We start from the raw sequence: 144,179 nt of genomic DNA, 5'->3' as shown, positions 1-144,179 counted from the left end.
TGTTGTAACTGATATGAGGCGTTAAAAACAGAGGTACATGGAGCAGACGACGAAGACTCAAGCAAGCCGGGATAAACCAATTTTTGTCGTCTAACACGTATTGCTCTTGCACATCATCACGTTAAGAACAAAGCTGTGCCAGCACAACAAAAAAGTGTAATATGCAGCGACTGTTGTATGACCCCAACTGAATCAGCTCCTCAGGCCAAGTACGAAAACGTTGTTAAATTGAGAAACTGGACCTGTGAAATAACGAAAATCGGGTATTAAAGGGATGGTGTCTGACATATTATCAATCATAATTCTGATAGTATGAGTACGCTGACGCAGTCGCCTCAAAAATGATAAATATGTTGGAAGGGGCTGTATTGTGATGGCCTTATGACTGCATTGTGAATTCAGCGGTGCAAAATGACAGTGTAAATAAGAAAAGTGCTGTATACTGTGATGTGTCTACAACGAAATAAAGCTGAACAGAACTTTTGCAATTAGTTTACTGCAGTTACTTCGAAATGGCACAAAATACATGTAAATGTCGGGAAACCAGCAACCAAACGCCCCAAATGTAACATCCGAGTCCAATGCGGACCGTCGAAGCCGATGTTTACAGACTTGGAATCCAGGAGAGCACACATTTCAAACGAGCGATGACGATGAAAGCGCGAGCCGAACAAAAACGTTTTTATAGCGATCATCGCCGAACTAACCCCGTTCACACAGGAGCAGGTCCAATGCATTCTATACTTGGAAGAAGTCGTTCCCGCTTCCCATAAAAATTCTGAGGTGACTACTCATCAGCCACACCAACTTCAACGGACAGTGAGCCTTTCGTCTAATATATCTACCACGCCTCTGGCGTCTTTTCCATCTCCCTCACGACTTACTATAAGGGTAGTGAAATTGTCGCACGTATAGAAACAAATAACCGTCCCTCACCCATCTAAGCCAAGTCCACTCCCCGATGTGATTGCATTACAAGAAACTGAAACACCTCACGTATTATTTCGTAATTACATCACATACGCACTATAACACCAGTCTTGCACGGCCATACCCGTCCACAAATCGCTCACTGCACAAGCACACAACCTTACCGTTAATAGGCAATATAATTTCACTGAACTCATCCCACCCAAGAAAACGCACTAGTCTCTTTATTCTTAACAGCGACAGCCCTCTGCATCACTTCTTAGCTTGCATCAATTGCATCCTCCAGAAAGTCAGAACTATAACAGAACATCCCCGCCGAGCCTTCTCGGCGAGTTCAGCGCCCCACATGCACCATGGGGTTGTTCGAAAGCCAATAAAAAGGGCGCGCAAAGGCACGGCGTTGCCCAACAAGCTCACCTCACAGTCTGGCCGACCCCTCATACCCCACCCGCATCGGCCACAGCGTAGCACGAAATTATACCCACGACCTCACATCATAGGTCGGCAAAACAGAAAGAACTCACTCAAACTCAATCACAATTTTTTTCATTCACGCTGTACTCAAACTCTGACTCAAAAAGCTCGTCTGTTCACAAAATCACTCGTACTCACTAATCAAATACTCATTTTTAATCATACTCACTTGTACTCAAACTAATTTGTCCTCACGAGTATTCGTATTCAATCTGTACTCATGAGTACTGAATCTATACTCATGAGTACTCACTCTGTACTCATGAGTACTCAATCTTCTGTACTCATGAGTACTACTTATTCTGCACTCATGAGTACTATCCATTCTGCACTCTCGAGTAGTACTCATTCTGCACTCATGAGTACTACTCATTCTGGACTTATGAGTACTCAATCTGTACTCATGAGTACTCAATTTGTATTACTCACGAATAATCAACTTATCTGCACTGTTAGCTAGGTCGTATCCCGAATGGAAAAATAAATAAAAAACAATAAAATGTTTAATTTATTAGAAACATTCAGAGCCCTTCCACCCCGTGAAGAGGGATGGCCAGCAAAGCTGCGGTGCCGAGCCTCAACGTGAGGTTTGACTGGGTCGTAGTCCAAGGGGTGCACGAAGCAAAACACGTTTATTTGTAATTTGCGATTGAGCATTGTTCTTGGTTATTAACTGGAAGTCCAGTCCTGTCCAGTCACTGCTCCTCGCGCATGCTCAGCACGGCTCATCACGAGCCACGTGAAACGGCTATCAAGCGGCTCCCACGCAGCGTCAGATTTAGCTACTGCGCAATTGAGACGCACACCTGGCACGCGCCGGCGCCAGTGCGTCTGGCGCGGCTGTGACGCAACACAATCCAACACAATCCAATTTAATGCAATCCAAATCCAATGCAATGCAAGCCAAGCCAAGCCAAGCCAAGCCAAGCCAATCGTATCGAATTCAATCCAATGCCCCTCGCGCTTGCGCAGAACGGCCCTTCACGATATATACGCGAAACTGCTCAACCTCGGCCAGTGTAGCTTACGCTACAAAACATACAGGAATCGCGGGTAGAAATTTATTATAGCGCGGGTATGGTAATCACGGCGCATGCTCTATGAAGGCCCTAGGACCTTTTTAATTTTGTATGATGTTTTCCATGCCCCGGGGGTGTGGCGCGCAGTTTTACAATTCCGGGGATTTGAGTGGGCTCAGCAACGTGGCGCTACGCTAGCTAGCGATTCCTGTCTACATTGCTCTGGGACCGGAGACGATCTGCTGGATCCTAGCCATTTACAGCTTTGCTGTAAAACACAGGTTACATATATATCAGGACAGAGGAAGGAAACGTCTGACGCGGTGCACTGTCGTAGGGTGACTTGCTGCGCGAAGGCACGTATATGTAAGAGAACCAAACGGAACGTAAGCACTCGCGTTGCGTCTGGCGTCTACTCTTGTTCTCAGGAATAAAACAACAAAGTCTAGGCCGGGTCGGGCTCAGGGGAGCTCGGGGCTTGTCTGTGCGGCCATGGCCGTAAACTGCGGTTTTGTGCGTGTCTTCGGGTGGCAGCTTTTGTCATCCGTTTTCGTTTCCCGGCGCGCTCATACTCTCGTAATCGTGCTCCGAATCCGAATTGTGCCTGCCCGCAGGCACAATGAAGCGTTTGCGTAGATTGACGTCCGTTCGTGTCTAGATCACCACCCGCTTATTCACAGATGCTGGATGCTGGCGTTTGTTTTTTGTTGTTCCGGTTACTAGAAACTTCGTTAAGAGGGCGTTCGTCTCGTTGAGTGCCGGTGAATATCAAATCTGCTTGATTTTATTGTGTGCGTGCCGTGGGATTCACTTCGTCAGACCTGAACTTGACAGTGTTTATGGCGTTGCGTTAGCCGCACCGGTTCCGCGTTTTTCGGAGGTGTGATAGCTTGCACTGACGTCACTGTATTGCCGTGTTGGTGGGTTGGTTGCACAGTGGAAATCTGCAGCTCGTATCTCTAGCAGCGCGGATGAAGCTGATAGCGATCGATCAAAAAGTGTGGTGGCGTCGTTATGTGCAATCCACATGTTTTACGATACATTCCAAGACGCAAGCTTAAGCGAAAATCCCGGCGTCTGGCGTTGGCGTTCATCGTTTTAAAACGATTCCTTCACGAGGCCTCTCACAGTGCGAGCTTAAACACGGCAGTAGTTGCTAGCGAGGGGTGGTCGCCCCGCCTGTCAACAGTAGTGAAGGTAGGGGAATAACAACCGCCGAAATTCACCGTCATCGTCAGCGCCCTCATTACACGGTGGCATAAACGAGGAGCGACGAATGGGGTTGCCACTCGAAAGTAAAGCCATTCGAAAGCAAAACGCTCCTCCAGCGGCAAGATTCCAGAGCTCTTCGACAAAATGTGCGGGGATAAACAAAGCGTCGCTTGCGTTCAACTGGATATTATGATGTCCCATTCACAACTCACAAACGTGTTTAGGTTTACCCGGATATTTTATTTCTATTGCTGGGGCAAATTCCACCGCCACGCTTGCATGGTGGGGCTATATGCTCACTTGTAAATGGCACTACACGAGAGCATATTACTAGCGAACCTGAGCAAAATGTTTCAAAACGGGAACCTAATAAAACCATATGGGCGCACGTACATCAGCCAAATTGTCACTTGAATACGCACAGCAAATGGTACGGACAATTTCGGTGAGACAAACGTTACAAATCACGCAGTCCGCTTGACGCGAGTTACGTAAATTAACTGCGGCTGTTGAAATGAGCGATTCGGCTCACGAAACGACTACACAGCGTGACATGAGTCTACGGAAACTTCTGAAGACCAAAAAAGAGGGACTTCAGTACGCCAGGTGGGTGCATTGTTAGCAGCCGCCACCGCCTCTCCCCTAAAACAACTGGAAAGGAGCAAGCGCAATGAAGCCGCCACGCGTTCACAGGCCGCGTCAACAAAAATAACTGCGGGAGTCAACAGGTGCCATAGGAGCAGAGCAACTGCGGTCGCGTTTCCCGCCAGGCCCTCACCCTCTCGTTTTTCCCTCTTCACCGTGACCCCTTTGCGAGCGACCGCCGAGAAACGCTTACAGTGCCAAACAGGGACTGGGAAAGGAGGGAGGTGCCGTTTTCGTTGTCTAATTTTTAATGCAGAGCATTTCAGTAACTCACGATGTCACCCGCGTTGACGTCCGTAGTCGTAGTCCGCACCCCTCCCCCTACACTATATAAAAAATACTATCCGGCGCCTGGTTTCGATCCCTCGACCCTGCGGGCGGATCCCTCGACCCTGCGGGCACCATGTACATGGTGCTCTACCCACTGCGCCACAAAGCCGAAACAGAATGGGAGGCTACGAACGCGCCTTATATCCTTGACTCATTCAAACTACGTCAAGAAGCTGCTGATACAACGCATTCACTACCACCAACTCCCCAAACACTAAACGTTAACGCAATACACCCACCCTCTATGCGACGCATTTACTCGAGTCCCCCTCGCGGGGAGATGGGCCCAATTTTTACCATCCTTGACAGTCAAGCTGCACAGCGGCACCGCTAAATGTTTGCGACTCGTACACGCGCGTGCGGACTCGAGCTCATGATGAAACGTGTTTGCACTACTGTACTCACGAGTGCATATACTCAAGAGTGTTGACACTCGCAAAACCAGTGTTCATGAGATTGTACTCATGAGTAGTGTACTCATGAATACTGTGTACTCATGAGTACTGTGTACTCACGAGTACTGTGTACTCATGAGTACTCATACTCATGAATACTGTACTCATGAGTACTCATACTCATGAGTAGTGTACTCATGAGTACTGTACTCACGAGTGGGGGACTTACCCCTGTACTCACTCGTCATCGTACTCACTTTTTTCTGGGTGTGTACTCACTCATCATCGTACTCACTCGTGAGTTTGAGTACAAATGAGTACAAATGAGTGTACTCACGATTGAGTACGCCGACCTATGCCTCACATACATCCACCACATACCACAAGCCACTTGGAGACGGATTGAGGAAATATTAGACAGCGATCAGAGAGAGAGAAACTGTTTATTAAAAGGGAAAATGCAGAGAGGTTTGCGGATGCTACTCTGCGCGGAAATGGGGAGGGAGAAAAAGGTAGTAGGTGAAGTGAGGGAGAGGAGAGTAATAGTAGAGAAAAAAATAAAATATGAGCCCTCTTCAGGGTATTGAGTTCAAAGGCTCTTGAGATGGACGAACGACTACAATTTCGTGGATACACCAATGTCCTGGAGGAATTCGAATACCGCGGACAAGATTTTGCGCTGAGCGGAGGGATAGGGCCATGGTCCAAGTACCAATCTTAATGTCAAGGGTCCGTCTATACCAACTCAAGGTGCCATTTCCAACATAAAATTGATTGCCTCCACCCTGGGCAGCAATCATCATACCATTAACTTTTCTAGTAGTAACGCCTGTATTCCTAAAAAAATCGACGGGTTAAATTCACACTGGCAAGCCTTCTATGACTCCCCCTTTCCTCCACTATACTGGGCATTGAAACCTGGACCCTATTAAGATAAGATCAAAAGAAAGAGAGAGAGATGTTTTTTAGAAAACAGAGTGTATAGCCAGTGCACATAAACGGCTTCATGCTGCTCTCTTAGGGGAAGGGGAAAAAGAAGAAAGGCTTAAGAAGGGCAGAAAAGAGATGCAAGCTCAGAGAGGTATTAACGAAATTAAGAAAAGGCCATCACCATAGTCTTAGAGTTAAAAGATGGAAAGGTTTTGAGTTAACCCGGTGTCGGTAAGGTATGAAAACACATTTTAGGGCTGGACTGTGCTGATAACAAGAAGGTCAGTGTCCTAAATGGTTTTAAAGTCACTGGTCCTCGCACATAACCTATGCGTGCAATGTTGCGTAGCAAGATTCATCAAGAGCCCTTTTAAGCCGGACAGTGGAGAAAAAGATGCTCGATTGTGTGAGCGGTTGCACCTGGTATCTGAAGATAGTCCATTGCGGAAACGGTTACTGTTGGTGTAAGCTGCATGAAGTTGGACCCGATGAAATAATGTTTCTAGGTGACGGGGTAGCTGGTGCGGGAGGATTGATGACTGCTGAAGGTCAAGTACGTAGAGATATTTATGGTAGTGAGTAGAACGTGACCAGATTCTGTTTTCTCTGTAAGGGGGTAGCGTTTGGTAAAAATATCCTTCGTATTTTGCGGCAGGTGTGACCGGCAGAGGCAGCGTCATCAGCTTTTTGGTTTCCTGTTATCCCACAGTGACCGGGCACCCACTGAAATACAATATTATGCCCAGTGCCTGCTGCAAGGTGGTGAAGATAGAAGAATATCTTGCGCGGGGGTTTTAAGTGCGAATGCACTTCTTAAGCGAGCCTGAAGCGTCCGCCGCCGTCCGCTTAGCAACAGCTGCGGGTGCGCGGCTCCTCGTCTTCCTTGGCAACGGGGGAGATGGGCGCGCGCTGCCTGGCCGCTGACATAGCACATACCCACGTGGGGGATTGGCCAGGAATCTCCTCGTCTTCCTTGGCAACGGGGGAAGATGGGCGCGCGCTGCCTGGCCGCTGACAGGGCACATACCCACGTGGGGGATTGGCCAGGAATCTCCTCGTCTTCCTTGGCAACGGGGGGAGATGGGCGCGCGCTGCCTGGCCGCTGACATGGCACATACCCACGTGGGTGATTGGCCAGGAATCGGGCGTGAGAAGGGCTAATGCACCCGCTTAAAGGAGTACTGACACGAAATTTCAAAGCTGAGATCTGCTCTAGCAATCAAGTACAACGACAACACAAATAGGTGTCTGTGAATAAATGCATCTTTCTTTCTTTGTAGTTGTGTGTGTGTGATCTCTCTTTCGCGAACATTACCGAACCGCGCAAATTCAACTCGTGCATTCGCACTTTCACATTCTTCCCCTCGGGGAAATGCGGGGAATTTTTTTATATGTAGGGCGCTTGCCGCCGTTAAGCGGGTACTCATGGGAAGGTTTGAAGTCGGTGAGTATGGTCCATTCATTAGGTGCTTGATGGAGAACACAGCGGATGGCCTCTTTCCGTGCATCAAGCTCAGCTGATGTCGATTACATTGGTCTTTCTAAGCGGTAGGAGTAAAGTTTTCCGGTCAATGGGACATTGAACCCAGACGAAGAGCATTGAGGCAAAGAACCTTCGGCGGAAATTTCAGCCCTGGTGGAATTCATCCTGCGCGTGTAATCCAACGCTACTTGGAGAAGTTTAGCTAGGGGTGTTATCTTTTTGTTGTCATGCCAAGGATGCGCAAGCCTACACCAGCAGGTGAAAGTGTCCAGCACGGAAATTGAGATAGCATTGCAGGCGGTGGTTCAGTTGTTTTGGGAAGGGACAAAGCGCTGATAGCATCTCCAACCCAGAACTGTAGTATGCAGGGATCCTGCTCGGACAGTGTGATCTGGGTTGAGGGAGATACCTGTATTGGACACGGAGCGACTCCTGTAGCATGATTAGGTCGAAAGGGAAGCATGGAGGTTCATCGATAGTCCCGGCACCAGAGGAACCTATGGGTAGACCAAGGCAAATGGCAGGAGGTTCCGCCACGCCACTTTTAGCTTCATTTTGTTAGTAGGCTATGTGCGATGCAGCGAAGAAGGCTATAGCGTATGAAGCCGTCGACGTAAGCTTTGTGATCTGCAGCATCCAGCCGCAGCTACTGCCCCATTATGAACCAGGAAAGTAGTCGAGAACCTGAGACGTCGCAGATAAGTGGCACATAGTCTTTTTATCTCAGGTGACCAGGAGAGGTTTCAGTCGATGACCACGCCAAGATACCTGCAAGTCCGGGCGTACGGTAGGGCGCGGCCACTGAGCAGAATTGGGAACCCATCCGGGCGCTTCGTTGGGAACGCCAGTGCTACACTTTTCTAGGACGATAGTTAAAGTCGACAAGCAGCAAGGTTGGCTGAAATAGAGAAGAGGGCCTTCTGGAGACATTGCTGAGTGGTGCGTCGAGAACTTTATGCATATCAGATGCAAATGTCATTTGCGTAAATCGTCATGTTGACTCCTTGCGGTGCACGAGGACGCGGGTTCATTTCCTGGCCGCGGCGGCCGCTTTTCTGATGGAAGGGAAAAGAAAAAAAAAACACCCATATGTACGAGATTTTGGCTCATGTTAGAGATCCCCAGGTGGTCAAAATTGATCCGGAGCCCTCCACTACGACATGCCTCATCGCCTGCGTTGCGTCGGCGTGTTAAACCCTACAATCACTCACAGCCACACCCGAATTAACCCCGTGCCCAGGCGGAGTACGCGACTGCGGAAACCGCCGGGGTGACAGGCGTAGTTTTGTTTGTGTTGGACAAACACAGTTGGGGGTAAGGGGTGTGACAAGTATGTGGCGCTTCTCAAACCTAATCTTCGTTGGCTGCTAAGTTGAGTGGCCCAACAGGCTCTGTGGGCAACATTGGGCTTGGACGGCCAATAAGCATCGACGAGCACAGCAGCTCGCGGTCAGTAACCGGCACCACCAGCAGGCTGCGTGCGGGTCGTCACTCGGCTGGAGGGTACCGCAATCCTTCCCCATTCATGAATGCGGGACAAATCGTGACGCGAAAATTTTATTCCACTCGTTCAGAAAGGACAATAAACGGGAATAGTTAAGTTTGAAGAAGCTGATGTAGATCAACCAGCTTAGACCGCAGACCCCGAGCATTCCAATGAAAAAAGGGGCATTTTTTTGTTTAACGTTCAAGGACACTGTTGGCGGCTCCCAATCATGCACGGCGCACCAGGTAGGGCACAAGATGTCGTTAAAAGAGATTCTAGAGCCATGTTAACAGCAACTTCAGGTAAGCTGCTTTACGATGGTATGGCGGAGATAAGGGTATTGAGTACCGCAAAGAACAACAGAATCATCACTTTGCTGAAGTCTAGTTGCCTTGTAGAAGCGTGGGTCTCAACTTGCGGTTCGATTACATGCTGGCTTGCACTGGGTACACAGCATTAATGGAGGCTTATGTCGTTGGTTGTTGCTGTTCAGGCTGGGGCTTGTTGGGGGTTTCTCTAACAGTATAGATACATCCCAGTCTAAAATCACAACAGGAATACCGCAAAAACCTAACAAGAATTCCTGTTGTACGACAAAAAAACTTTGTTGCAACAACAGAAGTTCTATTGTTAGGATAAAGCCATCTGTTGGTACGACACACATCTCTGTCGTAACGACAAAGTCAATTTTCTCAACGACAAACATTCCTGTAGTCCCAACAGAACTGCCATTTACCATACTCTTCACAATGGGCAACAAACTACGGCAGGCAGTCTTCTCTTTTTCAACGCACCGACATATTCAACCAAGTTGGAGACCACATTGGTTTCAAATGTAGTAGGAACATATTTAAAACACAGGCGAAAGAATACCTCTTAAATAAGAATATCTGCTTCAATGGCTAGAACTGTGGATGTCGCCTAGACCTATTAAATGCGCAGGTTTTGTAATTGTGTCTATCTTTAAAACTCAATCATAGTTGTACTCTTATTGTCCATTTGTATTTTGTTTGAATTGACTTCTTTGTACTCTAATGTACGTTACTGGGCCTTTCCCGTATTGTTCTGTAATGTCTTGTGCTCTACATGTTGCTTGTATTTTTGTAACTCACATAAGAATTTCTAGCTTGTTTGATTTTGCCTCATCATTGTACTGTACCAAAGGGGGCTGGGGCCTCTGTCAGGCTTTGTAGCGTTTTCTCCCAGCCTGCCTCCTCGTACTTCTGAGGGAGTGAAATCTTTGAATCTTGAATCTTAATATTCAAACCCATGTGCAACTTCTGATGGAACATCAGTATCACGACAACACAGGAATTCGGCATGACGGAACTTCAAAATAAGGACAGGAATAGGACGCACGACACAAAATTAGAATCCCGACACGGCAAGAATACGACAAGACGACACGCGAAAATACAACAAGACTACAGAAATTTTTCTTGTCGTCATTTTGGACTGGGATAGGCCTTAATCGTTGTAGCGTTAGCATGCGATGAAAGCGAACCTTGAGGAAAGCAAGGTGTTGCTGAAACTACATCTGGATTCGGGGGTGGCTCGCGCTGTTAGGGAGCCCTTCCTTAAAGTTGCTCAACTGCTCGGGCAAGGTTGCGTCTTCTTTCTTCGGGCCCGTACCGGAGGTTGCAGGATGTGGTCCATCACACTTCGCACATCGAGGGTGTGCGCGCTAAGTTTAGTCTTTGTTGGGGTGCGGGCCAGCGCATATATTGCATCGCACTGGCCCGTTGAACTGCTTTGCAACATGACCATGCCTTTGGAATTTGAAGCACTGGGTTGCTGTTCCCAGGTATTCCTCAACGGGATAACTGCAGCAGCCAAGGAAAATGCACTTTGGTAATGCGGAGCCGCTTTGGAACTTAATAAGCACTGTTTTTCGGTGACGCCGCGCCATTACACCATTTTTGTCCGGATCATAAAAAACTTGCCTTTTAACAAATGTGACACCTTGATCTCGCCAGTTCTTGTGAGTTCGGGCCCCAAGTATGGACCCCAAGAAAGCTCGCGGTACATACGCCGAGTTTGCGAAGGCGGTTGTCGCCGGTGGTAGTGCGTGTTAACGTGGTCCAATTTGAGAAAGATGTGAAAGCTTGCTGACAAAACTACCTCGGCTTGCCAGTTCCTAGCATAACGTCACAAAACCGACAAACAATTTAGCCAATTTACGTAAAAGCTAAATGATCACTCACGCCGCTGTCGACTCCACCGTTGCACCATTAGTTCAAGCTGCGCCAATTTTTTACAGCTCCGTTCATGTCAGGCATGATCATCCTGGCCCTATACACCAGCAATTCTATCCGTTAAGCATTGCCTTATTCCATTAACATCCAACCATTATCCTTCATCTATCTCTTAAGCTTTCAATTTTTAATTCCCGGACTTTAGTCCTTATACTTCACATCAACGTGATGCAATTCTCTCTATGTTAAGCGCTCTTTGCCATTCGCTTGCTGTTAGTGTCCTGTTAGATTGCCAGCTATGACGTTGCAAGTGTCGAAGGAGGTGCTATTAGGTAGCTAGTGTTTGTTGCTGCTGGGGGCTCCAAGAAAAGTTTCGTTTTTGCAAACACGCTCGGTAAGGGGACGGGTTATTGCAGCTTCTCGTGTTCACTCCTTACAAAAAATTATGAGCCATTTCGCCGTGTGGAGGTGGTTCACAGGCGAAGCTTTTTAGTCCACGACATAGAAGCGACAGATAATTTAAGTGAAAGATAGGGTAAATCTTAATTCTTTTGAGTCTCGACGAGGGCTATACCTTAGAAAAACATACACGTACGCACTCTTATTTTAAACAGGAGTCTTGATCCGCGACACACGATCGCGAACATATATTTTCGTTACCGCTGTGTGTTTATAGGGTGCTCTGGGTGCTCTTTTATAGGGTGCTCTGAGTCAGTGGACCTGATTTAGGCGGACATAGGTGGACTGAGATGCGTGGTACCTATGTGTTCGTGAGGCGTTCTCTACCTTGCGACAAGGGCGTCCTCTCGCACTTGCCCTTTGCACTTTGTGTTTTGTTAGCGCTCTTCACCAGTAGTGTTAGCCGCCCGCCGCCCGCGATTATTTCTTCACTTTCTTCTACAGTCGCCTACAAGCTCAAAGTAGTTCGCAGTATAGTCAACATAACCACCCATGAACTGACCGCGGAACTCGCTGGAAAGTACAAAATTCCACTTGCGAAGTTTTACGATCTCAAAAACACCGGTGCTGAAAACATCGCCGGATGTGATCGTCTCGAGAACCGAAGCCGCGGAGCTCACCATCACGCTTAGCAAGATTGACAACCTGCGAGTGCTACGCACGGCGTGCGAGTTTTGCGCCTTCATGAAGCCGCCACGCGACACATGCTGCAGGGTATTACGCGGGCTGGAGGCGCCAGTGACTTCAAGCGATCGAATTTCTACAAGCCAACAAACCACTACTACTCCACGCAGGCATGCTGAGCAAAATTCTGTCGGTGCCGCTTACATTGGAATGGAAGCTCGTACCGTTCTGCGGGAAAGTGGGGCGCGTTCTCTACTGCGGCAGACCATTTCGATGCACAACGAAAGTGTGCCGCTAATGGGGCGAAGTGACGTAGCGCATGGACGCGGGCCCACAACCTGAGAACACACGGCGCCCCAACTGCGGCAAAACCGACCCCACGGCGGGGAAGGCATGCCCACGGCGCTTCAAGCAAAACCACGCGGGTGCACGGGCCGCCGCCGCCACGGTGGGCTGGTCTGCTATTGCTGCTCGTTCTCTCGCTGCACAAAACCTTTCTCAACAGACAGTCACAAATACCCACCCGCCCCCTACGCTCATTTTACTATCACCGCTGATTTCCACTTTCCACACTTTGCCTCAACAGTCAATCATGCACGCTCCCGCACCCCCCTCCCTTTCGCACCATCACCGGAGATACCCGCATTGATTGCTCTGATTCCAAACCTTCAACAACAGAACGACCAAGTGATAACACGGCAGTGTTGTACGGAACGGCGTTACAAGGAACGGCGTTCCTGGAACTAGTTCCTTTTTGGAGGAACGGAGGAACGCCACCGTTCCATTAAGGCTCGGTGGAACTGTAACGGTAACTCGTTACGTTTTTGAAGGAACGGCAGGAACGGCATTCCTGCCGTTACATCGCTAGGATTTGGCTGTTTTTGATGCCAAGGCTCGAGTAAAAAAATCCACAAAACGCTACTGCGTTTCTCTTCCTTTAAGATGGTCAGTTTGCCCGCCCTTCAGCACTACGTGCTTCCTCGAAGGTCAAAGGCAGAAGAATAACCACGCAGCAGGCCGCAGCTTGTGCTTGCTTTCATGCTGGTTGCTTACGCAGCGTTCGACGGGTGTATAGCTTAGCCGCGAGAATGCTTTTCACCCTTCATCGTTTGTCTGGGAAGGCCAGAATGCGCGTCTGGCCGATAGAATTGTTCCCTGGCGGGGACAGAATAGAGAGTTTTAGCAGACCGTCTGTTCTTTCGTATGCGTTGTTACTGGGTTGACCGGGACCCGGCTAGGTGCTTGGGCATTCGTCGCGGTAGGGGGATTAGTTCCGCGGGCCTGCCTTCACCATGTCCGCGCCTCCGCACCCTTCCTACGCGCCCTTCCGCGCGCTCAGGAGCAGACCGGCCCCGGTCAGCCCGGTAACAACGTAGCCAACGAAACGGGCGGACTGCTAAACGGGATCCGGACATTTCGGTGTCGTACATTTCGGTCCAGGACGTTTCGGTGTGGACATTTCTGTGCACGGACATTTTCGTGCACGACGTCTTGGCCCAGACATTTTGAATGAGGGGATGTCCCAGGCATTCTTTGAACATTTTAGCTTTAATATTGTAATTTCGTGACTTGATATGATTTTACGTTCGAGACTTGTGCTTGCACCGCCGTTCGTGAAAACGAACGCTAAACCCGGGCGCAGCATTGCCACGTGAAACCCAATTTCTGTAGTAGATGGTAAAAATTAACGTTGTTAATTTGGAAGCGTTCCACCATTGTTCTGTTATTTTAACATTCATGTGAACAACCCTAATAATTTAAGTGTTACCAAAGCGCTTTCCTTTCACTTCACCCAACGGTGCAAGACGCTGCTGCTTTTAGTCTATTCCTCGCCTCCCCCCCCCTCCCAGGAAAACTTCCGCAAAAAAACAACAATAGAAAAACGAGGTCGATTAGGCGCGTGTGCATTTCGTTTTAATTAATCTCTCAATCAATATCGCCTTCGTTGCATTCGATGTCAGTTCCACTTAAAACTAACAAACCAATATTCGCACTTACGGTGGCGTTACTTAGGGGAGGGGAAAGCTGAGCCCCGCCGGCAATCATCCCCCTAAGTAGAGAGAGAGGGGTGTAACTTGTGCTTCACCATTGCGTCGACTGGACTTCGAAAACTTGAAGACGACTGTTGCCGCTCTCGTCACACTAGCCTATTCATTTTATTGCTCCTTATAATGGGAGGAAGCGATATATACCTCGGGTGTCCATGATATGTGCGACTATATGAGTTAATTCCCTATGGGGCGACTGAAGGCGCAGAAAGAGCGATTCCTGTAGTGGGGGAGCCGTCGAATTGACCGCGACGCGCGGAAGGGCGTAGCCAGCAAACGATAGTGGCCATTGTGTTCTCAGCGGCTTTTTGGGTGGATTTTTGTGCCACATTATAGAGGTTACGTGCGCCCATGGTGAATGTAAAGCTTCTTCTCTGTTTTAAACGCGAAGTGTGCTATGTCATTGTTCTCAATGTATCACCCAATTCCTGCAAAAGCCTCCACTAAGAGGCTAGCGGTATGTTCTAAATAAAAAATAAAAAATCACTGCGGTGACGCTTCGGAGACCGTGAACTTCACCACGCCAGTAGGATTGTCAGGGGAAACCGAAAATAATATGGCTGAAAAAGAAATCTGGTCGAGATTCAAGTGTAAAGTTGGGGGTAGGTGCTGCTAGGACAAAGAATTAAAATGTGGTAAATGTAGGCTTGTAAACATTAACAAAGGTTGGTTGTCCCGAACACAATGGGTGGAATTTGTATGCACAACCGGTACGCGCTTAATCAGCATTTATGGCATTAGAACCTGCGGCTGTTTTCTAAAAGGCCCGTTCCCCCCCCCCCCCCCCCGACAATATCCTAGACCAGTGTTCGCGAATTTATTTTAGCAAGGCAGCCCAGCCTACGTAATACATTTCATAAGGTTTTCTTCATTCTGGGGGGCTAGGTAATGTTTCTTACTTTTTGGATATTGAGAGTGGGCATGTAATTTCTGTAATTTAAGGGTGTGTACTTAAAAAAAAGTACAAAAGAGGCGGTAGACCATCGTAAACACCAGTTAATTGTCTTAGCTAAAAAAGAGCGAATATAAATTAACAACCTGTCATAAATGAAAAAAAAAGTCTGCTAAAGAATTCAATCGGCTGCATAACAGGTGTCCCCAGGAAGAGGTATTAAACAAAAATATATAAATGTAGAATTTCTAAAAATACCTGGCAAAGATCGAACATGGCATCCATCAAAAAATAAATTCACTGCTCCAGATTGTTGTCCATAAGCCACGTTAACCGGAAATAAAAATATAACGGCTGTCACAAAGAGGCAAGCACCGGATAATTTGGTCGCCGAAATGTCCGTACACCGAAATGTCCGTACACCGAAATGTCCGTGCATCGAAACGCCCGTACACCGATATGTCCGTACAACGATGTGTCCGTACACCGATATGTCCGTACAACGATGTGTCCGTACACCGAAATTTCCGCACTGAAATATCCTGCACCGAAATGTCCTCGAGCCGTCTGGAGTTTGTCCGGCGCTCCCTGACCCTGAAAAAATTCGCCTAGGAGCGTTTCTTTTTATTATCTTTATCTCCAGATAATCTGCTGCCGGTGGTGTTAATATTCGTATAATATACGAAGTTCGATGTGAGTTTTAAATGTCTCATTTAATTTCTACCCAGGATTATCCGACACTATGTTTACATTTAAAAACCTAATTGTAACGTTCATGTAACGACACGTTCCAATTTTCGAAGTGGAACTGGAACGCGTTCCTTTCGCAGTAAAGGAACTTGTAACGGGAACTCGTTCCAAAATTGGCAAGGAACGAGGAACGAGCTTTCGTTCCTATTTTGGAGGAACGTGTACAACACTGTAACACGGTAAGAGGGCCCTGAGGCTTCCCGCGCCGCCAGGGTGAACTCGTCTTTGTCTACCCGCTCGCATATGCAGGACTTGGTAGAGGTCGCAGTGGAGACTGAATTCACGGCCAATTTTATCCCCTTTGTAACTCAGCAAGCTCAGCAATCTTCGCTGCAAGCGTTCAAATTAATCACCGACACGGCAGAAAAAAATCTCCTTACGTTTGATAAAAGATTATCGGCCGGAAAGCAAGCGCTCCTCCGCGACCCGCCGCAGGCCGAGAAAATATGAAGGCGGCATGACCCACCAGCGCCGCAACATTGGGTCTCCATCTCTTGCATCTAGTAAGGAAATTGCCATTATATGGGATACAACTACCAAGGAAACGCTGATCCTTTGTGAATGATCGCCAGTTTTTTGTCGGATTTTTTTTTGTCGTACCACAGTTTCGGACAAAAATCCTTCGTGAATAAATACGAATAGGGATGTGCTTTGAGTTTCCATTGCCTATGATTATAAAGATTCCTCATTATTATTACCAGTGTAAGTTCAATTTCATTGTCAAACTTATGCTTAGTGAACGAACATTTCAGCAGCTAGATTTTTGCGGTATGACCAGCTGCAACAATGCATGTCAAGTCATGAAACGCAGCACTGAAATCTAATAAGCCACGTTTCAGCTTTCCCAACACCTGAGCATGCAAATATGGCACAAAATCAAATTCTTCCATGAGAGATGCGCTCTATTGAAGCTTCTCGTCCTTTAAGGGGCCCTGAAGCACTTACCACCGACTTCTAGGAATGTATTTTGGGGTAAAGCTTATTATCCAAGCAATCTCCTCCCTTAAGAATTATCAAAATCCGTTCACTATCACCGAAACTACGCGCAATGAGAAATCGCGCATAATCGTTCCCTGTCAACTCGACCGCGGACAACGCGACGGATGTTGCGCCTCTCTCGCGGAGAGGGGGGTGGCTCCAGGCGTTCTGTTCCGCGGCCTTCGATATATCACAGGCCGGGAGTTTCTCCTTTTTTTCCGAAATGTGGAGGGCCTATTTCCGGCCTGGTGCCACATAAAAGCAGGCATTGCTGCCTGCTCGCAAGCGCGCGCTCGGGCTGGTAGCGGTTTTTTGAAGCAATAAACGTGTGTTGTCGAGTGGTCTCGTTGAAAGGGAATTACAGTAAAGCGCGCTTATATCGAACAGCGCCAGCATTGTAAAATAGTTCGATATAGCAAAAATTCTATATAGAAAGTGAAGCAAAAAAGCTTATGTAAGAGCAATCTTGCCGAAGGAGTCACAGCTAATGCTGAGCTATTACCACCCTGCAGTTCACTATTGATACGACACTTTCTCGGAAAGAAAACAGTAATTTATTGGGGCGGAAGAACTACGCGAGTGTAGCCTGCTTCTTGGAGCGCAACGCGTTGCTGGGGACTGCTTGCTCCACGGTATCTAAACAGTCGACAAGCACAAGACCGCTGCCCGCAATGGCACTGCAGTATCGCCGTGGCAGGGCCACAGCAGCGAAGCCTTCGCTCGTGCTCGGAAGCGGTACGGAGTACTCGGTGACTTCGACAGAGTGAAGACAAGCATGGATACAAACGAATAACGGCGAACCCAGCGAACCGAACAAGTGCGCGCAGCGAGTGGCGCGGACTTGAAGTTTGGTGACACCGCCTCCCGCAGCGCTTAACGTTGCGCATTCGGCTCCAACGGCATGCATGCGAGGAGCTGGTCCACTCTGCCACGGCCCGTTTGGACGCGCTCGAGCTCGCGCGGGAGTCGCAAGCGGCACCCGCACCGCCGCTGCGCGCCGATGTATTGCGGGAAAGCCGGCCGCATTCCTAAGAAGAGCGAAAAATCCCGCGCGGGAGATTTTGATACGTATATACGATGTAAGCAAAATCGCGTTCGATATAAAAAGTTTTAAATGCATGTAATTTTTACCAGAATTATACAAGGGTTTTATATAGGCAATAATTCGATATATCCGTGTTCGATATAAGGAAGCTTTACTATATTGAGCTCATCACTTAAGCTCCGCGCGCACTCAAAACGCAAAAGAAACGGCAAAATTGTGCGTACAGGCTCAGGCATAGAAGAGGCTCGTAAACAGCGCCGGCGACGGCGGATCTCCACGGGAAATGCGAGAAATAAGCCGCGAAGTTCACCCGTGACAGCCGATCGGACAGCTATGACCCCGATGACGTCCTTTAGGCCATGCCAAGGGTGCATAATGAGGGGAACTGAAGAGAGCGCGGTGGGTTTTTCCGCGTCTTTCACAGCGATTTGTGCGCTCACCGCTTCACGTGACCATGTAAGATTTGGCTCAGGTATTCCTGGCAGTGTAAGCTAAACATCGCGCAGGTTTACTTGCACTGCACGAAGAGTGTTGCATGGTCCCTGTAAGCTGCTGCTGTAATGGTCATCTTGCATGCACAAGCTGTAAATTCGAAACAGCGGTTTCAGGGTGGACAACATGTCAGAATTTCACCTTTTCGTACTGTTATGTCACAAGTAGCTGCTCGAGACAGGAGCTCGCTGCTGCAGCAGTGCTCAGCATCGTAGATGCCAAGCCAAACAGTAAGCTTCTGTTAGAGGCAGCCCTGTTCACAACTCAACCCGTGCAATGTATCCAAATATGTTAGGAGCGTAAATCACAATTACAGAACATCAACTGTTGCCCAATTCACAAAACATACAAGGAAGTATGTTTGAAGGCCTCTTTAGTCATGTGTACCTCAAAAATTATCTGCACTGGTTCATATATGGCATGTCGATTTAGTGGATGCATAGAAACGCACATATATAATAAAATCAGTCAATTGTGCGTCTGGTTCATGTTACACATCGCTGCGCTGATATGTTCGGATCATACGTTTAGGAAAAAATCTATTATCTTGCCGAAGGTGCACCACATGAAATTAGTTCCATACAGTGCAGGATATATTGAAACCAACATCATGTTTCCCTTGCCAAAGATTTGTGCATTGTTTTTATTAACATCATACTTCTACATTTTACCCATTGGATTAGACAACCGATAAAACTTATTCTAATTCCTGCATAAGACAGGAGATAGCCAAATAGCTAAGCAGAATCAAATGAGAAAAACACTGAATCCATTTTTCTTGTCTACACTCTGAATCAGAAGTCACACTTGGCTCTCCTAAAAAGAAGCAAAGCTGAGTTTTGCAAAGCAAACGAAATAAGCAAAATGACACAAAGCAGATTTATTTATTCTTAGAGCTCTACGAGAAGGCAATTTTGCTCAGCCACCCACACGAGCACACTATGTCCAATTACATGCGTTCACATAGGCATTTAATTTGCAACTTTGTTTCCGCAGTCAGTGTTTCATATGCGCGGTGAAATAAACTCGAACTAGCGTCCTTTCCCGTAGTGGAAGCTTTAACACCACGTACATAGCATCGCACAAGGAGCCCTAACGCCGCACACAACAGAAGGGCTTTTGCTTGGAGTGAATTTGTGAAGTCGCTTGACTCGGCTTGCACACACCTTATGCTATGCATGCGAATAGTCATCCTCCGCGTGCAGTGAGAATTCTTCTACAGTGCAAGCGTGACCTTACTCCCAGGAAATAGTTTGGAACAGTACGGGTTTTCTCCAGCTCGAGATGTACGATTTCTTCTTTTTATGGATACATCTGCCGCGTAGAAGTCAGAACTGCACTTATCCGGCTTAAATCGTGCACCACACTGGCAAAAAATGAGATCAGAAACCAAGCACTACAGTAGCGGTTTCTATTTCTCATAGCTGCATATCAAGGCAATCAACCTTGAGCCAGCACCGCGCAACGCACCACTCGGTTCCCTGCAGATCATCAATCGATTGTTAAAATAGCTTCTGTTATACGGGGGGATTACTGTTGAGTCTGCGACACAGCACACAACACTAAGTAATGGCAAATGACAGCACAAGCAAACACTGCAATGACCTCTTCTGATTCTCATAGCTACATATCAATGCACATAACCCTGAGCAAGTTATGCACCACACACAGGCTGCTAGGTTAACTCCAGAAATAAGACTTAATAAAGGACACACACACCATATCTAGTTTTATATGTCGTTTGAAGGAGTTGTTTGCTTCTGCAGCTATAAAAACAGGTACTTAAGCTAAATGCCGACGGGCGGAAGAAACAGTGCACCGCAGGGCATTCCTGTCTTTATTATCTTTCAAAAAAGGCGCTTCCAATTTGGATGTGCGCTGTGAATATTCAGCAGTTTCCTTGTAGTTATCCCGTCGTCTGGATGTATACGCGGGGGAGAGAAGGCAACGATGATGGCCGTACATTAACCTCCTCTCATACAATCTTGTTTTAAGGTTAAACACGGGAGTTTCAGAGTATTACATGAGACAGAGTGTTTTAAACTTGTACCGATAATATCACTATAAGAGTTGGTAACAACGCGTCCAGCCGGCTTTCGAATTGCCTCAAATTTATTCGCAAGAATTGTAGTGGTCGGTTCCAAGACCAAGGCGGCATACTTAGGAACTGAGAGTTCGCGCGCGCCAAGCTCGTTTTCTGGAAGCTTGCAGTGTTGGCACCAAACAATTCTATACTTTACCCCAGCGAGAAGCCCTAATGAACTAGCGCTAAGGAATTTTGAAAATGTTGCATGAAATAATAATGGTAATAACATCGGAGCAAAAGTTTCCTCCAGCGAAACAACCTTTTGGACATGAATGCCTCTGGTAAACGAAAGGGCATGGAATAATTTCATTGACTTGAACCTTAAAGCATCACTGTTCATTTTGTTTACAAATTCTTCCACATCGTAAGTACGAGGCCCACTAAAAAGTGAGTGAACACGTTAGTTGCCCTTTTTTTTGTGGCCAACAAACTCATATAAAACTTACAAGGCCTCCTTAGAACATTTATTTGTAGTGAAGTTATTTAGTATCACTATTTGGACTCTTACGTCGCCTTCAGTATAATTCCCTCTAACCCGGATTTTTTCCTTGGAAAACACTCTTGTCTTAACGCCGCTGAAAAATGGGACGGTTTGTTAGGTTTGTAATTGTGCTTTCTCAATTCATATTATGCGGTTTTCATGCATTCTCCAATGAAGAACACAAAGCCTGTTCCAGATAGTGGGAGATGCCTTTCGGGAAGCGTCCGAGCAATGACATGACCCTTTTGTAACTTAACAACACCTCTTCTGCACTCAGGCTTTGACCACACTAAAGAAAATGGTTCGGGCCACTCTCGTCAATGCTATGGCGGTTAACGGATTGCTCCCTGCACTACTTGTTTCCACAAAAAAGCGAAAATAATGAAGATTGAACCGCGGTGGATAAAGGGTGGGATCAGGGCACCAGACACTACGTTTGTATATGAGATCTATTCTATCGGTTACGGAATTAAGAGGCGCAACTGTAGACACAAAATTGTTATTGACAAGCATGTAGAAGCGAATGTTTGCGTGCAGTTTAATTTCGAAGTGATTTGTAGTTGTTTTCCACAGAAACGCCATGCGGTTATTTGTAATTGGAACTTCACTGCTACTGTGGGTGAGGGGATGTGACTCGGTCTCTATCGAATTCTTCACATGTCATGACCTGTCCCACGACGCGCGAAGAAACACCCAGGAAATGGCCGCTGCCACGCCCTTTTATCGCCGAGAGCCGCAAAACAAGCTGTACGTCAAAGAATGTGACGCCGTTGTCCTGTCAACGTGACTCTTCAGACTAATCAATCACCCTCGCGCGCTCCTATTTTTTGTCTCGTCATGACTTGTCAAGAGCCAAGACATGTTTTCGTGAACGCGGTGCACTTTCAATGAAGCCATTTAGTTGTTGGAAAGCAAAAAGACGAAATTCAGCCCTTACCACTTTGCGGCTTCAAAAGGTGCACAGTTTTCGTGGAAGCCAACGCCATCATTGAGTCTGTCTGTGTGCTGGATGATGAATGCACGTTTCACTTGAGCTTACACCGTTTTCAGCGGGAAAGCACCACTAGTCAACCCACTTAAATTCAGCCTTTGTAAACTCTAGTCTCCAAACTTGAATTTTCTGTGAAGTCGCGTTGTTCTCAGTCATGGCATCTGTAACGCGAAAATGCCGTAATGAAAGAAAAAACGCTTCCAGTGGCCGGAGTTGAACCTGGGTCGCTTTCGGTATGAAGCGGGCGTCTATTCGATTCCACCATTTTGACACGGTCGAAGTGGTTTAGAAAACTTAGACGACAGCCAAAGAATCCGTCACGACAAAGCGTCGCGTTTAACCATCGTCGTCATTTGACGGCTGGGTGCACGATCTTTATGCAACCGATTGGCAATATATGCACGTACAAGTCTTACGAGACAAGGTACAAATTGACGATTGGCCTACAAAAATCACCACCACGAACCTATCCAATATTACGCACGAAAGAAACGCTTGATTTGATATCAACTGAAGAACAGCACACAGTCGTTTTTATGCATATTAATTCCTTTATGTCCCTTTCAGAAACAGCATTCTGTTGCCATGATAACTTTGGAACTGCATTTGTTACCGCCGTTTGCACGACCATCGCCATCGCCAAGCTACCGTGGCTCAGTGATATCATAACCACAGAAAAAGAGGGCCCTGATTACCTGTGATCTGGTGGTGACAAAACATGTAATCATGCGAACTATGCCCCACTTCCTTAGCTCGAAATCGATCGCGTATTCGTAAAATAGCTATTTTGCTTTTAGTGCGGAGCGCTTAAGCGCCCGCGCTCCTGTGGTTTGACGAGACCGTCGTCCTTCGCTGTAACCGATAGAACAAAGGTGAAACGGAAGAGAAACGAGACAGAACGAGCAGGAAACCGGAGGTGGAAAGAATGACGAAATTGTGAGGCCGAGGTCGGTTTGCCGAGACGGCGCCAGGCATTCTCTCCGACGGCGACGCGCTATAATATAACCGCGAGAAAGAAGACGACACCGAAGAAATAGCGAGCACGAAAACGGGGGATGAATTAAACACCTGGTTCCTCACGGGTCCACCTTGACATGGTCTCTGTCGACGACACGCTACGAGACAATGCCATATAATATCGCACGTTCACTGATGCGGCGATTACTTCGTGAGACGCAGCAGGTATGCGCCGTCGCGCTGTAGACTGCGTTCGCCCTGCGTACTAATCAGCAGCCAATTGTTTACACGAAAGTGTTGTATGCCGGGTGCAGCAAGGCCTCACTGACGTCGCATCCGTCACGGAAATCACATCGCTAGAAAAAGGTCCATTGACGCAGCGGCATAGGGTTCGAACCCACGACCACTCTGGCCGCAGCCGATGCTGTGAAGCGCTCTGCAAACTGGGCTATGAACTCAAGCCTACATAGGTCTACGAGTGCGCCTTATATCTATCCCTATAACATGATCCGTTCAAATGGTGCTGCCGTCTAGGAGAGATGAAACGAAGTGATGCGTAATGACGCTAATCAGCGCCGAAAGTTGGAGCCTTGATAGGGCAGCGCAAATCAGCGTAAGCTGCGGGAGTAATGGACCCGTGCTCGCAGGAGAGAGAGAGAGAGAGAGAAAAAAAATTTTATTTGCCCTTTAGGCTAAGGCCTCCTCATTCCAGGGGGCCACTGGAATTCCTCGTTAGTTGGTCTTCCAGGGGTCTAGCTGGGAAGGCGGGGTGCCTATGGTCTTTTGGACAAAGCTTGCCAACGATAGCTGCTGCTCTAGCGTGGCCGGTTGAGTCAGCCACTCCCTGCGGATATTGCTTCTATCTACCTTGGGGCATAGCCATAACATGTGCTCTTGATTGATCGGTACCTGGCATTCATCACACTCTGGCGGGGAAGTGTTCATACAGCCTTTATACATGTATACTTTGTCGGGTGTGAGCTGGAGCAATAATTCCTCCACCGTGGCCCCGTGTAAGATAACTTGAATTAAGGCAGAAAGGCAACGACGCCGACTGGCGAATGTCGGTCTCCTGACTGCTTTGGTGCGGCGAGAGGCACGCCAGCGGGAAGCGGAATGCGTTCTCGCATTCGCGCTTCAAGTTACGTACTCTGCCTCTCGCGTTCCGCAAGATGAGATCGTCGCAACGCAAGTGTCTGCAGTACACGCCACAAAGCAGGACCGAAGTGGTGGCTGCTTTGCTGAAGCGATCCGCCAGCAGAACATCGCTCGCCAAGCACACCCTAAAGACTGCGGTCGACCCGCAAATCATACTCATTTCGCTGTGGCGGACCATCATTCCACGAAACAATTCGCTGGCAACCCATCCGGTTACGTAAAAAGAATTTATTATAACCCACATATCAGGGCGCAGCGACTAGTGATAACAGCGCTGTCCTAAGAACAGAAAATTGTCCAATCAGTTTTAAGTGAAAAGGTTTATGTGTCCATCGAAGCAGATACATAACATGCCTCGATGGAACTACGCACCGGGTAATAAATACACATTACAAAAGGGAAACACACAAAAAAAACAACAATCCAGAAGCGGCTGCCGCTGACCTACATACAAGTTGTAAGATTTTGTACCACGCAGGGTACAACATAGACAGAGTGGAAAGTTGAGTTGTCGACAAACGCGAACGGTAGCTTCAGGGTCGAAACACCACGAATGGGGGTAGCAGTGCGACAGTCTTGGATAGTTACAGATACACACATGCTAAAGTGAACACTGCAGATAACTATCTATCGCATTTAGTCTGTTTACAAGGTTAATATTCTAACTTGTTTTAGTATGGTTGCTTCAACTATTTGAACTTCAACTATTCAAAACTTCGACTATTTCAAATTCAACTATTCGTTTTTCCAAACATGCGTTGTTGACCATGATGAAGCGGCACGACCAATGTTCGCACGGTTTGCGAGCGCCTGTGGTTTCAATCGGATTTACGCAATGCTCCGGCGCGTGTAAGCTCCGGCGCGTGTAATCTAGTTTCTAATGTTGATGCGTCCAGTGGTGCCATACGAACGAAATATAAATAACGATGTGCAAGTTCATATTGATGGACAGTAAACGTTCAACTGCTCCTGTGAAGGCATATTTCACTTTCTTGTTTTGCCGATTCCTATGAGAGAGGGATCAACCACATGTTTTATAGTTTTCTCGTTTTCGTAAATATTACCCAACGCTTCCCGAAGGCGTGCAACTAGCGGATAGAGCTGATTGGGTTATTTGGGAATAGAGAGGGATTTATTGCCCCATCCCATCTTAATGCCCGTACACCGTACCAATCACCACGGTTTTATTGATACTCTTAAAAACAACAAAATAGAGCGCCATTTTATGATTTTTGGATAGATTATGGGGTTTACTGATCCGCAAATACAAAGGTTATTTGGCGCGTCGTAGTGTAGGGCTCCGAAATAATTTTGACCACCTAGGAATCTTTAACCAGCACTCGAACAAAAGGTCGTTCTTGCTTTTTGCCTCCACCATACAAGTGCACACCGCGGCAGTGAGTTGAACCCGCGTTGTTGGGCTTAGCAGCACCTCGGCTTAGCCACTGAGGCTCGATTGCGGGTAAGCGCCATTTTGTGGTCTGTCTGTGACTTCAAAGCATACAGAAATATTGTTTCTCTGGCTAGTAGACATTTTTGAACAGAGCCGTGGGTGAAATAACGGCGTCTGGGAATTGAAGAAGACTTTACAAATCCAAAAGTTAGTGAACTTTTTCCGCGCGTTTCCAGCCGCGCGTTTCCAGCAATCGCGATCAAAAATAGCGGCCTTCCTCTTAAGCTACGGTGAACAATTGTTCCTGACGTGTGACGTGAGACGTCCTGCGAAATTTTTATACGTCATGACGTTGCATCCAATCCCTAAGAATGCATGGCTTTAATGCGTAAGGCCTCCGATATGTTTCGTGGGTGCAACGGGAAAGTACACCCTACTCTTGGGCACTTCTTGCCTAGGTTTGAAACGTCAGCGGAAAAACAACCTGTATAATGGGATGCCAAAAATATTGGCCGACCTGTGAATTCGAACCGTTCAAACTGTTGAAACATCTAAAATGTGAACGCATGCAGTCAGATGACACACATGAGAGCCCGAGCAAGCAGCGCTTCGGTCAAGGTGGTGAATTTAATTAAAACTCATCAAATCAAAAAGGGCTCTGCCTGTATGAAGACGATTATTAGCGAACAGAGAATGTCTTTCGGTCAAAACAAAAAAACAAAAACAAAAACAAGCCTGACTACTATAAAAGAGACCCCTAGGTATTCCATGTCTTGATGTCTTAACATGAAATAGTTAGCGCGAGGAATTTGTATGATTTCCGTCTACTTAATTCGTATCTTTTTTCTAATGACAAGTTCAGAAACTTCATTGCAACAATTTCAAGCATTACTCTTCAAACAAGCGACTCTCGCGCACGCAGCGATGACAGGTGGCTCGTTCCCCTACGGCGCACCGGGTATTTTCTACAGTCCTTGCAATATGCATTGCCCTCGATCCTTCACGAATTTCAAAAAGATGGTATCGACTGCAGAAAGTGTACGAAGACGAATCTGCGAATATATTTTGTTGCCAGATAGTTATTGGTCTTACTTTTGTGCACTTGTATAGGCTTTTATTGTTTGTTCTGGTTTTTTTTGTTTCGCACAGTGAAGTGTCACATGCCTTGGATAAGGTATAGCTGGTTCTGTTATATTTCAGAATTGTGTTTATTGTGTCTATGCATTTTTTCTATAGTTACTTAATGTATGTAATGATTAATGTTATCTAAGAGTGTGTACACTTACGCATTGTTGTTCGTATATAGGTGTGTTTTTACATCTGTATATATCTTAATTTTCACGTATATATTTGCATGAGCATGCTTTTTACCGTTGCCAAAGAGCTGCTGTGTTTACCGGCTGCCAAGCACCATGCAAATGGTCACTGACCACGTTTTCGCCTGTTGGACCCCCAACACTGTAATATTGGAAATAAACTTGAAACTTGGAACTTGAATATCACTAGTTATATCGCCTGTCAAGAAATGCCTTCACGAACATAAATGAGGGTTTCTCGCCAGCTATTCCCCTCCCCCCACAAATCTCTAAGCAGGGAAGAAGCAGTAAACCTACGACGCCTCCAAACTGCGTCGGTGGTCACACCGGTGCTCCTACATCCAATGTACCCCGACCAATATCCTAGCGCATAGTGCGACATCTGCAAACAAGGTACGGCGAATCGCTGGCACATCCTATGGAGCTGTGCAGCCATACAAGACGGCGTTAGCTTCACAGAATACCCCGCAGATCTCCAAATCGCCATCGCCTCAACCTACAAGTCGGATCAAGAGTGGGCCATCCAGCAGGTGCTCAAGGCACTCGAAAGGCACGGACTCCGCAAAGGGGTCCCTGTCTAGTAGGGCTGCCCAAGAGGATGCAACGCACGGCCACGTTGAGGTCGGCCCGCCAACCGGGCTTTACCTACTGCAGGATTTATTCAATGAAGTCCTTTCCATCGATCCCATACATTTCCCCATTGAAGTTAGGCCGATTTTATTGACCTCGATGAAAGTCTTTTTGTTTTTGTAAACTGGGTCTTCCGCGTTTTAGGATACAGTGAGCTTGCCCATAAAATTGAGTGTAGTTTTGCAATAACACAAAAGTTCAACAAGGACGCACGCCAACGCAATGCGTTAAATTGGCGACGCGTCAGACAAAGCCCCAGAAATGCGTAACTTGGAGCAATAACTGGGTAATTCAAGAACAGTAAAACTACTTGCGCTCAATATTATGTGGTTGGCGCAGCCGTAGCGTATCTCTCCCTTTTTACTGGTGAATAAATGAAATAAATTTCGTTCATGGAATGGGACCATCCAATCTGCGCCATTAAAATAGCTTCAACGGTAGTATCGCTTCATAGCACAGGATTTAGGCGCCTGTCCCTGCCCTTGGTGACATTGGCGTAACCGAGCAAACAATCTGTTGGGCTAGGAGAGGACGGAGGAGATCCAAAGCCGAAGACAATAAAGGATGAATGACAGTGATAGCAATGAGGGCGACTAAAAATGCAGAGGAAGGTACAGCGTAACTGCGACGAGGAGAGTGGAAGAAGAGACTGCGGCGAAAGACTGTAGTCAGCAGCTCTCCAGAGCCGTGTTTAGTGGCGTGATCACCGGTTTCAGGGGTAAGGTTTCCGGAAAACGGCGCCACTGATGCTATAATTTAAAAGAAAGTGCTCCTTGAGCGTGGTTCGCCTGCGGCGGGTTAAATATGGCTTCCGAATGTTCACTAGCCTCATAGACATGTATGTTCCCTTACATTCTTTTCCGTCAACTATCGCGGAATAATTTACCGAAATAAAAGGTCTGATGTCAGTTTATTGTACATGTTAATAAAATATTTAGGGGTAGAGAAAAACTCACAAAATTTGTGCTCTGTGTAGCGGGGAATATTTCGATCGTCTTTCAATTCCCATACCGTCTCAAGCAGTAGTAGTCAGGTTCGCTTATTGACGCCACGTTCAGTGTATGGGGGCATGTTCAACATCCTTGGTCTAGGAAGCCACGAGGTCATGCTTCTTTCAGGGGTCTAATCACGCGGGCTCGCTGTTTCTCCTACGACGATTGAGTCACGGCTGTGTCCCAATATATCAAGGGTGTTGTGTGCTGGAGGATGTGGGTTTTGGGGGAAAGAGAACACCAAGTGGGAGGTGGAGAAAGTAATGTTTGAATGCTGGCCTAAGGGGTTGTACAGGACGGGGGACATATGGGTGAGAGGGGTGTAGTTGCTCGATTGGAGCCTCCGCCAGACGTATGCCTCTTAGGTGGCTAGAAAAGAGCGAGGAGAGGTTATCACCGACTAGATTGCAGGTATGTTAAGGGGGACTTACCTGGTCACATTCCTATGGAATTTTCTTATTAATGACCTACGGGCTTAAACAGCATCGGGTACCGATAAGAAAGGTTCTACAAATTCCTAGAAATGTTCGTCACGGTCCTGTTTCCCTCTTCTATAAATAAATCAATATTTACTGAGATGAAAAATACAAGAATCGTATTTTCGTTTATCGAGGTTTCTTTAGATGGCGCTATCAGTCTAGCAAACAAGTTTTATTTTTTATTTCAGCACGGAAGGGACATATTCCTAAAGTAAGCAAACTAGCAAACTATGCCGTTATGAACGTTGACCTCCAGACAAGACACCTAACCCTCGGGAACCAAACTGAGACCCCCAACATGACCTGCTCCTCATGCCATGCACCCACAATTCCCGCTAGATAACAAATGCTATGCAAGTGCCAGGAGCTCGGGTCGGAAAGCAGAAACAATTTGCCGCGGACCCTGAAGACCCTCCCTAAATTAGCCTCCACAAAGACTTCCCTTGTAAACGTTTTCACCCGCAGCTTGACGTAGAATGCCTATAACACTTCTTAAGGACTTAACATCCCAAAGCGCAATACGGGCCTAACATCTTATGTTTAGATCCCACGCTGGGTGACCATAAAAGTGACCTTAAATAAGCAATGTCATATTCAGTGCACCGTAAGCTTCGGTTCACATGTCGACGTTAGAACTCACGGGGTTACGTTAGGCGTAATGCCCGACCAACGCATGCCCGCGTCGCTCTCTCCAACTACAGATCATCAATCAATGTGCAAGACTGTTATCAACTGGCAAGTGCCCGTACTCTTCACCAAACTGGTTTCTGAAGTGAGGGTTCACAAAGCCCGCTTCACAAATCAGGCATCATAAGTTTCCCGCGAAACCAGCAGTGGCAGGCTAGCGATGTTTTCACGCTAAAATACCGCATGGAAACCGCGGAAACACAATGGAAGTGTTCGTGTTTCTTTCGTATACTCAGTAATGTGTGTTAGCACATGGTGTTTTGAAGCTGAAGTCTCACACGGCCATTACGCAAAAAATCTGCGCCCGATTTCGCCATGACTGAAAAATGTTCCTAAAAATGTCCACCATTGAAAGGAGATTACCATAATTGGAAAGGATATTTGTAGGTCTGGGATTCAAACCAGGGGCCTTAGAAATCAAACGAGCATTCTATAACCATTGTACTTTTCAATGCGCTGCGACATTCGGTTTAGATATATGTGCTTGAGACACGTCCTGAGATCTATAGGAATAATGTGCAAAGGCTACATACATGTGCGCCTACAACAATAGCGTACATGTTGTAGTAACTTGGGCTATGACTATTGGGTATAGCTCGCATTACTTTACAATGTACGACTGACAAGTAAAAACCCATGCAAAGAGAAGAACGTGATGGCGATGATACTGAGATAACACAGTACTTTTATCGGAGCTGTGTATACTGCAGGCTGGAAGCCGAGACTGGCAGCCGAGAATAATTTTGACTGGTCGAAGTCTCTTTTGTGTTTAAGTAGCTGTTCTTCAGTGCGACGTGTCAACGGCTATCCAGGAGATTCGCCCTTTTGAGTATGGTTAGTAATGCCACCATTCCCTGGCGCGCACACACAAAGTACCATCTCCAGTATGCCACTACTGCGGGCAGGGCCGCAGACATACTTACAGCGGAAGTGTGCATAAACCAGACTTTTTTTGTTGGCAGGCGTCACAAGAAATGGGAAGGAGAGGATACGGATGGCGCAAAATTCTCGGAGGGAGACGGTAACCCCAGCGTATGCTTGTAAGACGCGCTATGTCAAAGTAACAACCAAGGTGACTCCTAAAAGGACAATGTGCATTTCTCTGTGACCGCTCGTGAAAAATGCCTCACTACCTTTCAGTTATCGACCAAGAGCGCTGACAAGTTGCCTAGGAAATGTTTTCGAAAAAAAATATGCGTAAAAGGTTAGTGCATATTCTTGAATATGATGGCATCCTGGACAGCTGTCAGGATGGTTTTCGATCAGATCGAAGCACGACTCACGAGCTAGTTGCCTTTCAGTCTTATGTGAAAGATGCTTTTATCCACAACCAGCACTGTATTTCTGTTTTCTTTGATCTGGAAAAAGCATACGACAAAACTTGGCGCCACGGGATACTGCTTGATCTCAAGTCATTCGGTGCGTCAGGACACATGATAAACACCATTGGAAGTTATTTGTCACAGCAAACAATTACGGCAAGAGTAGGGACTGCGGTGGAAAGAACATACATACAAGAAAATCGTATTCCACAGGCTGGGGTATTAAGCTGTACTTTGATTATAATTAAAATGAATTTGCTTGAGTAATCGTTGCCGCTATCAATCTCCTACACAATGTAGGACTCCATGATTACGAAGAACTGAAGTGGGGCTAAGACAATGAAATGATGAAATTGAACAGTTTACCTGCACCGACTACCTAAATGAGGAATTCGCTACCAACATTGAATATGAAGACATGATAATTGACATCATGAGCCTATTCTACCAATCATTAAAAGACAACAAGGCTGACCCCAGGAACCATTGCAAGGTCATGAAGACACTGAATGAACCGACAAAATTCAAAGAGCTTTTTGCTCAAACTAAGGGTGCTACGAACAAACCAATGTTGAGGACCCTGCTGAGAAAGTTTATTCGCGAGGAATTAACGTCCCATTTTTTACCACAAGCAAGGGAGACTATGTCACGTTCGCTTGCTACACTTGACATCCGAGGTAATGAAGCCTGACATTCAAGTTCACCTAAACAGTCCTCGGAGATGACAGGGAGCAATATAGTCTGCTCATCAAGCCCCGTAACCAGGGTGTCGAACCGGAATTTTTTCGGGTTCGGTTCGGGTTCGGGTTCATGCCTTTCGGGTTCAGTTCCGGTTCAGTTCCGGAGCACCATTTTGTTCCGGTTCGAACCGGTTCGAACCGGTTCAAACGGGTTCAAACGGGTTCGGAGGAAAAAAAGCAGGAGTGTTTTTTGTGTTTAATTTTTTAGTGCTGCGTTTTCGTTTCATTGCAACGTCGGTATAAAAACAAATTGATATTGTATGTTTCTTTGCGCAAACGTTCTCATTTTGGCGATTCAAAAAGACCCTGCAACCCTTTTTTCAATTTGTTTCGAAATCTCAAATCCTTCCAGAACGTCGTCAAATAACACGTGCAATACTAAGATTATAGAGGGTGGCAAAACACCTCAGCCAAAAATTACCGTTCTATATCTATTAGGCAACTTAGAAATTTGCTCAAAAGGTTTTTCTCTCTTTCCCTTCTTCGACCACCGGAAACACGCCATTACAGCAGTGGAGGGGCTATTGGTGGGCTTTCCTTCAGCTGCAGCAAAGAACGCATTCGATAGCCACGTAATAAAATTGGAGATGCTTTCACTATATAAGTCGCGCAAGGCCTGGATGATTTCTTTCTATGTAAGCACTGAAGGACATACTGCCACTTGTCAGTAGGTTTGAAATTGTTTATTTACATGTTCCGTTGTCGCGTTTCCCGGTGGTAGTAGTAGTCATCGTCAAATATATCTATATAGTCGTCTTCCTCACGCATGACTGGCGGCCCAGGATCGCTTTGTCCGCACGCTTTTCACATGTGTTCGAAAGTGGAGTGCGTCAACACGTGCTAGAACCAGTGGCAACCGGGTCCGCAAACTATGCGTCTGTCGCGCGAGCTGTCTTGTGCATCCCCCTTGAGGCGCGGTCGCACATGAACTGTTTTCTTAGTATTTTTTTCTCCGAGCGCCACGCGCGAGCCTGGACGATGGCAGGCGCTCCACGTAAGGCGCCTGCTCACGTGCGCGGTAAGCGGCTGGAGTAACTATGACCCGGGGGTTCTGTGATGACGCCGCACACATTACAGCGTGCAACAGCAGCTTCTCTGTTCAAAATGGTGCAGCTTGCACTACTGGCACAAGGCTGGAGAAACAGCGGAGCTGAGGGTCATCCTCGCTTTTTCGTATCATGCTCTTTTCCTTTCCCAAGTTTTGCTGGGCTCCGCTCAGTTTGTTAGATTTCGGGATGTTCTTGCTAGGCTAGACTAAGTGTTGAGGGGTGAGGACAAGTTTACCAGGTTTGTACAAGGCCGTTCCGGTCGGTCCCCCACACTAACAGCGGATCCCAGGGGGAAGAAGCTAGGTCGACCTTCAGATGCACTGCTTCTCCAGCCTTGCGCCGCTAGTGTAGCTGCGCAAATTTGTTTTTGCGTTTTAGTCGCCTGAAAAAGACCCTCACCTTTAACTTGGTATATAGTAAAAGGTACGCACACGCATATGCCCCTTGTGCTAACACTCGAGCAGGTGCGAAAGCCGGCTTCACTGTTACACAATCCTTTCTGCAGGCGGGGATGCACCAATTACGGGCAGCGAAATAAGGTTTTGTTCTTAGTATTTTTTTTGTGGACGCAACCGAACCAGGTTCAAGCTTAAGTAGCTCCGCTGTTAAAATAAAGTCACAAAAGCAATGCAGAAATGAAAGGCGTGTCTGCTGCGACAAGCAAAGCAGGCAGCACCGCTCCGTGCTGCGATATGTAGATCTTTCGCAGTGCTTCCAGACGCGAAGCAAAGAGTGAACGCTTTTATTGGAAGCTTTGCCGAGTTCTTTTAACTGCACAATCTACTGCAAAATCTTTTTCATTGGAGGTCAACGATTACAACATTAACTTAAACGATATAAAAGCCTCACAGGGACACGTAACGCTGTTTGTGTGTGTGAATGTGAAAGAATGACTCTTTATGACCGCAAGTTTGTTTTTTAATTCAGTTAGGTCATTCATATGATTCAATTTGAATTTTATTCTTGGCTCATAAACCCGCAGTTTTATAAAAAAAAATTAACCGACTCTTATGATACACCCTACTGTGAAAGTTGAGGGAAGCACAAACTGCCGTCTGCTCGGGGACGGCGTATAGCGCCTGCGTCTCACGGAGTGATCGCGTCATCAGCGAACGCACGACGGCACGCGGTAAGCTCTGGCGTTCTCTCGTAGCGCGAGCCGTCGCCGAAGAGCATGTCTCGCGCGGCTTCAGCATACCGCCCTCCCGCTCACACGTTTGCCATACTGTCATCCTCCACTTTCATGCTTGCTTTATCTTCGGTGGCCTCTCCGTTGCATCGGTAACAACGAGGCCGACCCTGAGAGACTACGCAAAACGAGAGCAACGGGTGCTTAAAAGCTGCTATCAAGAACATGACTCTATGCAACGGCCGCGGTACCGCCTAGTGTTCCACTCCGCTCGCCGACCACCTCGTCCTTAAATAAAGCATCCTCGCCGCAGTCTTCTGGCAGGCAGGCATGTAGCCTCCTGGCCAGTGGGCAGCGTCCCGGTGCCGATGACGCCACCTCCGCCTTCCCCTTCTGGGACCCTCGCCTGAACCTCCTGGCAATGGGCACCTTCCCTGCAGGCTACCCATTTGCTACTCCGTCCACAAAGCAGGCGACCACCCGTCTACCATATTTTTTTGGTTACATCGAGTGCCGCCGTGGTGCGGCTTTGCATGCATGCCCCCCCCCCCCCCCTTACCCCCCTGGTTGGCTGGTGAAGGCCGCCCCTCGTCTCCAAATCACGCATCCTCCCCGAAATCTCCTGGCTAGAGGCAGGCAGGCAGGCGGGCAGGCTGGTGTAATTTACTGACAAGCGGGCACCCTTTTGGCAGGACAGGCAATTTCTCTGGTTAACAGAGAGCCTGCCCGACCGCCATCGTATTTGATACCATCAAATATTCACACAAGCACATGCACGCAGACGCGTATTTTCGCACAATAAGGCAAAAAAATTCGCATTAAAAAATTGGTCGACCTGCTACGCCTTTCAAGCACCTATAGTTTCCGCTGACCAAGTACTGGAAGCGCCCTGGAACATCGTCCGGCATACCCTCCCATCCAGGAAAAGATCCACTTCAACGCAAGGAGAAGTGCACGCGTTGGGTGACATGCAGCTCGCGGAGCCCCATCGCTAAGTTCTGCAGTTAGGCCCAAAGATTGCCTTTCAGCGCCTTTTTTAAAAAGTGGAAAAGGTTGGCTTATTGGCCCGTGCCATCGCTCGCCATGTTCCCCAGGGTGGTTAGCAGCGCCGCATCAGGGAGTACACGGATGCCGTCGTGCGGCCCACAGTTAGGCCCCAAATAAGCTTCAACTGATACGTTATGGTGGATTACATGGTAAAGAATGACCTGAAATTGCATTTAACGGGTGAAGAGGACCAATGCGTTGTTTTACCGAAAGGTATGTTCTGTTAGCAGCCTTTAAGAGCAGTGCATAAGAATTTGAGTGACAACACCGCTTGTTTGTGTCCCCACCCTTTCCGTGTCTTCGCCTAGTATAGCCATCAGGGAACAGCACCAACTAGATCCAGCAGTTGATGACGTCCTTGGAGGCTTTCACAAGGGGGCATGGATGCATTCGAATTAATAACGCATTGAAAGCTTTACATAATATTAAACATGTATGTACATAGGAACCACGTTGAATGAGCCATGATATGCTGCCTCGGATTATACGTTCAAGCATAACTTATTCTTAATGCTAAAAGAAAATTGGGGAAATGACCAGTATCTAACCCAAACTGATAGTATATACGGACAACTTTACATTATATTCAGGGTTATAATAGGAAGAAAAACTGATGGGTTGTGCAACTACACACTATGCGTAATATTTGGTGGCGCTTTCAGGCGAGTGGTAAAAATACCTTCACACACAAGGTGGACCACCATAATCAAAAACTAGAAATTAGAGTTTTGAAGCCCCAAAACCTGTTCGGAACGGTTCCTTCGATTCGTTCCGGTTCGGGTTCAGTTCCAAAATGGCGGAAGAAATACGGGTTCGGTTCAGTTCCGGTTCCGGGCCAAAACTGGGGTTCGGTTCCGGTTTTCGGTTCGGTTCCGGTTCCGGTTCGACACCCTGCCCGTAACATTATCGCAAGTCCAAGCGCCATAAAGAAAATTTCCCGAGCATGGAAATAGTTGTGATTGTTCTGCACACTGAGAACGGCCAGATGGGATATTTGTCTGGAACAGACTAAGATTGTTTACAGATACAGAGACTGCTATTGCCCATAACGAAGGCCGGAGGTTGATAAAAAAAAAATGCCACAGGCGTTGCCGGAAGACTAAGAATATATCACACATGGACATTCGAGTTACTAAAAGCCGAAAAAGCAGAAGGCACTAAACACATTTTAAGGCCCCTGTAAATACAATTGAGGAGTTCCTTTCAGAGTTCAATACCGTACAAGACGTGGTGCAAATTTCAACCTGGATGAGCAGACTCCAGCGGTACTCTCGGTGTGTGCCCAAAAGACGTGCCTTAATGGCAGCTTGTACATCTGAGTGCTTCAGCAGAGTTGACAGGAACGGCGTTACTGTAAACGGTGGTCGGAGATTGTGCGGTCTATTATCTGAAGGATGGATGCTCACAGAACCTGTAGGTTAAGCTATTAAAGGGTGACAGGTTAACTGCATTTATGCGTGGGGCTGCGGGGGGCTCCACATTTCCTCCGTCGTATGAACAGAAATTGCCCAGAGGAAGATGGGGACGTACCAAGGGGGCCAACAGAAAAGACAACGAAGGCAATGATCAGACACTATGATCATGTAAACAGAAATTCAGTCTTATGTAAAATGAGGTTTTCTTTTTTTCGCTGAAGCTTTGGACTCATTTCTTCATCAAGGCCGCTGTCCCCAATAGATTAATCATTCTCCGTGGCAGAGTTGCTCGCTGCACTGGCTTTTCTCTAGCAATCTGGCTGCCCAGGCCCGGTGACATCACCTACACAGCTATATCGCATCTAGATGGAAAAAGAAAAGGTTGCCTCCTGCATGCCTTCAATGGTTCGCGGGAAACTGGCCGTCATGAGCCATGGGGGAAACGCTCGCCTTGTCAAAGCCCTAACGCCAGCTAAAGTTCCCACTGCCATTGAATACTACCGACCTGTAGCGCTAAATCCCGAGTGCTCACTTCGCTCAGCCCGTATCGACAGTGCTCCCATCTTGCGGGACCGCCCTCGCTTTTCCGACTGCCAACAACAGGCCTTAGAAAAAGTAGGATTGGCTAGCCCGCCGAGCCATATCGAATGGATGTAGCCAATTCTTCCTAATCCAAGGTTAGATCGGCGTGTCCTCACGTTCTACAAAACTTCCTTGAGATATCCGGCCTTCACAACTTCCTTTAGGTTCCTGCCCAATTGAAGACTATTTTATCTTGCCCCTATTTGAATAAGCGAACCTATGTCTCAAGACATCAAACTTCGTCAAACTGAAATATTGCTTCCTGGTACCCTGATTAAAAATTACCTATTACCACCGCCAACAACGAATTTTGTGTATGTAGAAGCGAAAAGTTCAGACCAGACCCGGGCGTGGCAGGTGGTACGGTGATTTCAGTGCAAGGGTGTAAGTCGGCGTGCCAGGCGCATGCGGTAATGCCCATTTTATGGATGCGCTGGCGGATATCTGCGCCAGGTGCAATGCAGAGTCTTATTCATCACCGATATAGATAACGCTTCTGGGAGCAATGCTTAAACGCAAAGTTTTAGCGTTTGTAATTTTTTTCGCTTGGCTAGAAGGTCGTCTGAACGTATCTTAATAAGAGTACGAAAGCTATAAGGCTTTGATATTTCTCTCTTTCCACGTGTCTGAAAGTGTGGTGGTGCGACGATCTGATACCCTCTGAGAACGACAACCTAGACACTGAACAGGCCCCTTGCAGTCTAAGATACGCGGAGTCAGTGGCGTAGTTTGGCTCAGAATCGCGTATATTTTTATCAGACAACGCCCATGCTCCGCCAATTTGCTGCGGACCACTGCTTTTCAGGAAGGCTGTGCTAGGGCGTTTTTTTTCAGTTATAGAATAGGGGCTCGAACATTTTCAGGCCAGATAAGACAGACGCAAAGTACAGTGAACTATAATGATATTCTAGTTCACTGTACCGAAACACAACACGCTCGCTGTCGGCAATAGTTGAGATCTCCACCAGCGACAAGCAGCACGCTTCCGCTTTTTGTATGCGGCAACAGCGCTGCCACAATATCATCTTTTTCAGGAACTTGTAAACTGAATCCAGCATCAGTGCTGCTCTGGCGGCGGCGGCAAACTTAAGCTGCCATAGCGCGTCCCGATTCGTGCGCGCTACTTGCCCACTTGCAGGAAAATGCGTTGCGCGGTCTCGCGCGACGCGTTTATGCGTACAGAAGGCGGTCCGCACTTTTCAGCGTAATTTATATGTAGTAGACGACACCCTATATCAACAAACTTAGCTAGGCTCGTGTGACGAATGGCGACGATTGACATTTGTCTCTACAAAGATACGCCGTGCATGGGGTCACTCACACAGAACGCCGTCTCAATTCGGGATCTACCGGTTGGTTCCCCCTCGTGCCGGAAACCTTTATGGGCTGCTGCGTTTATTGGAACCAGCCAATAGCGGTGCCGTAGTCTTCCCCGCCTGCTGAGTCCCAAAGGCTGCGTAACACGAGAAAAGCTACGCGATTGCTCGGTTGAATGGCGACGATAATTCCCATGTAAATAAGGAACTTAAAAGAACATGTGATCTAGTTACAGCGTGCTTGAAATTTCAACCTATTACGTCTCCTTTTGCGCTCCTTTCGGCGAACACAATAGCTGCCAATCTATCGCGTGTTGATATTCATACTCTGCAAAAGGGGATGCTTGGCATGTCCTTTGTTTCACATGGGAGAAATGCTTCACCGTCCGCAACGCGGCTGTGGACACCGTAGCAGGGGCGCCATTATACGACAGCACGAGCCCAACAATGAGATACAGCATGTACAAAACAAACTGTTGTGTAGTATTGAATTATAAGTGGCCGAAACTTAAAGGAACAACCCAGGCAGCACAGAAAATGTGGCCAGCCTTTGGCTTATTTTTGGCCGATGCTTGTCCTGTTTGGCCATTGGAAAAGTTTGGACTGCCAGAGAACTTATGTTCTTTGGCATGCATTCGGTCACGGAATACTTGTTGTCTGTTTGGCCAGCCGAGGTCTTTACACCAAAGGCAAGCATCTGGCGACAGAGAACACGTTTTTTTTATTGGTCACAATACGTCCGACGACGAACAGCACGCATGCGGCCACAGATTACTTGTTTCCTTTTTGGCCAGGTGTCGTCGGAAGACGAACTGCAAGCGTCTGGACACGGGGCCGCTTTGTCTGTTTGGCCAGTCTAGGTTCCCAGATGAACGGCAAGCATCTGCCCACGGAGTGCACGTTTTCTCCATGACCACCATACGTCTGATGATGAACAAAGAGCGTCTGGACACGCAGTAATCGTTTCCCATTTGGCCAGCGGAAAGCGCAACTCGAACGGCAACAGTCTGGCCACGAATTACTTCTTTCCTGTTTGGCCAACAAAGGTCCTAATACGAACGACAAGCATCTAGCCGCGGATTGCTCGTTTTCTCTGCGGCCATCCACGTAGAAAAGATCTCCGGACAGAGAATTGGGCGTGTGTAAGTGACGACCTCGGCAAGGAGGGTCGTGGTGGGCGGGAAATACAATGGTGCGGGGGAACGAGCCGCTTGCCCGCGGGGACTCTATGTCATGCAGTAGCATGGTATGTGGCTTCGCGAGTGCCTGGCGGTGGCAGTGACTTCTACCGCGAATCTCCCTTTCTGTGAGTCAGGTAATGATGGCCATTATAGGCAGAAAAATCTCTCCTTTAGTTTACAAGCTCTCATAAAGCAGGTACTGCTGCTGACACAAGAATTGCTTTAACTGAAATATTAGTGTGTGGAATGCTGAATTCAACTTCAAACATTTTTTTCGCGCCGAAGCTGGCTTAAACAAAAAGGCACACCTAAATGCTACAGTTACATCCCACGAGGAGATTAAGTTAGCGCCGCAAAGGCGACGTAAGGGCATTAAAAAAAACGAAAAGAAAAACAGCAGCTGTTGCAATGGATCTAACTAGCAGTCGTGTTGCGTTTGGAAGTACCGCGGCACTCTGGTTACTTTAGGCGCGATACCCATGAATAAAAGCAAAAACAGGCAATGAGCAAGTAGACAAGTCATTTCATTTTCTTTTTCCCAGCCTACCAAGCACATGCATATGCTCCTAGCACGGCCTCCGCGATCGGCTGCCGGCGGCGCGCCGTTGCTCCGGCCGTCCCATTCGGCGCGTCCCCCAGCAAAAACATGTAATTTGGCTAACTCCGCAACGCGCCGCGAGGTGGGGGTGTTAGCCGATGGTTCGGCAGCTTGCACCGACTCCCCTGGCCGGCTTTGTGGGGCCTGAGTTGCTGCGTGTTTTCACGGCCAGAATTCGCGTAACTGTGTTGCAGCTTTATTTTTGTTGAGCTGACAAACCGAACTACGGGGTCATGAAGTCCGCTTGTCTCAGAAGCTTCGAGGAACAGCACTGAAAAGTTAATCGCGCTGGGATTGCTGCGCTTGATCGGTGCAGGATATTTCCGTGCGGACATTCAGGTGCGCGGATATTTGGGTGCGAAAACTTCTCGGCTACAGAATTATCGGGTGCTTGCTTGTTGGAACAGCAGTTATATTTTTATTTCCGCATAGGGTGGGTTACTGACAACAATCGAGCGCAGTGGTTGTATTTTTATGTTGGCGCCGTGTTTGATTTTGCCAGTTATTTTTAGAAATTGAGCATTTGTATATTTTTGCTTGATACCTCGTCCAAGGAACACCTGTTATGCAGCCTATTGATTATATTGTTACACACATGCCTATTTTTTTTTTAATTTACAAGATTTCAATATATATTCGCTTTTTGCGGCGTGCAACTCAGCTAATAATTAGCCGCCGTTTACCATGGTGTTATTCCTTCTTGATGCAGTTTTCTCTAAACGAAAGACACACTGTCACTATCTAAAGAAAGCAGCATTACAAGCATTCGGTTGCCAACCAAAACGCAGAAAATCTTACGAGGAGTTTTATGCAGGTTGTGTGCTGTCACACTAAAATGATTTTGCAAACACTGTTGTCGCCACCTTTTTTTTTCATACGGACAAGTCTCGCATATTTTTGTGTAGAAGAACGTGCCTCTGAAAACAGCTGCAGTGTGTACATGTCCAAAGCAAACATGAAACCTGTCATCATTGCTTTACACATGGATGGGCTTCGAAATCAGTCATTGAAAATTTAAATGTCTTTAGTCTTGGGAACAAAATATGGAAAATTGGGCTTGCCTGTGGTCACCGAAATACGTTTAAGAATACAATGAAATCGGGGTGCATCTGACTTCAAGTTGTTTTATTTGTTGCGACTGAAATTGAAACTGTAACTTGCTTAACGCACACGTGTAGAACAGATTGCCATATCTTTGATGCTATCGCTCAACGTAATACTTTTTAAACGTGTGAATCCTAAAAATATGACGGGTGCTTCCAGCCAACAGGGATTAATTCGAAGGCCAGATAAGAGCGCAGCCATCCGTCGTGCGTATGACGCGATCGCGCCCCGCGCACTACTGAACTGCATTGACCATGCAAATTATATAAAGTACGTAAGCCTGGATAAGAAATACCTGAAAAATAATCACTCTTTAGCGAACCGAACGTTATTTAGGCACCATAAATTTTCCATTGGTAGTAAGAAACATTGTCTGTGTGTCGAAGGCGTCATGCGGCACATGTTAAAGAAGTCGCATAGCTGCAATCGTAGGTAAAATAATTCATTATCAGGTTCTATGAGTCGCTTTGCATCCATACATCAGCTATGCTTTCTTTTTATTGCGGTACGAAGCGCGAAAGTTGACGAAACGCCATTTCGAGAAGCGTTGCAGCATACCCGGCTTTCGTTTCAACCGTCGGCTCCGCGCGCCGCCGTGCGGCGGAAAACGGCGAAACGGCCTCTTCGGAATTACGCTCTCTCCGGGCGATTGGGACGGCCGGAGCAACGGCGCGCCGCCGGCAGCCGATCGCGGAGGCCGTGCTCCTAGCATACAGCTAAGTGCCCGTGATACACGTGGCGCTACTGATTCACATCAGCCTTTCATTTGAGGCATGTGCTGTGGAAATAAATAATATTAAATTTGCGTCGTAATAACAACATACCCCTTAGCCCCGCTCTGCGTGACAGCATACTCCCCTGTGACACAATGTCTTGTGACCCAGCTGCTTTGCCGAAAACACGATGTTTCGTCATTGCTGAGTGGAATATCCTTGACTCTTCATTTCGGTTGTATTTCCTATAGAATTCAGTACCTGGACAAAAAAAGAACCCTTCGAGGATTCGAAATATGGCATTTACGATAGCTACGGTCCATGCTGAGGTTTTACGCTCTCATGTATACTTTTCTGAAACGCGAATGCTCTGAAACGACGTGAGTTAATCATCAAAAATGGTGGGAACCACGGAAGTTGCCAAGCCCTATATTTCTGGCACCCAGGGCATAAGAACTCTCCTGACATGCACAGAGGATAATACAAGGGTTACGAGGTTGCACGCACGTTGTTGAATCCAAGCTATACATACGACGATTGTGAATACCTTAATAGTACGAAATCACGTGCTGGGCGCGTCCTGAGTTTGGAAATAATGTATTCCGTGGGTGTGATGAAACGCGTATGAGTGTTATAACATGGAGATTTAAAGGAACGTTACGCGGTGTTTCCCTGCAACGTCATAGCATGCTTTCAAGTATCGCTTTAATAATCTTGTCCATGTCGTTACCACAAACATATTCTCACCTAGGTAACGTATGTATCACAGCTTTTTTTTCAACGTAGCGAATCTAGCGCATTTGAACGCTTTCTTCACGATTTTGACTGCCGCCATTTTTACGCAGCCGAGGTGATCAATCTGTCTCCAATATGAATTATTATGAGAGCATTACGAATAGTTACTTCCGTACAATTTCCTTGTGAGGCTATCAGTTGGCCATGTACTTCAACAGTATATTTGACATCGTCAGTGACAAGCCATCTATAAAGTGAACGACACACCAATGGAGGTTACTGGTGACACTGCTGAAGGAAGATCCGGCATGAGGTCGCGTCTTGCCTAAACACAAAAATGTTTGCCCCTACGCCTCCGTCACCCCCATCCGGTTTTTCCCACATTGGCGCTACTGTTGCACCGGTCGCTTCCTATTTTTTCACAAATATTTACGGCCTAGCGGACCTTTGTGGTTACTAAAACGCTTTTGAGCTACTTGTATGGATTTTTCCTCGCTCGAAAGATAGAAAAAAGAAGCATCGGTTCTGTGCGGGACTATATGCTTGTTTAAAAACTTAGGGCAGGAAGTGAAAGTCTACTCTCACCCGCCGGGATGGCTCGGTGGCTAGGGCGTTGCGCTCCTGAGCACGAGGTCGCAGGTTCGATTCCCAGCCACGGCGGCCGCTTTTCTGATGGGGGCGAAAAGCAAAAATGCCCGTGTGTGCGAGATTTCGGCGCACGTTAAAGATCCCCAGGTGGTCGAAATTAATCCGGAGCCCTCCACTGTATATGGCGCGCCTCATCGCCTTCGTTGCGTCGGCGCGTTAAACACTACAATCAATCCATCGAAAGTCTACTGTCTGCTCAAACGTCTGGGTGAGTGTAACTGAGGGAAGAGGAGGGGTAGAGGGAGGATAAGGACGCTCAGCGAAAACTAATACGTTTGAAATACCTACGAGTATGCTTGAAGTGCACCTCAAATATGCTCGGTATTTGTATATCTATTTCAAGTACATTAAAAATTGCACTTTCTCAATTTTTAGTAAATATTGAAAATACATTATTAAAAATGCGAAAAAAATACAGTGCTTTCAAGTACCCTACAAATAGATTAGGAGTGTATTGAACTTCACAAATGCGCGCTTTAGGCATTTAGACTATATTGAAAATGTATTTCTTCCCACCAAACGATCACGGTGTAAATGCACTGAAAATATTATAAAAATACGCTTACCTAACTACATTTAGAGCAGCACTCTGAGTGTACGAAGTGTACTGAGTGTAGGCATAGAAATATACTCCCAATATATTAGAAATATATTTCAAAATGTTTTTACGTTTGTGGAACGAACTTGGTAGAGATACACTCTCAATGCAGGAAAAATATTTATTGATAATACATTTTAAATGTATTTAAAAAGCTTTGCCGGAATACATTTCGAGTACACCACAGGCGCTGCTTCAGTTGCTGAATCGTAAGATTCACGTAAAGCATATCTTAGGTGCCGGATAAAATGCATCTCAAAGGAATAAGCGTACTGAGAATTTCTCCGCGATGTTTACTTATAATAAAAGAAACTGAGGGAGATACTTTCACTTACTGCGCTTTCTAAGCCAGGCATACATATAAGCTGTCCGTATTAGAGAGAAACTCGGCGTACAATTAAATATGTAAGTGGCGGTGTCCCAACGCAATCGGCAAAGCAAAAAGATCTAATTCAACAAGTATATCAATGTATGAAAACACTTGCACATTGCCAGCGTTGTTACGACGGTATCGCTGTGGACCCTTTGAAATTTTTCTTTTTCCGAAAAATATGGGCCTTAGATGGACAACGCTGGCTATGCTTGCGAGAGCCAGCATCTAGGCGCCTCTCACTGCCGCTCACTACCTCCTCCTCTGTGCCCGGTACCTGCGATGAGCGGCGCTCCCCTCGTTCACGTTTTGTCTGCCCTCGCTGCGTTTCTTTTGCCGGTCTTGTGGTGTAACAAGTTTTCGCACTCCTCAATGCGCGGTCATCGTGCGGACAGAGTCTCTGTTTGGAGGGCACGTTGCTGCGGCGTTTTTATCAGGATTGCCGTCTAGCCAAGGTAAGCATGATTTACCGGCTATTTGCGCGTACGGTGTCGCCCAACAATTATTCGATGTATGTTTGCCTTGCAATCAAAGAGTGTTAACGCCTTTTATGAAATCCGCACGTGGTTGTTAACGTTACATCCACCTGCGAGTGACATTTCCTACCGTAACCACTCCGTGCAAGGGAATGTACTCACACATCAACGACGGTAAGAAGACGTAAAAAAAACGGATCTTAGTGCTTTCCTTTTCGCGCCTAATTTTTAGCTCGGGTCCTGCTGAGTGGCCGGGCGACTTTTGCTACGAGTTTCCTTGTAGATCGAGTTATTCCGTTCTGAGCTTATTGAGGACTGACACTCGCAGTAAACACATAACAGCCACGAACGTTTTTAGCACAGCCTATTAACAGAAAATCTGCCGTCTATGTTTACGCACTTGAGAAATTTCCGAAGTGCATTCATGCTGAGCAGAGGTCGTGGGTTCGATTCCCGGCCGCGGCGGCCGCTTTTCTGATGGAGGCGAGAAGCAAAAACGCCCGTGTGCACGAGATTTCGACGCACGTTACAGACCCCTAGGTGGTCAAAATTAATCCGGAGCCTTCCACTACGGCGCGCCTCACCTCCTGTGTAGCGTCAGCGCGTTAAACCCTACAGAGTGTGAGAGGGAAAGAGGTTCCCCGCCTGCACTACATAAGTATCGCACCCTACAAACAATCAAATCAGTGTATTCAGGGACGCAACTTTTTTTTTTCTCTTCGAAGCAGCCACTCATAGCTGCGAATGTTCACAGCAGCCGCCGTAGGGGGAAGGAACCCAGTTTGTGGCATACACGCATCCGAATAATGCGCGTGCCTGGGCAATACGGTGAGAAGGCGGGGAGCCTTCGCGATTTGTGTCTGACGCATGTCGCCATTCTGTCAACTAAAGCCATGAAAGAGTTTATGCCGTCTGTTTGGAAGTGACCAAAAGTGTTAAAAGCCACCCACGTAATCTTCAGTGCGAGTGGCTGTAGCGACACTAATGGCGAATTCCATTGGGCGAACAGGAGCAAGTGGAGCGAGCAGCCAGAACGGCACACGGGAGTAACGGGGACGTGTGCTTTCGTTCCGCGAATGAAACATTCGCGCTGCTCCGGGAGCAGTAAAAAGAGGGGGAGGGCGAGATGTCAAGAGTCATGTGACCAAACGTTTCCCGCGCTGGCTTCTCGGAGCATTTCGCGCGCTCGTGATGTTCGGATGCAGTTATTCCTCGCCAGTTTTGCCAGATACGTGCCGGTGGTTTTGTGTCTGCCTTCCGCATGGCGACGAATGAAGAAGCCGAGCGGATGTTCATGTTCATGATAAAGGGGTCACCATCGTGTCTCCCAAAAATTAGCTGCGAACGATAACAGCGTCCACCGTCTTTTCCAGATACGACTCTACCTTCAGTCGCTGCTCCGGCGGGGTTAAAGGTGCTCGAACATAAACTCATGCAATGTCAAATCGTCGTCGTCGTCGCTGCTGCTGCTGTCCGATGATGAGCTTTGGCTTGAATCTATGGTGCTTTCATCATCTAAAAGTAGCAGCAATTCCCTGTCCAGACGGCCGCGCTTAGCTACTGCCGTACGCACTGAGCGACTACCGCGGCTGCTGGATTCCGCCATTTTTCCTCCGCCACCCGGGGATAAAACCAGAAGTGGCGCAAAAGAGGTCATGTGACTTCCTTGGCGTTCCCTGTTACTCCGCCGCTGGCGACGGAGCACCGAGAACTGCTCTCGGCTGCTCTCGGCGCCAAAAAAGTGCTCCTCATCGACCAATGAAACACAACGCCCCTGCTCCTCCCGACCACTGGAAGACGCCAGAACTCGCGAGAGCACTTTCGGTGCAGTTAGAAGTGCTCCTGTTCGCCCAATGGAAAGCGCTATAAGTGTCATGCCCAGGGACTTAAAATGATTTGTCCATCTAAGACAAACTGTATGGGAGTCGCCACTAAGTTAAAATACGTTTCCGTTCCAAGAACCAAGAACCAGCAGAGGAAGGACGGAGAAGGAAGAGGGGCTGCGAGGGGGACAACCATTTCTCTGCACGAGACCCCTCGGTTCCACGAATGGGTCCCCCGGCCGGGTTCGGCTCTTTTTATTCCTTGGATCGCTCCCCCAAACCTTCGTGAAACTTCAGGACGTTCCACCCTTACTCTTTTGTCCTAGCAACTTTTTTTCTCCTTGCTGTATTCATCTTTAGCGCATTCACGAACACATGTGCGCGTTCCGAGGGGCCCTTAGGCCACTCGTGGTCGAGTGAGAATTTCAAGAATGTGCCTAAGGCACCGCAAAACAGCAAGTCGAGAGCGGGTGCGCGTGGGCTGCTTGGCGGTCGTGTGTGTTTAGCAGCCGCAACTGCTCATTTGCGTCTAAAGGGTGTACTTAAACAAGTTTCTTTTAGGTGTCTGGAGTATTTATGAAGTCACTACTTTTTACTTGATGGTCCTTGACGCTAACAGGTGTTTATCTGTTTTTTTGTATGTTAACGATGCGTGCATTTGCAATTATTTTCCGCGTTGCTCCCTAATTAAATGATTACGTTGTCTGTGTACAGCAAAAAGTATAAAATTACCGTTGATGTGCGGCAGAGAGCAAGAAAAGTACATATGTGTGTAAACAAAAATACACTTTTTCTATCTTTGCTTGTTTTAATCGCTTCGGTTAGGCCCAAAAGGGTCATGGTTTGGGCCTGTTGGTGATGCACAATGAAAACTGAAAGCGCAAATTAGACACGGACAAAGACAGGGGACAACAGGACCAGCGCTAACTACCAACAGAATGTATTTATTTAATGTACATTTCAATATAAGTGCTTTTATAAATGATTATAAGTGTCTCTGCGCATGTGTGGTGGTATGCAAGTGGAAAGCGTGGTATGTATATATTGTGGTTATTTTAAATACATTTTGTTGGTAGTTAGCGCTCGTCCTGTTATCCCCTTTCTTTGTCCGTGTATAATTTGCGCTTTCAGTTTTCATTATTCGGTTAGGTGCCTACCATATCAGAGCGTGTAATTTTAAAGGCGGCTTGAACGTTTTCTTTTGTTTTCGAAAGAAACTTACTTTGCCGTTCCCTTTAAGGCATTGTTGAGTGCTTACGCCAATTTAATGACTTTTAGGTAAGCTTTCTACTACAATCCTGCCCATGCATTTTGAAACCGTATCGCTGCGCACTATTTTGTAGCACGTAATCTCTGAAGAAGTTGACGCCGAAATACGGAACACATAATAATAATTGTAGTTAATAGGGTTACTACTTATCTTATTTTATTAGCGTCATGTGAGGTCACAGACCAGTTTTGTCCAAGTTATTTGAAAAACTAGAATGGCCACCATTTCAAGTTAACTCAAACGCCTAAGAAAGAGAAATAGCGTGACGCTAAGAACTCTGTTGCATGTTTGGTAACGTTGTTATCTTAGTTGTGTCTTTTTTTATCTTAAGTTTCACTAATTTTTATCCCTAGACAATGTTCAAACATAAGCCTCGCCCCCCCCCAACCACCATGCTTTCTTTATAATGGTATTGAACATGTAATGTCGCTGCCGCATAACGATATAAACTATGCATAACATTGCGTACATTGTCTTACTTCCTTCAAATGGGGATTATTTTCATGACGGTTTTTTTTTCTTCAAATGGGAAACTAAAAATTTCTTGCTCACGAGGAACGTTGGCACGGCTAGAGAAAAGGCCTGATTGCTTTGACATTTATTTGCCTCTAAAAAGGAGTGTTTCCCTATTATTTTCGCATGTTTTTTTTTCACTACAGGTGCTGGTGAAATTTCCCGCGTGGAGAATTCGAAGTACGAGGATTCTGATGCACAACGCTGCATCTGCGCTGGCTGCAGAGGTGGCTGAAAGACACTCATTCCTGCTGCTTAGTAATGGCAAAATTGGCCACTTTGTTGAGGTGTACAATAAACAACTTTCACACTGCCAATCTGTGCGCATACATGCCGTTCTTTTCAGTAATTTGCTGACCCACAATCAGAGCATGGCCGGTTTACATTTTCACAATGGAGCATATCTTTACGGTGGAGCCTATTAAAGGTTTCGAAACCACAAAATGAAATTTTCTAGTTGAACGTTCCCAATTTTCCCTAAAACACATTGCAAGGCATCTCTCAATATATTTAGGGTTTTATTTAATATACACTAGTGACACATTTCGAGTTTAGTATATTTGAATCAGTATTTTCTGGGCACTTAAAATGCATTACTAATGCATTTTGCACGTATTTAAACGTACATTTTCTAAGCATATTTATGCATTTAAAATGCATTAAATACATATTATCAATGTTAATCCAAGGCAACGGCATGCTGTAGGGCACGCATGGCAGCATCCTTGGGCGGGCTTTTTCTGGCCTGCATAGAATAATCTGCATCAGGCCAATGGCAGGCCATACATAATTGGCCAATGGTAGGCCATACATGCTCGGCCAATGGTCGGCCATACATGCTTGGCCAATCGTAGGCCATACTTCTTTGGCCAATTGTAGGCCATGCGTATTATGCCAATGGTCGGTCAGCCAATGGTATTAGCGGCCATAGCAGATTGGCCTATGATTGACAGCCAAGCTCGAGCCTTACACGGCCAAAGACCATTTTGGAATACGGGCCAAACACTTTGGACGATGATTGACCGGGAGGAAAAGGGCTGGCCAATGTTCTTTGGGCAACGATTGGCCGCACATGCTTGTGCTGCCTGGGAAGTGCGTGGCAACCCATGGGCTAGTAGCACGGTAAAAATATTGAAGCGTACGGGGACGTTTGTTAATGGTATTAAAGTATCATTTGTTTTAGACTGAGGTGGCACCGAATAAATACATTTCAAGTCAGCATGCATACAGTCACAGACACTTTGATGATACTATGGAATGAAGTGATGAATAAGAAGCTTTCCTTATTCGGAGTTTTTAATTTAGCGGCGCAAGTTTTGTGTGTGCGTGGAGTCAAACATTTTAAGAAACTTTGGACAGCTTGTAGTGCATATTCTTCGGCAATCGTACATTGCCAGTTTTCTACGAAGTGGTACAACAGAATCAAAAAGCTTTTGAAACGAATTGAATCCAATTTATTTAACAGTTCAGAAAGCCGGCACACAAAGTATTGTTTGGAATTTTCTATAGATAAATACTTTGTTACCCGGAGGATTTGTTGACTCCTTAATATGATTGTAAATATTCACTTGGAACTTAAAGTGCACTAGAGCGGCATTCAGCGCCTATCGACATCCCAGCATAGGCCTACGGTTGTGCAGCCGCCATTACAGCAGACGGTATCATTTCCAGGGTATCCTTCCAGCTGGAAACAATCAAGAAATCAAGGAAACAATCAACAAAAGGCAGAACGGGACAATACCCTACAGCGGCATGCTGATATACCATCGACGCTGAAGGTGTATTTAGCACAGACCGTTGCTGCATGAGCATGACAACCTTGTCAATGGATCACATCACCTTCAACCATTGCTAAGGTAACTTGTCTTGCTGCGGCTTGGCAACAGCAATACGTTTTTAAGCGGAGAAAATTGTTGCCTGCGCTGGATAATTCCTATTTAAGACTTGAATAGTGTAAAAGTTTGCACACTTCTGATAGCAGCGCCACAATAAAAAACATAAAAAAATTATATGCATTTGTTTCATCATTGTCACTGTCCTTATTTATTCTATGCCATATTTGACGTCAAAAGAAGCTTTACCACTGAATTTTGAGTTTCGGCCTAAACAGCGCCACAGAACTTCTTCGAGATGGAAAAGATCTTATCGTGTATCAAGCGAAGTGAAATAGTCTGTCCTGAAGTAATATTCAGGGACTTTTGGGGTTCTCTATTATCTCCGTATGAGAGTGTACCTGTAAGGGTGAAATTCTGCTAGCAGGAATCGTATCACGGAAACGAACAGACCGTAGTCAAGTTTTTTTCGGTGGTTTTATGAATCGATGTTTGCGATTTTTTTTAAAAATTGGGTATTCGTGTGCGCCAGCTAGGTTGCAAGCGTTATATTTTATTGAGCTTTGTGCACGGGTCTCTGCTGTTCATTTCCGATGCAAAGCTTTAGCCAGTTGTGCATGAAACGATCATTCAGGACACAACATAACTTGTAGATTTTTCGATAACTATGATGTAGTATTAAGCCCCCTCCCGAGGAACCAGGTAGTCCCTGAGGCATAGTAAAAAATACGCGGCGAAATGTATGGGCATACATATTTGTGGCCCCATTATCAACGGTCGTGACCATGTTACCGGCATGAAGAGCAAGGGAAATTTTAATAAATTTATGCCTCAGAAGGTCTTCTTCCTCTTGAAAATTACGTGATTTTCATCAGTAGTATGAACAACAAAATAATGCGTGATTTCGGCAGCATTTCATAAAGAACCAACCTGTATTTCAGTGAAGAGCATTGAAAGGAAATTTAAGCCGGAGCAGCTGTTTTAAGATGGCTGATCTGCGTTACAGTGTCAAAAGAAAAAGAGCGTCTTAAATTTGAATTTGAAGGGCATTCTCAAATACACGCATTTGAAGACATCGAGAAAGTCATGTTTAGCCACCAAGTGGTGCTTAAGGGCAATAGCGCCTCAGAATGGCGACAGAGGGCAGTGGTAAAAAGTCGTGGAAGACCAACTCAATGATGAGAAAAAAATTGTTCCGTTTTTTGCAGTTTTACTGCAAAGGCCTTGCCGAGCAGGAAGAGGAGTAAACTTTAATAAAACCAGCAGTTCGTTAATTTTCACACAGGGCGTTGAGAGTTCTTGTTAATGCAGAAGTGTTCGAGTGGTAGTTGCCAGGCGGACCCTTTTTACAAGCTTAAGCTGATAACCGGGGTCCAAAGTGACTAGCTGCCTTCCGGCTACGGATGTCCCGGGGAGAGTATGGGTACAAGCGAAGGATTATGGGAGTACGGCTAGGTCATGTGGCACTGTGAGCAAGGGTCACGGCTGAAGTTTCATGTGGCGGAGTAGGGAGCAGGATGTATGGAGTGGAGGAGGGTATCGTGTGTTTATGTGTTGGTTTGTAGGCGGCGGTAGGCGGGCGCTTTTTCCTTATCAAATTAATCGCGGAGCAAGGATAGAGTGCGGCGTTTAATTCAGCAGTGGTTGGGCATTTCTTTGTATGTTCAAGGCCCAGGCAGGTATTCCTCCGAAGATTTCGCCGGAGAACTGTGGGGAGCACCCACTTCCGACTGTTTAAAGGAGATAGTAGGTGCGCCGTTCCTATAACGTTAGTATGCATGGCTTCAACCCCAATTTGGTAGGTTTTCTGCCTTGTGTCGCTTTCTTGTGATTTGCTTTTTGATTAACGTTTCTTTTATTTGATAAAACAACTTTCTAGTTTTCTATGGTTAAAGGTATATTTGATACCATTTCGGCTGATTGAGCCTTTTCATTTCTTTACACTTTTTATGGGCCTCTGTATGTCGTCGCTTACTGCTGTGAAACCACGCAAGGATTTGGTCTAGTAAAGTGGCTCGTAGCTTCAGTTTGAAGGTGAATGCACTCACTAATCTTGAAAGCTTATTTTGCATATACGTTCAAATCTGGGAGAGAAACCTTAATAAGAAAGTGTTTAGCGGTAGGCGGAGTGAAAGATTTTGGGGGAAAGCAGCTTAAATATTATAGTGATGAACTCATTACAGAAGACTAAATGGCATTTATTCAAAGCGCGAACTTGTTCCCGCAATCACTGACGATGCCACTGCTAAAATAAGCACGTTTCGTCTTTGTATTTCTAACCCGTTGTGCTAAGGTGTTGTGTTGCTGAGCACCAGGTTGCGGGTTCGATTCCCGGCCGCGGGGGCCGCTTTTCTGATGGAGATGAAAAGCAAAAAACGCCCGTGTGTGCGAGATTTCGACGGGCGTTAAAGATCCCCAGGTGTTCAAAATTAATCCGGAGCCCTCCACTACGGCTCGCCTCATCGCCTAAGTTGCTTCGGTGCGTTAAACCCTACACTCAATCAATGTTTTATTTCTCGCTTTTTTCCACTGGCTCATGCGCGCATGCTGAGTGCGTGAATGAATAAACATTAATGTACCCAAAACCTGGGAGGAGGGGGTGGAATGGGATGTTCTGCAGGTTCTTCCCCATGATATGGCGGGCTGGATCCCGTGGGCCATAACGGCATCATCAGCCAGTCGCATGAGTCGTAGTTGGGACTCTGCGGCGAAGCTGAGCAACTCTGCCTCGCGCTGCTCCAAATCATTTATGATAAATCTCTGTGATGTGGGTGTTGTACGATGGGTTGCTGAGGGATGGATAAGATGATATGCTGGAGGTTAGCTATCACGGCTCACCTCTGACAGGAGTCTTTACAGAGGTTGGGATACAATCGGATTAGGCAGCTGGATTGAAGAGTCTGTTAGCCTGTAAAAGCTCCCGTGCCGCAGATACCTACAGAGTCAGGAATGGATGTGGCTCCGGGTATTTGAGGCGGCCTAACAAGTAGAGATTGCTTTTTTCCGTATATGCGAATATCCTCTCGCTGCCCCCCATGTTGATTGCATGCTCCGAAGAGTCGAGTTGTTCCTGGCACCTATACCCTCGGGCCGCCTCATGAGCGTGCTCGTTTCCCGGCAAGGATAAATGGGCTGGCGCTCATAACAGTTGGACATGAGGTAAGTTGGAACCCTCGTATCAGCAGAGTTTGCGCTCAGCTTCTGGGGAGATTGTAACCATAGCAAAATTATGGAAGGTTGTTTTGCAGTTTGTGTCTATTATCTTGGCAGATGTGAAAGAGAGTGCTAGTGCAATGGTCCTTTCTCCCGTAGTTTCCTGGTGAATTGTGCCGATTTGATTAAAAAAACAGAGTTAGCCTTTTGTTCAACGAGTGCGATGGTCACGGTTTCCTAGTCTGGGTAGTCGGACGCACCGACCGCGTTACTAATTAAGACGGCGGCGTAGTAAGGTTTGCTGACGTGCAGGGCGTGGTTCGAGATTGTTCTAAAAGAAAAGGGGGTGTGTATATGCATCCTCTTATCGTCCGTTAGCGCCACCTTTTCTCCGTGCTGTGTAAAGTACGTGTTGGTTAAGTGCTCGAGAATGTTGCGGCCTGTCGTACACCCGGCGAGGCATTGAAGTTTCGTAATGCACTGCACATCCACAAGATCATCGAGAGTTGTGGACACCTATACCTAGGAATCGTCCCGTGAAACCTGTGATAGGGACGCCTAAGGACTGTTTATAAACTGCGGATAATGCAGTCTAGTATGTATCTCTCAATTTTCTTGAGATCCAGACATCAAGCCACGTATTTCATGCGGCTAATGATGAAGGCTTTCACTAGGTACAGTGCATTCCCTCATTTAGGCCGTGATTGCGGTTGGCTATCCGGAAAATAAGTCGCTCCATCTACTGTATTCTTGATTGAAGTGCCTGAATAGTTTATGTGTTGTAGCTATTTGCCTATATGCGAAGGCCATGCTGTCCGAGGCGCGCCACCTTTGGGATAGGATGTACCCTGTTACGAATCAGCCCGCCGCTGTGCTTTGTGTAACACTCCTCGGCTGTGTGGCGAAGCCTTCATTACGTGCGCCTTCCAAGCAGGCCTCCCTGTCGGTGACTCACGCTTGCAGCCGACGGATTCAAACAAGCTTCTGCATGTCGAGATGGTAGGCGCCTCACTATTGGCGTGATTCAAACTTCGGTGGTTACAGACGAGGCATGCTTCAAGTTTCCCGAAGGACGCTGAAACCGCTGCAGAGACCACCTCTCCTTCCTCTCTCGGACTCAGCGTGCGCCGCTACTACCGACCGCTCACGAACGCTGGAAATATTTTTGTGTGTGTCCGTGCCGTTCGCGTCGTATGCACAATCTGAAGGAACGCTTGTTTGACCGTTATCGTTATGGGTAAAAATAAGACCCTCCCAAGCGCTGTAGTTCATCCCTGTTTGAGCAGTGAATCAATGCTGTCACTCTGCTCGGGTCCTGTCCTGTGGCTCGCCTGTCGGGGCATTGTCCTTTGGCTTTGGCTCACCTCTCGCCATGCAGTAAACCAGTTACGTTTGCCTTCGGCTTCTGGTCTTCTTCAAGGCAGCAACATTAGCTGGCTGCTCGCTTCAACACGCTACTACACGCATGTCGGAGGTGATGGAGCTCGGCTCGGGTACGCCTTCCTTTATGCAGCAACGGGTTGTCAGCGGTGGGATGACAACGTCGAAACAACTGGTTGGCAGTGGTCGGATGGCAACTTCGTAACACCTGGAGCCAGCAGTGCGAGATCCAACACCACGGACGTCAAGGCGAGTCCGGACTTCGCAAAATTCACGGCGATGAATGGTGAGCGCGGGACTTTTCTTCACTGAGTTTTACCAGTCTTAGAGGATAGCTGGTAGGGCGTGTTCTTTTGGCGCGTGGGTTATTCGCGAAAAACAATTTTGGAGCAGTGGGAAAGCAGTACTCTAGACCGGCTATGATTTAGAAAGCGTTGAAAAAATAGCAGTTGTTGAAGCTTGCAAAAAAGTTACTCTTGGATGTTTCGGACACGCTGAGAAAGGCAGAGGTGATACAGGCTATACTAGCTGTTGGAGCTGACGATGACGAGCTGTCAGAATGCATTGAGCTTATCAATGACAGATACACCGCTAAACGCCAAGCTGCAGAGGCAGAAAGCGAGGAGAAGCGAGCACTCGAGCTCGAGTGGCAGAAACAGGAACGTGAGCCGGATGTTCAATGCGAGGAAAGAAAACGTCAACTCGAGCGACAGCATGAGCTGGAAATGAAGCGTCTAGACAACGAGGCATCTCGATCTAGGCGTGAGAGTGACAGCAGATAGCAGTCCGCGGCGACTGAGCGACCTACGTTGCGAATGAGCGACCTAATGCGACCCTTAAAGGTGGAAGAAAACATTGGTCGTTTTTCGGTCTATTTCGAGCGTACTTGCGATAGGGCCCAGTTTAGCCGAGACTCCAGCCACAAAAGCTGCTTACGCTTTTGCCAGGTGCGGCATCCGACGTGATGGCTCGCTTGCCCAAGGAGGAAGCGAAGTCGAGCCTCCTTCGTAAGTACAGGCTGTCGGTAGAGGCATTTCGCCAGAAGTTCCGTGAAGCCGACAAAGCTAAGGGGGAGTCGTACTCGGAGTTGGCCTTTAAGCTTAGGGGTAATATGGAAGAGTGGCTCAAATAAGCCAAGGCTTTGGAAGAGCACGACAAGGTAGTTGAGGGTTTTGGTCTCGAGCAGTTTTACCGCCGTCTACAAGAAAATTTCAGACTCTGGGTACAAGATAGGCCAGGGGTAAATAGTGTGGATCATGCAGCTCAGCTAGCCGACGAGTTCGTCGCACGTCGAGGTGCGGAGGGGCCCAAACACAGCCAAAAAGAGTTCAGGGCGAGACCTGACAAGTCAGTGCCGAAAGGCAGAGCTCCCCAGGACGATGGTGGAGCTACCAAAGTAGTTTTCTCGGGTAGTCAAACCGACTGGGAAAACAAAAAGAGCGCTGATGCCGAGGAGCAGTGCCGAAAAAATGATTTTGAAGCGCTCAAACAGGCTGCGTGTTACAACTGCGGCGAGATGGGGCACTTCGCTGCGAGTTGCAGGAAGGGCAAACTCGTCTTCCACGTGCTAGATAGGAGTGAGGACAGCAGGCAGTTTCTGGAGCCGTATGTACGTGACCTCGTCGTCAACGGTAAACCATGTCGAGTTCTTCGTGACTCCGCGGCGACGGTAGACATGGTCCACCCTTCTTACGTTTAACCAGATCAGCTGACGGGACAGAGTGTTCGGGTGAAGCCGGCCGTAGCAGCACGGAACGTGCGCCTGCCGATTGCTAAAGTCAGCATCAGAATTGGTTAACTTGTCACGCAGGGGGCAGCAGTATCCCCACAACGTCTTCTAGAATACAGCTATTATCGAACAGGTCTGTAATGTTTTGGTTGACAGACAAGGCGACGATCAACATTTGGCTGGGCCTTGCCAAGACGAAAGACCCCCGGCCGTTTATTTGCTGCACTTAAGTAGCCGTGTTCACAGCGGGGAAGGGGGAAAGAAAGCCCGGAAGGAAAGTAAAGCAGACGGAAGGGGGGACAGGAGGACGAGGCGATATCGCCTAGGGCGAATGCCGCTAGCAGATAGTCCGGTCTGTTACAGTTCTGATCAGCTGTTACGCAAACAGGGTCAGATTTTCGAAGCCCTTCCGCGCAAACAATCAGCTGAGCTCACTGCGAAGGGCTTAAGTAAGAATAGTGTCGCCACCTGTGAGAGGAACGGCAAGAGTCAGAGAGATAGCGCAGTTGAGGCATTTCCGCAGGCTCACGACAGAAGGCAGCGTAAGTCCACTGTTTGTAAGGTTCCTACTGAGAGAGGAGATGAGCCAGTGTTGTGTACGGTGTGCTCAAATTCACGGGACGCCTTGAAGACGGCTACCGACCCGACCGCGCGCAGTTCGCAGGCTAACGACGTTCCGCAGTAAATTCTAAACCGCGACGTTAGAGAAAGGAGGCAACACAAGTCCGTTAAAACGGAAGGTGTTTCTCCGGACGCGAGTTCAGAACTGAGCTACCCTGGGGCAGAGCCGGAAGTCGAGACACTAAACAATTTTCACGGTGCAGCTCAGCTTAACGACGACGCCGCAACTGAGGGAGTCGCTAGTGTTCCACCTCCAACTCAGCTACTCGATGTCTAGCAACGGCCAGCTGAGCACGTAGCGATTCGGGTGTTGCCTCGGGGTGAGCCGTCTTCTGAGACCGGGCCGCCCGTACCTAGATTGGCCTTGACAGCTGGAAACGAGAACGAAATCACCCCCTGGGGTTCGCTGACCAACAGTGTGGCAAAGTGTGGCATGAGCTCCTATGCGCGCGTGCCGAGTCGCAGCGCTGTACGCACGCTGTGCACCGGGTTTCAGCGGACATCATAGCGGCCGAGAACGAAAGCGCGCAACTTGCTAGAGCGGTCGAAAGCAGAGCAGTTTTCTGCGGCTTCTTGCAGCTTCTTGCTTTCCCATGAGACGAGCAGCAGTGATGTGGTGGCTCCCCGATTGTAGAAATCCCCGTAGGTATGCTACTGTCTCTGACAGGTAGACTAGGCAGGTGACACCACGACAAATGCCTTTAAAAGGGGCTTGGTACACTGTGGACGCAGTCGTGTCACTTAGCAATACTCCAATGGACGCTATTTGCAAGATGCATCGGGCGTGTTGGGCGTCGTAAATCTCGATTGTCACTGTATTCGATGCTCTGTTCACATGAATGACTACTGTATACTAAAGCTCTGACGGCAGGACAGTTGCCATCACTATCGTGTGAGGCAGCCGTTGTGACACACTCGACGGAGCAGCAGGCATCGATGGTCGAAGGGAGATCACGTAGCGGTGAAGCTAAGTCCGGGAATTTCTTCAGACAGCGCTCCAGGCTCCATCGTCTTTGCGAATAATAGTCGACGCTCCGGGCCCTGTACGTCCACAGGTAAGACTATACGTCATTGTCATGTGCTCTTGCCCAGCGTTCCTCATGGCAATCTGAGATCCCAGTGTGGTCATTGGGGCTCCGTTCCTTCGAGCGAGCGGACGGGAAGGCCACGCAGAAGAGCCTGCTCGACCGGTTCGGTCATTCACCTAGGATGACGGGATGGGTTGGGTGCCGCCGTCGTCGCGCCCGGTAGGCTAGGAGAACGCGCCGAGGCTCCTTAGGCTCCGTTGGTCAAGCCTATGTCGTGGTACGCTTAGGAGAAATGGTGGCACACTCACACTTGTCTCATGTATACCGCCACTCCTAGCACTCCAGCATGGGCAGCCCTTTATCCGGCCAGAGGAAAGACTTTAAATGCACTCGATTTTGACAGCCGGCGCATCGAAAAAACCTTTATGTCCCGTAGAAACTGCTGGTGCACAGGGAGTACGCATCCGTGTTCGGCGGCACCTGGCGGAGCGTCCGTAGGCGCATCCTGAACCTTCTTATCTTTTCACTAACTAGCCTCAGAAAAAGACACAGGCAGGTAGGCCGAATGGAGAATTATGCCCGCGCCAATATAGTATGGCTATGTTTCGTTCAATCAGACGGTACTTATTATATGTGTCGGTTTACGGGCGCACTAGAGCCAACCTACGGAACATCCTAAACGATATCTATTGAATTGTGATTCTTCGCACACGCAGAGTGTGCGGTGGGACTAAAACTAAATACACACGGAGCATGGTGGTTTTTTTCATCAGTGTCGGTCTTTCCTTAGTATTTTCTGTATTAAATGTACTCGAAGAATTTTAACGTTCTGACATAGCGAAAAAATTGAACATGGAATTGAAAATTATGCATGCAGCACAAGAAATCTTGCTGAGATAACAACGGCAAGGTATAATGTGGGCACAAGAACACCACAATAACTTTAAAGTCAAGGTTGAACTTTCTACCCATGACCATGTTCGCACCTTCAACTTAGCGGAGTAGAAAACACCCAAAGGCATGCAACTGGAAGGTACGCAGCGCCTAATGGTTCGGCAGGAAAATCACCAGTAATACAGTTGGCTTTAAGTTTCGGGTAGGCACAACTGCGTCCGTGTAAATAAATGGGTGTTACTTCACAGCCCTAGCCATCGTTGTAGAAATGGTGCAATTGCTCAGTTCGCCTTTAAGTATCGGCTCGAACTTGTTTGAGGAACCGCAAACCAGCATTGTTTTTTAGTAGGAGGTTTGTCGGCAGCTATACGGCACCTACGTTAACGCCCATTGCAAAGAAAGAGTTGAGGGAGTGTTATAAGCTAGAATTTCAACAACTCACTAAATCCGTCGCTCTTTTCGCTAGGGATAAGCGGCGCAGTTGTTTGGGCGCGCCGATTCTTTGATGGCGGACAACAATGCCAGGCCTATTGCAAGGCGTGAAGCAAAAAATATTCGCTGTGCTGAATATATACGCTCCGGGGGCGTAATTCTGGTGTCAATCTCGATGACACTAAGCTTGAACGGCTTATTTAGCAAAGGGGGCTGCAGAACAGCTAATTTGAAGCAGCCGTCGCTGGTGAAAACTGCATCACATGGTTCAAAAGCATACGTGACAACCTAAAGGATCTGTTGACGAAAATTGCGAGAGGATAAAAAAGCTAGAGCTCCATCAAAATGTAGCTTTAACACAAATAGTGTATACTGCGGAACTCACACGAAAAGACGTTAGTTACGCTGTGCGGGTTTCTGGGCCGATGGAGGAACAGCGGCTCCGTGAACCACGTTTTTCACCCACAGGGGCGATGTCGCTCAGTACTGAGCATCACACGATAGCTCACTGTTCGCAGAAGACGACACTCATCTCCAGACTTCGTAGCAACCTGTGTTTTCCAAAGGAAACGCATTTAAAAAGGGTGGCCCCTTCCGCGCTCATGACCGAGTACCACAGTTTCCACTTCGGAGAAACAGCAGATGCGTACAGCACCAATTTTTACTAATTTTTTCTTCCGGGTGGGTTTGCGAGGATTCATCCCCAATTCGTGGCGTGTCCGGAATGGTGAGCACCCGCCAGACGTAAGTACTACACCTCCGAGGGGACGTCTTCTTTTTACCACGCCCAGATGCCGGTACACTGTCTCCTACGACATGTGGATTTTGAATTCATGATTTGCAGAGTCCATCCACCCTCCACGGAGAAGCCCGAAATCTTGGGAAACTAAAATCAGTTACCCAGTGGGAGACACGTCTGGTGTGAACATTGGTGTACCTCATCTGAACGGGCTCAGGGAAGCCCACAGCATGGCTATTCAAGGTGGGCCTCGTGCGATCGCCTCTGTGTTCGTCATGTGCAGTGATAGGGGATGTACACCACTACGTAATGTGTTGCCCAGAGCATGATGTCGAGTGGACTGCAATGCTCTCAGCGATTCGAAAGCTGGCAGCCCCACACAGCACTCTGGACCACATCGTCTTTCCAGATGTTCACCTCGCCAATTTATGGAGCCAAGGCCTCGATGCACTGCGTGAATACAGAAAGAAAGGAAAACCGTCTTGGCTGCGTCGTCGCCTCAACTGTATATCGGCTGAGGCACGTGATTATGCCGCTAAGCTTGCCTCGGAAAGGTGGCGTGACTTATGCTCGCGTTTTAATGGAAATATGAGTGGGCCCCAAATATGGCGCCTTTTCCGTAGCTGGCAAGGAAAATCGAAGAAACGAACCGCTGCCCAAGCAGTCGCCCTTCGCCTGCAAATATCGGAAGCGCAGTTGGCCCTCCAGGCAGGCGATGTATTTTTCCCCCAGCCAGCCACTTTGCCTGATCCGAGAATATATTCTACGACCTCAGTACCACAGAAGATTGACGATCACCTTTCTACAAATCTGGCAGACTTAGATAAACCTTTCTCTATGACCGAACTCCACGCGGCTTTGGCAAAGGCGAATCCTCGTAGCACTCCAGGCCTGGACAACGTCACCGTCGCAGAACTACGGAACCTACCAGAATCTTCCTTACACCTTCTGCTAGACGGTATTAACTTGGTTTGGAAGACCGGCACGTTTCCAGATGCCTGGCGTGACTCCCTTGTCAAACCCATTCCAAAGCCCGGAAAACCACCGAACGACCTTGCCAATCTCAGACCCATATCCCTCACGAGCAACCCCTGTAAACTGGTTGAACGCATGGTTCTAGAGCGCATCAATAGACCTTTCCGGAAAGTTGCGCGCGCCCCCAAACGGCGGCCGCAAAGCAGCCTGGGAACTGTGAGCGCCGCAGCAGCCGCCGCCGCTGCCGCCCGGGCCGCTCTTCATGTAGCTCTACCGTGTCAAACCGTGCCGTGCGCGACAGCGCCTGTGGAGGGAGCATTTGTTGACGGTGCAGCTTCGGCGTATAACATTGTGTGATGCATGCAGAACATCTGCTGTCCTGGACAGCTGACCCGCCGCGGTGGCTCAGTGGCTAAGGCTTTGCGCTGCTGAGCACGAGGTCGCGGGTTTGATTCCCGGCCGCAGCGGCCGCTTTTCTGATGGAGGCGAAAAGCAAAAACACCCATGTGTACGAGATTTCGGCGCACGTTAAAGATCCCCAGGTGGTCAAAATTAATCCGGAGCCCTCCACTACGGCGCGCCTCATCGCCTGCGTTGCGTCGGCGCGTTAAACCCCACAATCAATCAATCAAGTCCTGGACAGCTGTTTTCTTCACTGGCTTCTTTTTCAAACTTCAGCATTCTTACCACCGCCCGCATTTCTTCAACAAACTGCTGCATTTTGGGGAGTTGCAGTGTGTATACCGTCCATTCATGCTACACTATGTCTGCATTTGTTTCAAGTACTGGTGCCCAAGAGGTGGCGAGTCTTATTGTGCAATCCTAAGCTCTTTTGATGTTTTCGGCTGTGTGTAAATATGAAAATAGAAATGTTTATTTCAGTCGAAAAAAAAGACACGTACACTTTTAATTACTCCGTTAGAAAAACTAACCAATACCGACTAAAAGGTAAAACTGTTCAGAGGGCGCTAATGCAAAACACGCATAGTTGACATTTTGCTTAATTATCAATTGAGAAGTGGTTCATGTGTGAAGTTGCTCAGGTAGCAACACATTTTCCGTATCCGGTTTGGCTTGTCAGCCATGGCATTTGGGAAAACATACCACGGTATTCTCAAGTTCTTCACTTCTCGAATAACTCGCTCAACGTGTCTCCTTAGGTTGGCGATTTGCCGTGTGCGTGTTTCCTCCGTTATAGTGTCAGTTGACGCCGACCATTTAACATGGGGGATCTGTTCAATTTAACGCCAAGTTCACGGAGCTCATCTTCGATCAAGAATCCTGGGTCAGCTATGACGAGCTGTCTCCTTTGTTTTCTCACAGGAAGTACACCACACCTTAAAAGTGGGAAATAATAATTCCACAATGAGCGACCGAAAAGAAATAGTCGAAATGCTGAACTCACTACAGCAGAAACCCCGTTACTCCAATGCCGCAGGAAATGGGCTGCAGGCAGTCGCTGTCGTTGGAGAAACCGCATCGTTGCCTGCTGGAGTGAAAATATTGCTTTATGCCCTGTTACGCCGTTTGTGCTAAAAATTATTACAAAACGGGCGTTGATTACTCTGAGCTGACAGGGGTATCTCGACAGTGCTGCATATCACTAGTTCGTCTTGGATGCCTGGAAGCGGATGCCTGGAATTTACGTTATAATGCTGGGCGCACCTGTCTTTACCGGAGGACACCTCTCGGAGAAGACCCGGTGTGGAAAAATGGTCGCATACGGTTCATGTAACATTTGCGTCTGCTCGCGTTGAAATGGGCTCCACATATCCTGTGATGTTCGGACGGCTCCCACAAAGCGAATCAGCCATCACGACCCTGGCGATTTATCTGGCGAACTTATTTCTTTTGAAGTTTCTTGTCCTTCGGAAACTTGTGCAATGAAACATGCCGGTCTCGTAGCGTATTGTTGTCCCATCCGATCATACAGGACGTTTTTCCGCCTCCTGCAGCTTCCTTGGCGCCATATCGTCAGTATCGCGTGAACTACAAACGCTAAGGCAGGTCGTAAACGAGTGTAGCTTTACACACGCGGAAATGCATCACGAATAACGTGTGCACACGATATGAGCTTCTTCGTTTTCCCACACAGCTCCCCGCGGGCTGCCGGAGGCAAGAGCTGGTTATTTGTATTTTTCTTTGGGAGCTCAAGTGCACATTTGTTTTTTATTTCCTCGTGTCGAGGAATTTCTATTTTCCCGCGGGCAGCAAGAAGCACGAAGACGCTTGCAACTGCCAGCAGCTAGCAGACGACGTTGCTAGCAGGCGACAAAAGGTTCTCATGCGGTGCAGGCAGCTTCAGAAGGATGCGGAGTTTATTTCTTATTTTGGGTTCTATGGTTTAAAGATGATTTAATTGATGCGCAACATAACTTTGCAAGCCCATCCTTTCGCTCCTTTGACGGACGCCGCGAACGCGGCGCGCGGCGCGACCACCCCGTCGGCGCTCGCCCCGCGCGCGCACGCAGTTCCCATGACGCCTTGCGCGCGCCCGCCAGGGGAAGGAGCGGCGCTGCAGTTTCTGGAAAGGTCTATTGGCACCTTGAGAAAACTTCTACGTTTCACTCGCATCAAATCGGCTTCCGTCAAGGCCTAAGCACGCAGGATATCCTGCTCATACTGCATCACCAGGTTCTCAGTGCTCAGTCAGCGGTACAGACATGGACTGTGGTGGCGGTGGATGTCCGTAAGGCCTACGACTCCGTACCACACAGAGCTGTGATAGAAAGCGCAGAAGTTGCTGGAGTACGGGGTCGTATGCTTACATTCATCAAAAATTTCTTGTACAATCGAACGTACAGAGTGCAAGTAGGAGAATACATCGGACCATCCTGCTCAAACAGGGTTGGAGTACCCCAGGGTGCAGTCCTCTCGCCTACTCTCTTCAATCTCGTAATGGCACGCCTCCCGCCATTGCTTGAGGAAATTCCGTCATTAAATTTCGCCATCTACGCAGATGACATCACCATTTGGGCTACAACTGGAGCACCTGGAGACCAGGAACAAACATTACAGCTTGGCCTAGATGTCATTAACACGTACCTTCAGACAAAGGGAATGACTGCGTCTGCTGAAAAAACAGAATATGTGGTAGGTCTCAATGGCCCATTCAAGAAAACCGAGGCTATCCGCAACTATTTTTCCCTCTCCATGGCAGGCCAACGGATACCCAGGAAACCCTCAATCAGGGTTCTCGGGGCATATATTGACCAAGACGGCAAAAGCACGACATGGGTAAAGAAAGTCACCACGCAGTGCAAGTCCTTGCTGCATCTCGTTCGCCGAGTTACAAGTATAAATTGGGGTACGAGAGAGAAGGAGACGCGACAGCTCGTACGAGCTATAATCAATTCCCGCATTCTCTACGCTTACAACTACCATGTCCTTACCCCCCGGCAGCAAGAGCAACTAGAGAAGATTAACCGGGAGGCCATACGGGTTGTTACCGGGTTGCCGAAATACACACCCCTAAGTGAGCTTTATGCGCATGATGGGATGAATTTGCTGACGGAATTAGCCGAGCAAGCCTTCTCAGCACAGAGGGACCGCCTTAGCAGCACTAACTCGGGACTTTCCATCTTAGACGAGCTTGGGATATTACCCACTATGGCTGTTGGGATACCCTCCTCTCTCCCTCCATGGGCTTTCAGCATTCCCTTGACGAATGGCAAGCCGCTTCCTCGTGGCATGGGATCTCTGCATCGAAATTCAGCAAGCCGGCTTCGATTTGCCAAGGCGCACAATTTCAGCGTCGTGCACAAATCGCCGGTCACTCACACCATCGTATATACCGGCATAGCGGTGACTTCGGTGCCTCCACGAAATGATACTGGTGAGGAGGACGATAGTGGCCTAGCGCACGGTTGTGCGGTGGCCTGGGTTGACACCACCCATTGCGTCGCTAATGCGGGTCTCCTTACCAGTACCGCCAGCGCCGACACAACGTACCTTGCGTTACGTGCCCTCCTCCATGTTGCACAGTGGGCGAGGAATACTTTCGAACCGAGGGACGTACCCCACAAGCTTTTGCTCTTCACTGATTCGGCTCGCGCATACAACATCTGTACGCGAGTGAGCGAAGCTTCGTCTTCATATCCGGGAATCCTCACCGACTTGATCGCACTTTTCCTGGAGTTACATTCTAACCTCAACATAGCCGCCTCCATTGCTTGGGTACCCGCCCATTCGGGTATTGAGGGCAATGAGTGGGCTCGCAGCGAGGCGCGAGCTGCGGCTGGACAGCAAACCTAGCAAACCTCCCTGATAGTATTGCCCATCAGTAATACAAGCCCGCCCGAGGTCCCTGTCAGGAAAGCACTCGTACAACAGCGACGCCGACAGATACTCCGGTGTCTTCGTGAGGTTAGGGAAGACCGCACCGAGGAGCATGAGCGCCCTGTTCCTCCCATGCCGAAGAAGTTACCGCGGGCCACACAGACGTTGGTTCGCCGCCTTGCCACCAACACCGCATTCTCACCTGCGCTCCGCCACAAATTCTACGGCAATGACCCCGGCGAAGGACTCTGTCTGCAGTGTTGCGTGCCTGCAAAGGCCGAACATTTGGTGTGGGACTGCCAGTGTTACGCTCTCTTCCGTGCTCGCACCCTCGATACACTCCCCGAGGACATTCGCCCGACGACGTACTTCGACTGGGTGCTACCAGTAACACGAAACATCACTACGCTCACTTTGTTATGGACCTCTCTTGCCGCGTTTGTCTATGCCGACGAGGGTCCAAGAGGCGTATTGGGTACCTACCACAGACACTCCTACCATCCAACCCGCCCTCCCTGACTACTCAACCACCCTCACAGGCCAGCACTGATGCAGACAGCAAGAGTGCTCTCGCACAGGCCTCCAATAAATCACGTCTTTCTCTCTCTCTCTCTTTCCAAGGGGACATTGGATGCTGGGAAGAGACGTGTCATGCCTTCTGCTAAGTTTTCTTGAGGATACGGAGCTGGCAAACTTGTGGGAAAAGGACACTACCTTTGGCTTATTAGGAGGAGCTTGGGCGGAGCAATTGCCGGCATATCCAGCCAGGCTAACGCCGCCTGATCCCACAACAACCACCACCACCACCATCATCAAAAGATACAAGACCCTTCAGTGTGAAGAGGGCGATAAAGGTAATGTATGGTTTACCAGCCCGATCTTGGGAGCTGTACAACGCGCCATATGCCATGACGTAGCTGTAGAAATTAACGACTTTGAGTAGAATGCGATTCCGAAACTGCTTCAGACCGTTCAATAATGGGTAAGACTTTGGCAATGACACGCCGGTTCTGTCCTTCATATTCTATTGGCTATATGGCACTGAATAATATTTCTCACGGCGCAGAATAATTCCAACAGGCACCTCCACATCTTAACCTTCGTAGTATTATCCGAGTGATATATACAGAGAGAGCTCAAATCTAAACTCGTAAGGTCCGCCCTGTGGGCGGGAAGGGTCGCTGAGAAATATGTACATGCCCAAAGGGATGTGGGGTTACTGTACCACCTTGCTTGGAAGCAGTGAGAACGCAAAAAAAAATATTGAAAATGATTTACAAGAAAATGCGAAACCAAAAGATCAGACTGCAATAAATTTGAACCTACCCCTAAATATGGGCCGTGAATTGAGATAGGGAGAAAACGGTGCAGAGAAAGAGAACGCAAAACGCCAAACAAACAAAATATGAACACACCAGCGCCAACGACTATATATCAAGACTCAGTTGCACCGTGTACCAAATTATTTTTCTGTTTCAGAGTACCACAAGAAACGAAGCAATGTTTTAATCTCCAAGGGGGTAGAACCAATGTTGCTTTAGCGTTTGCAAAATTGAGTTATAACATGCTTGCATGTCTGACAGAAGACAGGGAGCTAGGCTGAGGGCAGTGGTGGACTGAGTGGTGGACTGAGGGCCAATTCCCGCATGGCACGTTGTTGTCTCGCGTGGAGCACACGCAATACACAATAGTGAAAAACCTTCCTGTGGACGCCCCGTCGACGTGGAGACGGCGGAGAACTACCTGATAACGTTTTGAGTGATCACAAACAGCGACAGGAGCTTTTACCGCCTTGTAATCAATTTTGTCTCGGCTCAACACCTGTAAATGTTCTTCTAAGGATGTTTAGTTGCAAAGGAAGCGTAAGCAGCTTCATGCGTCTGTCGGCAGTCGAGGCATTAAAATACACCCGTGTTGCACTTGGCACGACAATAACGAGTTCGTTAGCGAGCACATTGCCATTGCGTTTGCCAGCTATGCGCCCATACCACTGGCACATAAAACATGCTCGTGGTATTTTTAGCGGAACTGTAGACTGTGTAGTGGGTTAAGCCATGTATGACGTTCTTAGGCTTTGTGTCAGTGGTAAAGGCGATGAGTATGGCCAGCCGTGTTTTCGCCGACTATGGAATATTTTATTCGCGTCCTCTACCCCGTGTACTCTTATATTCTAGCACCGTTAATATTTTATGGCACGCATTTGATGGCATCAAGGGGAGACCTGCCTGGACACAGATATTAGGCTTTCTCAGAAACGCTGACGATAGTCGTGATTTTGGAAAACATACTGCGGAATCGACGGCTCTCGAGTCGACCACGAGGAAATTCAGCCTATAGTACGGGCACTACTGTAAAGTATAATCACAAGCTACGATTTCAAAGGCTTCCAGCGGTAGTGTGTTAAAACGAGTGTTTTTTTGCCGGGTATTTGATTTGACTATCACAATGAGTCTCTTTCTTAGTATATTAACGGGAGTGCTGTTGTGTCCAGTGTTAAGAGAACTGTTGCATCCTCATCAATATGGCTCACTTATCAAGAACAGGAATTTAGTATTGACATTAGTACCTATTGGGTCGCCATGAGCGTGTTAAGAAGTGTTGGGTCATAGGTGTTGCAGTTCACTGACTCTTAGTCAATCATAAGATCTTGGGTAGCACTACCGCGGAAGTCGTTGTGCTGTGTGTGCAACCCGAAGGATACAGGCGGTGCACTTAACGCTAGTTGTGATGAGCAGCCTGTCATAAATTAGCGGTGGAAGAAAAGGCAACTACCCCAGGAGTAGTTTTCGTTGGCATGGTTTGAGGTGCAGGGGCTGCGGAAAGCCTGCTGGGAGCTTTAGGTAAAATCCCGCTTGGGGAGGGAATGGGGCGAGTAGAACTAGTGCGCCAGGTATCAACCTAGGTGACAGACCGACAAGCTAGCCAAGTGTTTGGTTGCCGTCGCCAGGGTGCCCGTAACTGGTGCTGCCTGATATAGGCAGTCACGGTAGAAACCGAAAATCAAAGACAGAAATGGGCGAAGTGTACGAAGCATCATTTTGCATCGCCGTCTACCGGTCATACCGAGTGTTCGTAACTCTTACTTGTCGGTCTGTGCGTTTTAAAAGCAAACGGTGCAGTTGTTGGCGTGCGGCATTCTACGATGAGGTTTTCCATAAGCTAAACCATAGCAAGCACAACAAAACACCACCACGATAAAAATTTACGCGTGATTTAATACGGCAAACTCTCTGTCCGCTAGAGCGTGAGTTTCTCACTGTCAAGAACGACGCATCGCAGCACTTTGAAGGTATAGATGATATCCACTTGAGATTGTTAACGAAGGCTACTGATTAGCCGCGTTTTAGCAAAGCTATAGTATCGGCGCCCGCGCCTTTTTCTAACCGCTTTCCGTGGTGTGTGTCGACTTGTCGAGAAAGAAACCTTCATTGCGTCTCACCAATAGGTTGGCGACATTGCGCATCTAATGACAGTCAAAACAACCTATTGGATTCGCTGACTGGAGAAGTCATTCCACCTGTTGAAACTATCAAGAAATTCTCAGCTACAAAAAGTATGCTGTATGTATGCTGCTGCGGGGATTTTATGACTGCTTCGCGAAGGAACTCAAGGTACGCCCGTCGTAATTGTGATACTGGAATAGTTAATAACACAGAAAAAGAACAATGCCAGTATAGACAACTGAACGTGTGCTAAACAAACCAAAGCATCAGAAATACAAATCCATCCGGTCTCGCTGTAAGCACAAACACTGGGGATAACGAAATCAACGGATGCTAGAGGACTAGTTACAAAATGCTGCACGTTGAAGTGATCCAGTCATGAAAACGCATATAGGCCTCGGCGGTCATAGCCGCCTGCAAAAACAACGCGCATCGCTTCTATGTGGAATACGACCTATCAGATAGCCTGACGAAAAGCGACGACAAAGCACTCTCAAGAATTGATGATGTGTTAGATTTACCGCGCGACGCCAAAGTGTATGTTTCAGTATTTATACGGGACTCAACTAGAGAACCCTCCTCTTTATCTGTGGTATGTAATGTTTCGATGATGATGGTTGGTGTTTAATGGCGCATGGCCAACGAGGGCAAAGAGCGCCAAAATGGTGGTTAGGTATGAAGGATGGAAACGAAAACTCTAAAATCGTTCAACAAAAGCAAGAGTAAAGTCAGTAAAAGACAATGAGAATGGCTGGTGTAAAAATAGCGCCAATCCACCACGTGAATGTGGTTGCAATGCAAAGCTGTAAACGGCACCCTTAACGATTACCAATGCGACGTCACTTAAATGCACTCACATCGCTCTACAAATAGTAACACCAGAGAAAAGTGAAATGCACTTAACCACACCATTTATTACTTTAAAGAGATATTCTTGGTAAGGTTAAATTAATGCATGATGCATGAACGGTGCTTGGTCGAGTTGTATTGGTGTAGCACAAGAGTGGAAACATTTTTTGTAAAATTAAAGCTCCAACCCTGTGCTGGATGATCTGACTTCTCCGCCTCTGCGCCGCGGACGGAGGCGACCAGATTTGCGGCAGAGAAAGAGGAGAAGCAGGAAGAAATACTTCTATTCAGATTTCTGAATGGCCCAGAGTGCAGCCCTGGGGAGTGGTTCCTTCTTTTGTGGAGCTCATATGCAGTCCGCGCGGCCGGTGTTCTGTCCCCCCGCTGAAGCTGGGTAGGTAGAAAGGGCCTGGACAGCAGCATCTCCCATTGCTCTTGTTGGGTAGTTGACGGAAATAGAGGAGGGTGCTCAGGGCTAGAGTCGCACACCCCGATTACGGGGCGGAGTGTTCCTAATTCTGAGCAAAATTTACATTCAGCGTCGTAGCGATTCGGATGCATTAAGTGAAGAAGCGTAGGCTGTGGGAAGGAGCCAGGATTGTATGAGCCGTAGGGTAGTTTGTTGGTGAGGGTAAGGCGAAGGTACAGACTGTGTCAGAAGGCAATAATGCCGGGTTATCTCCCTGAACATGTCAAGCGGGTGACTGTCCTCGTGCAACTCCATAGCACGGGAGGTAAAAGCGCAGGGTTTTTGGCAGGGGCGTATTTGTTGCCCTACAGTGAAGCGTGAGGGGGTGTCCAGACGAGCTGAATGGAACCATTTAGGGCGTGGTTTTTTTAGCACGCGCAGTGCAGGTCAGAACACCAACCCGACTGGTAATTCCAGTACGCTTGCTGGTAATCGGTGACTACCCTCCGACCCCTGCTTGAGTGAGAGCGAGGGTGATGGCTGCCTCTTCTGCTGCCGTCATTTCTTGGGTACTAAGTGAGGTACAGGCAAGGGGGTTGGTTCTGGATGTAGCCACGATGATGGCGTATTGCTGCCCTCGATGTTTGGAGGCGTCTGTGTAGATAACTGCATGATCCCCTCCGAGGGTGGTGTTTAGCGCTTGAGCCCGTGCTTTTCGGTGACCCTCGCCATGTCAGGGGTTCATATTTCTAAGCGAAGTGAGCATCCTTAGTTTCAGTCGCCAAGAGTCTGGGAGTACGTCAAGCGGAGTGACATTCTGGGCTGCCCAGCCAATCTGGTGAAGCATGCAGTCACCCACCGCAGTTCTGAGTCGGACCTTCTGGTTAGAAAGATGGTTTCTTTCAGCTCTTCCACCGTGATGTGGAGCCCCGCGCTAAGCAGCCTCTGACTGCCTCCGCGGCGGCCATGTGCTCGGCCGTCGCGGCCCCTGAAGCGGCCTTGGGCGCCGTTTCGGAGTTCGCCACGACTCCTGGAGGCGAAATGGATTACGGAAATGAAGAAATCCAAGCCATGGACATCACTGCTGCGACTACGGATGGAGACCAGACTCGCAAGAGGAGACACGGCCACGTGGACGTAGACCCAGCGAGGGAGAAGGCTGCTAACACTACTTCGGGACCGCCACCCAGTGCTTGCGGGAGCGTTTCGGCTATCGGCGACGGCAGCTTTGCCAAGACCGGCACCGGACTCTGCACCGAATCAGTGGACTGTGCGAGTGAACCGGCGAACTTGTGCGCGGGTTGGACTGTTGCAGTCTCGCGCCGCAGCAAGAAACAGCAGGCAACGGGAACCTCGTCGCAGCAAGGGAGCCAGCCTAAAGGTAAGCCGAGCACATCTCTCTCGGCTTCGAACGCTAGAAGTAAAGAGGAGCGACAACGCGCAGCCAAAGCGCAATTTGTAGCTAAAGTTAACGCCAATATGGCCAAATCGGCACGCATGCCAAACTTTGCCGGGAAGGACGAGCACCGCGTGGTGGTTAGGCCACGTGGCGGGCTAGTCGTAAGCATGACTGCGATGACTGTTTTGCGTGGAGCGATACTCGCAGCAGCCAACATTACTTATGAGGAAGCAGAGGAGGACTCAATTGCCCTTAACGCTGCTCAAAACATCATAGTGCTGAGTACGCCCAGCGAAAAGAGATCTTTCCAGTACGGATCGATCAGAAGACTAACGATCGGAGAATGCTCGTACGAGACTTTCGCGTACAAAGCTACCCCGGACAACACCTCCCGTGGCGTGATCAGCGGGGTTGAGCACGATGAAACTGATGAGGAGATCACCAAGTGCATCGTGAACAAGTACAATCCAACGGCCATGGCCGCGCACCGACTGGGCAACTCCACGTCGGTTGTAATATTATTTGAAGGGCAAAAGGTCCCGCACTACGTAAAGTACGGAGGCTTTATTGCAAAGTGTACGTTGTACCGCCAGCACCGCGAGGTGTGCAAAATCTGCGGCCAAGTGGGGCATAGGAAGGATGTATGCCCTACCCCAAATGTCAAAGTGTGCTTTGCGTGCGGACGGAGAAATCCGGGCGAAGATCACGCAGAATACTGCAAGCCTAAATGCAGGCTGTGTGGCGGCTCCCACGTTACGGGCGCGGGTAGCTGCAAGAACAAATTCAAAACGCCGATCCAAATCAAGAAGAGACAGTGGGCCAAGCAGAACGCTGAAGCCCCTGCAAAGATGGCGCCCGCGCCCTTGCAACCCGCCATGAAGGCCAGACTTTCTCGAAGGGACGAATTCCCGGAACTGGAAGCAGGCCAAAAGGGGAGCAACGTGGTGAACCACGATTGGCGTAAGATGACGTCAGACGGCCCAACGTGGGCTGACATCACTACTGGAGAGTCGAAAACAACTCGACGTCAGCGCTCGGTTTCGCAGAAACGAGAGCGCGAAAGATCGCAAAACAAGATTGACGTCACACAGGAGGGAAAGAAGGAGACGCAGAGAAGGAGGTCCGTGTCCCGGGGAACGAAAACAACCCCTGATAACGCGGACGCGACGCCAGGCAGAGATAAGGAGTCTGGCAGAATGCCCAGCAACGGTTGCGAGGAGCAATACAAGAAAGAGGTGGGCGAGCTAAAGGCCACCGTGAGGGAACTGCAAAAGATGATGCAGGACCAGCAAACGAAGATGGCTGCAATGCAGCTAACGATAGCGCACCAACGCGGAACCATAGCGAAACTCAAGGAAGGCAGAGCAACGAGCGAAGCGAACAACACCATGATGTCGATAGACGCCGACGAAGATGACGAGGGCACCCAGGCAAAAGCCTCGGCAAGCTGCAGCATCAACACCACCGTACCTAAGACCTTTCAATTCACCGCTAAGGCGACGACTCGCAAGACTAGAGCGTCCATCATTGCGGCCGCAAGAAGAATAGAAGAGCAACCTACAGAGGAGCTCGACAGAGACAGCGAATGCGAAGACGATGAAGACGACGACATTTCCGTCAAATCCACTGCAACAGACGGAGGGGACAAGGATAAGAGGCAACCTCTTGGATATGCCGGGCTCAACAGACGCGTCAACCAGCTCACCACAACGGTGAACCGCTGGGGCAGGAACTTCGAGGCTCTCGAACAAAGACTCCTGACTAAATGCACCCAAACCATCCAGCAACAGCTGGCCCAAACCATACAACTGCAAGTAAAGCAGGCGATCGAACAACTACTAAGCCCCGAGAAGTTGCAACCACTCATCGAGACGGCGGTGCAACGTTACTGCAACGCGCAGAAACTGTCGCCGCAATAATGGATAGAAACAGCGACAGCACGATGAAGATATGGCACTGGAATGCAAATGGGTTCCGATGCCGCAAAGCAATACTGCAACAGCACCTGAAATCACTTGACCCGTCGGAACAACCAGACGTAATAGCGATACAGGAAACACACATGGAAGACACGCCGACGCTGCCCGGATACCGTGCGCATGCCTGCCCGCCGAGCGCCCGCACATGCGGGAAGGGTGCGGCGCAGGGAGTGTGCACGTTTGTCCGCAAAGGCATCGCTCACGTAAAACACGACAAATTCTTGGGCAACAGAGACACCGCAATCGAGCTCTGCGTCACCGAGCTAGTCATTTCCAGCAAGGGACATAAGACTCGAGGCGGCAAGAAGAAGACGTCGACAACGATACGCATTGCCAACGCCTACAGCAACCCACAGCATGGAAAACAGAAATTCAGAACCCTGTTCCAAAAAGTCAAGAACGCCACGATGCAAACGCAAAAGGATCTGGCGAAAAGAGAAGACGCGGCAGCAATCATCTGCGGCGACTTCAACGCCCAACACACAGAACTCGGATACACCCACACCACATCCAAGGGGAGAGATCTCCTAGAAGACGCAAGTGCAGCCGAGTTCACGCTACTGACGAACCCAGCTCATCCGTCGAGAATTGGAACGTGGACTGCCCGAGACACGAACCCGGATCTTGCCTTTGCGCTCCTGCCCGACGGCGGGGCCGTAAGGTGGAAGAACACGGGACACAACTTGGGCAGCGACCACTTTATCATAGAAATCGAAGTGCCACTAAGTCACCCCAACGAAGGAGTGAATTACGGCAAAACAACCAAGCACAAGCTGGTCAATTGGCACAAATTCCGAGACGCGGAACTTGGAGAAATTGACAATATCGAAGACTGGACAGCGAGAGTGTTGACAGCTACAGAAGGCGCCACAGACGAAGTCGACGCGCCAGAAGAATACGAAAAGATGGACCCACGCCTAGCCCACTTGTTAGAGGCTCGGCGCTCGCTCCAACAACGCTGGAGAAGGCAGCGGCACAATAGGAAGCTGCGCAAAAGAGTGGCAGAGCTCGGGCGAGAAATTGAACGCTACAGTAGACAGCTATGCTCCCAGCAATGGTTTGCGCTTTGCAGCCAGGCTGACGGGCGGCTGCACCGTGGCGGCACTTGGAAGCTCCTGAGGCAGCTCATGGACGAAACCAAGAGCTGTGAATACCAACGCACGCGCATGGCCCAAATCCTGCACACCACTGCAAGACAACTGGGGGAGGAAGAGATGCACAGGCGCCTGAACGAGCGCTATCTCCCCTCCACCCAGCATGAAGATCACCCGAGCTACGCGGGTCCGCCGAACCCTACCCTCGACCGAGACATTGAGGAGTGCGAGGTACGCCAGGCCACGCAAAATTTGAACTGTCGTTCGGCGGCCGGACCCGACAGAATCACCAACAAAGCTCTGCGCAACCTCAGCGACTCGGCCATCTCGTCGCTCACGCGCTTCTACAAGTGCTGGCACAGCGGGCAGCTGCCCAAAGCCTGGAAGACAGCAAAGACCATCCTGCTGCCAAAGCCAAATAAGCCACCGGGAATAGAGGGCCTGCGCCCCATCTCGCTCACGTCCTGCGTGGGCAAGGTGCTGGAACATGTCCTCAACACCCGGTGGAACCGCTGCCTGGAGTCCCAGAACATGTACCCGGACTCCATGCTGGGTTTCAGAGCAAAATTAGGAACCCAAGATGCCATGCTTTTGCTTCAACGGGAAATCCTGGACCCCCCGGGCGGGATCCCGAAGAACGACAACAGAGCGATCCTGGGCTTAGATTTGCAGAGTGCGTTCGACAACGTCCGCCACTCGGCAATCCTGGCTCAGGTAACCCGCCTGGGGCTGGGAACAAGATCGTACGACTACATCAAGGCCTTCCTCTCCCGCCGCACAGCTCGGCTAGAGGTGGGAGGAACGAAGCTGGAAGAGCGAGAGCTGGGCAGCGTGGGGACTCCACAAGGCTCAGTAATATCCCCGTTCCTGTTCAACCTCGTTATGATAGAGGTGGCCAGGAACCTGGAGACACTCGATCCCAAAATCCGACACTGCCTGTACGCCGACGATATCACCATTTGGGCAACGGGTGGCAGCGACGGCGACATAGAAGCAGGCCTGCAAGCTGCGGTGGATGCCGTGGAGTCCCCGCTCTCGGGCACGGGACTGCGATGCTCGCCGCGAAAATCACAACTGCTCATCCTACCACCGCCAGGACGGCACAGGAAGAGCGTAAGCCAAGAAGCGGCTCGTCACATCGTCGTACGCACGGGCGACGGGGAACCGATCCCACACGTCCCGGGGCTCCGAGTTCTGGGTATGTTCGTGGACGGCACCCAAACCAATGGTACGGCGGTGAAGAACATCGTCACCAAGACGGGCATCGCGGCACGTCTCGTAAAGCGGATTTCGTCTCGCTCGCGAGGCATGAGAGAAGGAAGCCTCCTGCGTCTGCTGCAGGCTTTCGTCATTAGCCATGCGGCATACGCGGGGGCTTTCCATCGGTGGACCAACGCGGAAAGACAGAAAATCGACGCGGCAATCCGCAAAGCCTACGTGGGGGCCCTCGGGCTCCTACAAGGAACCAAGACGTCGGCCTTGCTGTCTCTGGGAGTACATAACACGCTCTTGGAGATCAGCGAGGCCCAACGCGCATCGCAGCTGAGCCGCCTGGGCAGCACGGCAGCGGGCAGAAGACTGCTAGACAGAGCCGGGCTACTACCTCCCGGCGAATCGACGGACGACCAGGACGATCTCGTGCCCCTGGGCGACGAGGTGGTCCGAAGAACAGTCGTCTACCCGCTACCAAAGAACACCGATCCAGAACGGGACGGCGACAGACGGGCGGCGCGCGCGCTAGCGCTCGCTCGTCAACATCGAGAGGACGAAGGTGCAGTCTTCGTGGATGCCGCGAGGTATCCGGGGAGGAGCGACGCCTTCGTGACGGTGGCAGTTCGAGCAACCACCGGGGAACTCCTAACGGCGAGCACCGTGCGTGCCCGAACTGCCGGCCAGGCGGAGGAGATGGCGATCGCCTCGGCCATGAGCCTACCGGGCACGCGCACGGTGCTAAGCGACTCCAAGTCGGCGATCAGAAACTTCGCCCGAGGAATAGTCTGGCGGGGCACCGAGCGGCTAGTAAGATCCTCCGAGGTCTCGCGGGCTGCTCGGGAGACCGTACCCAGACTCATCACTCTCAAGTGGTTCCCGGCCCACGCGGGCAGGGAGCTAACACCGAACATCGTGAACCTCAACGAGGAGGCGGACGCTGCGGCCCGTGGTCTCACCACGTGCCGGGTCGCGGCCGATCGCCACCTCGGGGCATGCGGGGAAGATCAAGACTTCGCGGAGCCCCTCACCGACTACGGCGAGATCCTGGCCTGGCACCGCCAAGCCAGAAGAACCTTCCCGCCTCCGCACCAAGAACTGTCTCGAGCGGAGGCGGTGAGGCTTCGACAACTGCAGGTGGAGTGTGTGCTGACGCCGACCCTGGCCCGGCACATGTGCCCGGGCCTTTACGAGGACACTACGTGTAGTGTGTGCAAGCGAGAACCGGCCACCCTCCAGCACATCATGTGGGGGGGGGTGCAAAAGTGTGGTGCGCGCTGGGGATGTGCAGTGCTCGAGAGACACGTATCCCGAGGAAGTGCGCGTGTGTGTGTGTTCTAGTGAACTCAAACATCAACGGAAGGCCATCCAGCGGCTCGAAGAAGCCCTGGCGAAGCAGCGGAGAAAGGGACCCGACGCCCCGACCGCCAACGGCAGAGATGCCAGAGGCAGTGATGGGAGCGGAGGGAACCGAGTATCAGCAGCCTAGCCGGGGCACGAATCTTCGAGATCTAGGCCTAAGACTAATGGACCATTACCATAGTCTATAGATAGGGAGTATCCGCGCCCTGTGTGGCCGGGGACCTCCCGCACGCCGGATGTTTTCTATAAAGTCTTTTCTCTCTCTCTCTCTGTGTGGACGCACTCATGAGAAGACCAATGGCCTGCTCGACGGCCTTTCTAATCATTATATCAAGCATCTCTATATCTTCCTTGTCGAGAAGAAGACAAGGGGTTGACGTAAGTGACTCTCGAGAGGAGAAAAATTTTATTAATCGAAAGTTACCGGATTCCTTTAGGCCTCGCTTCTTGGTGGCAACTCGCCTGATCATATGTATGATTTGATTATTGCTGTTTGTGAGGCGCTGCAAGCAGACGTCACTCTTGGTGTTAGCCTCGAGATGTAGGCCCAGGATCTTGATGCTGTGGCTTGGAGGGATGGCCTGGCCATCAAGGAGTATTTGAATGTATTCCTTGATTTGGCGTGAGGGGGGACGACAACGAGCTGTGATTTTTTACGTGAACACTGGAGACCACAGGCTTTGGCACATTGGCGTACTAGAAGTGAGAAGCCATGCATTGGTGTGAGCTTCCTTTAATTTTTGTAACTCTTTGTACATGAGCAAAGTGCCCACCGGGCCGCTAGACGGGCGTGAGTGGTCGCGTGACGCTTTCACGTGGAATTCAGCGAGAACGCAGGGGGTAAACCCGTAAAAGTGCTTGGTGAGTACACCACCTGTCTTCCCCGTCTTCGCGTGGGCTAGCAGCTAAATCGGTAAGACAGCGGGCTCTCGCTTTGTTAGTCTGTTAGTTCCAGGCTCGATTCCCGGCGGTGCCAGTAAATTCTTTTATTTGTTCGCTGGAGTTTTCTGGTGACACCAACGGTCGCGAAAGAACCCTTGGGGGGTAGAGGTAAAAAGCTTTGCTTTAAAAGGCCAGGTTGTGAAGTTGCGTGGCCTGAAATGGGGTTTTAAAAAAAGAACTACACGTGACAGGAAATGAGGTGTAAAAACTTGATGTCACTAAGAAATTTAAAGGTGCATTGTACAGGAATAATGGGATGATCCGCTAAGAAGAATGAGAATGCTGGGTGTAGTGGAATGTGTTGTCTGTAGAGGTCTGCGCATTGTTTGTGTTGTGTTGATTGGAGTGCTTTGCATTGAAGTAGCACATGGATCACGGATAGGCCGTCTCCACACCTGCTACACAGGGGTCTTGGAGATCCTGTGAGCAGGTAGAAGTGTGTTGCTTGCGTGTGGCCAATCCGCATTCGAGCCAGGGTAACTTCATTGGGTCTGTTGTGTGTGTCAGTGGTGTATGCTCCCAAGAGGGGCTTGAGTAGTTTGTTGTCTGTCTGTTTATTCCAGTGTGCTTGTCTGTTGTCTGATGTTGTCTGTTGTCTGTTGTCTCATGCTGTCTGATGTTGTCTGTTGTCTTATGTGTTGTCTGATGTGTGACGTAAGGTCAGTGTACGGTATTGCTGGTATGTCAAATATAGTTGTAAGTGCAGCCGCGGCAGCCATTCGGAATGCGGTCTCATTACCTGCAATCCGAGAGTGCCCTGGCACCCAGCATACGGTCACTTTAAGACGTAATGCATATGCTGACATAATGGTTTTGTAAACTAAATGAATAACGTGATTTTTACAAAACTACGTAGATGCCAATGAAGGTATATGCTCAAGGAATCGGTGAAGATGATGGACTTGGGAATTTTATGACGAATTATGTGCTTTAAGACCAGAACAAATGCCATAGGCTTCAGCCGTAGAAAGGCTGCAATTAAAGTTCAGGATGCTAGATATCCTAAAATCAGGTCCGTGCGCAGCACACGACATGGTAAGGACCATTTTTGACGCGTCGCTAACAAATTTTGCACACTTGTATTTCTCTTGAAGGAACAATAAGTGGTGCAGAATTGCAGTTGTGGGTACTTGTTTTTTATCTACCGCTACAAAAGACAAGTCGCACGACACGGGGCGAAGCTGACATAGTGGTAAAAAGTTGGAGAGGGTTCATTTGTAGGTGTCTGAAAAGGTAAGAGATAATTCTGACGCTTCCTGTCTCAGTCTATCTGAGAATGGAGCAGAGATAGATGGACGATTTAGAAGAAGGTGGGACATGGGTGTATCACAAATAAAAGGTTTGAAAGGATGGTGGGTCATTGACGAAATTTTAAAAGAATAAAAAAGATCTATGTATGTTCGCTGGTGATCTAGGGACCATTTATCGCACTCGACGTATAGGCTTTGCATGAGGCTAGAACGGAAAGCGCCCGACGCGAGGGGAAGCCCCAAGTGAAGCACTGGGGCTAGCATATTTAGCGCTGTTTTTGATGCCGACCCATACACCACAATCGCATTGGCCAAGCAGGACCCCTCCAAGCTTTTGAAAACACGTAAGAGGAGGTGGTTCTCTACACCATAGAAGAGGTGTGAAAGGACCTTAAAGGGACACTGAAGTGAATTTGTCAAGATCCCGTTTTTGCTTGCACTGCGTAGACGGGCTCAAATTAGCACACTTTTCATCGTTTATCCGGTTGACAAATCGGTAATTATTTCACAAAGCGCGAAAGAAGAAAAACTACCATGCGCGGTTTGCGGCGGCCGCACCAACTAAGGCTGTGACGTTGGGAGGAGGGGCGCCGTGATTGAACGATGCCCAAGGTTAGCAATCAAATAAGTTTCTGTTTCGGTTTCGGTTCTGTAAGACATAACCAATGGCGTTGTTGGATGGGCATTTTCAATATCTCAGTAATCATCGTACCGCGCTTCTGCCATGTTGTCGGCTGTAAAATGCACAAGATAAGCCTCCCAGGACGGCTTGTAGTCGTAGCATTCACTAGCCGAGACCTACTCAGTGCATGAACGCCCTCCGCGTACCCGCAGACGCCCAAATGTCATGCGCTTTTCCCACATATTTGGAGCTTGCCTCCCTCATGCCTGTATCGTAAAAAGCGTGTTCGCACCAGGCCAAGGGTCTGTTCATTCTGGCCTGTGCCCACTGCCTGAAAGCAGTCGGTGCTTATGGCAACAGCACGCCAACGAGAACCCGCTAGCGCGGCAGTGCCAGCCTGCGCGCGTTTTGTGAACTAGTTTGTGTAGCCATGAACGTTGCGGCCCAAAAAAGGTGAACTCAATATAGAAAACATCGGCGGAAAACAAAAAAGTTAAGTTACAAAAAAAAGCACGTACCCGCGGGGATTCGAACTCGTGACTTGCAAAACACTTGCGGTGACACGCCTAGCACCCCATATTACTGAGCCACGAAGCGGGATGCGAAGGCAAGGCTAATATAGGGTATATATTGTACAACCGGTTTACACTTTTATTTAGTTTTGGCATTTCAAGCAGCTTAGGTGACTATTTGTTGTACTGCGCTCGTGCAGTAAGCGTCGCCCGAGTTTCCACAGTAGCTCACGTCTAGCAATTGCATTTCGTAGACGGAAAAGCGTTCGCAGATGCGTAGTCGTGCTCCTGACCGCTGTGCTTGTGCGCCCAGCGCAAAAAAGTGCTTCCCGAGCCCTAGTTTTACGCTGTACGGTAAAAATATCAGTTGATTTTATTTCCTTAGTACCTATATTGACTTCGCTGACTCTTCTCCCGCCTTCAAGAGGCCTTATATTTTCCTACTGGCGTACCAGTCAGCGAAGCGTCGCATGTGCACTTGTGCAGCGCTTGTGTGAAGCGGCCTTGACTTGGAGCTAGATACAGTGTACAAAGAAACCAAGTAAAGAAAGGCACATTCTTCCATTCACAAACGTGTCCTGGCTTCGTTTCAACTAAGCGAACGAATTGCGACCAAACAATTTTTTTAACCTCCTTGATTGCGACGACCCGCCGGCGGCCGGCGGACGAAACGCTGGGCCGACTGACTCTGTCTGAAGGCCGGGGAGCCGTGCAGTAGCGCAGCCAATTGCCAGCTCATCCCCTCCTGACGTCACACGAAAACGCCACAGAAAATGGGCGAGCGTAAAGAGAGGAGGACAGCATTTTCGAATTAGTTTTTCTACTAAATAAAATGGCGTAAACGCGCCTAGAGTGGTCGAAACATGGCCTGGGGACTCCGGACTACAATTTGCGCTAGTAATCCCGCAATATTTACATATCACTTCAGTGTCCCTTTAAGAATGTTTATGGCTTTGAGGCATTTGTTTTAGTTGTTTGATGTGAGGGATGAATGTGAGTTTCGTGTTTAATACGACGCCTAAAAATTTGTGTTCCTTTTTTGCAGGAATCAAGTGACCATTCAATTTATTTTCAGGGTCCGGCTGGGTACCGCGCCTCTTTGTACAACTCTTTCCAGGATTAAGCGTAAAACCGTTTTGATCAGCCCAGTGAGCAAGCTTGTCTAACCCAAGCTGGACCTGTCGTTCACATATGGACATATTACACGATTTAAATGACATTCGCAGGTCGTCCACATACACAGAAAAAGAAATTGTTGGTGGCAATGCCTTCCGAACCGAATTCATGTTGACTATAAACAAAGTGCAGCTCAAAAGGCCACCCTGAGGCACGCCATTCTCCTGCACGTGAACGTTTGAAAGTTCCGAACCAACTGTGACACGAAATGTTCGTAAAGACATGTAGCTGGACAGAGTGTTCAGCATGTTACCTGATATACCAAAGGATTTGAGGTCTCTAAGGATGCCAAAGTGCCATGCAGTATCATATGCCTTTTCTATATGAAAGAATACCGTCATGCAGTATTGCTTATGCAGGTAGGCATCTTTATTGTAGGATTGTAGCGCTACTAGTTGGTCATTTGTAGATAGTCCCGCCCTGAAGCCTGCCTGGTAGCACTCGAGAAGACCGTTGTATTGAAGAATGTACACAAGTCTTCTGTTTATCATCTTCTCGAGTAGCTTGCACGGGCAGCTTGCAAGAGCGATGGGCCGATAACTGGCAGGAGAGGTTGGGTCTTTCCCCTCCTTCAGGAAACCCAGTACTATGGCCTCCCTAAGATTTTGTAATGTGTCCCGAAAACCATATTTTGTTGCAGAGGTTTAGGAGTGTTTCAAGTGTGTCTGTATGTAGGTGCTGTAACATTGTGTATGTTATGCTGTCTAGGCCTGGAGCTGAATCTTTACGCGTTCTCAGAGCAGCCCTCAGCTCATGTATTGAAAACACGGAATTGTAAGAAGTCTGTGATTTGTTGTTGTCGTGTAGGGACTTCTTTTCAATAGAGTGTTTATACTTCAGAAAAGTCTTCGTGTAGTGTGCTGAATTCGACGCGTGTTGCAAGTGTTGTGCGAGTGTGCTGGCCTGGTCTTTTAGTGTGTCCCCTGTTCTACTAACCAGGGGCAGGCTGTGTGTCTGCGGTCATTTGAGTTTCCATATACGTGTCAAGACTTTGTGAGTGTCGGTGTATGAGCTGATGAATGTCAAGAACGTGCGCCAACTCTCTCGTTTTGCCCAACGTCGCACACATTTTCCAAACCCTTTTGCCCGCTAAAACAAAGGAGATTATATGACGTGCGGTACTGTCGAAAGGTACCCACGCCTTATTCTGGATCTCTCGCGCCCGCCTACAGTCCTCATTCCACCACGGCTTCTTCTGGTTGCGCGGGGTACCAAAGGCATGGGGAATGGACCTTTCGGCGGCGTCGAGGATGTACGCCATGAGGAGTGCGGTGGCTTCATCTACGTGTAGTTGTGTTATGGATGTGTTTATGGATGTGTTTTCGATGTCTCGGTAAAAGTAGTCCAGTTTGCTCTTGCGTCATTGTACCTGTTCTGGGAAGATGGACTGCTGGTCCTTTACCTACATATGTTAGTGAGGTGGGGAACTGGTCACTACCGTATGGGACCGTGCCAACACCACGCTCAGGACATGAAATAAGAATTGCAGAACCAATAGCCAAGCCAAGATTTGAGTATGTATTGTGTCCTAAGTTATGGTATGTGGGCTGTTTTTTGTGGAACAGGCATCCTCCTGCAGATGTTAGGAATTTCTCTAAGAGGAGACCTTGGGCATCAGTACGAGAAGAGCCCCCCAAAAAATTGTGCGCATTGAGGTCACCTATTAGAATGAAAGGATCAGGTAAGTGATCTACAGGACCCTCGAAATCTGAGCTAGAGAGCTGGAATTTAAGAGGGATGTAAAGAGATCATAGTGTTATAAGCTTATTAAAGGTTATGGTTCGAATGGCCGCAGCCTCTAGGATGGTCTGTAGTCTGACACTGAGGCACGCCAAGGATGTTCGGGCAATGATGGCCGCACCACCTGAGGATGGGCCACCACCATCTCTTTCCTTCCTAAATGAACATGTAACTATTCAAGAAATTTCTGTGCTTGCAGTTTAAATGGGTTTCTTGGAGACACATCACACTTAGCTGATGGGAATCCAATCACTCATAGACATCTTCACGATTTTTAGAAGGCCTCTGCAGTTCTTTTGCATGATATTTTGTCTTCGAATTATTGAAGTTTGGAGCTACATGAATATGGGCGTATTTATGTGTCGACTTTAGGGGCTTGAACTCTCGGCAGGGGTTTTTTGACCTTCTCTACTGACCTGGACGCCGAAGCCCGTTCCTTCAGCTTTGGTGCACGCCGGAACGGCTCGACGTCCATGTCGTCATCTGAAGGCAAGGGGGTGCCCAGCGGACTGGGCCGCCTAGACTTGGTACCCTTTCGGGTGTCCTTTGCCTGCGCTGCCAGTGCCGAGTGCTTGGGGAGCACCACAGATGGCACAGGCAATGAGGCGGGAGAGGGGGTTCGCTGCGGCTGCCTTTGTCTCCAGCTCTTCCGGGCCCTTGCGTATGGTTTGGGCCGGTGGAGAGGAAGCAGTGGATGCAGCGGCATCGCCAACAGACGTGGTTGCCACCACAGCCGCTGCTGGCTGAGCGAGCGATGCAGAGGCGGGTTGGGCTGCCCGGGGCAGCCCTGGGGGTGGGGGGGGGGCGGCGGGACTAAGTCCGATTCGCACTCGCAGTACTGGGTCCCCACCGAAACCAGACGCCTCAACGCCCCCCGGCGAACTGCGTCTGCGTACCTGCCCAGTGTGAAAGACGTGAACCTCTTTCGGGCATCTGGGAAGGTAGTTTTTTCTGTGACCTTTATGTTTATTATGTTCTTTTAAAGTTGGTCTTTTTTTTTCTTTTAAAGATCATGTTGGACACACTTGGCACAGGTTATTTGGCCCGGACACGAGTTAGTACCATGTCCGAACCGTTGGCACTTGAAACAGCGCCACTGGTTCGGGATGTACGCTCGGACGGAGCACCGAATGAAGCCTGCGTTGATAAGATCTGGAAGAGTGAGCTGGTCAAATGTGAGGATTATGCGCCCAGTGGGTATTTCCTTGTAATTTTTTCTGATGGTAATGCGCAGAACTGCCTTCACACCCTGGTTTCGCAGGCCTTCAATCAGATCGGCCTCTGTCTCGTTTGCCAGATCTGGCGCCGAGATATCGCCCTTGGAGCTGTTAAGGCTGTGGTGGGGCGTGACTCGGATGACCAGATCGGCGATGCGTGTTTGAGCAAGAGGTTTATCGGTCTGATCCTGTCTACTGACCTCGACAAGAATTTCACCAGTTCGACGTTTTTTGGCCCTATACGACTCTCCAACGATACCTTCAAGAAACTTTGAAACAAGAACTACCGACAAGAGGTTTTGATTGGTCGACCGATTCACTCACCGTAACGCGAGGGTAGTTGTTCGGTTTCGGAGGACTCAAGTTAGGAAGCGGTGGGAAAGAAACTTCGGGGCGGCCCCTTTTCGGGAGCCGATCACGGTTGTAGGGGGTTTAGACAATACCATATAGCATAGTACAAGAGCACGGGACGGGGGTACTTTCTTACCAAACCTTACCCTGATAGTTTGAGAGGTCCCGGAGCTCCCTGCCTTGTAACAGACAGACAGGCCGTCCGCCGGAGCTTGACCTGGTTTCCGTCAGCCACCTTTTGTGGTTTCTACCCTTCACCTTATAACTCCTGGCCACGGGAGATAACAGAGTGAGTATGGGGGCTCGGGGTCTGCGGTGTTGCCAATATCGTCAACAAGATTACTCAATCTGCCCCGTGCGGGGAAACTTTAAACCCTTTCTCCACATTATATTCTTACAAGGCGACGCAGAGACGCCGTGTGACGATGTAGACGTATTTCCAAATAATAAAACGATGAGAGGTAGTGTCGCCGCAAACGGCTGGGCCAACCAAGCACCGACCATTTTCTTGGTCGTGGTTTACGAGCGATCACCATACGTGCTCTACGGTTTCCTGCCGTCGTTCGCCTGCGATGCTCCCTACACGAGGGTATGTTAAATGGCTCCTACGGCACAGGAAGCACCGTCTCGGTGCAAGCTTCTGTGAGGAAGAGCGGTTGTAGTAGAGTCCCAAGAGTAGTAGGGTTCTAGGAGTACGACATGGACAATATGAGCCGGCACGTGCACATGTGAAGGTTGGGCCCCAAACAAGGGCACCTTCGTATGTCATGTCAGTGACTTGGTGAACGATGCTATAGTGGTCAGCGTATTGAGACAGCAACTTCTCGGAGAGACCGACGCGGCCTGAAGGGTGCGACAGAGAGACTAGAGAACTGGGAGAAAAGTGGGCAGGGTGGTGCTCGTGATCGTATCGGGCCTTTTGGACAGCCTGCGATGCAAAAGACCTTTCGCGAGTGACTTGGCGGGCAACATGAGCTTTTGCTATGATAGCGCGGGCGTACTCAGTGGAAGGTGCAGTGGACTCGGTAAATAGAGTGTCCACAGGCAAATTGGGCTCTCGGCCGAATAAAGGTAAAACGGTGAGTAACCAGCACTATCGTGCCGCGAAGCATGGTACGCGAATGTCACGTAAGGCAGCGAATAGTCTCCTTCACTGTGATCTGGCGATACATACATTGATAACAATTCGGTGAGAGTCCTGCTTACTCTTTGGGTAAGTCCATTGGTTTGTGGATGGTAGACATTGGTCATTTTGTGTTTTACAGAACAGGATCGTAGAACATCGTCGGTGACGCAAGAGAGGTAGGAGCGGCCACGATGCGCAAGCAGCTGTCGGGGTGTACCGTGAAGCAGGATCACGTCGTGCAGAAGTAGGCAACGTCTGTGGTGCACGCAGGAAGAGAGCTTGTGTGCTCGCATAGGGAGTCGCGTAATCTGTAGCGACTGCAATACAGCGATTTCCCGATGTTGACAAAGGAAAGGAGCCAAGAACGTCTAACGCAACGCGGTAAAATGGCTGTTGTGGTATGTCCAGTAGTTGAAGCAGACCGGTGGGGAGTACTGCGGTCGTTTTCCGGTGTTGGCACAGGTCGCACGATCGAACGTAGCGGCGAACGGTGCGATAAAGGCCGGGCCAAAAAGAAACGCCGAAGGACTAGGTCGTAAGTGCGAGCCACGCCTAAGTGACCAGCTGAAGGCTTGTCTTGAAGCTGGTGGAAGCCGTGGAGCCTCAGGTGTTCAGGATCAACGACGAGCAAGTGAAGCCCATCTGGTCGGAAGTTTCCACTGCATAATACCGCATTGTGACGAACGAACGCTCTGTGGCTAGGGTGGCGTGATTGGGCCTGGGGATGGTCAATTATCGAGCGTAATGAGGTGTCGGTGCGTTCTTCCATGGCGATGTAGTGTAAGTCTGAAATTGCAAGGGCGCAGGTTTCGGAGTCTTTGTCGGTATTGGCCGGTGGATCGACTGGATGGCGAGACAAGCAGTCCGGGTCTCTGTGGAGCCGGCCTGACTTGTAGGCTACCGTGAACGTGTACTCTTGGAGACGCAGTGTCCATCGACCCAGGCTCCCGATTGGGTCTTTTAGGGGCGAAAGCCAACATACAGCATGGTGATCCGTTACAACGTAGAATGGCCTACCGTATAAGTAAGGTTCGGAATTTACCCACAGTCCACACGAGGGCAAGACACTGTCGCTCTGTTATTGAGTACTGGTGTTCCGACAGAGACAGGAGATGACTGTGCAAGCGATTACTCAGGAATGACCGTCGTCCCATTGAGCCGAAATGGCGCCTATGCCGTAGCCCCTTGCATCAATGCGAACTTCAGTAGGGGCCGACGGGTCAAAGTGAAAAACAGTGGGCGCAGTCATGAGGCGGGAAACGAGCTTCGAGAAGGCAGAGGCTCGGTCGGGGCCCAGGCGAATGTCACGTTGGCCTTGAGTAGATCCGTGAGAAGCTGGGATTCGGTTACAAAATCCTTTATGATCCCCCGGAAGTAACTACAGAGTCCCTGAAAACTACGGACGTCCTTTGATGAGACCGGGACAGGAAAGGTATTGACGGCCTGCATTTTGTCGGGATCCGGCTGTACACCATCCGCGTTGACGAGGTGGCCAAGGATCGTAAGTTTTAGCCTGGCTAAATGACATTTCGCCGAGTTCAGCTGATGTCCTGCCTTTCGGAAGACGCTTAGGATGTCGGAAATGCGCTGAAGATGAGTTTCAAAGGTGGGAGAAAAAAATATCACATCATCCAGGTAACATAAACGCGTGGACCACTTGGAGCCAAGGAGTAATGAGTCCATTATGCGCTCATACCTGGCTGGGGCATTGCACAACCCGAACGGCGTGATTTTAAATTGTTATAGGCCGTCGGGCATAATAAAAGCCGTCTTCGCACGATCTATGTCGTCTACAGCGAACTGCCAGTATCGCGAGTGCAGGTCAATCGACGAGAAATATGTGGCGCAATGTAGACAGTCGAGTGCGGCGAAGATCTGAGGTAATGTTCATAGTTAATTTGTTCAGATGGCGGTAATCGACACAAAAGTGCCGTGTGCCGTTCTTCTTTTTCACTAGCATGACGGGCAACACCCAAGGGATAGCGGAAGGTTCTATGATGCCTTTGCTAAGCAGTCTGTCCTCTCCCTGTTGAACAGCTTAGCGCTCAAACTGAAAAACGCGGTATGGTCGCCTGTGGACTGGGCTAGCATCGTCAGTGGGGATGTGATGCTTGATGGTTGTTGTCCGGCCCAAGGGTTGCTTGTCGAAATCAAGTAGCTCTTTGTAGCACGGGTTGCTTGCCGAAATCAAATAGGTCTTTGTAGGAGGTCAAAAGATACGACAACTCTTGGGCATGTGTCGCAGATAGATCTGGGGCAATCATGCCGCTACATTTGTCAGATTCTATCAGGGAGGTGGCAAGACCTGCAGCGCCGTCCGAAGTTAGAGAAGAAACCTCGAAGTACGATAACGGGAACAGGTCAGCTAATGAAATTGCTTGGGGAAGAGTGTCGGGAGACTAGCCGAAGTTTAGGAAAGGAAGACGCACGTGGTTGTCGGTCACCGTAACAAGGGTGTGAGGAAGGGTGACAAGTCACGTAAGCAGTACGTCTGTCGTTGGTGACACGACGTAGTCCCCGTCCGGAACAGCGGGGCACGCAGACATATTGACCTATGTCACAGTTTTCGGGGCAAGCGAACATGCTCAGTGGAAAAGAAGTGAGGCTGGGGAAGGTCGGTAGGGCTGTAGCAAGAGGGAGCTCAAGATGGAGGATCCCTGTTCCACAGTCTATGAGAGCTGCGTGTTCAGAGAGGAAATCTAGTCCGAGGATCAGGTCATGAGGACACGTGTCTAGGACAGTAAACAGCACAGGTATGGTTTGGTCAGCAATTGTCACCCGAGCAGTACACAAACCGGCAACCGTAGGAGTCCGTCCATCCGCGACTGGCACATGGCGTATTGGCGCTGGCGGTATGATATTGCGTATATGGCAGCGAACGTCAGAACTCATTATGGATATGTGTGCCCCAGTGTCAACTTATGCAGTAACCGGTACATCGTGAATGTGAATGTCCAGCAAGTTCTTTCTCGTCGAGAAAGTAAGCAGGGGTTTTCCGGCCGGGTAGGGAATGCAGCGTCACCTACCGGAGCTGCATCGCCTAGTTTTCCTAAGGAGGTCGACAGTAGTTGGACGGCGGCGATTAACGGCGAGGCTGCGGCGATCGGGACTGGCGGAGGCGGGGCGACGGCGAACGGCTAAATGTGGTGTCGGGAGTGTTAGAATTCGGCGGATTGGGCTCAGTACGGGAAGCGAAGCAGTTCTGCCGGTCATCGGAGTAGCCAAAGGGTGGTCGAGGACGATAGCCGGCATACCTGTTTCGGAAAAACGAGACACCGTGGCTGCGACAGTACCAGGCAATTTGGCCACCTCCAGAGCATTGAAGCAAATAGATTTGTTGTCCAGGGTACGCCACGCAGCTGGGGTACGGCGTGGGTAGTGCGGAGGAGGACATTCGTTGTGGTGACCGGGTGACCCAAACCCTTGATTAAACGGAGAACTAATTGCGCACACAGCGTGAAAGCCAATGCAGGCGATATCGTCGCTAACAAGAGCTTTGATGAGGGATATGCTGCGGAGTTCTTTCCGATCGGGCACGTATGGCACTACAGCAGTAGGGGCCATAGGCTCCGGTCCGCGGCGTACGATGTTCGTTATATCCCCTGAAGGCGGAACGGGATCTTGTATGCGTGGAAGAAATGCCGCTACGCTCGAATCTTCCCATGAAGCTGTTGCTGCTGTGTGCGGAAGTCGGGTGAAGTTGTGGGCTATGGGGCTTCCTTTGGCCTCCTCGACCCGCTTACATTCCTTAATGACAGAATCCACAGTGGCACAGGCTTTACGAATAAGAAGGTGGAAGGCTTCATCCGCAATGCCCTTCAGTGTGTGGCCCACTTTACCCGACTCCGCCAGCTTGCTGCCCCTTGCGGGCAGCAAGCTGGCGACCTAGTGGCTTTCCGAAGAAGTCTCTCAGCTTCGTTTTGAACACGTCACAGCTTGTCAAATCGCCCTCGTGCGTCCGAAACCACTTGCTTGCAGAACGTTTCCTCTTTATGGTGAAAAATGACATTCGCCAGCATGACGGTGGGATCCCATCTGTTTACAGTCCCATGCTTACAGTCCAAGGAATCTTCGCCCGCCTTTCTAGTTCTTTGCCCTGGGAAAATTGACGAAGGCTGAAGTTTTCACCAGTTCCCAGCAGAATCATTTGGTATTGAAGCCGTGGCCAAAAGCATTCATTCCCTCGGACGCCAAATGTCACTTTACAGGTTTCAGATTTCTCCCGACGTTCGAAGAGCCTCACCTTAGGACTTCAACCTTGCAATGGGCTTCTCGAAGCACCGGTTGAATACGGCACCGTTCTCGAGGTACACAAAGAAGGTCTGTCGTTTTAGCCCTTTAGCGCGGTGACCATGACTCTGCAAAGTTTCCGGTCCCATTACCCGCAAAAAAGGAATTACCTCTAACTAATATACACGATCCGTTTTAATAAACGCAGTCATTACCCGTGTCTTTCGCATCTGTTTTTGTTTGCCAGTATTTGGCTTTCAGGTCGATCGATGTCAAACATTTCACACAGCAGAACTTCTTTGTAATTCGGTTCAGTTTTGGTAGCAGACTCGGAACCTTATTAGAACAGATTTTCTCTTCGCGAACACAACTGGAGCGCCTAAAGTACTTTCGTTGGCTGTATGATTACGAGACACCGAACCCATTTATGTTGATTCAGAATGGTGTAGTCGCGGAACGTGGTTCTTCCTCGGGTATTGACGGAAATCTCAAGGAAAGTAACTGTGGAAAGATCCACTGATCGTAACGGCGGTGAGATAGTTCGATACACAAAGGGATGACTTCGCCTTTGCCCATGGCGGATGCGTGCACTACACCGTGAAAATGAGCATTACGGCGTGTCCCCCGTCTGATGGGTTTCCGTTCAGGAAGAGTATATGGCGAAAACCTGTTCCAGTTGGAAGTGTTGCTCTTGCGAGAGACTGCAAAATACACGACCAATTCACTACGATGATGGCCTTAAGGCATGACTACGAGCTCGGTGCTACAGAGTGCTCGGCTTTCTTGGGGCAGGGGGTATTATATCTGCAAGCCTGGCGCGGAGTCAAGCATGAGCCGTGAAATGCGGTAGCTGTGATCGAGATGCCGCGTTGGAATTACGGGTCACTCCAGGATTATCCCCGCACACAACCCCCTGCTTTCCCTGGAAGCCGAGGGAGCTGCACATTTGTTCGGGAAATGTTGTGCGCGCTTTTCCGGGCCATGCCTTCGGCAGCGAATGATCCCTTGTAGAAGCCGGGAAAGAAAACCGCACTACCGCTACAAACAATGCGATTTTACCCCATTTTTATTTCTTAGAGCACTTACAGCATGGCAGGCATATTCTCTTGGTTTTATTTACCAGTAGACATGATTAGTGTGCTTTTCATGCCTAGAGTTCGGCGAATACTAGGCTGAATTTATGCCGTCGGATTTTCCTGCGAGAAAATTTGATAGGAGTAGCGAGTGGTCATTCGTCCCCTTTCTCTGGTGCGTCCTTCCGTTCTTAACAAAATTATTCAGTTCAACACAAATTTTGTTTTGAACATTAGGCAAATGGGTTGAAAAGATGCTTCAGAAGGGAGAAGAAAGCATCTCTTTACGTCAGCAATAGCCGTTTATGATGCGTTTACCTATTCCCTCAAGTGATGTCTATGGTGCTACCGGGTAAAAAACGTCAATGCTGAGATTCTGTCGTTGATTATCGCCAACATCGTAGCACTGGTACGAATGCCCGCCGCTCTTTACACAATGAGGAAAAATGGTTATTGTACTTACTATGCACCTTGTACCACTCGGGTAACATCCAGAAGGACCAGAATGTACTCTGCAATTTTTGACGGGTAATTCATCCTGTAAAGACACCAAGTAACCCTTATTTTTGCACGTCAAATATTTATTCACAGTACTTTCTTCAACTCTAAGTTGCTGTTCACCTATTGAGTGCAACAATTCTATAAAATCATACTGCTTATCAGAGGCCTGAAGGGCTTCTTACAAATACTTTACTTCAAAGAATGCGTAGTGTGCAGAACATTTACACCTGATTTCGCAGCATAGCAAGCTTAGTAAAAAAGGAGCCATGGACTGTTTATGGAAGAGGAAACACCAGAGAGGTTCGCTTAAATGCATTCGCCAACATGCTACTCTGCGAGGGAGTAAGAAGGGCAAATGATGCAGAAGAAGATGCAGCAAAAAAACTGTAGAAAATTGGCATGCGATAATGTGTTCGTTTGTCAAGGCTATTTCTAAACGATTCCCGGGAACCGAAGTCTGTTTATATGGCCTGAAAGAGAATCCTAGCACTTATCTGTGTGCTATACAGGCACATCGTATTTGCTTCCTTAATTTCTCATGAGTTGCTGCTCCTTTTGAAAGATATTACTTAGTCTGGCGGATTGGTTGCAGTTCATGCCGCAGTTTCCCCTTCCATAACTCTCCTTGACATTCACCTGTTCTGCTTACGCGCCGCCACGTTGACACACAACGGAACACGCATCTGCCAACTGCTTGTTTCATTCGGGAAGGTTCCAGGTGAAATCAGTGGTAACGCCCTTGAATTTTGGAACGGCGACCTGGGTTTGAACAACACGTGAACTGAAATGCGTTTGAAAGCGCATGTCTTAAACACCGACCCATGGGTTTTTGTGTAGTTCCTCGGCATCAGCTTTGTTCTACCCGAGAGTACAAAGAAGAAACCGAATATCGAAAGAGCAGGAAAGCGAATGATGAAAGTGTGCGGGAACTGTGAGGGGCACGCGGGATGCCGAGAACGCGCAGGAAGGGCACTCCGGCTGTGACGTCCCCGTAATCTCCAATGTGCAGCGCTCACCGTCGGGCGTTTCCTGACGAAGGGATCAGTTCCTGAGAACAGCAGCTATGTGACTCGACGAGAAGACTGCAATGCAGACAGCGTTCAGATTTCGCATTAGGGTGTGCCGTATTCGTCGGCCAATTTTGTTTATTCTCTATATGCATCAGTTTTCGTTTCCCTACCACCCTTTTTTGACAATCAACAACGACGGGGGCCACTTATCGCGGTCTACCAAAAGTCTAAAGCCTTCGCCTTTACAGTAAAATCTCCGCCCTAAGTGATGCCTACAAGGTGAAGTCGACATCAAGGCCTTGGAGATAATGGAATATTTGAGTAAGGTTACGTGGTTAGGTAATGTAGAATTGGCAGAATGTAGATCCAAGTGGATATTTTGAAATGCATAGTCAGTAACCGTTCCATGTACTTGAAAAACGAAAAAGCGTACACATCAGCTAGCATAAGGCACAGTGGAAGTAGTGATCTCCACAAAAAGCAAACACCAATGTTATTTACAAGGAACCTAGCGTATATGCCACTGCGGCTCTCGCAAGCAAAAGACTTATCTACCCGTTTCAAGCAATGAATGAAGGCCGTCCCGCCAGGAGGTTTCGCAGGGAAGTTACCCTGGAGGTTTGCTACCTCGCCAAGGGCCAACACGTGTTACCCGTAAAGGTGTTTTCGTGTCCATTGACACCTATGCCCGGCAATATAATCAGAAACTCTAAGGGCTAACATCTCTCCAACACTGGTGGACAACCGGGGGAAAGGGTAGATCGTTTAGCTTAAAATCAGTGAACCTAAAGAAAACTCGGAAGCTAACAATTTATTTCGAATAAAATTGAAGTGGCAATAGTAAGTTCACTGCGTGCACGCGTAAGTAAGCTAGCTTACTGTAGGTGGCCTGAAACGTTTTCATAAACAAACAAAAAAGGTATGACCTCAAAATAATCTAGCCTAGCTTGTTCAGCTCATCTACCCGACATTTTTTAGCCGCATAGCAGTTCGAAGCACCTTACATTAAATCCTTACTTGAAAAATATAACTCCGCTACGCAGTCTCGGTGGCTAAGGCATTCTGCTGCTTAGCACGAGCATGTGGGTTGGATTCCCGGTCGTGGTGGCCCCTGTTCTGATGGAGGCGAAAAGGAAAAACGCCCGTGTGTTCGTGATTTTGGTGCACGTAAAGATCCCCAGGTGGTCGAAATTAATCCGGAGCACTTCACAACGGCGCGCCTACTCGCCTGCGTGGCGTCGGCGCGTTAACCCAACAATCAATCGAGAAATAATGTAGGGTATTTTGTTTCAAAGAAGTTCCCACATGTTGTGATGAAGGTGATTTTTTTAATGTTTTTTACCTAGGTAATACGAATCACAATCAGTAACATAGGAACAAAAAGTACTGCGTTTTTATCCGAGAATCCAAGTCCGTCAATAGCCGCGTCTTTCGCTGGAGCGTCATACTCCAGCTGTGCCGCTTCCGGATAGAGAACATCAAGGGAAGCGAGAACGTGGGAGCGAATTACATGAGCCTTCAGGACTGAACGGAACTTGCCTGAGCATGTGAAGACAACTTGATGAAGTTTTGGTGCTGTGTGAGTCCTTTCTTTTTGAGAGTAGTGGAGCGCGATTGTGTCTTCTAAGCACATGAATGGTGTTTCAAAGGAGGATGCTTGTTTCTTTTTCTCTGAGGACAAAGTGTGCGGTGTTTCTTTTTTGGCGTGTTTTGACATAAGTGCACCTCCGCTAAAGTAATGTAAGAAGTAAGCCAGCCAGTAATGAGCACCAGCAGTTTCTTATTACCTGTTTAGTGTGTCGCTTGTATAAAGCGGTGTGTATGTGTGGTGGCCTGTCGTATGTGTTGGTTGGAATATTCTGGTACAGTATTCCTTAGGGGATAGCAGTGTCCCAAACGACCAGCCATGCCCTCAATTTTTGCATTGCGGCTTCCGCGGCAGGGGACGGCCATTTTTGCTCGCGCTTCGGCCCCTGAGTCGCCCCGTCTGCTTTTCCCGCATTTGTTTTTTTCCTGCCTTTCGTTGTCACTGTTCCGAAGAATGCACTTGGCGGGGTCACGGCTGTCACTATTTCTCGGGAGGCGACGTTAGCGCGCCATCGGGAACCCGTATGGTCCAGCTAGGGCGTCTCTGCGATTCCGGGAAGGCTACGTCACAATCACACGAGCAGCCCCGCACTCCCAAATGCGGCGTCGTGGCGGGGCCCAGGGAAAGAAGGAACCGATAAGGATGGCGGAGATGCAAATCTTCGGGAGAGACGGGCGATCGGGCAAAGTTATTTAAAGGTGTGCGAGCGGGGGTTAGGGGCAGTCGACTGGAGATTTTCGAACATGCAAGATGCTGGGAAGGGTTCCGGGGTGACGCTGCCTTAGCGGATGTCCGTCGGTAGGCCCGCGGGGAAACGATCAGCGCCTCGTCTTGGAGATTGAGCTCGCCTCGTCGTCGTGAGTCCGAAGGCCGATCATACTCCACTCCCGGAGCCCCGAAAACGGAAGCGGCTGCTCGGGGAAGCCGACTAGACTTCACCGTGACCTTCCATCGTAGAACGTGCGGTTACCCATAGCCACGCAAAAGGCCAAGATGTAAGCCTCCCCCTAGAGTATTCGTTATGTCGGTTACAGCCTTCGTACTTGATGTCTTTTTGTTAGTTGTTGTAGCCTAGGGTAAAGGTGTAAGCCTCCAAAGAGAGTATGTCGCTGTTTTCTTCGTATGGTGTATTTGTGGTTTTTAGGTGGTGGCTTGATAGTGAACGCCATGTGTTAGCCGCCCTGCGCGCGAGTGAGCACATTGAGTGCTTGCGTAGCGCCTGTAGTAATGCGTTACTAATAATTCCTTAGCGTCCCCTTATTAGTGCCTGCGCGCACAAAGCCGATACCCACATAAAGGTTTTTTTTTGCGTTGGGTGCCCCCTTATAGTCTCGTCTTGCGCATGCAGTAATGGTCATCATCATCACCATCTTATCTACGCCCACTGCAAGGCAAGGCCTCTCCCATTAATATCCAGTTAGCCCAGTCCTATGCCAACGGCGAACAATTCATCCCCGCAAACGCCTTGATCTCATCTGCCTATCGGATTTTCTGCCGCCCCCTGGCACTCTTACCTTCGAGGCTACATCTCGACAACAGCATACAGTATTATCAGACATAAAACGAGACCCCGAAGCCAAAACCACAATAATATGGACTCCAGCGCACTCCGGAATGCCTGGCAACGAAGTCGCACATGAGGCCGCTCGAGATCTTGTCTACCGAGCCCCCCAAACCCCTTGCGGACACACTGCCAGATGAAACAGCTGATGACAGAGACCCACTCACAACATATAGAGAAATCTTGTACCACTATAGATGCAGCAGGGAAAAGTACCCAGAGGCACACGACAATCTGAATAGACACCTGGCCATCGCTCGGCGACAAATACAGACAGGAACTTTCCCTAACCCACTTCTGTATGCCTACTACTACCCCCGGACAGTCAGCGATTTTTGAAAAAGCATGCGGCCAAAGAGGAGACCTCAAACACATAATATGGGCATGCAGAGAAAAGCAAAAAGACACACAAAGAATAAACATCTTTAATGAGGAGCAATGGGAGACAGCGCTGCTCAGCTCCGAAGAACTACTACAACAACTACTGATCCAAGAAGCTGAAGAACCCGCCAGGGGTCAATGACTCATGGCCGACCACTGAAAAGATGGGCAGAGAAATCCCACTCTTTCCCCTTCTGGTTTCTGAGAAAAAAATAAAGTTGTTTTTCTCTCTCTCTAGGGATACACTGTAACCCTTAATGACCAATGGTTATCTTGCGTTCGCATTACATGCCCTGCCCACGTCCATTTCTAATTGTTAATTTTTATTATTATGTCCATAACATGCGTTTGTTCCCTGACCCCCTCCCGTCTCTTCTTGTCCCTTAATGTTACTATATTCCACTTCCATTCCATTGGTCGCTGATTCGTCCTCAAATTTATGTTGAACCCTCTTAGTGAGCCTCGCAATTTCTGCCCCGTAGGTGAGTAGCGGTAATATGCAGCTGTCATACACTTTCTTCTTCACGGACAATGGTTGGCGGCCATTCATTATCTGAGAATGCCTGCCGAATGCACTCCACCCCATTCCTTTCCTTCTAATTATCTCTGCCTTATGGTTGGGATCCGGGGTCACATCTTGGCCTAAGTAGATATATTCGCTTAAAACTTCTACTGCCTCGTCACCTTTCTCAAATTGCTGTGCTGTCCCGAGGTTATTGATAATTACTTTAGTTTTCAGCATATTAATTTTAAGGCCCACGGTTCTACTCTGTCCAGTGTGGTAAGCATGCTTTGCAATTCGTTCACCGAGTTACTTAACAAAGCAACGTCATCAGCAAATCTCAGGTATTCTCTAGTAACGCATACTCCCGCCTGCTCCCAATCTCATGTCCTGAGTGCGTTTTGTAAACACGCTTTCAATAACAATGGAGAGATAGTGTATCCTTGTCTGACGCCCTTACCTATAGCTATTTTACTGCTCCTCTTATGGAGGATGATGATAGCCGTGGACGCATTGTAATTTTCTTCTAGTATTTTTACATAATGCTCGTCTACACCCTGGTTCCGTCGTGCTTGAATGACTGCTGAGCTTTCGACCCAGTCAATTGCTTTCTCATAATTTATGAAGGCTATGTGTAGGGGTTCAGTATACTCCACTCACATCTCTACTACCTGATCGATCACGTGAATATGATCCATTGTTAAATAGCCTTGACAAAACCTGATTGTTCTTGTTCTTTATTTTGACTGAAATCTAAGCTGGCAGTAATTTTGTTAGCGATTACCTTTGTAAGTACCTTGTAGACGACTGGCAGTAAGCTGATTGGCCTGTAATTTTTCATGCCCATCATGTCACCTTTCTTATGGATTAGGATGATGTTCGCGTTCTTCAAAGATTCTGGTACACTCGCGGTCATTTGGCATTGTGTGTACAGGTTTGCGAGTTTTACTAGTACAATTTGCCCGTCATCTTTCAAGAGGCCTACTGTTATCTGAAATTCACCAGGTGCTTCGCTCCTTCCATTTCTTTCAAAGCGTTCCTTACTTCGTCTGTCCTCACTGGTTGGATGTCTATTTCCTCTGAACTACTTTCTCGTACGGCATTATCCTGGATGTCCTGGCTACCATACAAATCCCTATAGAACTCATCCGCTACTATGACTATTTTATCTCTATTTGCGATGACATTGCCTTGCTTGTCTTTAAGTGAACACATCTTATTGTTTCCCTGGCCTAAACGCCTCTTCACCGCTGTAAGGCAGTACGAGTATTGTGTTTCAAACGCACTCGTGCACCCCTGTGAACTCTCATTCACTCCAGCAACTTCGGTACACGTGCACACGCACGGCCGGCAACCCTGCAAGTATAAACAACTGTTGGCACGCCTCTTTGTTTGCGCGAGCGCCCTAAAGGTGTTGTTACAGGCACGTGGCGTACCACGTTAGGATAGCCACCCTCTCCTCATCGCTGATTTTTTCGTTTTGCAAATCCATTTACTTTCATGTTTCCAGCATCAATTGTGTCAGTGAACATGTTTTCTTTGTCTACGCCGTCTCTGAGAACAATTAGGAGAGAAAGAGACGTTTTATTTCTGAAATAACAGCCCGATAATCCTAATATTCGGTTGCAAGCAATATCTATGCAGGTAAAAAACAATGCTTTTGTTATTCCTATAAAGATTGCTGGGGTTCATTATTGCAGTTGCTGAATGAAACTACCCAGTACCCGCAAGAAATGACGAAGGCTTAAGGGCTTATCCATGTGTGAAACAAATTTGGTAAGAAAACATTTGCTTTAGAAGGTATAGAGATATTTCACCGCACCAAGCTCACATCATCGTATGCTCTGGTACGGCGACTGAAAGCTTTGTTTTGTGGCTGAACAAGAAAAGACATTTGCGACAGAGTTATTGAAAGGATTGTGAATTTTTACCTCAGATGCACTTCGAAGGCATCCGTCGATATGACAGAAAGAAGCCGAAAGAACTGGAAATAAAAAGCAGGGCACGATTAGAAAATATTTCCTTGGCCAGTAAAACAATCTTATATCATTTTACAAGTGATAATCTTAATAAAGAAGCATAGCTTCAACTAAATGTACAGGATTTATATGGTGCACCTGGTAGCTGCAATAGCCCATTTAAAGTGCATTTTATGTGAATAAAGGTAAAAAAATACTACTTCCAGGTCTTGCAGAATACGTTGTTTCAAAATGACTATTTGGTCTGTTTGTTTCTGGAATGTTGATGCTTCCACTTCTGGATGTTTCAATATTTCAACAATATATGTTGGCTTTAACCTTTTATTTACGTGTTTTTCTTTAGCGAAACTGTAACGGAACCTCAATGCAGCAGTGCTTATCTTTAAGGGTGCTTGTTCTACGGATAATGTAGAATAAAGAAGTTCGGTATTAGCAATCCGAGTGTTTTTATGCTCTATGAATTAGATGCATGCAGGCATAGCGTCGCAATTGTATGGTTCCAGGCGCCTATGGGTGGTAAAGATACAATGCTCCGAATAGGCGATGGCGTGCTTGGAGAAATTGCAGGGTGCTCTCTGGTTGCCTTTGGGGATGACAGTCCTATACAGTCGAGCACGGATATATCGAACTCCAAGGGGATCGCGAAATAGTTCGATATATGAAAAATTCGATATAAAAAATATGGGCTCTGAGACCTCACCTAGGGCGAACGATCACTTACCGATGGGCGCATTCAAGAATGACAACTAATTCCGCACTCACGACGCAACAGGACGCTTTATTTGCGTGAAAAAAAAATCGCATGATCTTGGCCTGCTTCTTCGTCCTGGAAATGAAATTAAAGACGCTGGTCTCGATCATCTAGAGCCTGTCCAGGTGCGACAGCCCAGTTCCTTCCATGTCGCCGCAACAACGGCGAATCAAGCTGAACGCAGCGGCCACTTCACCCGCGGAGTACGATCGTCTAGCTGCCTCCTCGTCCGGACGACCTCAACCAATCGAGTTATCGGCCTGGGTTCCTGCGACCGCAGCTACAATATCCTCGTCACCGAGGCTCGAAACAGCCTGAACATTGGTGTCAGCGTTCACGAAGTCGTCGGCAGACACTCCGGCTGTAACAGCAGCCGGGAAAAGGGACGACAACTCACGAAACGTGTCACCCATGCACTCGTCGTCGTCGTCGCCGTCTTCGCAAGCTTCGGAAATTCGGCCGTCACAAAGCCTGCCTTCCGGAAGCAGTTGGCCACGGTCTCCTTCTTCACGCCGTTCCAAGCGCTTGTCATCATATGTATGGCTCCCAGCAGGTCAACCGTAAGCTCGGTGCCTACGCGGAGGTTCATCAAAAGCCTATCGAGGAGTCGCCTCCTGTACCCGACCTCAGCCATGCCCGCGCATTCCTCCACATCCTCCGCAACCTCAATCGGGGGTGCAGCGACCGCCGAAGAGCACCTACCAGCTCCCGCGGCGTTCGATATACCCGGTGTCAGGAAAAATACGGTTCGATATAAACGTACGAATTCCTATACTTTTACACAGAATTTTCAAGGGGATAATTTATGAGTTCGATATAGACAATAATTCGATATACCCGTGTTCGATATATCCGTGTTCGACTGTATGTCCATTCCTGTATTTGCATCATCTATTATTGTTCCAAATTTCAGCCTTGGCGTCAAATTTGTTGGATGTTGGCTTCAGTTAGGAATATTTTATAAATGTCTTTTTAAGAGAATCAAGTGAACCAACCTAAACATTTATCCCTAATAGTTTCGACGAATCTCTTATAATGTGTGGACGTGTGCGCTCGCAAAATATATGGCGATCTAGCCTCTACCAGGTACATTGCTCACGCTTCCAGCCCCTGAATATTGGCCGTAGCTGGCAGACGTTTTTCGACCAACTTACACTGGTTTAAATTTTCGATCTTCCGAAACAACAGACTGCAAGCCAAAGAAGTGCCGATAACCGTTCCGCTAATCGAGACGAATGCCATTGTTATTCTTGCCGATTCGCGGGAGGCGTTCTGGAACTTCGCAAACAGCCAACTACTGATTAGGGCACTCGCCAGCTTCTAGAGCGGAACCAACTCGTGCACGTTTCTGCGACGACGCAGTGCCATGTCCCTTCTAAACGGCGTGTAAAATATGCAGGAGGTTGTGCGTACACAGAAACAGCACGTTATGCAGCCTTTGGTTTAGAGCATCCCAATACCACTATATACCGCCTAATGTAGGAGGGTGTCATTTGTTCCTGTATGCTAAAAATAACAAAAACCGATCTCATCTAAGCTAACCTCGAGGCTGGGTCATTAAAAGAAGCTTCTGCATGTATACCTGGCTACAGTCAACGTCCAAGCGACCTTGATAGCGTGCGGGACTTGATCAGCCACTATTGGGATATGATAGACCTCCTTCCACCCAATAATAAAAATTGCTTCTTTCCACCAACTCTTGTCAAAATGAAGCTCAACTGTGAAACTGACTATTTGTCAAATTCGCTCGAAGAGTTTGACGCCTGTAAATAAGTAGAATCATTGGTCTTGGGGCACCTGAATGGGAATGCAGTAAGGTTTGCGCCGATGAATTTTTTGGTAAAAACACGGAGCTGTGCAAAGCTACTTTTGCAGTGTCTAGTTTGAATATTTCGCAGGCTGCTGCATTGGAACTTGTGATTTCACCTACAGGAGGCTAGTTCATTGCCCTTGAAGTTTCTTTGCGCAAATGTTACCCTTCGATGCGTAAGAGGTTGCCATATTCACCAACGTGTCTTGGAAGAGTGCCTGATGATATGATCACTTTGGTGTGAAGTGCTCGAAACCCAACCCGGGCGGTTAAACTTTTGGTACTTATCCCACTAGGGTATAGCTTAAAAAATGCTATGTGATCTTTAAGCCTTCTGAAGCGTCACACGTGTAGTGGATTTCCCATTAAATTCTAGCGGATATCGCAACGCATATGGGCCACATTTAACAAGCAGGCGAACAACGCAGTGGTTGAGGCCTTAACATTTATTAGTATGGTGAAGGGGTCGCGAGACCACCAACAGCTTCCAAAACAGACCGCTTTAGGTTGAGCAGAGGTTTCGGCCACCGCAGTATCCTGCGTACATGAAGGGCGTGAGAAGAGCGGATGCCTTTTCCTTTTACCGCGTAAAAGGGCATCAGTGTGTGCATCTCCTTCGATGTACAAGGTTCACATTTGGTCATACACGTGACATCCACAGCGAAGGGGCCTCATTATATTGGTCACTTCAATATAAACTAATCAAGCCTCAATGTGAAGCCGACAAACGTTTTAGTGTCGGAAGTGATAAAGTCAGCTTCTGTGACATAGAACCTTTTTTTTCCTGAGGGTTACTGAATTGCACGGAGAGATGGGTCGTGTCTTTGCCAAAGTTGTTGCGGTTTAATGGCTCTGCAATGAAAGGTGACTTTTCCTGTCTTTGATACAAGATGATATAGTTTCGGCAGAGCAATGGGAACATGTAATGCAAGTCCGCCTCAGCGAACAATTACTACTTCTGCTGCCACCAGAAGCCCATTTCTGTTCATCAGTCAGAAGCCACTGACAAGGACAGATGACTGTGAGGGTGGCAGCTCACCGTGGCGATCATCAGGGCTACACCGATAACCTCGTCTCTGGAGAATTGACATGCCGCACCAGAACGGCTGAAGTCGACATCGACCGAGGCATCCTCAAGTCTCACAAGACACCATGCACCACTTGTTTCTTCTTATAGGAATCAATAAGGTCTTTTTATGGTAAGTAGTACGATTTATTATCTGGCCAAGGGAGCACTACCTATACGCCCGGATAGATTTTCGGCGCCCTGCAGAAGAATTCCTAAACTTACCTGCAAAAATCCCCCTCTTTGCCCTAAGACAATTTTTTTCGTATTCCGCTTGGTTGGCAAATCCTGAGGTTTAATTAGGACCCAGTGGATAGTTGCACACAATTAGCCCCAAAGCCTCTCCCGTACCTGAACCCTTTCACCGAGTTTGAAAAAGAGCTTCGGTTAGTTTTGGTCTCTTGACTATTACTTCAGAGAAAACATTCGGCTGCTCCCTGCGTAGTGTTTCGTCATTTCACTTTCCCGAATTTTCAGTGACGTTGAAATTTTCTTATGCGACTGAACAGCACCGTTTGTTTCTAATGAAGGTTAATGCCGTAGAGGTTGTAGTGGTATAAAATGTCGTTCCTAAATGTTTTTAAAATGTTTATCTCAGTATCGACCCAGGAGCAAAAGAGACACACAAGATCGTAATGTCCGGTAGGGGCACTCCACAGAAGAAAAACTTTAAACGCGGAGTGATAAAACAGCGATTGTCAAAGGGCCGTATAACCTCATGAGGTCCATACAATTGCACACAAGAACATCCTTCACTGTAGTGCCCCAGCAAATCGGACATAAGTATGTTAACGTGCTTGTCAGCTACCGCACCGTGGCCTGGTTCGAACATGTCAAGTATGTTTAGTGCAAAATAGGGTGACCACATAGTATGGGAAGAAACCAAACCTGGTATCAAAACAAAGCGAAATGAACAAGTATCAGCCAAAATGTATGTAAAAGAAGGCAATATTGTATATGAATTCAATATTTTAGGGTTCGACGAAATGTCGTCTGGTCAGCCGTAGGAATTGCCCCTGTGCCGACCAGCAAACTCTAGAACCGGCGTATGAGTGTACAATACACCCTATCGAGTGATTCGTTCCGAGGAGTGGTATACAAGACATCATACGCTGATTGCAATCTGCCGCACATTGGTGAAACAAGGACATGATCACGACGAGTTGAGGAGCACCAACGTGATGTGCGGATAATAATCCCGCGACTAATGTCATTGCAGAACATTGGCACAAAACGTTTTACAGGATTGCCAGGAAAAAAAAAAACGCTGCTATTTTAGCTCGGGAATAGAACGTGTCATTCATGCGGCTGCTCAAATCGCATTTACTTCAATCTACGCCAGCCACGAAGAACCCAATGGAAGGAACTATTCCGGCTATCCACGCATGCTCTTTACCTCGCGTGCTCCCTACATAACTGACGACTTCTTATCTAACTCCGTGAACAAGGAACCCGCATGCGGTTACGCAACGTCAAGTCTTTTTTATACGTGGTCAGTGTTCGCTTTTTTTTGTTAAGCTTTCGAATGCAAATATGGCGAACGGGAGCAACTGGAAGGAGCGGCGCTACCAGCGTAGTCTAAGTTTTCAAACGAGAAAACGAACCAATGGGGCCTTTCACTCGCCACCATGAAGCCGCACAGCTCCCGCCGGGGTACAGTGGCCTTCTGCACTATTCTGGCTAAAGCAGCCAAACTTATGGACTGGGCGCTTTTCTTTCAGTGGTGAATACCTTTTCCGTGTCCTGGTCTTTGTAGGCAGGATAATACTTAAAGGGGTATTGCTTTGCAACAGTTGTGAGCTTTTCGGCACAGCACGGCAATGTCCCTGCCAGTAGAAAATGTTACATTTATTCGAAATTTACGAGTGCAACTTCTCATAAATTACTGCAACACACTTCGCGACGATACAGTGAGCGAAAGGTATCCTTCTAACATCTCAGTGGGTATAGTTTAGTTTTATTGACGACAAATTGACTGATGGGGATGATATGACCTTGCTCGGAACATAGTTGGCGCTAGGCGGGACAAGGACGACGAATTACACACAACTGGAGCGCACACTACCAACTGATTTATTAATCACAACAAACGCAACTTATAAAGGAAAAATTCAGATGACGTGAAAGGTGGAGGTAATCAATCTCGCTGAAAATGAATACAATATTTGTCATGCGCATGCGTTTGCCTACGAACTGTCAAGTAGTGCCATCTCAGTTGTCGACAGTGCAATCGATGGCGAACTGATACAGTATTTTTCTTTTCGGATTGCGTATGCTTTCTATATCTCGCGGGTGATCGTTTTGAAGATTCAAAGAGGATCGTGGTGCTTTCGAATTTCGCAGAGCACCCATGTCTGGCGCAGTGGGCAGCCAAGTGTCCTGGGGCGGAGACTTGCTTGCACATATTTTTGTGTTCTCTGAGTCGTTCGTTGCAAGCAAGTCTCAGCCCCAGGGCACTTGGCTGCCCACTTCGCCAGACATGGGTGCTCTGCGAAATTCGAAAGCACTACGATCCTCTTTGAATCTTCAGAAACGATCACCCGCGAGATATGGGAAGCATACGCCATCCGAAAAGAAAAAGACTGTATCAGTTCGCCATCGATTGCACTGTCGACAACTGAGATGGCGCTACTTGATAGTTCGTAGGCAAGCGCATGCGCATGACAAATATTGTATTCATTTTCAGCGAGATTGATTGACTCCACCTTTCAGGTCATCTGAATTTTTTCCTTTATAAGTTGTGTTTGTTGTGATTAATAAATCAGTTGGTAGTGTGCGCTCCAGTTGTGTGTAATTCGTCGTCCTTGTCCCGCCTAGCGACAGCAATTTTCCGAGTAAGAAACGAACTAGCCCCAATTCAAGCTCTGATAGGACCTTGGGTTTTGTAAAAACGCTTTAAAATAACTGGCGACCCTTATTTGGAGGCAAAAATGCCGTTTGTTCAGGGTTCAGTGCCCTCTGGCGCAGCAACACTGCACGGGTAGAGTTGCACGGGTTTTATTTCAGGTGGGGGCAAGCATGTGAACTTATTTGGTGGGAGCTAATCAGCACGTTTAGGTGACAAAAATTTAAAGATTACAAACAAGTTGCGAGAGATAAAGAGAGAGAGAACAAGCAACATAAAGCGAGAGAGGGAACAAATATCCTTATTAAAAACCACACGCCTTCGCTGACATCAGAGTAGCTCTGATAGTTTGTTATGACCAGTGTGCAATTGAGGAAATATTCCACTAAATGTAATTACCTGCGCTACGAGGTGCGGCGAAGCCCTGCGTGGCCTGACCCGCACCTGTCTCGCAGGACGAATCAATACAGCTCATTTCTCTCTCTCTCTCTCTAAATGTAATTGTGGGTAATAAACAAGAAATTGAAACAAAGAAAATAGGGTGTAAGTTTGAAGACTAAACTGCTCTACGTTCGTGTAATATTGTCTTGAGAAGTACATTCTTCGTGATGTTGGGAAAGGGGTATTTGTGTAATTTCTCGCCATAAATGCTCCACTTGCAGGATTGACCAATCCCTCATTCTGGGTAAATGGACCGCTTCAATCTGGTCATATAATTGAGTATAAAATACCTTCATTCTGAACAAATTCGTGATTCTCACTCCATCGAAGGTAATTTAAAACTCGAGAGACCAAGGCGTCTGCAGTGGGTGTAATTTCTATACAGCGACTAATTTACTGATAAGTGTAATAAAGCATTTGAAACACTACTTTTTCCCGAGGCGAACGATTTTTTAACTGAGTATGGCGGAACAATTAGGTACAAGGTCACTCTTCTTTGGGGTTCTGCTGCTAATTACAAATAAAATATTAACCAACTGTTAAATGTTAAAGCTCACAAGCACCAATATATAAAATTTGTATAAATCTGTTTGTAGGGTTGCGTCTCACAATGTCTGTTCTTGCGAAAACTGGCCATCTCTCAATTCGGAGTGCACCACCAAGTAAATTACGTCACCCAGCCAGCTTATCGAGTAGATATATACTTACTCTTACACGAACAGTTATAGAGACCGATGTGTAAAATATTCCTGTGCACCTGAAGAATAACACACAACCTAGGCTTAAGCGAAGGAAAGCGGTGGTCCCGGGTTAGAATCCTGGAGCAGGACGAATTTGTCTTCAACTGCGAAGTTTCTGAGGAAGCTGTAGAGCTTTCCTTTGCAGTCATATGGCTGCATTCAGGTGGATGTCAAAATTTCCTTCGCAGAAACTGACTCCACATTGGGGATTTCCCCTATATCTGGTCGAATAACACCTGTCCTTTACTTCGAGTTGTTGATCAATTCGCTCTCGCGCTACAAACGACTAGCCTCCTGGTTGGATCAGTTGGTATAGCGACTGCTCCGGTTAGGCGGTGGTCCCGGGTTCGAATCCTGGACCAAGACGAATTTTTCTTCAACTGCTAAGTTTCTGAGGAAGCTATATAGCTCCTTTGCAGCCATATGGCTGCATTCAGGTGGATGTTAAAATTTCCTTCGCAGAAACTGCCTCCACCTTGGGGATTTCCCCTAAATCTGGTCGATTAACACCTGTTCTTCACTTCGAGTTGTTGATCAATTCGCTCTCGCGTTACAAACGACTAGCCTCCTGGTTAGCTCAGTTGATAGAGCGACTGCTCCGGTTTAGAGGTGGTCCAAGCTTCGAATCCTCGACCAGGACGAATTTTTCTTCAACTGCAAAGTTTCTGAGGAAGCTGTAGAGCTTTCCTTAGCAGCAATATGGCTGAATTCAGGCAGATGTCAAACTTTGCTTCGCAGAAACTTACTCAATCTTTGGGGATTTCCCCTAAATGTGGTCGATTAACACCTGTCCTTTACTTCGAGTTGTTGATGAATTGGCTCTCCCGCTTAAACGACTGGCCTCGTGGTTAGCTCAGTTGGTAGAGCGACTGCTCCGGTTAAGTGGCGGTCCCGGGTTCGAATCCTGGACGAGGACGAATTTTTCTTCAACTGAAAAGTTTATAAGGAAGCTGTATAGCTTTCTTTTGCAGCCGTATGGCAGCATTCAGGTGAATGTCAAACTTTCCTTCGCGGAAACTTACGCCACCTTGGGGATTTCCCCTAAATCAGGTCGATTAAAATCGAGGCTTAAATTATTCCTATGCACGTATTTATTGCATAACCGAGTACTGCATCGGGACTGACTCGTTTGGCATCCAAATGTAGAATTTCGGTAGTATTCAGATTGTAATGCTTTGTAATAATGATTGTAACGATTGCGACAAGGTCGGTCTTTTCACGGCACATGATTCTTTAGATTTTAAGTGCGATGCACTTCTTAAGCGACCCTGAACCTGCGTCCACCGGCGATGTCCGCATAGCATACCCACGTGGAGGATTGGCCAGGAATCTCCTCGTCTTCCTTGGCAACGGGGGGAGATGGGCGCGCGCTGCCTGGCCGCTGACATGGCACATACCCACGTGGGGGATTGGCCAGGAATCGGGCGTGAGAAGGGCTAATGCACCCGCTTAAAGGAGTACTGACACGTAATTTCAAAGCTGAGATCCGCTCTAGCAATCAAGTACAACGACAACACAAATAGGTGTCTGTGAATAAATGCATCTTTCTTTCTTTGTAGTTGTGTGTGTGTGTGTGATCTCTCTTTCGCGAACATTACCGAACCGCGAAAATTCAACTCGTGCATTCGCACTTTCACATTCTTCCCCTCGGGGAAATGCGGGGAATTGTTTTACAATGTACTCTATTGGGGTCCCAAAGGTGTTTTTAAGGCAACAATAACGGCCTGTTCTCTTTTACTTTCTATTGATATCAGTTGACCATTTCTTTAGGAGTGAACTTTAGGACGTAACCAATTACGCTAGGTGGGACAGCACGCCCATTGTCCCTAGACCATAGCAGACACGGCTCACGACCTTAGCCGCAAGTTAGGACTGACTGCATCAGTCAAGCTACGTGCCATCCATACTTAAATCAAGTTCGTAAGCAGGTCGGTAATAAAAAGCAATGTTGTGTGTGCGCAGAATAAGTGAAGATTATTTTTCTAAGTTGTTATTACTCCAGATCTTGGTGTCAGCAACCGATTTGTCTTTAGAGTCAGAAAAATTTGAAACCTTCATACCGCACTTGTAAGTACTCCTCGAAAAGTGTTGGGAACGGATCTGCAGATGTGGTATAACAAGCTTCCTATTTCAAATTCCTTTAAAATGTAATGCCAGTAGAGAGAAAAAGGAGTACATTCAATCTTGTACTCTCCATAGAAACTAGCATAGAGCCCAGATGTCACATCGACTGCACACACAGGAAATTATCTTAAAACTCATGTTAATCTTTTGTGCATTTTGTTGTGACATTAGCTACACCTGTAATTTTTTTCAAATGGACAAGTGGTATACTCTGTACGAGCCAAATCCCACACCTCGAAATAAAAGAAAATCAATTGTGATAAAGTGAATGGATAATACATCTTTTTACCGAAATGCGACATCAATCTGTAGCTTAGATTTTACCTGATTCAACGCATCGGCAAAGGCTTTGATAGAGAAAGAAAGTGAAATATTGGGAGTTTGAGAACGTGTAAAAGGTTCAAGTGATGCAATTCTGTTCCGCGTAGTTACAGAAGAATTGGAGAAAAGCGTGGCATATGTCAGGTATCTACGGAGGCCTCGCAAGGTATTGTTGCTTCTTGTAATAATTTATTTTCAAGCCCTCATGCAAGTCGCGCAGTAAGGACCTAGTATTAGAGTGCATATGAACGCGCATTTGTGCATTTTTTTCAATCTGTTCAACCAGCTGTGCAACTGCGGACACACGGTTCGAATGGGGGGGGATATGCACAATAAGAGGTAATGAAATGGATACCTGTCGCTCAGACTTCAAAGTCGCAATTACATACAAATAAACGACTAACAAAATGATAATGAATTACTTTGTAGTCGAGGGATTTACGAGTAATAGAGTTTCATATTACAATTTTGATAATATATGCACAAAATTATTCAGGAAAGTTTTTTGGGAATGTTTAATAAACGCGTAAAATACTTGTTCGTAAAATAACGCATTATAAAAACATTCGCGAGGACCGGAAGTTAGTGCGAATGGAAAGTATTGTTGAACTGAAAACAACCGTTGGTGTCGTGGTGTCGCGCACGTACAAGATGGATGTGCTTATTCATTCAATGAGTGGAAGGCATGGAGGTGTGGTATCTAGAAAATTTCACAGGGAAGAAATCCCAGCGTCGCTGTAAGGGAACTTTGATCAGAATAGAAGCGCCCTTATTACATAAAGATAACACAGAGTATATTGCTAATATAAGCTTCAAACACGCGGGCACTGCTGTAATAAGCAAAAACGTACAATGAAACTGGACTACAATTTTCCCTGCTGATGTCTTTTATGTATTGTTTTTTGCGTAAAATGTAAAACCCGTTAAATTAGATTGTGTCACTACAAACTTCCATCAGCAAGAATTTCTAAACAAGGGCAGCAATAGATGGGAGTAAATGTACCTCACCCAGTGCGATGAAATAAAACGCATTCATGTTTCCAAAATGAGAGCGTTTACTGATTTCCTTTCAGGAGGAACACTCGCCTAAAGCAGTGGTGGGAAGGTGGTTGGAGTGGAGTTATATCTCCCAGGTCGTTCTAGGAAAGCTTCTAAACTGGCTATTTATATCAAGCTGTAAAGTGCGCTTGCTTTACGTTCAAAAGATTGCTCGGAATTTTTTAGAATCATGTGAAAGGTCACTATGTTTTATTCAGAATGCTGGTCACTGACTCCTTTTATGACGATGGCGATATTTAACAGCAAAAATAAAAAGCAGAAACATCTGCACGCGAAAAAAAGTAGATATGTTTAATGTGTATTATGGCTATTCCAGAATAGCCACAATTCCCTTCCAACTTTTCTGACAGATGTCAGAAAAGTGGGAAGGGAATTGGTCGCGGGTATCGTTTTTACTCCGACTTTGTACGCTTACTTCACAGTTCGTACCAGGAGTACCTTTACTGTAGGACCAACTGCAGCACTCTTTTCTACGAGGGAGTGGCAGAGTGCCAGCGTTGTATTAAAAATGAAACATTGTTCAATCAAACAATAAAACATCGAGTTAAGAGATGTCTGGCGATGCACAGTTAAAGTTTAGCGTGCTGCGGAATAGCGTAGCAAATAAGTTTTCATTAAGAGCTCTTTAAAGTGGCAGAATTTAACATGGCACAACAATTGCTACAACAGACACATACAAGTTTATTATAAACTACAGACACTAGGCTTATCTGAATTCTAGTAGTTTTGGTTGCACACAAACGATCACAAGATATTCGCAGTATCGTGAAATCATTATTTTTTAATTGGTAAATAAAATCGAACGGTTTATTTTATTGAACAGATGTTATCTCCAATGATGAGCAATTATGTTTATGGTAAAGTGGCAAAGCGTTGTTTCTTCATTTAAACCATTTTACCCCAAAACACTACGGCACAATAGTCTTGTTTAGCGTAGTGTAAAAATTCTGGGACATCACGTCTTCTTGCGTTCTGAAAGAAAATGCGCATGCGGGTATTGTGGCGTCGCTGGTAATAAAAATTCGTAAATCAGCCATGAGCCTCTGATGGCGAATGTCAATGTTAGTAACCATTTTTTGTGACGACGTATATGGAAATTGTGGGTTCGTTGTGGATGTCACAGCCAAATACGCCGTCGTGATTTCGATGTAAGCCCCTTCAATTAGCTATAATCACCAAAGGTCAGTGCTTTGAACTGGTATGTGGGTATTACGTGTGGGGGTGTGCAAACAACCCAAAAAAACGCTTCCAGTAGGACCACTAATAGGTATTTGTAGAGCAGTAGTTTCACCAGCTAGTACGTCAATGTTTGTAAAGTACCTATTGAAGTAATCCGCAAGAATTTTCCCAGATAGTTTATGGCAATTCTGGGCTATGCTTTCGATTGGTGTGTTTATTTTGCCGCGGCCTAGAGAGTCATTTATTAGTTTCCAAGCAACGTCTGGTTGTTTTGAACAAATGTCATCAAACAACTGCTGGTGATAGGCTGCCTTAGCTTGCTTTAGCTGATTATTCAGTTTCTTTCGTGCTTTTTTGAAAGCTGTCAGGGTATCTACAGATTGTGTTTTAGAAAGAGATGGTAAAGTTTATTTTTTTCATTAATTTTTTTATATGTTCTACCGTAATCCATGGTTTCCTTGTTTTTTTATTACGGGAAATAGGCTTAAAAGGAAAGTGGGCTGCATACATTTTAAGGAATGCGGCAAGAAAACTTGAATAGGCAAGATTCGGATCTGTTATTTCGAAGAGGCGAGACCAGTTATAAGCGACAACGTCTAATTTAAAAGATTCAAGGGTTTTGGCCGTTATATGTTGTGTAAGGAATGGTTTACGTTGGAAGTTTCTGGTTCGATTTTTCCTATGATAGAACATAAATATTGGACAATGGTCACTTATATCTGATGTAATCGTCCCGCGATCGGACAGAAGCGTATCGGCATTGGTTATTAAGAGATCCAGACAACTTGAAGTGGCCTGGGTGACGCGTGTTGGGGTATTAATCAAATTTCCGAAACCAGCGGATTGTAACGTCATCAGTAAACTACCACTCATGACAGTGTCATCTAATATATTTACGTTCATATCACCTCCACATATTAGAAAAAAATCGTTTTTACTAACATAATCCAAGAACTTCTCAACAAACTGCAGGAAACATGGTATATTCCGATTTGGTGGGCGATATAATGCACATATAATTTCTGTATTAGATTTTAAGGTCAACATTTCATAGTCCTCACTGATTGTTGAGAACTCGGGAACTAAGTCGTAATATCGTAATTTTCTGCCGGTCTCCGCGGCCGTTTGTTTTATGGTTCTGGGTATATTTTCGGTTGTTCCAACAGTAGGTTTGGTGTACTGCTCGCGCAGTGAACTTCAGAGGTGGTGCAAAAATTGATGATATGACTGCAAGATCTGCTTATATTTTAGCGGAGCATAAAGCATGAAAGGGACGTAATGGTACAGGATCATTTTTTAGCGTTGAGCGTGTGGACATTTAAGTTCGAGGGACAAAGGTCATCTCGCAGAGAAAAAGATTGTGCAGTTTGCGAACTTTAATAGCAACTATGAAAAGAAGCACAAAGCAGTTTCAGTGAGCCGCCCACGTGATAAACGTAAGGGATGATGATGAGGATATTGGTGCAGCCGTGACTATATTAGGAGAGATTCTACATCTTGCCCGGTCACTAAGAATAGTAATAGGCACGGGCGCTGCACTGGTTCGCTTGTGCCTGCAGTTTATTCGGAAATTGTAACGTGGCGAAGCGAACGTTGTCGTGGTCTATATGTGGCAGCTCAATGCCAGCCAGGGTGCAAAACTCACGTGGTTTTGTATCATCGTTGACGCACCCTACCGACCTTGTTTGTACATTTTTTGATATTTTTTGTGGGTCATACTTTAAAAACGAACTTAGTGAGAGGATTCTCTTTCCCTCATCCACCAAATGTCCTGTACAATTTTTTTGCCTTCGCTACAGTTTTGTCAGTTTGCTAGGCGCCAGTCCGCTTGGAGGGTAATGGAGATTGTCAAGCCTTTTTTCGGCAAGCGGCAGGTTGTCGGGAAGGTCTGCGTGCTTTCTTCAAGGAATGATAACCGCGTGTGGGTCATCCTGGTTCGAGATGGTTTAAAGAAGTTCAGGCATCACGCAATCCTCTTGATGAACGGGAGCTCGATCCTTGGTTACAACATTTTTCGTCTTCGAAACTTGTTGAAGACTTGGTATCCCTTCTCACCGCTGGGTGTACGCATGGATTGCTAGGACATTTGAGCAGTGCACTCTGCTTGAGTTTGAACCACAGCGTAAACGACAGGATGACAGGACGGCAGTAAGAGGACACACGAAGCACTGACTTACAACTTCCCCGTTTGTCCCCTTCCTGTCGTCCTGCCATCCTGTCGTTTGCACTGTGGTTCAACAGGCATCACCAACTCGCCCGAATACCCACGTTGCTAATCCCTACCTGAAGGTTCATTCCCTTTCCTTGCACTTTTCATTCAAACCGAGCTTGGACTGCTTTTTATTGTAGGTTTTAAACTTGTACATTGCCACTTACGACGCCCTAATAAAGGTTTGACCCAATTAGGACCATGACGTTGCTGTGGTCGGCCTACTGACGACCGAGCCTTGTATTTTCGATGATATAGCCTCGCAGAGCTCCAATCCAAGTTTTCTGTGAAAACGGAATCCATTGGTTGGACATTGATTTGACCTCGACCTCGTTGATAATAGATTTGGTCGAATACATGCTCACTGTATTAAAGATTTATTTTTTTCGTCTGAATACTTCGGCTACGATTTCTTTTCTGTCTAACTCGCAACCCAGCTTCTCGAAAACGTCGGTCGTGATGAAGCTGCTCCGGCAGCCTCCTTCGAGAATTCTACCGTTTAACGCTCCAGTGGATTGTGACACGGTGGAGGTCAACGGTTAGAGGATCACACGGTTCTCTAGTGTCTGGACATCAGATGGATTGGTGTTGTGGTTCGACGCCCTCGCTAGCATCTGTCCTTGGTCTTCAAATAACATCTAAGAAGCATGTTGCCGCAAACAGTGCTGGCAGGGGATTTTTCTCCTGCATTTCCTGGCAAGATTCCCTGCGTCAAAGTAGGAAAGGAGTGCCCCTCTCGAGGAATACGCGCCTGCTTCGTCTCTAAAGTTATCAAGTCGAGGCGCAACAAGCTGCGTCGTGCGTGGATGAACAAAGATGCACTTCCTCGTCCCAGATGCAACACTGCGAAGGGACGCTACGGCGAAAAATGGCGTCGTGCATGCTGCTGATGTGAATACGTATCCCGTTACAAGTATTACTTCCAAGCAGTCAAGTTCTTGTTATAAGAAATTGGTGAGCTGCTCAAAGTTCCTGTCGCGGACGCTATTTCATTGCGCAGTATTATTTCGTGAAGGTTACAAAGGGTACCTGATTCCTGATGAAATCTTAACACCAATCGCTCGAAGCATAGAGCCGTTAATGGTAGGACTCGTCCCAAGAAATTTTAGGCTTGAGCAATAAACAAGACCCCGGTCACAGAGGCTTCTCAACCTTTTTACATCACGGGATGAACAATCGGCTTGAACTTGATGAGGGATTGCATGTAATCTGGAAGTGGCGCCTGATCTCCGAACCGCTGTTTGAAAAGCGCTATCCCGTTTCTGTAGCACTGGTGTGTCGGAGGTATTCCGGGTTGCGGAAGAGCCTTTTCCAGTTAAAAGGTTGACTAAACAATTAATTACTACGTTGGTACAAGTTCCAGGTTTGAGTGAATCGCAGTATCACACTGGTGCCGGAATCGGAGGCAGTTTCGCCGATTTGAATCAAATTTATTAACTCCAGCGTTGGTAGTTTTGTTCGCGTTTGTACGGTCCCGTAAGGCTTTTTACTTGCCTTATGATGCAAAGTGGAAGACGTACCACTGAAATGGACTTGGGACCTTAAACAAAACTCCGCCATAACTTGGACGACCTGGTCGTTTAATGTTGTGTTTTCCTATATTTCCACTGTGTCAGAGACTTCCGTCTAAATTTCCTCGTCTACATTACGAATACGGCGGAATAAAAATTCGACTGGTGCGAGAGAAACAGGTGTTCTCATCTCTGTGATAAGATTTCTATTTCGGAGGTGTTTTTCGAAGTTCTATATGATGATGTAAAGCTTCTCCCGCAGTGTTCTGCACCTATGGTAACTTCCTTTCAATACAGGTCATCGTGAGTCTGAGGAGTCTGGTCTGCCAGATCATGAGTCGTCGAATTTACGCAGCGGTCCTGCTGTTCGCCGTCTCCGACGTCAGTTACTGGGTTTCACCGCACCAAGTTCTGGGAATCTAAGTACGAAGGACAAAGGCCTTCGGGCCGAGAAAAGCGATCGTGTTGAACGGAAACTTTAACGGCGACTGTGAAAGGAATGATAAAGCATCTTCAGCGAGCCGACCATGTGGTTATTGGAAATGACAGTTATGATGTTATTTGTGCAGCTGCGATGATGATACGACGATGAGGAAGATATCATCGGTGCACCGCGTTGGTTATAGGACGACACGGATGATGTCATCGGTGCAGCGGCGATAATGAAAGGAAAGTTTCAACAAGCTGCGAACATTAAACGAGAAGTTGTGTTTGTATGTGCGTTTCTACAACATAATTGACATAACGGGCTGTCATGTTCAACATAGGCTTCATACTACACTTGACGTAAGCCGGACAAGCCCTGCGCCCTGATCTTCAGACCGAGAAAGGACACCTTAGAGGAACTGGCAGAACGCGGTACAGCTCACCGGGGCCATACCGTCACAGCAAAGAAACTGTTTGCTCACACAAGTGTCCAAGCAAACCAGTACATACATGTAAATAAGTTTTCCTGCTTGAAGCTTTTGTGATGGTGTTTCTACGCAAAGCATAACTTAGTGTCAAGGGAGCCTTAGTCATGTTAATATCTTGAGACCAAAATTTACGAACAAAATATCAAGGCTTTAGACGCATATTATAAGTCCTAAAAGTGTGACGTAAGCATATGTAGACCTTAAGTACTCTCGTTTGTGTATACATAAACACCCCTTTGTATTTACTTCAAAAGCGCGTTTCGGACAAATTTTGAATTGCAATAAAAAGGGCACAAATGGGCTGTGGGCAAGTAAATTTCTTTTCTTCGGAGAAAGTACCCACAAATGTGTCGCCAGTAAACAAATTTTCTGGAAATTAAGGTTGGTCGAAAATGACAGAAAGACTTCACCTCAATGATGAATGGCTTAAAGTAGTACCGCCTTTTATTTAGTATTTGCGTACAAAAAAAAAAGAACGCTAAGCGTCTATTGAAGTTGGTACAACGCGCGTATACCTAGGAACGCTTAATAATCTTTTTCCATGAGGAACGTCAGAAATCTTGCCGCTCAAATCCTTTGACAGTTGTTTTAGTGCTGCAAATCCAGGAATAAAATTTCGAGGCGAATTTAAGCTACACCATTGCTCTACCAGCAACTCGAATTGTGGTATGACAGCTAGCGGCTCTAGCGCTTCGAAAGCAGTTCAGCATTCACAGTCGAGTGGCGCCCGAGCTCTGAGCTGCTGAATGTTGTCTCCTAAGAATGTGAAATAGGCACACTGGTGTGTCAAGTCACGTTTAGGCGTAGCGTTACGTACTATAGTTTCGGGTTGTACGCTTCTGTCGACTGAAAACCTGGTAGCACCACTTAAGTGTAGTAGCACTTTTCCACCCTTAGCCGGGTTTCTGAAGGGTAACAATGGGGTCAGGTTGAAGAAGCACAATCGGTAACTGTACCTTGGAGGCTCAAAAGCGCCTCACAGAGCATTTCCTGGACTGCAGCCATTTGTTCGTTGATAGAATATAACGACCTTCTCAACTCTTCACAACACAAAGGAATTCCGTGGATTGTACAGTGAAGTGCAATAATTCAGAATAAAAAAGTGAGTAATCATGTCCTGGAGAAGTGGATGACCAGAGAAGCTGCTGGGATTAACATCATTCAGGAACAATGTACCATACAGTCTAAACCACTTATAACAATATCCAAGTGCCAAGGAAATCTCATCATTGTAACCGATGTTTTTTATATGCTGGTTGCTAAATAAAAAGATGGAGCAGAGCTCTATACCTTTTATTTGCAGGGAAGCAAGTTTGTACTGCAACATATTTGTGGAAAAGAAGCCATACTCGGTCAGCTTTGTTTGCTGCACATGAAGCTGGCGCACATCTTTTTCAAGAGCATCTATAGGTGCTTCCCCCAGCTGAGCGAAGGGTGCTTGGTGGAAACGAAGTCCCTGAGAGACTATCATGCGTTAGGCTTCGTGCGATTGTGGTACCCGAGTAGGCTGTGCAACCGCGTCCTCAGAGTTGTCACCGCCACCGCTGTTCGCAGCGCATATCCGCGTAACGATCGCCTCTTCAGTGAGACTCTCAGATGTTTCGAAAACATCGGCCCTGACGTCTGATCCGCGGAAAAACGTACGTAGTTGAAGAGGCACCAAGTTAAATTCAGAGCAGCAGGCACGGGGACGGGGCCAAAGCGGTGGCAGCGGGAGGGGTGTTTAGAAGAAGAACTGTTCCCCTCCACCTCTCGTTTCCTCGTAAGTTGAGCAGTTGACTTGTTTTCTGAGGAGTGGACGGGTTGGAGGCGCATCGCGGCGCATGGCGTCGGCCTGGCTGGCGTGGAGAGACGGCGGCAGCTCGTATTTTCGGTGCTTGCTGTAACCCGATTCAATCGTTATATCCGATATCACGGCACTAGAGAATTGTAATAAGCGGTTTATTTTCCATTGGAAAGCATACAAAAGCGGACGATGCCGTAGCTGTTCATCGTTATATCCGATATATTGTTATAAACGGTACCGTTATAAGTGGACTCGACTGTATACCAATTAAAACATTAGTCAGCACGTAAGATTCCCTACAAATGACATAAAGCTAGGTTGCCCACGGCCTTGAAGCTTACCCAGACTGGTAGACCGAGGCTGTCGCGACCAAACTACTCTAAAATTGACGAGATATTTGTTCTACATCTTGTGTCTCTTATTCCCTTTTCTTGTAGCGCAAGCTGGATCTTCCCTGGTAGGCGGTGTTCCCGTGATCAGCGGCTGACTGTACGCAAAATTGGATGGATGTTTCCCCACCGGCTGATCAGGACCATCCAGCTCTCTAGTGAACACGGGTTCATGGCGTCGGTTCGGAACGTTTGCTTATAGAGAACTAGAAAAGGATTACTATTCTTTCTAGCGTGAGATATTGCCGGGGTTTCCTCTCACAAGGCGTCCTTGTTCAGTGGCGGCACGTACATGAGCGTATTCCGTTCATTTTCCGCTTTGGTTGTTTCTATTGCGTTAGCAGTCAATAGGCAATGTTTTGGCGTGATAGCAGAACAGACAACCGAAGAGATCGGGCGGACAGGAGTGACGACAAGCCCATCCGGCGGAAAAACTAGCTGCGGTGTCGTTGATTACTAGCCTTGCCGGCCTAGTTACTCAGCAACGTGTGGGTTCGAGCTAGTTGGTAATTCATTATAGCAATTTCACCCGCACAAATTGAGACAAGAGATCAACCGTACAGAGCAAAGCAATCTGTCCTGTTCGTCCCCTGTGTGAATTTTTGCGCTTGAAATTGCTCTAATAGTTACTCGACTAACGTCAGGATGATGTGGTGGTGGCTCGAGCACGGTTTTCGCGTCTCGGCTTAGTTGGCACGGCGCGTGGGCTCCGCTCGCAGTCGGATTGCGGCAAACGCCGAGTTGCGGGCTCTTGGAATGAGAACAGCCCTAGCTGAACACAAAAAGCCGAAACTCGAACGCAAACAGAAACTCGAATAGCTCAAAAGGCTTATATAACATGGATAAGGCATTTTTGGGACTTGTAAATCGTCGTTGCGGAAAACCTCAAAATATACATTTATAGGCACATAAGGATTCATTAAAACGTACCAATTACCTTAGTTCATGATTTTAATATAGATGGGCCTGGTAGGGGTCTCGGAAAAATCAGGCATTTTGTCCAAAGTTTGGTTCTCTATTTATGTCTGTAAAATACCGAACCATTGGTCTTACTAGTTATGAACAGAAATTGGAAAGGTGTTTTTAAAACGAACAAATTCAGCTCCACAAAACAAGAAGAAACAACGCTTCACCCGTGCCGCAGGTTGCAGAAGCACTGCTGGTATTGCCCATGTGACCAAAGAAAAACCCATGATCAATCGCGCCACCAGTATTTCACGTGCGCATAGATGCGGTTGAACGGTGTCAACTAAGACGCACTTGTTCAACGTGTTTCCTGAGGACTGGTAGCCACCAGTTTGCAGATTTGCTGAGGTCTTCGTAAAAGTGAATGTTAGAAACCGAAATTCAGTTGTCGAGGCTTTTGTCGCAACCATGAATCACATTTCTTGTGTGTTCTGAACAAAGCAGAGGGCGAAAAATCTTTTTTTCCGTTTGCGCTGTTGGCAGACTGTTGTACAGGGTGGCGATCTAGTGCCACTTCCACACATCAGACTTGCGTAACGCACGCAGAATGTGTTTGCCCCGTTTTTTTTTTGGTTGCCTGCGGGAACATAACCGGGATCACTGCGGGTTGCGTGGAAGCTTTCTTGGTAGCGAAGCCGTGGTTGCGTGGAAGCCGTGGTAGCGAAGGGCAGCGAGCCACGTCGCCGAGGGCCACCTAGTGGTGTTATAGGGCACCCACGTGGGAGAAATACCCCAGCATCAACAGCATCCCCGGGAAATTGGGACAGGATGCGAAAGCATATGTGCTTAAAATGAAGAAATATTGCTCTCAATCACAACCAGGCAGATGTGTAGCTGCAGGTCCTTGTGAAAATCTTCTCTGCACTACGAGCGACGAACTGCGTGACGCCTATGAATAGTTTGCGCAGTGAATTACATTGCACAATAGATATTATTTTTCTGATACTTTCCAGAATTACAAACATGGCGTATTTTTTTATTTCTAAGATGTGAAGTGTATTGCAACAATAAATACTGCGCCCGTAAATGAAATACGACGATGAAGTGAAAGTGCGTTAACCCCGTATATTCCGAAACAATAACATGTTAGGGCGATGTTAAACTTGCGTTCTTTTTTTAACAATTGTGATATTTTTTCCCGATATCTCATTTCTTCTGAATAGCAGAGGAAGAGAACAGGCTCATGCTTGTAAAATATCCCAAGTTGCAATGTTCCAACGAGTTAAGATGAGTTCAGGATTCCGTTAAGATGTTTTTTTGAAACACTTTTAGACTTCAGCTCACTTCAAAATAATGAAAACGAATTACATGTGTTGTGGCTTTATCAACGATAAAATGATAACTGTAGACAGACGTTACCGCTTGGTTTGAATTTGAGAAAATGACCAGAAAGTAGATACCATGTTCATCTTTGGCGCAATAGCAGAATGTTAAAAATTGGTAATTAGTTGCGAACTTGTTTTTTATTTTTCAGTCCGTTTTGCCACCAATGAATGAGGTGGTCTGAGATCGCCCACCTCATTCATTCTGTTTCCTAGGACTCGAAAGGAAATACTGAGAGTAATAGGCCGCCAAAAAGTGACATGTGCTGGCATTGATGATATTCATTCCCGACATATAAAAACTCACCATACATAAAAAATACATTTTTTTTAAATATAAGTATATTGTTCAGAATAGATGTTTTTTTCGCATGAACTAACGCAGGCTAAAACATTTCTCGTACATAAATTCGGAGATAATTACGGATTAACTACCACCTAATTTACATTGTACTTTTTTCAGCAAATTAACTAAAAACGTGGTATGAATGTGACTGAAAAACTATCTTAACCCATTTAATATACTAGCTCTTTGTCAATTTGGCCTGAGTTCGATTTACTTTAGTGACCTTGAACTTATTTCACTTCACCACTAACGCGAAAACATTCTAAACAGGTGTTGTTCGCGGGGGAGCGTTTTTACTGACCTAACAAAAGCTTCCGACACGCTAAAAATATGATATTCCCTTTATAATCTTGTAGCGCTTGGCATAACTGAACGATCATTATTATTATTGCGAAGCTAAAACCGTAACACTAATCAGAGGGTAGTAATTTTAATGTATACTCCAGATCCGAAACAACACTGGCGTACCTCAAGGCTCTATTTTGGGGCCCCTTTTGTTGTTACTCGGTAGTGTTGATATGCCAAAATGCATCTCTTCATTTAGTTGCGTATTTTACAAATATGACTCCACAATTGTAAATTCTGATCGCAGTATTACGTCTTTTAACTCTAAAATTTAATTGTGACCCGTCAAACTTGCTTGTGAGTGCATTAATTATATCTTACAAATTAACACGTCTAAGGCGACATTCGTCGTCTTCTGCTCGCACCTAAATTCCTTACCATCAATTTCTCCGGTTGAAATTGGTTGTAACATCCCTTAACGCGACTGCTCAAAATTCCTAAACGCTTAACTTGATGGTACCATGAAAAGTCATGGACACGTTGTATATACCCTAAGCCCTCGTTATTGCTTTATTCGAAATTTGTTCTGTTCCCAACCCAAACGCATGAATTTGAGGCCGCATTACTCGAATTGCGTGAACAGACTGACCCACTTAGAGCGAAGTGGTGACCGGAGGCGTCGCCGAGCGGCGGCGACTCAGCGGCGAGTCGGGCTGTCATCATAGCGGGTCAACGCAAGCTGGTGTTTCCCCGGCGATATTCCCTAGGCCCTCATGCTTGATTCGCGCTATCCGACTCTAAACAAACGACCCAAATCCGTGGTTCTGGTCATTGAATTTGTTCCTAAACATTGGTCAATGGCGTGGACGCGACGTTGTGCGAACACCGACACTCGAACCATAGAAGTAACAGTGCCATCGACAACGTGGAGCCGAAAAACTCTTGTTTTGCGAGCTTCAAGGCGGCACACATCGCAAAAAAATTGCCCAGTGACGCCAAGTATTGGGAAGCGCTTTACCTAATTAACATTTGTCACAGCTACGGAAAGATCGACAACCCCAAGCAAGTCGCTTTACTGCAACCCACAGATTAGGGAATCATTGAAACCACCCGGAAGCTGTAGCGCAAAGTTCTTTTGCAGCGCATGCTCACAGCGTATGACGCCAGCAAGAGGTACAATATTGATTTGCTCGGTGCGATCCATTTTTATCAACTTTTCATGGAAGGAACTCGCACCTTTAAAGGTCGCCAACTGCTTTGCGCACGCCGGCTTCTTCTGCACTGTTCTCAGTGACCCTGGCGATGACCGTACTTGCAGCGATCTATACGAGGCTGTTCATGAAATTGCTGGCCAAGAGGTAGAAGGTGAATTCGAGAGGTTTGCGTTGGCGGACGCTGCGGCTCCCATGGTCGCACTAGCGACGGAAGTGGGGATAAACGACACTGTTGTCGGTGCCCCAATGAAGAGGAAAAGCCAGCGGACGAAGAACCACGTAAAGTTGCACCTATGGTACAGATGCGGGAGTGCCGTCGCCTGCTGCGAAATAACATTTGAATGCAGGGGGGTGGTGACCACAGCCTTGTGCAATGCTTGGTCAAATGGAGCAGGGGCTGCTCGCGCCCGGCAAGGACCTGAAACAGCTAAATCCCCGCGCCATTTTTACCTGAATAAAAATTTTGCTTCACTCAACAGATTGTATTTTGATTCCTCGAAGTTGTGGCGCAATTAAAGATAAATTGCTTGAGCTTTTTAGGGGGGTCGCTTATTAAGTAATTCCGCTTACAACGAAAATTTTCTCCGTCTCGCTGACTTTATTATAACGAAGGATTACTGTGTTAGGAAAAAAATGGTGTATAAAACGAAATACGAAAAAATAACGCTTTCATTTCAGTCCTGGAACCGTAAGATCATCGAATTTGTCTTTTATTCATCTGCACATTTATAACTGCATAATGTTATGGTGTAAGACTTGCACAACTCGCCATAATTGGATCTACAAAATGAAGCACCAAGCACTAACAATTGCCACGTTAAGCTCATTTTGCAACATTATGAAGATGTTTGGATTTTAATGGCGTGAGGCCAACCGGCGTAAAGAGCGCCAAAAAGAGTGGTCAGCCCAAGAGATAGAAAGGTGAATACTTCAACCGGATAACAAAAACAAGTGAAATCAATCGATTACAGTGGAGATGGCTGGTATAAAAAGCCAGGTTATGATCGTCATCAGGTTAGAGTAACTACGGAGACTAATTGTTATATTATCCAGTCATTACATTTGACGAAAGTTATTGTGTGCAGCTAACAATTGTGTGCATGTCACAGCGTATTTATAAATGAGCTGTCCCTCTTTCAAAGTACACGCGAAATTATTGAAACAATCTGTGCATACGCTGCAGAACGAAGCCAGAGGCATGGGCGAAAGGCCTGAACATCCTTCAGACTTGAAATTTAGTATTATTTAGAATCCAAATACATTCACCGAAGAAAATGCGGGGATTATATAGGTTTTGGTTACAATAAAGTCATTTTGGACACAATCATTACGGAAACATTGCGTGAATATTATACTTGAAAAACCGCGAAAAACTTGGTCGTAAAGTAGAACTTCGGAAGTAAAACACAAATTCCAGTGCAAAGCGAATTATCGATGAACTCAACGCAATATCATCGATCATGCCTCACAAGATAGTATAGGGACAGGTTTGTATATGCGTTGATTAGTAGCCAGGCAGGCTGTAACAAGTCACCAATTGTACAGAGAAGAAGCCAAAACGAGATTGAGACGAATGATTGTCGTTTATAATTCAGATGCGAACCCCTCACCTACTTAGAACCCAATGTATTGGTAATTTGCACTCAAACTGCATTGTTTCATTAATAGATAACAATATGCAATATATCTGCTGTCATGATTGAGCGTAGCGTTTGTTAAAATATTTTATGATTATGGATTTATTGAAAGTATCAATAATTTAGAATAGCAACAATGCCATCATATTTGCCTTAAGTGGAACCTATCGACGAAATGAACACTTAAAGCACGGGAATACAACTTACCTAGCACAATGAAGCAAAAAGAAATCATTTTCTTAAATGAGAGCTTTGGATAAATATTAATTTCAGGACGAAGAGTTTCCTTAAAAGTACACAAGAAGCTGCTGACTTGAGTTATATTTCCAACGTTCTAGAAGAAGGGCGACTGCGTGTTTATATGAGTTTGAAAATAGCCTCTGCATTACTTTTGAAAGTTCGTCGTGAAGGATTCGGACGTCAAGCAAAATTTCGATATTATTTTATGAAAAAATAAGTGAAACGACCCCTATTTTGACGTAGACTGCTGTCGGACAGGAAAAGCATAAACAACCCTCTACGCACGTCAAAAAAGGATGTAGAAATATTTTCGTGATGATATTATAGTGTATTCGTATATTAGCCAAAAACTAAACAGAATTCTCTCAAAGTTATTGACTCCAACAGCTTCGCATCTTCAGTTATTAGGTGTTAGCGGTCGTTATTTTCTGGATGAGCATCTGCTCTGCTGTTTCATGCAAGATAGTTGACATAGAGCCCACGTCAAACTGGGAGGTCAGTGTTCTTTTTGAATGGCCAACAAACCCACACGCCCGTATTAAGTAATAGTTTTGCTCACAAGTTTTCACTTAATGTGTTTAAAGCAGCGGCATCCGAAGAAATTGAGAATATTACGTTAGTCATATACGCCATCGCTTATATATTTGCGTTATTATAAGGCGTTTCTAGTGTATAGTACCCCTGCTACGCAATTGGTTATCCGGTAGGATATGCAATTTTGTTTAGAAATATTTGCAGCGAAGCTGTTGAAGCTTGAGTTCTATCCCTGCCTAACGTCGCCGAAAACGTGGTGCAGAAAAGCGTAGAGGATGTAAATGTTAGGCCAGGAAGTGAGAGGGGAAAAGTGGTGATGATGCAAGGAGTCGATGAGCGCGTGTGGGGAGTGGGCACTTCAATAAAAAAGCGCTTCTCGCGGTGGGAATCGAAACCAGCGTCCGCAAAACTGCGCTATGGCTGCATTCGGGGCGCTAAGCATTTACTTTGGATTCGTAGTGCGGGCGTTGGCTTTAGACATTGACTGGCTTTTAGTGGACTCTGGTTGTGGACTGTGGCAGTTGGAATTTTAGACGGTGGTAAATTGTGGACTTTGAATTGACTCAGTTTGCATGGAGAAAGCTTCGCTACTAACCATCTTTTAAGAAATGGGTAGTTAAAGCTGGTGAACAACACGAGCAGCGCTGTGTCCTCAGTCTCGGTATCTCAAATGGGGAGGTGGCCGAATGTTTTGATAAATGACATAAATAATTTGAGCCTCTTGGCTAAATATACGGAATCCCACGTACAAGGTTTCTTTTTAAGGTAAATACAATATTACAGTCTAATAAAAAGATTTATCCTCTGGATTTAGCCACAGTATTTCAACCTGAATCTACGAGATGCTCTTGAGTTTTGTTCAATATTACCAAAACAGCAAGTTCAGTATTGCTTACCTGAGCCCCGTTTGTAAACAGGTAAATTTATTGAGTAATAAGTATAAGTTGTCTGCACACATATAGTGTACATTACTCGAAAACCTTATTTATTCCTTTGTCTATTTATTTACAATACTGCCTCGCTCATTCCAGAGAATAGCAGCAAAATAAAACCGATGAATATAAAACTTATGAAAATAAAACCGATAAAACATGATTACGTAACATGGGCCTTAGTGCAGTAATAAAAAATTGGGCCCGTCTCCCCGCGAGGGGGACGCGAGTAAATGCGTCGCATAGGGGGTGGGTGTATTGCGTTAACGTTTAGTGTTTGGGTAGTTGGTGGTAGTGAATGCGTTGTATCAGCAGCTTCTTGACGTAGCTTGAATGAGTCAAGGATATAAGGCGCGTTCGTAGCCTGCCATTCTGTGTCGGCTTTGTGGCGCAGTGGGTAGAGAACCATGTACATTGCGTTCCGCCCGCAGGGTCGAGGGATCAAAACCAGGTGCCGGATAGTATTTTTTTTATATAGTGTAGGGGGAGGGGTGCGGACAACGACTACGGACGTCAACGCGGGTGACATCGTGAGTTACTGAAATGCTCTGCATTTAAAATTTTCGAACGGACCTCCAAGTTCCCGCATTGCTGAACTCGATATAAGTAAGAAAGGTTCGTCTTCTGGTTTTAGAACTACAATTCAAAATATTATTAACTTTCTAAAAACAGATCAGTTTTCTCATATGAAACTCACGAATAACATTTTTAACTACAACAGTTAACCCTGAATGTGACGAAGTTGACAAAAGTTCGCAATGTTTTGTTACATGGAGGTTTCGAGTAAAGGTTCGCAGGAATGAAGCAGAAGGAAGCCAAAATGCCAGACATCAGTGAAGGTAAACGTACCCTTTATGAACCTATTTCACACCTAAAAACTGCGTTAGTTTCGCCTTCTGTTTTTGCCGCGTTTGCATAGGCGCTGCGCAGGACTCGAAAGAAGCATGGTAACTTACCCCCGCAGTAACAAACTTCAGTATCACTTAAGCCTTTTCACACTTTTTCGCACCTTGCCGCCTTTAAACAACTACACTTATGCTGAAATAGTGCCTTTTTGCAAACTTGATACTCTTTACCGCACTCAACATTATTGAGAGGGTGCTAGCTGCGATGCTGTAGGAGGCGGCGACATTCTTCTTTCTCGCCGTCGGAGACGGCATTTGAACTTGTTCACTTGTCTTGAAAAGACACAGCACTTCGTTTTCTGGCCGTAGAACTGATCATCGACGAACCTATGCGACAGATACGAGTGAAGGCGCGCGACTACTCCATTTCTACGGCCGATGTTTGAGTAAAAGTGGCAAAAAAAAAAATGACCAATGAGCCTGAAGACTTCGTTACTTCAAGGTTCACTACCGCGACGTTTCGTTACATAGACGTCGCAAACACTTGGGCTTCAAGGGGGTTTGGCAGTGGGGAATTGAAAAACTTTGTTAAATTCAGGAATTCGTTACATGGAGGTTCGTTACATTCAGGTTTAACTGTAAAAGCAGATATAAACTAAACTGCACAAATCCCTTTAAGAGTTTCTCATCTTGCATTCGGCCATTCTCACAGGTATAACTAGCTCATAATTGGGAGAGCGGACTTACAACTATATTAGTGCTTTTCTATACGACAGAACGCTTATTTTGCACCTGGGTCCCTTTAAAACGCCTCCGATCAGATTGGGAAGCATCGGTACTCGAGAGGGCTTGGTGATATCACCCTTTATTTCAATGTCGCGATGAAGGACCTTCCATCTTTACTATGGACGCTGCCGGACCTCCAACGCTCCTATTACGCACATGGCTTCACTCTTTGAGTTATCAAGGGAGCGGAGGGCAAAATTATGGACACCCTTCAAATGGTTCACCAAATGCTTGAAACATACATATCTAGCCGCTGGCTCTCCTGCTCCCCACAAAAGTCCGAGCTTTTCCTCTTTTGACCCGATACATCACCCCCCCCCCCCAAAGTCTCAATTACCACCCAATCAAGCAACATCATACCTACCGCCGACACCATCAGCGTCCTTGGCCTGCTGCTTCAAAGCCCGGCAGACAACCTGTGCAATGTCCGAGACCTCTAACGTAGCGTATACCGAAATTTCAAACTAATATCACGAATAGCCTCGAAGCTTACGGGTGTGAAGCAGGGCAACCACATTCGACTCATACCAGCCTTTGCCCTGTCCCGGATAGCATACTCAGCCCGCTTTTTGACCATAAAACTCAGCGAAGGAATTGAAATTGACGGCATGATAGGTGAATGTTTCAAGGTAGCCTTCGGACTCCCTCCAAAAACGTCCAACGACGGCCTCCCGAGATGGTAGAGGCGCAACACACCGCCCAGTTAGAAAGACTGACTAAAAGTCACGAGTGTCTGCACTTGCTTACTTCGTTAAGCATTTCACCACCCACCTCCAACTACTGGCAATTGATAGACACCCCATTCCATTCACCAGATGCTTCGAATCAAACCTCTTTCTCGACACACGCTTCCCGTGCATAATGAGGATCGCAGATTGGCTCTTGAAACGGCCTACCCTCCAGGATCCGGCACTCTGTACACAGATTAAACAAGCTACCTTATGAGAGCGGCTGCTGTAGCCATGGTGGTCGACACGACACAAGCCCTGCTTGCTTTCGCCTCCCTACGACTCCCTACGTACGACATCCCCCGCAGCGGGAGAAGACAGCGCCATCGCGTTAGCTATGACCCCAGTTTCTACTTTAAAACAACTATTATCAGTAAATTTAATTATTTCGTTCTAAATTTTCTATGCGCAAGAGTTTTCTAAGAAGCTTTATCTCTCCTTTTGAAGGCACAGAACAACCGATCCAGCTCTTTCATTCTCGTCATTCTCGTCTCGTCTTTTATTCCCGCCCATACCGCGCTACCTGGAAGCTCAGCGGCCGACGAAGCAGCTCGAGCTTTGGTCTTCCGATGACTCGAAGGTGCCGCCAATGATAGCAAGATATTCACTCTATGGGACAGGCTGCACCCATACCGTGACATCATCTCCAATTACCGTTTGGCGCGTAACATGTTTCCCCCTCACCAACCCTATCTATTCCGATCCTCGCCCGTCATCTATCGGAAGCTCCAGAGTGGCTCCTCCCCCATCCAGGCCATCATGTCTACGATAATTACTGAAATTTACACAGACGCAAGCCCATATTGTTCTGCCACTCAGGTATCGCTATCCCACATCATATGGGCCTGTGATAGCATTCCGCCATCTAGGCACCGATCTTACCCCATTTTTCTTACCATCACCAGCGTGTAGCGCTGGGAGGCCGACCTGCATCATCGAAACTCCGAAGTCCAAGAAGACCTTGCTCGCTCGGCCGACGGCACCGGACTCCTGCCCACAAGGGGCCCTGCTGCCCAACGTATGAAGGCGATAATGTCGCCGGCCTGATCGCCCCGGCTGTGGCCAAAGAAGTTTTTCTGTCTGTCAAGAAAGGTAAACTAAGGGCAATATCGATACCGTGCAACGCGAAATTGAGAAGGGACTGATTGTGCCTATTATATAATGTCCGCCAGAGCTTATAAATAACTTTATTTATGGTATATGGATTCGCGTGATTCTGACCAGCCAGATTGATGCTCTAGCTAATTTTATGCTGCCGCTTTCCGAGATGGCTACAACTGAGGGACGTTTTATTTCGATCGCTATGTTTCAAACGTACTTTTCACCCCGCAAAAGCCCTGTTCAAATACCTCAAAAACATAGTATAGGACCATGACTGCCTAAGTACCTCAATTATATGGGAAAATAATCGAATTATAACCATAATCCGTAAGGTGGCGGTAGGAAAGAAACGACAGCTTTAAAACTTTCGTGGACATAACAGTTATTTAGGTGTCCACGAATTGCTTCAAGGTGCCTGACGGAAGTTTTTCCAATACGTGGGCGTTCCCATTTTCGGGAAAGGGATGTCCTAGTAATCACTTCCTTTGTGAATTTTGTTCAAGCGACGAGTACTAGTGGAGTTATTGGAAATCAAAAAATCGCATTTTCGCCCGCGCCGCGATTTGCCCTCGTTTTGTCCACCTCTTCCCACCACGCGAGCGTGACTGCCCATGATGCTTCGCTTCTCAGTGACGTCTGCAAGAGCATCCGGTGGCGCGCGCCGTCTGCTGCTCCAATGTTGTGCCCCTCAACGTAGCTTACGGACGGGGCCATCTGGCTTTCTCCGTTCAGTTTGGGCCGTTTTTTTATCATTTTGCCTATGAATCCTGCACTCCGCTCACGGCTGGAAAAGCTGATGGAAGGATTGGGGCGGGACTTTCACGGTTCCCCACCCCGCCGACAGATCACACAAAAAGAGAACGACCCTGTTTCCGTGCGTTCGCGGCGACATGTCTTGGTACATGTCATGGTACATGAGCGGACATGTCTTGGTCAGTTTGTAAGCTCCGGCTACTGTACAATATTTTTGTTAGAAAGGTATGCAATTTATAAGTTTGTTTTTATAGATGAGAGAATGGGGTGGTACAGAGACAGTGGCCACATGCGAATCGAGGCGCGGTTCTGATTGAGTAAAGGTGGGCCTAGTGCGTGGGACAATGGGCATGCCATGAGGCAGTGAATTAGGACGAGGTTGTCATGAGCAACCCTCAGAGAAGTTACGTGCCATACAAAAAGGCATAAAGTGTGTCAAAATTTAGATTAAGCGGGAGACGAGGAGAAGAGGAAGGAGGAGGCACGCGTTGTGAGAAGTTGGCCTAGTCGTGGCGAGGCCTGAGAACGAGCTCTAGGATATGGCACTCGAGCGGGCCCCAGCTTCATCAAACCCAGGGGGTGCCGGAAGAAGCCTCCAGCCTCCAGATACGATTTCCTGGCGACGATCCTGGAGGGAGGCAACGCACCTTGGTAACAATCCGTGGCAATAAACCGCAGCAACGCACCACCGGTGGTTCTGTACACGTCATCCAACTAGGCGGCCGGGCTGGAACGCTAGAGCCTCGCACCCGCAACACTTCCTTGATGTACAAGGCTACGCACCCTGGGCTTGTGGCGACCCCGGTTGCAACCGCTACTGCGCAGATCTGCATGACCTGATTCCTTTCTGCATTCCTACTAAGACCACCACTCATCCAGTGACGACATCTAACGTGAGAGGTAACGATCTTTAATACTTCTATCCGTGAACTGGAACGGTAAATACTTGTTAGCATAGCATACTATTATTTGTCTTGTCTGGTTATGTATATAACATTTGCATAAATAAAATGTTGAACGTGGATCCTGCACGCTGGGTACAGGTGAGCTTTGGCGAACCTGCCAGGATCGCCAAACTTGTCCCTGTGAATTCAACTAGGTGGACAATGGTTTCAGAAAAACTGTTAGTTCTTATTAAGGCGCTAGGATTGACTAAGGAAGAGGCGTTGGCTCTCTACGAAAGGTCAGCTTAGGAGGGATAGAAAAAATTCGACCGAGAGCAGGAAAAGCTGGGACCGAGCAAAAGATATTGGAACTAAAGTGCAGCTTGGGGAACGCTCTTCGCAAGGGACGACAATAGAGACAAGCAAGATATCAGCTTCCGTGTTACCCCGAGCCCCCAAGACATCTAAAAAAATGATGGCCCCATTCGACGAGAAGCGCGACCACTTGAAACGCTTACTTACAACGTTTTTAGAGAATAGCCGCCGGCCAGAGCTGGGAAAGGTCCGAAAGCGCTACAGCATTGAGCTTGAGCTTGGCAGGGTAAACATTAAGCGCCTTCGGTTTAATGCCAGCGCCCGACTCCAATGATTATGAAAATGTAAGGATAGCGCTCCTCCAGTGGTTTCACGTAACTGCTGAAGGTTTCAGAGAAAAGCTCAGTTGCTAAGCCGCAGACGCAGAAACCGGTCGTAAGTTTGCAGCATGCCTCAACAATTACTTGGATCGGCGGATGGAGCTCATGGGACCTATGAATTTCTGAGAAGTGGAATTGTCGCCGAGCATTTGTTGAATTGTTGTAATCCCAAGTTAGTCGTGTTTTTAAAGAAAAAGAGACTGCAGGCTATTTACGACTTGGATGGCTCAACAGACGGGTTTCTCGAGCCGCAGGGTATAAAAACCTCGGTAGGGCCTCGGTGAACCTTGGCGAATAGCCTGCCGGCAATGAAAACCAGCCACAATTGCACAATCTCCACATTACCGAACAGGGTCCCAGAAGATGTTTCCTCTGTGACGGCGTCGGCTATCAAGGCAGGGGTTGTCGCACTAATAATGGAGGTAACAAATCTGACCTTATTTGACAAGTCGGCTACAGGAGAGGGCACAGGACTAAGGCATGTCGATTTAAGCTCCAAGACAGAGTTAGGAGGTAGGTTTCTCCGAGGGCAAGGACGTCCGCGTAACGCCGAAATGATGCAGAAAAAAAGATTGAGTGGAAATAGCGGTTGCGTGCATGGCAATGGGCAATCTGGACAGAATGCCATTTATTGATGGAGAAGCCCTAGGGAAGAAGATCTCTGTGATATGAGATAGTGAATCTAATACAGTGCAGATTAGGAGTAGCTTGGTACGGAAATAAGACCTAACGGGTAGATGGCACCTGTAATTTTAATTGACCATCCCGTGAAATGGTTACCAGAACCCACCATCGACATTTTTACATCCTATTATTACAGAAAGACCAGTGCGAAATCTCTAGAGAACCCATTATATTCTTGCGTCTTAGTAGACGGAGACGCAGACAGGATGATGGCGATGATATCATTTATAAGGTGTAGCTATACACCGAATAGTACAGGCAGCAAGGGTATTCGGACGGCGAGTGGCAAAGAAGACCGCTGAATAAATTTGGCACGCGAGCGAAGAGCATACGCATTAATGGCGGCGTCTGCGAAGAACGTGGCCGGCCAAGAAGCACGGCACATATCCTTCACTGGGGATTGTACACATCACGGTGATCACACGCACACCACGAACAGAAGACGGCGGCTTGACCGATACCGATATCTACGCGACATTCTTCCTCCGGCCCGCCCCCCTCCCCTCTGAGACAGCATCGCCCAGATGCGTGCAAAGCTCTTGAAAAAATAATTGCGCTTGCGGCATTGTCAGCCAACGCGCGAGGTAGGGCTTCAGACGAGCTACATAAACGACGTAAGGGCGGTGGTTACGACAGCGTTGAGAAACGGTTACATCGTCCACCACGTCGTAGGTTACGTCGCTAACCTACCCTACGACTCTGTAAGGACTAAAGTAACATTGAAGAAGCTGATCAGAGAGTCCTCGACGTAGGACAGGAGCCCATACCCATACTCGTTTGTCAGGTTTAAAAACAGCAGGGCTGTGACGAAGGTTGTAACAGTGCGTTTCATAGCTCCGTTGCTGCCTTGTTCGTAATCGTGCCAATTGGCGCACTTCTTCCACTGGTTCCGTAAACTCATTTAGTTGCATGTTGTCGTTTCTGGTGTCTTGAGTCAGCATTGCGTCCAACATAGAGGTCACGGGACAGCCAAAAAGAACAAAATGGTGTCCTCCGTGTCGTGTTTTGTTGAAGCGTATTGTAAATGAATGTGACGTATGCTAATACGGCGTCCCACGTCTTGTGCTCGGTGTCGGCCTACATGCTCACCATATCTGCTATCACCTTGTTTTGACGTTCAGTCAACCCGTTCGTCTGCGGGTGATAGACTGTTGAGGTCCAAAGTGAAGTACCGCTGAGTTGCATCACTGCGTCGACAAGCCCAGCAGTAAGCGCTTAGCCTCTGTCCGTAATAAGGATGGCCGGCGCACCGTGGTGAACAATGTGAAAAACCCGGCAACCTAGAATGCGGTTCCTCGTTGGATAGCTTTCGTTTCCGCCTACCGAGTAAGGTAGTCGGTGGAGGCTATAATCCATTTGTTTCCCACGGATAGCGTCGGAAATGGTCATAAGAGGTCCATCCCGACCAGTTCAAACGGTTTCGAGGGGATTTGGCCACGGTGCAGGCGGCCCCATTGCCGTAGTGGTGGTGCTTTCAGCCGTTAGAATTCCCGACACGTGCGGATGTAATGCCGCACGGCAAAACGTTTGGGCCACTAGGGCGACTCCTGGATCCTAGTCAGAGCACGGGTGAAGCCGAGATGGCCGGCCGTCAGCTCATCGTGGAAAGCCTGCAGAACAGAACCTGGTTACGAAGCACTGCGGGAACAACAAGCAGGCAGTCTCGGCCATGAAGGGAAAAGTTCGCTGTATAGAGGACATCACCGCGGAGACCGCAGCGCTCTTAAAAACGCGCGTGGCACAATGGGCGAACGTCCCTCCAAGAAATCAATCAGAGGCCGCAGCTCGGAGTCTGCCGGTTGCTGCTCTGACACGGGGAATGCGACCAGCACGCAAAGAAAAGCGTCGTCATCGTTGTACTCATTCGTCGAGGCAACGACTGCTAGTGCTCGAGGGATACAGTCGGCATCAGCATGCTATTGGCCGTACTTGTAAACGACTTTGACGTTTAATTCTTGAAGCAGAAGGCTCCACCATTCTAATCATCCAGATGTTTGTTTTAGGCCAGTCAATCAGGAGAGTGTGTGATGGTCACTGAGCACTGTAAATTGAAAGGCATACAGGTATGGTCGAAATATAAGTACTGCCTAAACGACGGCGAGACAATCCTTTTCGGTCGCGAGTAGTTGGCTTCCAAAAGAACAACGTTCGGCTGGCGTACGCTATCACGCTTTCGGTGCCGTCTTGACATTGCAGAAGAACTGCTCCGAGTATAACGTTACCGGCGTTGGTATGAAGAGTGGCGGTGGCATGCTCATCGAAATGGGCCAGGACCGGTAATGTATGCAACCGGTGCGTGGCTCGTGGAATGCCCTCAGTTGTTCGTCATTCCAAAGGAATGCGACATCATCTCATGTAAGGTTGATCAGCGGAGCTGCAATGCGGGCGAAGGTCTCTATAAATCGCCGATAATACGAGCATTGCGCCAAAGAGCGCCTGACGGCTTTCTTGTTGGTAGGTACGCGGAACTTCGAGATGGTTCCAGTCTTAGTAGTACCAGGCCAAACACCGGCACTGCTAACCACGAAGCCGAGGAACAGGAGTTCATCTTACCCAAAATGGCACTTTTCAGGCTTTAGTGTACGTTCGGCGGATCGTATTGCATCGAGGACGGACATGAGACGTTTAAGGTATTCTTCAAACGTGGTGGAAAACACAATCACGTCCTCTAAATACACCAAGAAAGTTTGCCGCTTTATGCCCGGCAGCACGGTGTCCATCAGTCTGAAAAGTGCCTGGAGCGGAACACAAGCCGAACGGCTACATTTTAATTTCGTAGAGCCCATAATGCATCACAAAAGCGGTTTTCTCGTGGTACGTTCATCAACCTTGATCTGCTAATACCCGCGTTTAAGGCCCATATACGAAAAATAGCGGGCCGGTCGTAGTTTGTCGAGGGAGTCGTCAATGCCTCGCAACGGGTAAACACCTTTTTCAGTAACCTGGTGGAGGTTGCGGTAATCCACACAGAACCGTAATGTCCCATCTTTCTGTTTTATTAAAACGATGGGCGACTCCCAGGGGCTAGTCGACGGTGCGATGGATGACGTCGTCTTCTAGCATTTGCTGTATATGCCACCGCATCGCATCGCGCTCCTTGGGGGAAACGCGGTAAAGGTTCTGACGGATGGGCCTCGTCGTTTCTCTCGTAATTATTCGGTGTTTTTTCAGACGCGTATGATGTACAGCTGACGTGGACGAAAAACAGTCCGCACATTGTTTCGGTAGGTCGAAAAGCGCTCGGCGTTTTTCGATGACAGATTGGAGCTGACGTGTATTGAAAATTTAGCGCTCGCTGTTGCGGTGGTGCCAGTTAGGAGCACAAAACAGCCCTCTGTGTCTTCGATACATTCGAAGAAGGCTACGGTAGCCCATCTCGGTATGTGCTGGCGTTCATTGGCGAAATTGGTGACCAGGAGATTGCCGCGGCTGCCGGAACGCTGTGCCAGGCCTCTCGCGATTGCAAAGCCATGGTCGAGGAAGATAAGATATAACTTTATTTCCGGCAAGCGGGGGGCTCGAAAAAAAGTGAAATTATTTCACTTCACAAAGTCCGAGCCCCGGCTACAGACAGCTACGGGCATCTCAAAGTACCTTTTTCCCGTAAAAATCGTTTTTGTGGCATCACTACACACAGTTTTTCAGAAGTTATTTTGCTGTAACGAAGACACTTTTTAATACAAGGCTGTTTGCATGCGATGTATGCAGCTCAACAACGCTGTCGGCGGTGCAAGGAGCAACGCACGCTACTGCGACAAACGCGCAAGATCGTGGCGGCAATCTTACGTCGTCATCGGCGATAAGCAGCGGCAGACGTCGCTAGTCGGCAGGTTGCACTGGAGGCAGGTTCGTCGATTTGCTCCCCCTGCCCTCTCCGGTATCTCTAACGGCGTCGTATTAAAGCAAAAAATCCACGCCCAAGATTACTTCTTGCAGCATCAAAATAGGGTGACGGCTTGTTGGGTCCCGCCTGGTCACGTCGGCAGGTATCGCCGGATTATTGGGTGGGGGAAACAGGGCTGGGGTTAATTACGTCACTGGATCTCCGGGGCTCGGGAGGGCCGACGTGGTTAAAGGGGATTGGTGCATGATTGATGCGTTCGCTTCAGGCCACGATAGGATCGATACAACGTACCTCTACCAGTGTTACGTCTTAGTTGACGGTGTGCACACAGCAGAATGGTGATGCATCTATTTATTAGATGTAGCTCTACACCGGAGACTGCAGGCACAAGGGTATTGTGACAGCGAGTCTCAGTGAAGATGGCTGAATTAGTCTGGCACGTGAGCTTAGGGCACACACATTTAAGCCGTCATAGTCGAACAACTTGGCTCACCTAGAAGCACGGCACTAGGAATTTTACAATGCACGGCGATCACACACACCGCGAGCACAAGGCCACGGCATCTAATAGGGCACAACTAATTCTCTACATAAAGAGTTAACTTTTTTGCAATTTCTTCCACTGACTTTGTCTACCCTAGTACCCTCTTTAATGGCTCCCTCCCAGCCATTCCAATGGGCTTGCGCTAACATTGCGGAAGTTTGTCTCGCGTTGAGCACATGACTGACGAAGAATTACATTAGGGTGCCCAGCATGTCGCTACAAGTTCGAGTAGTGGTGACAGGAAGTAATGATGGCGGTTAAGCAGAGTAGAAAAAATCCACTTCGAATGCGTTCCACATAATTCCTAATTTAGTTATTGGCTGGAATGGCCAACACTTATTTGAGGCTGCATTTGAATCCTCCAACGTATAGGGTCCATGCGTCCGTTGAAGAAGAGGAAAAATAATGGAAGTGCTGCCATTAGCTGTGCCGATTATGAATACAAGCAACATGAAGAATCTGTAACGCTCTGGTGATTTGGTATTTGTTCTTCACAGCAACAGCCCTAGTCGATTGCACACCACAAATATTTTCTCCTGTGTTCCTGTTCGAGCGCACCGGCATTGATGTATTCTCGTGAACAGTGGGCCGACCAGACCCTGCCGCTTGAGCCTTGTGGGTAAAAAGTGTGCGTACTAAGCAACTTATCCGCTTGCGGGTGTGCCGTGGGCTTGGGACTGCTTCAACGAAATCTCGACTGAACATTGCACAGCACACGAAATGGCACCCGAATACTTCCGTTAAATAGAGAGAAATTTTAGGGCACTTAACAGGCGTCATACATAATCACGAGGGCAGTAGACGGCAGGCTGGGCGACAGTGATGACCGTGAAAGTGATACGAGAAATACAGCTTTAAAATTATTAAAGCAGAAACTGAATGAGGTTTCTGAAAGTAAAGAAAAGGAACAAAAGAATGAAAAAAAAATTTGTAGTGCCGCTCTTCAGTTTAACACGCGCCTTCGACCCGTTCTTGAATCATTCTTACTGAGTCGCCTTCTGGTATTAACACTAATTTCAATTAAGAATATGTTAATGTCCCCAATGTCAACCTCACGCTTTATGTGCAAAATTCAAGGGCTTTTTTTATACACATCAAGCGTTTCTTGTGCGGGCGATATCACATGGCTTCGTGCTAATTTTTTACAAGCTAGTTATTAAATGAAATACCGTGTTGTCAAACATTTAACTGCATGCACTGCCACTCGCTTAAGCAAAAGATAAGAATATTTCTAAAAAATACACGAATTTGGGATCAGGGCTCACAATGGCGAAACCCAGATTTGTGGAGTAGTAGTGCTCTCCCAGTAAAAGGGGCAGTAAAAGCCGCGCACTAGCCGTTTTTTCTCCTTGAAGCTTACCAACAGAGTAAACAATGGCGTTGCGTTCCGCGAAAACAGGACAACCGTTTGAAACCGCAAACCCTTCAGAGCTGAATTTATTGATCCGTTTGTCGTTCAAGTAAAAGGTTTTGCGAATAGTGCGCCGCGTCAGAGAAAACATGTTTGCTCATGGCACGACAACATAAGATCAAAAAAGGTGCGCAGGGTAGATTGATGGTTCGCAAGAGTCAGGTTCGACTGGACTTCGGCGTCGCATGTCTCGAATGGCAGCTACGCTTGCCTCATCTTCGCGGTAAAAGCGTGTCCTTTCGACCCCTTTCTGGGCAATTCTCTCTCCTTTGGACATGTCATTACACGCGAAGAATTCCGCAGCGAGCTAGTCAGACCCTCTCATCCTCAGCAGCATCACGGAAGAAGGCATATATTCGGTGTGCGTAGGGGACTTTTGGCATTATGGACAGCAGAAGGGAGACGTGGGCATTTCTTAAAGCTTGTATATTTATTCCAAGAAACTTGGTTTTGTAGTTTATAGCCTGCAACTTTTCAAATAGAACCTGCAACTTTTCAAATAGAAACAAATACACCTCAGTTTTGGAATAAAACTGCCGGCAAAGATTTGCTTTTTCATATGTTTCAGTAATGATTTTGTATTCACAGTGGAGTCTCTTGTAACAGTAATTCCTAGCCTAAATTTTACAAAAAAATGGTGTCTGGTGCCATGATCCCACCCTTTTTCTACCGCGTTCTAAGCTTCATTATCGTTTTACTCCTTGTGGAACGAATTCATGCAAATAGCGATCCGTTAACCACCATAGAGTTGACGACAATAGGCAGATACTTTGTCAGTATTGTGGTCAGAGACTGAGTGCAGAATTGTGTTTGTAACAAGAGGATCATGTCATTCTTCCGACGTCTCCCGAAATGCATCTCCCGATACCTATAAAGTTGTTTTTCTTTCATTGTTTGAAAATACATGAAAACCGCACATTTTGAATTCATAAACGACCGTTGCAAACCTAACAATGCCTGCTTATTTTCGAATGGTCTTTAGAGAACAGTATTTTATAAGGAAACATTTTTCGTTAGTCTGAACTAGTTTGGAGGCGACCAAAGAGTTTAAACACCGATAGTACAAAATGTACTACATTGAAATTTACTAAAGAAGCTTTGACAGTTTTATATCATCTTGTAGGGGACAAAAGCAGGGCTACTTCCATTGTTTCTTTGTAGTGGCCATGGTACATACGACAAAGGAGGTATCGGGGCTGGTCGGTTTAAGTTCATGTTTACTAGGCCCAAAAATACACTGTCCGAAAAACGGAGGTAAACACAAACGATGCGTGTGTTTGTATTTACCCCGTCTTTTGGTCTGGGTCATTTAGCGCCTGGTGAATGTACTTAAGATGTATGATTTGCGAAAACTAATAATTCCGACTTCAAGAAAATATAAAAATGGAGCATTATTCACATATTGCATTTTTGGTTACCTACAAAATCATATTCAAAGATCAGTTTGCTCCAGGAATGTCTTGTATCGTATTTTCTGACCGTTATGATTCCATGCAAAATTTCCATGCTCGATGGTATGGCAGTTTATTAACAAGGAATTGTAAGCTTGAGTCGCGATATTATTTTGTGATAGTGTGAAAAGACAGCGAAATAGATTTACCAAATATGTAACAGACTTTGTAAGGACCGACAAATAAGAGCACGCTGAAAAGTCATTAACTAAACTGGTTATACGTTAGTAAGCATAACAGTTTTAGAACCCTTACTCCTTGCAGCGTTAAGGCGAAAGAATTGTCTGTGCCACCAGCGGAAAAAGTCGTTGTGAGCCGAGTACGGTTCAAAAATTCTCGCACCGCAACTAACTAAAAAAACTGTGACGTTGACGGGAATCGATGCCAGAGACATGCATTAAGAGGCTAATGCCTTGGCCACTACTTCACGCCGATGCCACGTGGAACACATCATTCTAGGTTCTTTATATATTCAAGAGAAAAAAACTCCTCGGAAACGTAGGTATGCCCACATGCTTTAAATGCGACGAAACGTTATACATCTTCCTCTCTGCACTTTATTCTTACATCGTGTTTGTGACATTATAGTATTTCGAAGCAACCAAACACAGATTTGTGTTTCTCAGTGCGGAGTTTCGAATGGTCTGCAGTATGGAAACTACATGGAAAGGAAAGCAAAGAAGCGCACACACAAGGTAGCAAAAGGCAATTCTGATACATATCCCCAAGGGAAGGCACACTGCTTTCACCTTGCAATCATGTACTGCGACGTAAGTGCAAAGATGATTTTTTTTGCTACAACTAGACGACACGTAAAGCCCTCCACAGGTAGCTTTACAGGAATTACATCGTTGCAAGGGAAACACTCCGTATAAAATATAAAACAACAAAATAAGGTTCACTAACTAAACAAAAAAATCAATAGAACTATGAAAATACACTCAACAGTGTGCTAAAGTTATCATTCGATAGCCTCTTGACTTAAAAGAAACAGTGTAATGCTTAGAGAGTGGGGCTGTGTAGAATCATACGCGTTGCATAAAACTACTCAGGGGACACTGGACTACAATCTTACTACTAGTAACAGCTACACATTGCAAAAGGGGGTGCTGCTACCACAGAACCTGAATATTCAATATCAGACAATGCTTCCCTTTAAATACTCACTAGTCATACGGCAAATTCACTGGTGCAAGTGGCATTTTAGGCTATACATAATGCAGTAACTATTTTTGCAACTGCCTAAGTTTGGAAGACTGCCTACGGTTCGCTGGTGAAACATTTCTTATAGTTTATCCAAAATCAGCTTTGTCTAAATGGCGATAAACAAGCTTTGTATTTAAGGAGCTGAACACGAATCTGTCGACGAAACCAGATTCTCGGTGACATTGAAAGGACATACCTTAGCTCTGGAAAAGAGAATAAAATGTCTCGTTGTGCCTTTCCACCTGATTCACTTCGGTGGAACTATAGAGGTCATATATCTTAAATTTTCTCCTTGGTACGATCATAACTGCTGATAGTAGAGTTGTAACTTAAAATTTTAACGTGTCAAAAGTTCGCTCCTGTTCACAGCGTGCATTTATTGCCTGAAAAATAGAAACAATCACCAACCAACCGAAGGTGCGAGAGCTCGAAAAGATTTTTTTAGTGTAATTTGTTTGCGGTAGAACAAACCTACTCGCAAACGCGTTAGTCATCCACACACATAGCGAATTGTCAACAGACATGTCCGGGAAACCTCTTCCAAGGTCCCATTCCCATTACTGATATCCTAAATTTGAGGTTAGAAAAGCTCGCACCAATGATGGACCTTAAAACCAAAGTTTAGAGTACCCAACTGCAAACTTTACATGATATATGTCTTCCCAGGGAAAGACAACTTCACTTCCAAAGAATAATGAAATGTTTCCAAAAAAATATGCGTTTGAAAAGGGATTTTAATACAATGAAAAACACCATTGGACGTATTTATCCGGTTCTTAATTTCCATCGTTTCTTTTAAGCCTCTTCTTATTTTTAAAGTTATGAAAAACTGATCTTCCATGCCATTCCACTATGGCATATCACAAGGTAACATGCGCATAAATTCGCGCTCATCTTCCGTAAGATGGCGTATTTTCATGTTTTCAATGATACGGACTAAAAACCAGAACATTTTGCAATCATATAATTCTCTGCCGGACCTTACTCTCCCTCTATTACCGGAAAGCCCACACGGCAAGTCACCCCTTACGATGCATGACTTTCCATTCTCCTGCCCGGAAAAGCTCAGCCCTATTACGAACCCATCCTCGAGCAATGGAGGTCTGCGCAGACCAGCTCGGTACCACAGCTTCAAGAAGCCCTTGTTCAACGGCCCCTGAAATTTACGCGAAGTCGCGCTACCCTGGACATAGGAGGCTTCCCACTTCCCCGTGCTAATGTCCTCTTGTTCGAACATATGTTTTTCCCCTTCTTTCACGGCATTTTCTTCCTACTGGAGCTTTTCAGTTGTTTGTCATTGTATGATCCCATAAGCAATATTCACTTCGGTAGCGAGAGCACTTACTAAACTTGATGTTATTATGCGGTCCACGATATTTAATTGGGACATGGTCGTAATGGTCTGGTAGTTGAGATGTTCTTACTTAGAAAGTAAGAACATTGTTCTAAGAAAGTTGTCCGAACATTTTCGTCTAACCTCAGTTTAGTATGGATGCGAAATCAATACAGAAAGTGAACTTCAGGAAAGAAATGACAGTTTGGCGGCTCCAACAACATGATATCGTGTGAAACGGCACATATAAAATAATTTCCAGTATACGTCCGTTTGTATGGGTTCCTCGAAGGTTTATTGCGTATACCGCTTCCCAAATCAACCAGTTGGCCCTGTGAGGATCCGGGTATTTTATTATCTTAACTGCGTTGTGGGAGGTCTGAATAAACCAACTTACTTCTTTTCCCCAGAACTGGTTCGCTCTCATCTTGCGAGATAGACCTAAATATGATGTGACAAGCCCCATGATATAGCGCTGGCGTAGGAATCAATGCGTTTGCATGTTATTCACAGAGCCTCCTGAGCACCTACCACTCGAAGTCGACGCATAAAAGTATTGGCTCCTTTCCAAACAAGTTCCCGCTTTTGTCCCGGCTCCAGATCCGAAAGGAGGCCTTGCGCCTGGACCAAATGAAGACCACTCCGCTACTAAGCGTTGCAGTTTAGAACTGTTTTGACTGATTGAAATATTGACAAGAGTGCAATATTATAGCAACGACATAATAAAGCTGATAATACTCCGCATCGCAGCTCGACAAGGTGCAGGAGCGCTCCCTCTTTCTTCAAGGGAGCCAGAATGTGCTTAGCCATCTGAAGAAGTCATTAGACAACTAAGGAAGTTGGCAATGTTCTAAAACTTGGGACAGTGAAGGGTTTTAACATACGTGACCAGAGTGGTGTCCTTTCGGAACAATGGTAACGCGCGGGAAAAGCTGATGCACCATAAAAGCTGATATTTGAGAATTCTGAAGATGTCGGCAAGGCTGTCAGCTGTCTACTATCCAAAACAAGCTTTCGGAGCCACAACGTCATGTCGCTGCAGTAGTGTACTCGACACAAAGTCCCAACCTTTACTTGACATAGGATTCCGTCAATACAAAAGAAAGCTATGTTTACTCCACGCGGGCAGCGCCCAGGAACGGAGAGAAAAGTGCACGGTTTCAGTATCGTAGGTGTGAGTGGATGCACGTGCAGTACGGGTATCCACTGCACGTACATCCACAGTCGTTCGAGATTCCGTCGTCCGCCGACATTTTACGGACGGCTTTTAGTACAGGTTTTGACGTGGTGGTGGGGTGAAATTTAAAAAAAGACAAAAATCTTTCATTAGCTCCTCAAAGTGCCGAACATGATGAAAGGTAGAAGGCTGTCCAGATAGTTGTGTGCAATGCTGGTCCGACTTGAAACGCTGCAAACTGTAAAATGGAACGTTAATAAGCAATCGTTTCGGTGACCAATCTTGGGAGCGTACTGCTGATGTGAGCCTAATACTTTATATGGCAACGAAGTGAACATTTGGGCTGATTGGCACATTTAAGTTTGGCGTAATGAGCTCACGGTAGGCCGAAGGGCTCATTAAAAGCCACACGCTTTATTTCCGTGAACGTCCTGTAAAAACAGGCTGAATAATGAAAGTTGAAACACTAACCAAAAATGTCATGTCTATACGCTACGCTTGACGCTACAACTGACATCTAATTTGTTATCATAGTCCAGCTAATGATTGGAGCGCTTACACACGTGTCATCGCAAGAGATTGATATTAAACAATTCACTACTTTGTGAGGTTCGTCCGTCACTGTAAAATTGATAATTTTCCTCTGGGTTAGTACAGATGTGCAGTTGCGCTTTAGGGAGGGCTGACAGATTACTATTTGGCCCGCCTTTTAACGAGTTCGCTTGCTCGCGCTGGCGATCTATACAGCTGCCTGTCTTGCCTATGTAGTATCGTCTACATGACAAAATAACTTCAAATGCAGCTTTTATGCACTATTGGACCAATTTTCGAGCGTGATTGTTTGTGACCAGAGGCTTCCTACGGCATCTTCATTCCCCGTTTACAAAGACCGCAACTTTGTTGCGGGGTTAAAAAAGGACGTTTACCCCAGACATTTGCGCGATTCTTTTCACCTTGTGCGAAGCGTGATGTATATGCAGTATGAGAGAGAATGGTTTTATCTCGCACTCGTATTGTTCGGATTTTTATTTTTATTCAGGCAAAAAGTGCTCTGAAACACCATTGATAAGACAGGTTGAAAGGAAGCTTGGCTTAATTTGTCAATTACCGATAGAATCTCAATTCCAGCACACGTTCCGTGGAGTCCCTAAGAGTTGCTTTCGCACTAGCTTTGGCTGCACTCGTTTAAAAAAAGTACTTTTATGTCGTTTGAAAACTAAACTGTCCGTTCTTCAACTCTGGCTTTTTAGACGAACATCACAGACGGCCCCGGTGAAATCAATTCTGCTGGTTTCAAAATATTTTATGTCATCAGAGAAAATTCCTTGCGCCGTGCCAACTGGTTTATTTGTTAGCGTAAAATA

General features: G+C 47.3%; 1 long non-coding RNA gene across 2 annotated transcripts; it reads right to left on the bottom strand.

Annotated features, from left to right (window-relative positions):
* Positions 1–49,668: 49,668 nt before the first annotated feature.
* Positions 49,669–124,009, bottom strand: LOC144166750 (uncharacterized). Of its 2 annotated transcripts, none has more exons than XR_013321756.1 (4): positions 123,875–124,009; positions 98,705–98,757; positions 91,694–91,768; positions 49,669–49,870 (listed from the first exon to the last, which is right to left on the bottom strand). It is a non-coding gene; the product is annotated as an uncharacterized LOC144166750 (long non-coding RNA). The 2 variants fall into 2 exon arrangements; XR_013321755.1 differs by lacking the exon at positions 123,875–124,009 and adding an exon at positions 109,859–110,004.
* Positions 124,010–144,179: the final 20,170 nt, after the last annotated feature.

Source organism: Haemaphysalis longicornis, unplaced genomic scaffold (assembly GCF_048455015.1).
Source record: "Haemaphysalis longicornis isolate Haplotype H1 unplaced genomic scaffold, Haemaphysalis longicornis Haplotype H1 scaffold_19, whole genome shotgun sequence".
Taxonomy (NCBI): Eukaryota; Metazoa; Arthropoda; class Arachnida; order Ixodida; family Ixodidae; genus Haemaphysalis; species Haemaphysalis longicornis.
Note: the sequence above shows the minus strand (reverse complement) of the source record. Positions and strands in the feature narration are given on the sequence as shown.